Genomic DNA, 138,783 nt, shown 5'->3' on the forward strand with positions numbered 1-138,783 from the left:
CAGCTCTCCTGATCCTGGGGAACACCTGCCTTGTCCATGCCACAAAGCTGACCACCTGACAAATATTCATCCACATTTTTTGGTGAGAACATTTGCCCTCCCTCTGGGGCATCCCAATCCATGTAGGTACCACATGCTCCAGAATTCATGCTGGTCGGGTCCAGGATGAGTTCAGGACTGGTATAAAAAGTGTCCATGTAAACATGCTATCCAGGACCCAGACAGGGTGGCTGAATAAGGATCATATGCTGAACCTGATGGTGTAACCACTTCTAGATTCAGTTAATATAAAAAACTTCACCCTCTCTGTAGTCAGCTGGTCTTTCATACACTGTGTCGTGCCAGTCTTTGCCTTTTGCCAGCTCCCTCGTCGGGTGGTAATATGCCCGGCAGGCACTGAGGATGTCATCACAGAGAGGCCTGACCCTAAAGGGTTTGTCATGACCTGGTTTTTCCTCCTCAGGATCACAGAGGTGGCTGAACCTGTCTCCTGTCATCACTCTGTGTGGACGGAGCACAGATGAGATGTGATTCTGTCTCCAGTCTTGAGTGTTTTGCAGCGTTTTCTTCATGTTGCTGTAGATTGTCCTGACTGTGTCACTGGTCTAAAACAACAGAAAACGTTGTTTTGGACTCTGACGGGCGAACGTGTTTCTACCTGGACTCTGTTCTTCGTGGTTGGAACCTGCAGTGTCACCATCCTCCTCCTCCTTCCTGGGCTCAGAGCTGTAGTGATGTGTCGATCGCGAACGAAACGGCTCTTAGAGCCGGATCTTTGAAGTGAACGATGCGAGCCGACTCCTTATTGGGAGTCGTGTTTTTTTTTGTTTTTTTTTTCCTTTCTCTCACCCTCTCTCTCGCACTTTTTTTCCCACTTCACTCCGCACTAGAGCCTTTTGCTTTGCGCTGGGCAGAGGGGGAGGGCGGTAGTTACACACGCAGTAGCACAGGAACAGAGCGGGAGGGAGAGAGAGAGAAAGAGAGCCAGGAACAACAACGTCACATTAGAAAGGTATAGTAATCATCCACAACTGTTTTCAGTTGCAGATGATAAAGGATTCAGAAAGTTTATTCATGCAGGCCTATATGACAGAGAATGTGCATCTTCTTTTTGTTTTCATATCTTAATTTATATTTAATTGTGTTGTGGTTTGCAGTGTTTTGTGTTGTTTCACTTTAAATTTGCTTAAAAGGAAAAAGCTGAAAATTTATATAGCTAAAAGTGGAAATGTAAATAGTTGTTTTTTGTATTATATGATTTATTTATTACATTTTATGTGGAGTGAATAAATAAAAGTATATTTATGGTGGCCCCTAGAGACAAAGCACGTAAAAACTCCAAAACACGTAAAAACTCCAAAACACGTAAAAACTCCAAAACACGTAAAAACTCCGAAACACGCAAAAACTCCAAAACACGTAAAAACTCCAAAACACGCAAAAACTCCGAAGCACGTAAAAACTCCAAAACACGTAAAAACTCCAAAACACGTAAAAACTCCGAAGCACGTAAAAACTCCGAAGCACGTACAAAACACAACAGAAGTGCTCCAGGATGCTAGGGGCAGTGTTGAGCTTTTGTTACCTAGTGGCTACACAAGCCAGGAAGTACCAATGACCGGATATGGTGTGTGGTAGTAACAGGTAAATGAACTTTTTTTTTTAAATTATTTGAATATATATGAGTGTTTGTGTATAAATACACAAACAATACACATATGCTTTCAATTGTGTAATTTAAGTGATCTAGGTAGCTCTGTTTTGGAAGTTCAGTTAACGCTAGAAATGTGTTTTGGAGTTTGTACGTGCTTTGTCTCTAGGGGCCACCGTATATATTTATATATAAACATATATAAATAAAACCATGTTTTCTTACATTATTAATTCTTTTTGTGCATAATTTTATATTGTTGTTAATAATAAATTAATTAAAGCAACAAAACAACCTGAAGAGCCGGTTGGGAGCTGAAAGATCCGGCTCTTTTTAGCAGAGGTGTGGACTCGAGTCACATGACTTGGACTCGAGTCAGACTCGAGTCATTAATTTTATGACTTTAGACTTGACTTGAAAAAAGGTTGTAAGACTTGTGACTTGACTTGGACTTTTACACCAGTGACTTGGGACTTGAATTGGACTTGAACCTGTTTACTTGAAAAGACTTGATATTTTACCCAAATCTAAAATTTAACATACATATTATATAAAAAGTGCGGACCATTAATTCACTTTATTCATTCATTCATTCTTACCACACTCCGTATGTATGTGAGCGTGGGCTGTAGCACAGCCAATCAAATTAACCAGATTTGAAAAAAACAAGAACAAAAACGCTCGAGCCAAAAATGCTTCCAAGAGTAATTTCTTTCGGGTACATAAACTACGAAGTAGTCAACAAAAAACGAAATGCAATATGCAAAACATGCAAGAAGAGAATCACAGACGGAGATGGAACAACTTCCAACTTTGTCCGACATTTGAAGTTGCATAAAGAACGGTAGGTGGTGCTTTTTTTTTCTTTTTTTTTTTTTGCTACGATGAGACAGCTGACTTAGCTAACTTCATCTTATTAGCAAATGTTCTTCGGGCTACGTTGATGATACTGTTTGGCTTTAACAGGTATGATATGTTTGTCATGCTATTTTAAATCCGGTCCTGCAAGCGCATCCAAGAATAATATGCAACTTGTTAGCTCAGAATTGTCGGTGAATGGTGAGCAGGGTCCGTTTCAGAAAGTGGGTTCTGTAGCTGTACTCAGTCTCTGTCCGTCTCCTCCCCATCATTAACCCCGTAGATTTAACCCAGTTTAGACTGACAAATATTTATTTTACCATCACATCACAATTCAAAATCACTGTGTTTAATTTGCAATTAGTGTATGGTCGTGTTTAACTTTTGCATGTCTGAGCCAGGGAAAAAAATTTTTTTTGGTTAGAAAATCTGGCCCACCTTAGTGTGTAATTGAGTAGTCCTGCTATACATGGCCTTTTTCTTCTGTCATTTATGTCAATACATCAAATAAAATACTTTGATCTTATATTATTAGCTGTTGTTTATTTGCAAAGGTTATTCTCAACAGGGATGCTAGACAAAAACGGCGTTTTCTACAGACAGCCTAGCATACGCTCTCCACTTGCGAGTGAAAAAAGAAAAAGAAAAAACTCCCCTTCCCTATTGGTGTTAGAGTTTACCATGTCAGCCAATCAAAAAAATGATAAGGCAACATGTGACATTTGGTTGTTTAGGGAGAAGGGGAAGTTTTTAGGAGTGACACCCGCGACGGAAAGCGGGCGAGCGAAAGAAAGAGAGAGAGAGAGTTTTCATATGTGAGACATTAGTGACGTTTAGCGTGTTTGGAGGCTATAGTTAGTTTGTTGTGTAGTTATTGTTTTGTATTGTGTGTCGGTTAGACTGCTGAATTTCATATTTGATCTAAAAAAGCTGTCAAAGGCAGATTCCAGTGTAAACGCTGTCTCCACATAGAAAACTGGACTGTTGCACCTCCAGTTGTCAGACCTGCAGGGTTTAGGCCTGTGCTGTTCTCCTCTGTCTTATACTAAACACAAACTACATTTTTTGGACTGGCACAAATAATTTGTGTGCCTTCTTATTTGATGCAGCACACCTGATTGTTCTGTAAATAGATTTAAATGGTTATATAAAAAATGCCTGAGGCCTTGGCTGCATTTTTAGGTAAATAGTACCATATAACTTTGTTGTTTGCAAAACTTGTGCATAATTTTTAGAAATGTACAATTTCTATTTGCATTTCAAGTTATGAAAATGATTCGTTAAACATGTAAAAAAATATAACTTTTTTCTACTCGGATTCTGAATTTCTTGTCTGAATTTAGATCAACTGTGCTAATATAGTATACCAAAATGAAAAAAATAACTCAAATTTCAGATATTTGAGGTTCTGCTGTAAATAATGATACCAAACAAGGCAAGAAAAACATATTTTAAAAGTGAAATATAGAAGTAAAATCAAAAGTAGTCAAGAACGGCCAATTATACCCGGGACCCCAGAGGGTTAAAAAAAAGACTTGAAAGGACTTGAAATTCAAAGTTTCGGACTTGGGACTTGACTTGAAAGTTGTCTGTCTTGACTTGCGACTTGACTCTGACTTGCTTGACTTTACTTGAGACTTGACTTGTGACTTGAGGATAAAGACTTGGGACTTACTTGAGACTTGCAAAACAATGACTTGGTCCCACCTCTGCTTTTTAGTGAGTCGAGTCGAAAGAGCCGGTTCTCTAAAGAGAGCCGGAATTCCCATCACTACAGAGCTGAGCCTTCCTCTGTGTCCATGTCAGGGGCTCTTCTTCCTCTTCTCCTCTTCCATAACAAAATTTCCTGGTTAAAGTCGTCACTGCATGGCTCGGACTCTGCTTAGCTTATTCCAGCTCAAAGAAGAGCTTCGCTGATTGCACCACATTCAGTGATCGTCTCATTGGTTTAACAAACAAAACAAAACAGAAGTGCAGAACTAACCAACCATACACGCTTCACACTAAACCTCACAAATCTAAATCTTTTCTCGCGTTCACCGCCATCACTCGCACAGGTTACCCATCTTACTCGGCAACCAAATGTTGCGTGTCACTATATAGTTTGATTGGTTGAAGTGGTGCCGTTTTCCACCAATAGAATTGGGGCAGGTTTTTTGTGCACTTTCCCTGGAAAATTCAGTTTTTACCTTTTCTTCCAGGACCAAACACGACAACATTATTCAGGAAAAAGCACGAGGTAAATATTATATTTACTTTCCCTATTAACACAATTTAAAATGTGGTATATAGTTTGAAGTCTGCACTTTCAACACTGGTTGAATGGTGACTCAGCGAAGCTGCGTCTTAAAGCAGCTTTCTGCAGATAAAGGTGTCTATTTTTTTAAAGATTAAAATAAAAGCATCATTCTTTTATCAATTTAGTCACAACAACATTTTCTCTACAATTACGTAATCTGACTGATTGTTAAAACCATTAAATCATTGTAGTCATGATAATGCCTGCAGCGTAACCTCAATTTTTGGCACCGTTTGGCTTCCGCACGGTTCAGGATCATCTGCAGGAAAGAGTCCAAGTTTGTTCCTCCGGTAAACAACCTCAATGAGACAAAGTGCTTAAGAAGCTGCTTGGTGTTAATTTATGGAGCCCAATAGATATTTAATGTAGCATGTTATGGTACTTGGACTTTTACTGCCCGACTTAATTGCTTTTTTGTCCTTTGTTTTCTTTACAGAGCAGTCAGCAGAGAGTCTGCAGGGCTGCGCCTTTTAGACTTAAAGACGTGAAAAATGTGACAGCCTGACTTCCTGTTTCCTTTTTACATCAAAAATTAAGATACAAAGACGCACTGATAAAACATGGGGATGCCATCAACTGAGAGTTTATGAAAACTTAAACTGGCTCATCAGCAGAAGACCAGCACTCATTTTCTGAACTAGCGTTTTCTTGTAATGGAGCATTTAATACTGTAGTGGTTTCAGCAGGCCATTCCAAACGTCCATTTTCCTAGCAACGTTTTCCCGTTCTTCCTCAAGATGCTGAGGTGTTTTCATGCCAGAAGAAGATAAATAATTTCTCCAGAAAGTTCTGGGTCTAAATGCCAGAAGTAAAATGCACAACATGTTTGTGTTTTCAGACTTGCGTCCGTGGTGATCTATAGGGCAGCACTTCATGAGATTTCACGTGTTTCCTTGGAGGAGACGCCACATTAAAGTCCGACCCCAACAAAACTTAAGTAATGTAAAAGACTGATTTAAAAATCTGTGCTTCGGTTTTAGCTATCGAGGCACTTTTGCTTGGATCTACGCCCGAGACTGAATAGTTCAAATGCATTTTTTATTGTTTTATTCTATTAAAGTTAATTACTGTTGTTATTCTGCATATTTTGTGCTTTTCTGTTTTAACAAAGCTTTGACACACCATCTCAGAGCTATGTATATTTTAAATTGCAGCTTTGATGCAGACTGAAGGCAGAACAAAGGCTTGTGTGGGATGCCTTTGTCACACTCTGCTTTAATTAAGATTAATTGCGTACCTGGGAAGAGTCCTCTGGCAGTGTTTAGCCCGGACGCCGGCAGCTAAACACTGTCACACGGTGACGTTCAGCGGCCGGAGGAGGAGGGGGAGGACGCGAACACTGACGGCTCTTTTTGTTTTGACTTGCAGAGCTGAGACAGCAGTAAATACAACTGTTTATTGATGTCGTGTTTAATCTGGCAGCAACTCCGAGGCTCCGGGAACGCGCAGCACGCATCAGTATTTTGACGCAATCGCACATCTGATGAAAAAACCTGCGGAATCTGCCTGAGAAACATCCTGTTTTTATGATTTACTGCACACTGTGCATCATTTTTAAAAGACATACAAAAAACCAACAACACACGATGACAGCAGTTCCTTAAATACTCAGAATATTTAGCCACTGTGACATTTTCATTTGTACTTCTGGACACCAGTTTTTATATAAAAATACATCTTTTAGTTGGTTTGAGTTTATGGAAAGAAAAATTCCCACTTATTTTATATGATTTCTATCAGACTGCTCTGATTTCTACAGTTTCTACTTTTAGTTCAAATTTTGAACCTGGAATGGGTGACAGTGGTATTTGACTAGGCAGGCATAAAGACTACTTGGTATGGGTTACGATCAATAATAATAATAATGATGATAATAATAACAATAACAACAACTCAGGGTCACCTTACAACTCAAACCAACAAGAACAACATTAAAAGACATTTACAATCCAGGAATAATAAGAATGTAAACATAAAGCTTTTGGCTGATACGACTGTGACAAAGAGTCAAGCTGACGAAGGTGTAGTGGTAATAAATTACTGATGCGGGCGCTAAAGGACAGAGTATTGTTCAAGTTGAAGACTTTTGACACTGTGAGAAGTGTGGAACTGACAAATATCTATAGAGACAACAGAAGGATGCATTTTAGAAAATGAGTCCTCTGAACTAATGAGGATGATGTGAGTTTTTTTGCCATTGAGGTTGAGCTGACTGTCATCAAAGTGATGATCGCCTGTAGGCAGGAGGCGAGAATAGGACCGGAAGAGAAGGTCTGGATTGTGTAGAAAATAGAGTTGTGTGTCATCTGCATAAAATATAATAGAAGAAATAAATTCAAAAATTAAGCTATTTCCTAGAAGAAGAAGATAAATTATAAATAGCAGTAATGCCTGAAGGACACCGCTGATGGGACGTGGACAGTATAGCCCTGAACAAACGGTTTCCTGTACGATGTGAACTGCTAAAGTGCTGTGTGCTCAATTCCAGTGTTAGCCAACCAAAAGGTTTACCTCTTAAACACTCTTGTTTTGAGTACTATAAAATACTGGTTAAAGTCACATATTAAAAACTACTTGGTAATGTTAAGAGATGTTGTGTTATACAGTTGCATTTGTTGTCATATTTAACATACGTCACCCACATGTAACTCATTGGTAACAAAAATACAACAAAATATAGAATGAATGTCTTTGAGACCGTACTGAGACTCGCCTCGAGTCCACTCGTGTGCACACATTCACTCTGTTAACAAGTCTTAAATTCCTTAAAGCTTCATGCAAACGTAAACCAACTGAAAAATAGCAAGTGCAGGAAATGAAAAATATTTTTTGACTGCTTTTGTTGCTTTTCTTTTCCACTTTAAGGAAAGTTGCGTTTCTGCCGGGCGAGCGCCGTCTCTGCAGCTCATTTCCCACTGAGAATAAACGGGCCGGCGATGGAACATTTCCCATGAGTCCGTCTGTCTGTCACGGATGAAGAGGGGCTCTAAGCAGCCCCGTCCCATCTTAATCTGTTCTGCATGCTAAGCAGAGCCCCCCGCCCTCCCTCTTCAGATTGTTATAAATGCTGTTTATGGTCTTGCTATGACAACTGTGAAGGGCACGGCGAGGATTTATCACGGGATTATCTCCTCAACCAATGAATAGACGGGACGGGTTGTAAATGACCCTGCAGGGTAATAAAAGAAGACGCTGCTCCTCTGGGACAATAAGAGGAGGAGGTGATGTTATTATTAATATTAATAATAACATCATGCACAGACAGATCGGCTCACTTTAATTCAGCCATGTTTGTTTTAGTTTGTTGTTTACCTTTTAGTTTTTATTGATTTTAAAGAAAGCGTCCATTCATCTGTACGTTATTTCAGGGTCACACGTTTAAACTCTGGGCTGCATTTAGAGCAACTTCTTTAGAGCATGCTCACGTGTACGGAAGACAAGAACTCCAAAATACGATTTTGTTAATAAAGATGCCAAATTAGGAAAGTGCTTCAACAGACAAGAAAAGTAGAACATTCAGTTTAAAAGAAAACAAACCAAGAGCCAATGCAAACGGCCAACATAGTTATTGAATACCAATAAAACCAATACAGCAGTTGTAACAGAGATAAACATAAAATCATGTCTGAAAAATATTATTTTTAAAAATAAATAATATATGAGTTAGTGCCTCGCATTGTGTTTGGCTCATTATATGATCGTATTCTTAATGAATCCTGCTGACAAGAGTTAAATGAATAAAAATTTACTAAAGCAGTGATAATGTGACTGAAGTGTCAAAGTTTCTGTCATCATTTGTGCTTCTGTCATTCGTTTGTTTTGTGGCTGCTGGATTCTTGTGAGTTTTTTAGTTTTCCTTCAGTCAGAGTGAAAATCTTTCCTGATTAATTTTGCACTTTGAGGCAGGTATAATATGTAACACACATCTTTAGTTCACGTCCAAGAGCAGATTTCCTGATAGTTTTTCCTGTAGTTTTACGCTTTGACTCTAGTAGAGTAGCTTTGCGTTATTAACAGTTTAAAATAATCCTTATTTATCTGATACTGAGCCTGGAGCTCAGTTTGAACCGTCTGAAACAAACTTTTTTAGCTCCTCCCCTTTTAAGATCAATATTAGCCATCTCTGTGACATCATACAGATCCAAGAATAAGAAAAAGTGATAAACTGAATATTTGGAGCTCACAGGGATTACTGAACGTACACTGAACTCTGACCAGGTTTGACAAGAAAATTTTAAAAAGCAGAATAAATCCACTTTAAAGACAACATCTTACAATTAAAAAATAAACATGCTCTAAGGTTGAAACTAGTGGCCCTGTTTCGAAGAGACAACATTATAATCAGGCTGCTAACAGAGGGTAAAGGACCGTGAAGTCTGCAGGCCTCTGAAGAGCAGAGGATGAGGAATCTTGGAGTCTGGTGGAATAAATGACAGCATCAGTCTCTCAAACTGAAACAGTGAAACGTTCACAGCTCCGCATATGAAAATAGGTCAGGAAGACAGGGAGCCGTCTCCTGCCAAATGTCGAACATTTTAATGAGCCAAGAAAAGAGTCCCATGTTTGACTTGGTATCTGGAGCATATGGTGGCTGAAAGGCGTGGCCCAGCAGTCCCCCTATACCAACGTCCCCGAGGCCCCCGGGGTGTCAGTTTTTAGAGCTCTGCCACTACAAAGACAGCAGGACTGCCGCTCACATGTGAGCCACTCAGCTAAACTGGGTTCAAGTCCACACAAGTAAACACCGAGCGGTGCCAGCGCAGAGGACACGGCGACTTCATCGTCTGATGATGATCTTTGTTTACTTTAATACTGTTTTTTAGCTAAAGTTACAATATTGTAGCGTTAGCTCTTTAGGATTTTATGGGTGTGGATAAAGCCTGCTCGTGGTCCCCTTTAGACTCCGCCCCCTGCACGCTGCAGGTACCTCTGCTTGAGAGAGGTCAACCAAAATTAAGTTTCACTGTAACCTTCAACCACCTCAGCGTCCTGCTGGAAACTGATGCAGCTCATACATGTGACTCCCCACATTAAAGAAAGAGCTGAAGCTGTGTATGAGAATCACTGTGAAACTCGGAGCTCCGCCTAAATGATTTTAATTGGCACGCTCATCCAAACACCACCCGCCGCGTGTCCATCACCATTCACACTGTATCCTCTCTTTAAACTGAGACTCTTATCGGCTTATTATTCACTGTCAGCGTCAACAAAACAACTAAACTGTGAGATGTAAATGGCAGATTAAACAGACAGACTAAACCTGCAGCCGTGGAGAGAAACAATGCAGCCCACTCCCCCGGAGACTGAAGCTAATCCCGCCGACCGCTTAAACCCCCCATTAAATATTTAATGAGCACAAAGAGGGAACCGGCGGTGGGAAGCGAATGAAACGGAGGCGATCCCACACGGCTGCTCAGAGTTTAAAGAAGACGCTGCTGGTGACGGCGAGTCCCGTGAGACCGAAACCACCGGCCAAACATTCACCGCCTGATGGGAGGCCGGCACTTCAGGAAGTCCATTATGTGAAGGAGCGCCGGGCGCAATGTCAGTTTACCAGCTCAGTTATTGCAAAGCTGCTTTTTAAACCTGAACCCACAGTCGGACTCGGCCTAATGCAGTCTGTCTCCACAAAGACTGAGATGATGCAGATTTAGAGACATTTTGTGTAAGAAGACAAAAACTGTAAAAAAAACTTTAAAGGAACAGTCGGTCTTTTTAGAGCTTATTTGAAAAATATACACAGTTTAGTGTGTGATTACGTCTTCCAACAAATCTAAACTTAGAATTAAGCTGTTAGAAATACACAGGAGCAGGCACCGGCTTATGGAGGTCACCATGTTGCCCCGCCATCCCGAATACAGTGGCCGAGATAGACGTGACCATTCTGACTGATCGTGTGTTATGAATGCGCCACGACAAACACAGACGAGAAGTCGCAGGTGTTCAGGTGCTGACGAGTCAAAGTTTAATCTGTCAACACACTCAGCGTACGAAGGATCAGTGGAAAGTAGTGGTGTGCGATACTGCATATTTTGGTATTGATCCAATACGGGCCCGTATCGCCGATACAGATACTTTTCAATAAATAAAGTCAACGATGCATCAAATCTCAATTCATTTTCATGACATCAAGGTTTTTTTGTGAGGTTTCCTTTTTTATTAGTAAATAGTTAAAATCCATAAAATAATTAGGACAAAGTTTATAATTAAATAGAAAATACTTTATCATTGTGGCGAGGCATCGTCTGGTCACCAATGAGTCCACCAGGTGAGATGGACTCACCTGCATGGCATCTACAATCACGCCTCGCGGCCTAAAACCTGTGCTCTGCTTGTGTTGTTTTTGTTGGTGGTGATGTGTTCGGCTGGCAGCGTGAGAGCTGCAGCCGTTGAATGTACTGTTACAGCAACCGTGTGATTATTGTAAGAATCAATGATGCTGCGAAGCATGAAAATGCCATTGGGTCTGCCGTGGTGGTTTAGTTATCAATTTTTAAAAAATTTTTCAGAAGAATCTTAAATAAAAAGTGCACGCAAACCAGTAAACAAATTAGAACAAACAAGTACTGTTGAGAAACTATAACACAAAGATTACAATTCAAATTCTCAACAACAAAAATGTAAACAGAAGAGGGCCTGCTCTGCGCCGACACAGGAGCGGCGAGTCCGGCGACCTGGCCATTTCGTCTTTGCCGAAACCACAGCCTTGCAAACAAGAGCAGAACTTTAAGTAAAGAATCAGTCTCACCAGGCTCGTATCGATCCCATACCGACTTGGTATCGATATAATCGATATGTGGATCGATCGGCCCACCACTAGTGGAAAGAAACAACATCCACAGAAAAGAGTATTAAGAGTCACTTTAAGGAGGAAAAATATTGTTTTTAATTTTGCATTCTCAGGCAAGTAAAGAACAAACAAGTTACATTTTATTTGGGGATTTAAGCAGGAGGGGGCCGGTACCCTTACAACATTGTGACTATTAATCTCCAGCTTTGGTTTAACGTACCAGTCGATATCCAACATGTTAGAAATTTACCGTAGTCTGAAAAAAGGACAGACAGTAAGGTCTCATCCACCAGTTTACCCAACTCCGCATGAAGCCTCCAGCTGAGTGTTTTCAGCTGTGTGAGAAAGATAATCTACAAATTAAACTGGTTTTATTCGCCAAGTTTTAAAACCAGCGACTGAGACCATAAACTCATCAGGAAGTGTTTACTGAGGTTAGAGCGAGGGCGCCAGTACATCTGCATATGTCTGTACAGGCTATTGGTGCACTTTTTCCTTAATCCTAATAACTACACTGCATTTATGCCTAAACATGAATCAGTGCATCCTTGTTACTAAACCTGGCTTTGAAGTAAAGTTTTGTAGAGGCAGCAACACTAAAAGTCTTATTTTGATCCAAAGTTTCCACTAAATTCTCAAAATAAAATCTTATTTTTCTTATTGTATAAAACCTGTGATCATTTTTACATGGCTGTATATCTTACATGTGAAACTCTCAGAGCCATTCAAAGAGAAAATTGTGTTTTATTTATCTGCTAAATTTGACCTGAAGCCCCTGATCTGAGTGACGTTTCGTGGACTGACAGAGAGATCTTGTAAAAGTCTCTCTTCCAAACATGACGCCCTGACTGACTGACGGAGGTGAAGATGAATCGCCTCGGCCGCCGCCTCGCAATCCTTCTTAAAAGTTAAACAGCCATAAAAGGCTGCAGGAACTCTGACCTTCACAATCTAACCGAGCAGGAAAAGCCAATGATGTGTACAAGGCTCCGCTCGGCAGATTATGATAAAATATGTCTCGGCGTCACCAAAAGATAACTGTACGTCTCCCCGTGACAGATACGAGCCCGCTATTTTAATAACAGCCCAATTTCTGCGGCACTAAAATGTTTTACTGTCGGCAATAAAGCACACAGCGTCTGACACAGGAAGCGTGAAGTGCCTCCCGACCCTTCAAAATAAGACGGACCATGTGGTGGTTTAGAGGGTTTAATTGTCACAACATGGAAACACACCGGAGCGCCTGATGTTCAGCTGTTTAATTTATATGTTTGTCGAAGAGAGATGTTGTGCTTTTCATTTAAACAGAGAAAATTATAAAATATGTATAAAGAATATTTACATTTTATTTTTATAATTACATAAATTAGGATTAAGTTACCATTTCTAATATGTCTTTTAAATTATATACGCTGTTTATGTACAAAGAGTTTACCTGATTGGAGGAATAGTGATAGTGCCATTTCATAATTATCACAATCAAGGATGAAATTTTACTCTAACTCTAGAATCTGTCACACAGTCTTATTTTGATGGGAAGAAACAGGAAATAGCCATTTTTTGCACATGAGCAGAACAAAATAGGTTTCTGGAGCAGACTGGGTACAACTTTGGTGGCACAGTTATTCTAACAGGATCACCAACCAGGCTAAAGCTAACCAGGCTTTCATTAGCACTTAGCATGAGCTAAGCTATACAACAACGTGGCGAGTTACCGCAGTGATCAAATTCTGTTTTGGTCCACCGACGAAAAACCTCGCTTTACACCGCAGTTTGATTGTTGCACGCATTTCTGACGCTGCCCCCTGGTGACAGTGAACATGTACGGCATGTAGCCAGCAAAGCTTTTCATACGATCAATGAACAATCAGACCGAGAGAAACTGCAAGCTTATTGGCTAACAATTAGTTATTTTTATACCTAAACAATTATTCCAGTCCAAACTCACTTGACTTCTTCAAAATAAAAGCATCACAAATGCATATCGGAACATTTACAATCTCATCCCCATTTCCCTAAAACGGTTTCTTTATTTTGGCTACTGTGATTAAGAATTCATGACTAACTGTCGCAGGTGCCTTTGGTTTCATTCTCTAATACTGGACTTATTTTTCTACAAAGGTTTGAACCAGGTTTCAACTATAATAATTGTAAAAAATAAAGTTGGCTACTTCGCGGATTTCACGTATCGCGGGTTATTTTTAGAACGCAACTCCCGCGATAAACGAGGGACGGCTGTACACCAACGTACAGCTCAGCACTAGTTCAGCTTTAGTTGGCGTCTCTTCAACACAACACAAATAATTTTGGAAGCAAGTTGAGAGCGCCTGTTTCTTCCCTTTTTCCTAATTGGGTTGATTTGGGCAATTTCAATGTAACATGTAACCATGTAGAATCCTTTCTTTAAAGCATGTGTTATCCATTACATTCAACTTATTCAATCACTTATAAATTACTTTATTTTGATGTACCAGCAGGCATTTAAAGAAGCAAACCTCCAAGCTAGTATAGCTTTAGTTAACTGTAGAAGGCTTTTAACCAACTGAGCCTCCACAAAATAAGTAAACTAAAACAAAAAAACATGAATTTGCATGTACTACTGTTAAAATATATTACTTAGAAATGCTGACATCAGACATTTTTCTTTCGTATATATGCTGTATGTACCACACTGTGACGGTGTAGTTTACGATAAAGATTTCTCTCGTTGATAGTTTCTTTTTTATTTCAGTATGAATTTATCGGACGCTTCGTTTGTTTACTGTACGTCCAGAGGAAATTTCCCTCTGGGATAATAAAGTCTTGCATGTGTGGTCCTGGCAAAATATGACTTGTCACTGCTCTGCTGTGGACGCTGAATGACTAACACAGATCTGAGTGCTGTAAAGTTTCGACCTGGAACAAACGGGGGGGACATTTCTTTTGTCCAATAACACTCGACAGCTTTTACACTCATGCTTGAAATTTGTTTGGAAGTGCTCGAGGGTGAAAAGCTGCCAGAAAGAAAAGACCTGTGGCTGAAAACAGTCTCGCCCTCCAGAAAAGCCAAGAAGAAGAATTAGCCAGGCACAGAGGACGAGGAGTGTGTGTGGTCCCTTTAGTCGCCAGGTGATGTGGTGGGGAAGCTGTCAGCCGGCTGGACGGCGGCTGAATCCTGGCGAGCGGAGCGGGAGGAGGAGGAGGGCGAAGCATTCTTCAGCGCTGACATTCCCATTGAGGCCCGGGGCAGCCGTGAAATAAAAGCTGCGAGGAGGCTGAAAGAAAGAAAAAGACGGCTCCGGTAGTTTATTTTGTCGAAACAAAACGCGAGTCCCACTTGTGGAAAAACGTGATTGAACTGCGCTTTGTGTGCGGCTGAATGGCTGTGAGCAAATACGGCTGGAAGTGACTGTTAGTTTTACCGATTTTAACAGTGAACAGGAAAAAAGAGCTTAGCTCCACACAAAGAGGCCATTGAGATAATTTTTCCAACAATTAATATTTACTCACTGACACACTTAGAGGACAGACTCGCTTTATAATGCTGGGAAAATGTTGTAAAACTTCATGCGTGGCTCAAAAATTTGTTTTTACCGCAATTCTTTTTAAAAAAAATAGACTGAAAATAAATTTTGCAAAAATATCTGTTCTTCTGGGAATATCACCGATAAGAGAGTACAAAATATACAGAGACATTAAATTATTGCTTAAACATGAAATAAACAGTTTTTGCTTCTAAAGTTAACTGTTAACTAACCCGGACTTATATTTATTAAATCGCTTCAGAGTTTTACCCGCCAACTATTTTCTTAGCGCTCGGTATGAACTTTTAGCTAACACAAATCAAACTACAGCTAAACTAACTAATGCTTAAGCTAGGCTAACATTTCTATTCTAAAAATGTACTTTTCTCCCATATTTCTATTTATGAAATCTGAGTTTAAGCTACCCAGACTTTTAATAATTAAATCAGTTATACATTTTGAACTAAGCTATGGCTAAGGTCGTTAGCTAGTCAGCTATCTATAGTGAAATTGCTCCTTTAACTGAACTAACCCAAACTTCTATTTTTTACATGATTAACCAACAATACAATTAACCAACCTAAACAGCCTACCTGAAGTAAGTATATATGTGGGAAATACAGAATGTTTTAACTAAATACATAAAGAACTACAAAAAAAAATATCTATCTGGATCTTCATCTCGCTCACGTGTTGACAAGCAAAATCTATTTATGCTAGCTGAACATACTTCATGAATACTATGCATTTCTTGAACATCACTGAATATATAGTGTTTCTGCAAAATTAAAATAAACCCTTGGATTTCATAACTGTTCTATCCTCATTTGGTAAAACAGCTTCTATGTAATATGTAGTTATAAATCTGTCTGAGCTTCTCTAAAATATACATTTACTGTGCTGTGTTGGTCATTTTGCAACTTCAGCTGGTCTTCAGTTTTAAAAATAGCTCGACAAACTTGGAAATTTGTTTTTATGGGCTGCTGAGGTCCAGAGGAAGAAAAGCAGCAAACCATGACACTGGCACCGCCTTGCTTTGCCTTTAAGCTTACCCTTTTATATTAAAATTAACAATTCAACCTGGTGGTTTTATACAGTGTAAAAGTGCTGGAGCCCATTTTTCTGCCAACAGCAAATATCAAGTGAAAAAAATGTGTCACTCAGCAGTGATTTTTCAATGTCAACAGCATCCTGCACCGGTTAGAGTTCCTGAAGTGTTTAAACTGATCTTGTTTTAATTTTAAAAAAAGACTAATTATAAAGCTACAAATACACCATTTGAATGCAAACTCAGACCATTAACAGAGCCTCACGAGTGCATTAAGAGGAATCCGTTGTGAATTAGCACTTGAGAGAAACACAAAGGGCTCTGTCTCCTTGCCCCCTCTTTCTTTTCTCTCCCCCCTCTGCCTTTCACCCTCCAGCAGATAAAAAAACACCAGAGGAGTCCTCTCAGCTCGTCTGTCCCTCCCCTCGTCATGTCTTTCAAGCTGTGGAGGAAGAAAGGACCTAATCTTGTACATGTGAATATGTGCGGCCTCGGTTTGTCCTCTCCGCCTGATAAAAAGGATGCAGGTGCAGGACGGCAGGTCATAAAAATAAAATCCAGAGGAAACAGGCTCAGCCTTTAAGGGCGAGAGGCTGCTTTTTGGTCACCAGGAGTAATTTACAACGTCTCAAACTAATATGTCAAAAATGAAAGCTAGTATATAGAAATGATTACTTCTAATGGATTCTCCCATACATGTCAATTCAAGATTCCTCCAGCGAACCTGGTCTTTAGAGCCTGAAGACTAACCAAGTAGCTTTTAGGTCCTAATGCTGCATTCTGGGAAGTCGGTAATTCCAACTTTTTGAGTCGGAATTTTGAACTGGAACTTCCCTGAAGTCAGACTTCCAATTGGAGTGTAGCAGAAGCCCCACAGACCCTGACTTCACAATCAAAGATGGTGGTGAACCTCTCTTATAGTATGTAAGGCTCTAGGTCCATGCTGAATATTTACTTGAGTCTTCATCACCTGCAGACGTGACAATGAGCCGGAACATCGGCCAGGAGAAGACTGGACGTGCTCTCTGAATATGCCTCTTTTACACGCCGTGCCTTGTTTCAGACACAAACTGAAATCTGTCAGAGGAGCGAGCGCTCTCCGAGCTCCCGATTTCTGAGCGCGGCGAACCTCCGTCTCCGTGTCTCTGCAGAGCCTCCTCTGATGGCTTCCCTTTGGCGCCTTCAGGCAGATCACCAAGAACACAATCTGCCGCCGTGCTGAGCGGCTGCCAGCTTCTGAATAAATCATCCGTCTCAGCTAGAGGTGAAGCTGTTTGATTTCATGTGTGACCCAAATAAGACGGCTTCCCCTGAGTGACGGTGTAAATGATGCAGCGACGGGGAGAAACGGGTCTGTCTCAACGGGTCAGCGCGCCATCGCTGACCCCTTTCACGCATTTTTGTTGGTTTTTCTTTTGCACAATGTAACATTTTATTTACTTTATACCTTCCAAGTAATTACCTTTATTCATATTTCACCGGCATTTCTTGCTAAGAGTTAGGTAAAACTGGCGAGAACGAGATTATGAGCCTAAAAGATTTATAGCAGTTTAACAGAAAATAAAATGTATTTTCAGGGTTTGAAAGCAGCTGGTTGAAAAAGTAACTGCCGTAAACCCAGAGTTAATATTTAAACTGAAATGTTAAGTTTATTTACTTTTTATTGAGTCAATGCAGTGAAAATGAAACTTTCCGGCTCTTTATCGCAGTGACATCACTGGGCTTACTTTTTATAAAAACAGCCAAAATAACTTGAGCTCCAATAAGTGATCGGTGTGGCTGTTTGCCCAGCTGTTAAAATAAAATCCAACATCCATGAAAAAGAGGATTTAAGAGGTTTAGGGGAGTTAGACGTTAGCAACCTAGCTACCTTCCATCTAAAGATGATCCACTGATGATGGATCTATTCAATACAAAAATTTAAATATGAAACATTTAGCTCTGGAGTAACTTTGGGGATAAACAAAGGTACAGCACTAAACATCAGCGCAGCTTCATAGCAGTGGTTAGGCTAATAAGCACACATTAGCACAGGGAAGATGGAGGATGGAGGGTAAATTGTTCCTGATAAAAGTTCATGTTGAGGTCCTTGATGGACAGAAACACACCATTTGGGAAGAAGACGCCAAAAATGAAGTAAACTCCATCCACAACACAAGCTTTCCGTCTCCTGGTGAATTTTCCTGTAAATGCATTTGCCAAGAAAAGACTTTAGCATATAAATAAAAAAGTATATTTGAAATTGTTAAGCTAATTCTAAGCTATTATGGACTTCATTTAGTTGTCATGAAGTATACTGGGTGCGACTCAGATGTTCTTTTACTATCGTTTCAGTTAGTCTTTGGTTTGGTTAAAGGAAGCTGCTTGATTAAGTTTATCAACCAGATAACTCAGTTAAGGGCTGGAAAGGTTTGGAAATGAACCTGATCCACATTTGAAACCAACATCAGAAACAGGTTTCATCCAGGTTCCCGCCCCCCTGAGATCTTTGTTTTTAGACTTCCTTTTACTGTCAGTTGCTATTTGTCAATGCTAAGGCCCGAAACCCCGCGACTTCCTGTGTGCGGCGTCCGGCTCTTGCTGCTTGTTTGTTTGTGATGATGCTGATGAGCTGTGTTGGTCGCGGGCACAGTGGTGGGTTCCTCCCCCACATGTCTTACGATTAGTCATAGAAGTTGGAGGAGGATGGAGGGGATGAAGGTGGGGGCTGCTGAGCACGGCGTTGCCTGGGAACAGACGGGGGAGGAGGTGGCGCTTTTATTACCAATGAATTAGTGTCGTTTTCTTTTCACACGCCCACTAACTAACCTCCCCCTGGCCTCCCCTCTCTACACCCTAAATGGTTTGTGGCAGGCGGCTCCGCCCTCCCGTAACCCACCTGTGCGCGGCACTGATGGGGGTGTCGCTCCCTGCAGCCATCAGGTGCTTCAACTTAGCCATAAACTGTCAGTGAACTTCTGAACTCTGAGACCCCAAACTGATCCTGAACCAGGATCGCCAACACGAGGACAGATCCCAATTTTAATTTACTCTTCCTACAAGAATAACGGCAACAATCTAATAATATGAAACTCGTGATCATGTAAACTTCAAGTAAGCAAAACATGATGTCATGAAAGTTCACAATATGAAGCAAAACAGTAACACAGAGGATATCAAACTAGTGAAAATTTCAGCTTTTTATAAAATATAAAAACTTTCCAGTTCAGTAATATGACAATTCAATTTTTTAATAACTTCTAAAATAACAAAAACAACCTACAAACAGTCATTTATTTTATTTTAACTATTTTCTTTTCTGGAAAAGAATTGTTTGTGTGTTGTTAATCTTTCATAATTATTTTCTTAAAGGGTATGTGTCAGATTTTTTAAGGTAATTATGTAAATATTTACAAATTCCGGCATATCAAATTTTTACTACATGATTATAGTAGCTCAAAGAATTCCCGATAATGAGAAAATTCATCACCAAAACTCATTTTTAATTGGTTTCATTTTTCACTTTATTTTTGGCAAATTAAATACTCTAAAACTGAACTATACAAAACATTTTATTAACCTTATAAACACAATCTACATATTTCATCATTGAATGTGTATTGAATATTTCACTGTGATTTCTTTGGCTGTAAATATAAGTCTGATTGTACTGAAGTCTGTGAGAAAGTGAGCCTGCTGGTAGCCTGATCTGAGCTCATCGCTGTTCTGATGAGTTTGGGTTCTGTCGCTAGTTTCAAGTCCCACTGAATAAAACACAAAGTTTAAAACTAAAGTTCCATTTTGGGTTAAAAAAAAAATAAACCCAGCTATGCTAACAGATTAAATTATCCGTCATTCAGAAGTCGTTAGCTAACGTGTGAGCTGCTCAGAGTCTCGCTCATCACTTTGAGTTTCAAGCCAACAAAACGGCAAAAATGAAAACATTAAACCCGATGTGTCACGATGCATGCAGCTTCATAAAGGGACTTTACGGACCCTGGTGTGACATCACAGTGGCTAAGTCCATCATTTATATACAGTCTATACAACTGCTGCAGCTGTACACACTGTAGCCTGTGGTTGGCTAGCTGTGTCTTCATTCAGCGACTCGTGAGCAACACCCACATAAAATCCTCAAATTTCACTCAGCTAAACGTGACTTCTGTAAATAAGCAGACTGCAGATAACAGACAAATCATTTTCAGAATTATCTGTCAGATAACTGCATTTTAATTAGTGTCAGTTTAGCTTTTGCTTGAAAAATGACTCATCGTTTATTTTATATGAAGTCTTTTTGCAGTTTCTGTTCTCACTGCCCCAGGACATGAAATGACATGAAGATAATAAATGTGAACAGCTCACACACTGGAGGTCATGAGTAAAAACTCAAACAGACGTAAAGCTTGGGGTCAGGCTGTTAAAGAGCTTCTCTTGTATTTGGAGAATGTTTGAGTTGATAACAGACTGTCAGGTTTAATGACCTCGGTGTGTTTTTGCCTCCAGCCTTTTTTTTAAACCTCTGTAGTGATGGGTTTAATTTACGACCCATTCAGGAATCTTATCTCCACCTTCAACCCGTAAACTAACACCTCAGAGCCGCACTTCAAAGCTGCCGAGGTGCCAAAAACCTGCCCAGCGCTTAAAGGGGAAAGATGTGCAGATGGATGAGGTCTCATAGATTATGATAGGGAGGGTAGAAACTTTAGCTGAAAGGAGCTAAACGTTCCTGCAACTGGGAAAAAGGCCATGTCAGCCCTGGAGGAGTTTGGAGCAGTTTCCACATCAGGACAGAGAGGAGGGGGGCGGGGGGTGGGGTCGCAGCAGCAGGCTCAGGGATACAAATATGATCCCCACATCACATCTTTAACACCTTTAGGTAGTTTATGGTTCTCTTGTTTTAACTTTAACTTCAAATTCAAGGGCTGAAAAATAAAAAGTGGGGTTGGATCTGAAACTTTGAGGCCTTCACACACCAAGAGAGATGCGGTAAATGTTTTATATTTGGACAGATTTTACACGTCCGGGTCGGTAATTGAACCAGAAGCTTAAGACAAATATTTCTTGCTACCTTCTTACATGTGGAAATGGTAGACTGAATATTTAGATAATCTGTTGCTGTTGGTTGGCTTCAAAGAGCTTTAAGTTTTATTTGTTTCTAATGTCTAATGTTAAGAAAATAAAACCAGAAACTATCTAATTTAAATACCTCTGTGGAAAAATTCTGCAAGAGCAAACATGACCGAGCAACTTAAAGAGGGAAAAATTAAATTTCCCAATTTGAAGGAAAGGACCTGAAAAACCTATGAGCTTCCTGTTGATCCAGTTTTTATTATTGGGGACCATTAAAATTGACCATATTTAACTTAACATCATAATAACAGCCTGGAGGTGTTTCAATATGGCTGCCAATTGTTGAGACTGTCTCATAGAAGGACATGACGGCTAATGTAGGGAAAAACATTTGTGTGTTTAGGATTATTGGCTGGATGGAATTTTGTGTTATTTATGTTATTAACATTAATCAGAACGATATCTTACATGACTTTAAATATTTGTTCAACCAAACTGGAGATGACTCGATGATGAAAGCAACGGCGAGTCCTGTGTTTTCATGTCGTGTTTCAGCACCCAAAATCTTTCACAGCCTTTCATCATCTGACGAGTTCATCAGTGTAAATAAGCCATGTGTTGTTTGGCTGACAGCAGACGGCACGCTCTGTCATCATCATCATCATCATCGCCACGTTCTTCTTCTCTCTCTGAGTCTTTCTCCACAGATCGTCTGTACAGTTTGCTAATTAACGCTGTCACGCCTCTTCCTGAAGTCTCTAATTAACGAACAGCAGCGAGGGGCTCATGATTAATTGCACTTCAGTGAGCGGTGAGTTTAGCAGCTGATGTTGGACATCCAGCAGATCTTCGCCTTAAATTGCGTTCCTGATATTTTCCAGCTTCACTCGACTGAAACCGAAATCGGGGCATTAAAAAGCTTCTCAGCTGCTTATTAAAATGTTTGTGAGGGTTAAACGTGGGACTGCAGGATTGAAAACAGCTCACATTTTCATCCTTACTCAATAACTCAGCTTCCAGCCTCCGTTAGGACTGACCATGAAAACAAACGCACTGAATTCCCATGTAGGAATGACATACAAGCCACAAATAATCAAACCTGCTATGAACGCCTGTAATTAAATTCAAATACCAAAAAAAACTTTAGATATTGTTAACTGTTCTGTTCTTGTGTGTTTGTTGTGCCTCATTAAAATAAAAATGTGTTTATTGGTTCGGATTTTACATTGTGAATCATTTTTATTTCTTGCATTAGTTTCAGATTATTTACATCAAACTGCGCATTGTCACCTATAACAAATGTTAGCACTAAACTGCAGAAGATAGGCTGTACTAATAGTTTTATTGATTTTAAAGTTTAGTCCCTGTGGAATCAATAGAAATCAATAAACGTGGAGTAATTGTTTGTTCTGTTCCTTCAGTCCCGTGGAGGTCCATCTTTCCCAGCACCTCCTCCTCCTGTACTCGTGTGATTATTTTAACCTCGTCTTTCACGTCTGGAGGTTTTCCCCTTTAAAGTCGGTTTGTTTTACTTGTGTGTGGTCAGACAGCTCAGGAGGATGGAGGTGGTGGTGGCAGGGGTGTTCAGAAACTGACATTTTTATGGTAACAGTCGCCGTCTCTTGGCAACACACTCAAAGACCCGTACGCATTGACGGAGCACAATTGTGTTTGGCACCAGGAAAGTGTTAACTGGCTAATCCCTTACGGCCGCCCAGACGTCGCCCGCTGCTAATTCACCGCTCCGCACAAACCGGCCAGTGTTTACACACCAGAGCGCGGTCACTGCGGGGGGAGGAAAAGCTCTTCACACGAGCTGCTGGCCGCCGCTGGCTCTCAGCGCTCAGAGGAACAGAGTCCATTAAACAGAAACCACCTGCAGGATCTACGCTGAGCTACTCCCAGGATTTAACAATAAATTACACCTTAAACTTTAACTGCAGAATTAATGCAGCCATAGGTGTCTGCACATTAATTTACTACAAAATTTACACTCAGAACAATGGGAAACTCCAAGGAAGTCAATGAACATCGAAGAAAGATGATTGTAGATTTACACAAGATGTGAAGGTCTCGTGGAGTCGTTGCTAAACAGCTGCAGATTCCAAGATCATCAGTTCAAACAAATATACTTAAGTAGAAGTTATTTTAATGTGTCACAACTTTGCCAAGGTTCTGGAAGAAGACCCAAACTGTGACCCTCATGATCGGCCAGTGGTTAGGATGTTAATAACAGAGTAACCACCAAGGCTCTGCCATGAACTGTAAACTGCTGGAACACCAGCATCACTGTCCACAGTGAAGCCAGCTCTACATCACCATGGACACGTGCCAAACAGGAAAGAATTCATTTTTGCCTCCAAAAATAACACCTTCAAGTTTGAATGAAACCTGCCCACACGGACAAATCAGACGCCTCCTCGAGAAAATTTTATGATCAGACGAGACAAATATTGAGCTGTAAGACAACAATGACAAGAGGTGTGTTTGGAAGAGTAAAGGTAAGAGCAGCGCACCAGCTGTCAGGCCTGGTGGTGGTAGCAGTTTTGCTATGCTGCACGAAGTGGATGGAACAATGTTGGAGGAGAACTACATCCAAATTCTTCAACTTCACCTCAAAAGAAAAGCAGCTAGCAGGACGCACACATGGATCCCACACACATCAAAACTGGGTTTGGAAGGCATAAATATCAATTCAAACTTATGGACACAATAAAGACGTTTCTGATGTAGAACTGCTGTGGGAATCATCTGACATCAGAGACCATAGTTTGACTCAAACGTGAGATTGTTGCAGTTTAACTTTGAATAGGCCAATCATTTTAAATTAATAGCTGACTAAAATAAATACAAATAAACTTGATTATGATTACATTATTGAAGTGACATGGGTAGTTTCAGTATCCGGTTTAGGTTTAGGAAGAGGGCTCGGTTTGTGTTAAAACACTTCCTACTTCCTGTAAAGCTCTGGGTTCTTGGTTGCCATGGTGACATCTCTGCTTTTTCTGGACAAAACTGACACTGCAGACTTTACTCCTGGTCTCTACTAGAGTAGCTTTGCATAAATCACAGTTCAAAGTAAATCTTGCCTTACGCTGGACCTCGGTGCAGCTTAGTTCAACAAGAGGAGGAAGTGCCAAGTTCAGCTAACGGTCTCTTGGACGCTCTAACCGCACAGGAGCCACATTATTGGTCAGATATTTACATAAGAAAATGCCCCAACAGTACAAACGTGTTATCATTGTCAGACTACATGCATGAAAGCTGAAGTATCCAACTTTATTCGTCCCTTTTCTTCAGGTTGCCAGTAATTTTAAATGTAAAGGATAATGGGAAGCTAAAGGCGCTGAATTAAAAGGTTAAATGCTGTAGTTGTGTCACAGTAATGACAACAAGATAAAAGTTACAAAAGCTGAAAATAATGGATCACATGATTGGAACGCTTAACTCCTGCTAAATCTGATATGGAAATGCTTGTAGTGCCACGACTGCTCGACATAACAGGTTAATGTTATCTGAAGGGAAGTCATCATCCATGGTTCATGTTTTAAGGCTTTGGAGGATTATCAGACTAAAATCATATAACATGCATGTTTGTGGAGACATGTTGAGGATACTCACAAGTGTGAAATATTTAGTAAATAAATTTGGTATGAAGAGAATTTTTCTCTTGACATCAGTGCATGCTGCATTTATATTTTATTTACATCTGAGTTGATGGATAAAGGAGTCACATTTATGTTAATTTACTGTGAATGTTCATGAGGTTTTCCATTTCCATCTTTTTCTTTAATGCAATAAATCAAAGATGCGCCACTTCCTGTTTCTCAGCATCTTTTATCCTGTCACACATCTGGAAATTCTTCTAATGTAAAGAAAACAAAACCTTACTCAAAGAAACTGACTTTGTTCTGTAGTCTCACAAAAAAATCTTAGTTATTAATTGAAAGGATTGATATTAGTTCGTTAGTGTTCACACTCTGTTAGTTTCACATTTTGTTTGTTTTCACATTTAGATTTTAAAACTGAGTCAAAGTTGATCAAAGACGTTTTCTTACAGCGTAATATTAAATGAAACATGCCGGGTCAGCTCAACATGACGTTTTATGTTTAGTCAAAAACCTGTGATTCAGATATTAGCTCACTGCACGAACATCAGTGAAATATGACGAAAACAAATCTGCAGTCACAGCGTGACTGAAAAATATTCAAACCTTTATTTAAACTTATATTCATGTTGTTGTTGTCTCACTCAACAGATTTGCCAACTGTGAACAGGTTAACCATAATTTCAAATTTATTGTAAATGTTTTTTTGTGTATATAAAAAAAGACATTTGAGTCAACATAAAGAAACGTGAGAAAAATTAAGCTTCACTCATTTTCATTTTTTTACTTACCAAAGTATAAAGAATTTTTAGTGTGCATTAAATATTTTTTCAAATGTGCATGTAGGTCGAGATTTTTTTATTATACTAAACTAAAAATTTGTTAAGGTTATTCGCGCCCATTAGTTCAGTGTAAATTTTTATGTTGCTGTCTTATTAAATAAATGATTTAGCATTAAAATGGAGCGCAGCCTTGATGAACTGTGTGTGAGACGGTGCGTTGGTCCAGTTTTAATATCTGAGCACGTTAATGTGTTCCAATAGAAACAGTCTGAGGCTTCATTTAATCCTGATTTAATAACACTGAGCCTGAAATGTGAACCTCAGCTTCCAGAAATGAACTCTGATTTTATATTTGGCTGCACTGAAATGATCACCTATAAATCACTGACAGAAGTTCAGTTTCTCAGCTGCTGCTTTGTGAAAATGACAAAGAAATTTTTAACATTTTAAAATGGGCGTGACAGAGAAACCGTAAAATCTCATTTTAAAACTCGTACATTGATTTTTCTGGTTTGTTGTCTCAGGCTTCCGGCTTCAAATCTCAGGAATACCGACGTACTCGTACTTTATGATAGAAGGCCCACACTTTGATAAAACCTGGTTTGAATTTAAGGTACCTCAGATCTTTGGTTTATATATAACAGAAGGGAAACAAGAAGTAGAGTCAGGCTGTTAAAATACCTGAACAGGTGACATTTCACAGAGTGAGGAGTTAAAAAAAAAATACAGCTGTTACCAGGTAAACTGCTGGGTTTATGTAACACCTGGTAAAGCAGATTTTTTTAAACCACATTTCAGGTTACAAGTTAAATCTAAAAAGAATTCTGCAGCTACAAGAAAGTCAGCTTTAAGAGCCACGTTTACTGAGATTAAAGGTGCAAATCTAAATTATTCTTAATTTAAATTAATGTGATTTAACAAAGATTGTGAAATAGCCATAACTTTTTCTACTTTCATTTGTTTTTTGTGACTATTTCACAATCTGCTGTGATATTGGGCTGAAATAGAATAAATATCCCACTGAAATAAAAATTTCACTTTGTGATTTTGAGAAAGGGAGAAAACAGCAGGTTAGAGATTAAATGTACAAACTTAGAGGACTGAATTTTACCTGCACAAATCCATAAAAGCTGAAAATGTTAAAGAGATTTTAAAGTGTAAAAATGCACTCGGACTGGATTTATTTTGTGTATTTTTGCCCATGAAGGTTTCTTTAATGGATTTGGATGAGCAGACACAGCGAAGGGAATAAAAAGCCCATTAGTCATGTTCATGCTTTTCAATGCCCCCCAAAATGAAAAGAATCATTAAAAAAAACATACAAACACTGGATTATTCTCTGCTTTTCAGACGGAGGAGCATGCAGCAGTACAAATACACAGACAGCGGCTCATTGTAACACCAAACCTTTAAATCAAACCAACACGGCCTCGCTACTCAATAAAAAACATCTAAAGTTGGTCTTTAAAAAGTGCATCAGAGACATAGATCCTTGCATTCAAACCTCTCCGGTGGGTTTTTAGACTGAGACATAAATATATGCTTTTAAGTTTCATCTTCTCTGCGATTGTTCATATCGATTATTACAAAATAAACTCGATTGAGAAAGGAAACAGCGGGGACATATTTGGTTCTTCACACGCCTGCCTGCTTCTTTAGGCAGATTTTCCTCTTGAGATTCAATCAAAGGGAGAAAGAGTTTTACAAATGGGATCAAATTAACCTCCTTTTAGGTTTAACTTTTGTTTTGGGGGCAGAAAAGAAACGGAGAGGCTCAAGAGGGAGAAAAATCTTCTGGAGTCATTAATCTGAGGGTTTCTTTGAGTCCGAGAAGAAAAGCCTGCAAACACAAAAGATCCGGATAATTTGTCTGTGCGGGATCCACCGAGCCGTTAAACTCAGTCACGGTGAAGCGAAGGAATGTGGAGCAAATTTGTTTCTGACCTCGGTGGAAATAAAAGCCAGTCGATCATTTTGATTATTTCTGTGGAGGTCAGAGGTCAGCCTGCGGTTTCCTAAACTCTCTGCGTTTTTTTTGTTTGTTTGTTTGTTTGTTTGTTTCAATATAGAAAAAGCGGAGCAGCCCCCGTCAGTGCACCGCCACCGCGGACTGCAGCGCTTCTCCGGGGCCGGCCGGGCTGCTCTGGCCGGTGGCTGTCTGCGGGGAGGTCGGGCTCAGAGACTGGGGCGAGTTCGCGAGGAAGGCCGGAATGTGCGCAGGCAGCCCCGGCAGGCCGGGCACCGAGGCTGGGGAGGGTTTGATCGGCACTGGGATGGCGGGCAGCGTCTGCCCGCCGTGACAGATGGACTTGAGCGGCATGCCGTAGGCCGAGTAGTCGCTGGCGGCCATGGAGATGGGGCCGCAGTGTCCATCATCCCGGAGCCGTACATGTGCGGCCAGGCCGGGGTCAGCTGGTTGTGCAGCGGGTATCCGGCGGTGGAGAAGGCCGCCAGCCCGCCGGGCATCTTGTACTCTCTGGCGATGATGTTCTCGATAGCGAACGGGTGCTTGAAGCCGGACGGCTGCGAGACGGAGCTCAGGTTGTATCCGGCCGGCATCTGCGGGAGGTGCGCGGCTGCGTGCAGCGCGCTCAGCCGTAGCTTGGCCTGCTGCTGCAGGTAGTGTGCCGCGTCCTGCGGCTTGCTGGCGGCCAACGGGTCCGCGGCCTGCATGCTGCCCACCTTGAAGCGTTTCCGGCGCCGCAGGAAGCTCCCATTCTCGAACATGTCGCCGCAGCTGGGGTGCAGAGCCCAGAAGCTGCCCTTGCCGGGCTGGTCCGGCCTGCGGGGGATCTTGATGAAGCAGTCGTTGAAAGAGAGGTTGTGGCGCAGCGAGTTCTGCCAGCGCTGCGTGTTCTCCCGGTAGTACGGGAACCGGTCCATGATGAACTTGTAAATCTCGCTGAGTGGGAGCATCTTCTCCGGGCAGCTCTGGATGGCCATGGCCGTCAGGGAGATGTACGAGTACGGAGGCTTCTGGTCGCTATACGTGTTCCTCCCGGGGCGCGGCATTTTCTCCTGCCGAGCCGAGCCGGACCGGGATCCCGTCAGAAGAGCTTCTCTTCGCTTTGTTTTCGGAAACTTTCTCCAAACTCTTCACTGCGCCTTTACGCACGAGACGGAAGCCGCCGGGTGTTCTGCACGCATGCTCCCAGTTTTTACGCACAGCTGGAAGCCAAACTTTGGGAGAAGTTGAAGCGGTGGGTGCTGCTCCTCTCCTGCGCTTGGGTGGCAGGTGCAGCGCGGTGTCCGTCCTCCTGCTGCCCGCTGCTGAGCTGCGCTAAGCGGCTGCTGCTGCCTCTTCCATGTCGCTCTCAGATCTGTCCCGTGCGCGGTGACAGGAGCAGAAAAGACCCCCGGAGAGGAGCTTCATTAATGGGCCACTTCTGCGCCATCACATGATCACAGCCAAGAGGAGGAGGAGGAGGGAGGCGGGGGCGTAGGGAAGAAGCGGGGGCACACTGTGCTGTCATTTACACGGTGAACCGACACGAGTCTCTCATTTGAAGCTGCGGCGGAGAAAGCGCCGAAGAGAGGAGCACGACTGTCGGGAAACGTGTGCGCCGAGCGGAGGTGTGTTGGCACCGTTTTACGCGCAGTGTGTGTCTGTGTGTGTGTGTCGGGGGGTTGTTTGGGGCCTCTCTCACAAATTTGCATTGACTAATAGAGCCGCTGAGAGCTGCTGTGTGAGCGCTTTAATTTGTTTTGTCTTCTTGTCGTTTGTCTCTGTCCACAGAACCGTTACGAAGCTTCTCTCCAAACGTCCAGGTATCACTCACAGAGTCTGAGTTGATGAAGACGAGACTTCACTCATTGTGGGAAAGAAACTCCTTCAATAAGCTCCTGTTTTTCCACCTTCCTTAAACTGCGGAATTAAAGTGAATTTCCTCAAAATTTCAACATGTTATTGTGCGAATCCACCGCTCTGTGTGGAAACAACAACCCTGAACTTTAAACAATTAGCTTCTAATTTCTGCATAAATCATACGATTAACCCTTTTTTCCCCTCCCGTTTTTGCCCAAATGCCACATTTATCTTTTTTTTTTTTCCTAAAATAATACGCAGGTAACTTTTTAAGGAGCCTGTAAAGCTTTGAGTTTTTTTTCCCTCAGCAGATGGATCTGAAGGTTCCGCCTTAAAGTTCTTAATCATTTTTATTTTACTCAGCGAACTGATCTGTCAATATAATTCTACTATAATGCAATTTAATTAACTTAATATAATCTTAATATCTGATATTTGTAGCACATACATTTATGCTTTGTGTATATCTAGATATATCCGGTAATTTTATACACTTAAAATCTTATTGATAGTTACTCAGGGTGATTTTATCATCGTGGAAAAAAAAGAGTTGTTAGTTTTAAAATAAAAGGAAATAATCTAGCAGGTATAGCCATATATTATTATTATTATTATTATTATTATTATTATTGTTGTTGTTGTTGTTGTTGTTAATATATTTACGCTGAAAAATGTTTAACGTATTTATTTGTTTTGCAGAACTTATTTCTGAGACTTGATATATTCTCAAGTCATTTTTGTGCAAGAGTCATCTGATGATGAGTTAATTTGTTGACTGATTTTATGACAATACGATCAATTATCAGTAAACAGTAAAGTTGTTTCTTCAAAACAAAACCAATGAGTCATTTTAAAAAGCTGCAGCATTAAATCTGATTTTCTTCTTCATAATTTGGTCATTAATTATTGACGTAACGGCTGCTTTTATGTCCATTATTTTCTTTTTGTTCTTCATCATTTCACCATGTGAGTTAAAGTGCAGCAGAGGGAGGATTAAACTGGAGGAGCCCAGGGCTTTAACAGTCCCAGAGGAGGAGGGGGGAGGGGGTGACACCAAACAGCTACTTTCACACGTCTGACCTTTGACCTGTGAGCTGATAATGTGACATGAGAGGGTTTCATAGAGAATTATATTGTGTTTTTTATTGTTTCCACTTGTTTCCTGTTTATTGTTTTTGATTTTGGTCATTTCATTTTCTAGTTTGTTTCCTGTTATTATTTATTCCAGTTACTCTTATTGTTGGTGCTCATCACTTTAATTATTCTGTTTTTTAATTTATTTTTATTTTATTTATTCAGTGCATTTTAGGTATTTTTGTTTTGTATTTTTTTAATCGATGACAATTTATTTCAGTGTTATTTAATTCTTGTATCATCATTTATGATTTCATTAATTAGTGTTGTATTAGGCTGTGAGTTTAATTTTTCTGGTGACTCAAATACAAATAAAATAAATTTAGTTTTCCAAAACTGATTAAAAGAATTTAAATGATAAAATCAGTTTTTTATGATGTGATTTTATTTTGGTGTTAAATGTAATAAGTGCTGTGATTTATGAATTATTGATAATATTCAGCATGTAGCTGCAGATTTTATGGTCAGTGTGATAGTTTTATGTAAATTAGGTCACTGCTTCCTCTTTAGGTTTTATTTAAAACTCTTTGAGCGCAGTTTTTTTTAACGAAATAAAAACTCAGTTTTAATGTATATTTAGTTTAAAATGTTTGACAAAACAATTTGTTCTTATTAAAAAGAAAATCAGTGTTAACTTAAAAATAATGTCCAACATAAAATTAGATATTAAATATTAAATACAATAAATACAACTCATTCTTATAAAAAATTATCCATAATATTATTGAGTGAGCCAGTTTATGTTTTTTTTCTGCAGCAGTGATTTTGTAATTTTTTTTTATTATTACTATTTAATGTGAGCCAATGAAAACATTTTTAAAGGTTCTCCTAACCTGCTGAAGCGTTCTGATTGGTTGCTCAGCAGCGGATCAGGCCTGTAATCCCAATTATCATAATTAATCCTCGTTACGTAATATGCTTAATTAAATATATTTACACTGAAAACATACAAATAATATCAGAATTATAACTAAAGGGAATAACAGCTTGTTTACTTTTAATACTATTAATTAATCAATGTATTGATCATTATTGGCAGGCACAGAGCTTTTGAAGCTGTGTTAGTCTCACCTCTGACTGAGATAAAGCTGAACTGAATTAAACACCGCCTCTACTATTATTATTATCAATTACAGGTTTGTGTTGGAAACATTAATAGCGACTGCAATGACGATAACAATCATCAGCAGGTATAAATATTGAGCCGGCTGTCAGTTAATTAGCAGCAGGAGGATTCTCATTAACGGCTCTGTTAACTGACTAAAGAGGAGCTCAAAGCAGCCGACAGCAGAGGAGGAAGAGGAGGAAGACCTAACCCTGTTCAGGTTTTATCACCACGGTCCACTGAAATGTTCCCCAACATGTTCCCTGACATGTGTGAGGTTTTCTGTCTCAGCTCTGAACAAAGATGGCATGCTACCAAACATTTATCAGAACAAATCTTCTAACATCTGCTTTCAAATCAGTTCATGTAAAATTTTATGATGGCGTTCATACTCAGTGTTTTCAGTATGAAAAGGTTTGATGTTATTCAGCTATAATGCTCTACTGTTGTAGCACACCGCTCTCCAGGGGTGTTCCCAGGATTTATTTTTAATGGGGGGGGCTTGAAAATGAGGGACTACATATTCCCCATCATTTTTACATGTGGGGGTGTGTTGTCATTTATCTGACTTTGTGGATAAATGACAACGCAAGTTTCAAACTTTGCGGGGACATTTGTAGAACCCGAGGAGATCTTCACTCTGTGATAGAGCATCAAAGGTCTGGTTTTAAGGTTCAGGTTCAGGCTGAGGGTTGGCGTCCCAGGAAAGCATTATGTTACTGAGGCTCTCACAAAGGCAGAAAAACATACGTGTGTGTGTGTGTGTGTGTGTGTGTGTGTGTGTGTGTGTGTAAGGGGATTCAAAATGCAGAGCAGCAGTGGCGGTGGTACTTGAGCACGCTTCTCATCATCTACCGACACTTCAGCTGCACTCAGGAAATAAGCACGACCTCACACACACACACACAGCTATCTTTGTGAGGATCTTCATTAACATAATGCATTCCTGGGACATTAACCCTAAAATTGGAATATGATCCTAAACTGAACCCAACATCTTTGTGATGTTGTCCAAACTTCCCCAAATGCACGTCCATACTTTTAAAACTAGTCCTGCATTGCAAACAAATACCCCCCATTTTCCAAATAATCATCCTCTTTTTGCCCAACTGTTGTTATTTTCCAAATATATATTTCAAAGTGTTCGTAGTGATGTGATGGTGTAGGGAAACAAAAACCCGGAAGCTCAGAGGAAATTTCTGTTTTGGACTTTTATCGCCAAACAGGAAAAAAGTAAAAATCTGTTTGTTGTTTTTCCGTCACGTTGACACAAAGTCATTAACCTGAACCCGTGTTTCTCCTCTAAATGTTCCTCATCCAGGCACCAATTTGTGACGGATTAATGACGACCCTCCCACCGCCGCAGATTTGCCAGGCCCTTATTATGAAATGAATGAATGGGTGCCACCGAACGTGTTATAGCTGTTACCGCCCAGCACGTCGCCCACCGTCCCCCCACCATCCTCCAACCCCCAGTCGGAGCTGCTGGCCTCCATTAGAGCTGCTGATTTATCAGGAGGAGGACACAATTCAAAACAATGTAAATCACTCAATTACAGTGTTTGGACACAGCGGCGTGGGCGGGGCTAAACAGACACTCCGCTATCCCACTGTTACTACAGACACTCAACTCACCACAAAGAACATGAAAATTAAAGGAGTGATCAAAAATCTAAAAAATAATCAATATAGCTGTTAAAATGTGAAGGTCAAAGGCCATTGAGCCTGGGTGTTGCTGGTTCGATTCCCAACTCTCTCATGCTCGAGTGGTTCTTTGCCTCTGGGAGGCGATCGCTTCAATTAAATCGCTGATTAAGCAGATTGGAGGCTGATTAGTAAACGAGCAGCGGCCTTCAGGAGAGCTGCTGCTAATTAGTGAGGCGATTAGCGTGTGAAGAGCAGCGAATGAGGTGTCAGCACTCGTTAAGAGCCACACTGACAGATTATTACTCCGTCCGGCTGCCAAAACGCTGCTGCGTCACAGCGAGATGCCGCAGACGACGTCCACGAAGGCTCCTCCTTTCAATCTTGAGGTGTTATCCTGGACTTTTTATTATCATCAAATGTGTTTCATCTTCAGCTCCTTCCTGCAGCGGCTGGTTTGGACGTTTTTACCCTGATGGAAAACATCTGTTTAATACTGAGAAGCACCGTCAATGAGGATATCAAGTTTGGTTTGAACGTTCTTGAAGTTTACCTGAGCTTTAGCGATTTGGCGCTATGTAAATAAAATTGAATTGAATTGAATTGAGAGGTGTTGTCTTGGTGCGATTTGTAACTTTTTCTTTCATGGTAGTATTTTTTTTTTTTTAAAGCAAAGAGAGGACAGCAAATTGCTTCAGACCCATGGCTGGGTAACTTAGAAACCTATTAAGTCTATATAAAAATGCTAAAGTTCACTGATTTGATTAGTTTGTTTGTGTTTCTCAAATCTCCTCCAAAGTGAACCCAGTATTCCCGCTTTGGATCCCGGAAGTGCCAAACTAGTCCTGATGGTCAGGTTCCTGTGGGGAAATGTGACAAGTGGAAGATGAAGGAGGGGGAGTTCCCCGATGTTTGATTTCATTGTATTGTGGATTCATCAAATTTAATAAAGATATTTAAAAAACAGCAGATAAAATGCAAACAACAAAACAACCCTCCCACAGAGAAACTACACAGAACGGCGCCAAAATCAACCCAAAACACACAAAACACCCCTGAGAGGAGTAAAACAACTACAAAAAGGCCAAAACGACTACAAAAATGTTCGGGAGCAACATGAGGTCAGTTTCTGCAACGGTCTCACCAGATCAGCTGATATTCTCTCCTACAGGGGTCAGTATCAAAGTTGCTGTATCCTGCCCACATCTGCAAGCCGGTCTGAAACCCACCTCCGATCCAGCGCTGGTTTATGAGGTCGTGCTGCTTCCGTGGAAGCATGGCGGGTTCCCAAGATGGAGTGTTACAGCCTGAGCACTGCAGGTGGGAAACATTCGTGATTAGTGAGGTCACGTCAGAAATCACTGCTAACAAATGCAAGCTAATAAACAGAACATGGGAAAAGACAAATGATTTCATGCTTTCTGATAAATCATGAGATATACTGGAGGGCAGACATGATATGTGTCTGAACGCAGTAATTCCTCCTCTTTTGATTTCGAGGAGTAGTTTACAAGAAATTTCTTTTCCTTTCCTTCCAGCAGCAGAGAGGAGCTTCAGTGTGTACTCCCACCCGATGCTCCAACGTACACATTTAAAAATTTTCCACCATCTGCTGAAGATCATGTGACAGAAGTGAAATCTCCAAAGACATCATGACATAAATGAAATGTCTAAATGCGGCTGTGGTATTTGTGAAGCTGGAGGATTAGTGTGGATCGTTATTTTCAGCGTCTTCCTCCTCTGAACTCGTGAAGTGCTCCCTGCACAGCCCTGTTACCTGATTAGCTTCTTCATAAATGCAGCCAATCGCGTTAACATGCATGAATATCGGCAGCCGCCTCGTCGCTCGGGATAGCGCTCCCTAACATTTTGTCCGGCGCCTAATTATTCCATTTGCTTGGACTTGGGTGCCATTTAGATGCAAGGTAATTCAGCGTGGTATAACTCAATTAAATTTCTCCTGACTGGGATTTATGGAACATCAATAGCTCCTCTGTGGGACCAATGGGAACGCTCCCTATTTATCCCCAAGTCCTCCTGATGCTGCATTTCTGCAGCTCAATTAAATAGAGGAGCGATGAGGATGTTTCTGCTGCCTGTAATGAGGAAAGACGGGCTCGGCCTCCTCGTGCTGGATTTCAGAGCGGCGGTGTATTAGCGGGAGCTCAGCAGTCATTACCTCTAAAATTAACTTTCAAACATGGCAGAAACTCTCGGCTCTGATTAGACCAAAAAGCTTACGACTCGGTCCCGCAAACAGCGACACATTTACATTTGAACCGTCACTCAGTTTAAAGTCTGCTGGTTGTTTCCAGACGCTAACGCTCCTTCAACATCTGACAAAAACCAACAGTGCTGAGCACTCAAACCTGCACTCTCTCTAATGTCCAGCAGAGGGCGACTCTACAAGAAAATGAGTATCTGTTGGTTCAGTTCCTAGTTCCAGCTGACTGACTCTAAAAGTCAGTAACTCTCATGTATTTTTATTCTTTCCTTCATCTAAACACAACGACACACCTTAGTTTGCAGTAAGTTTATTGATTGGTTAAATACATTTGTTCTGTTTTCAAGCGCGCACATTTAGTTTACCTATGATTTTATAACAATTCATTTCTTATTTGTGGTTTGTGATTGTGACTGCTCTTTGTTTCTTACCTGCCATGATCCCTGGGAGTTGCCAGACAAAAGATGGTGGCCGGGGTTTAGAACACTCAAATACAAAGAGGGGATGATTGGACTGCACCACTACATCTTGCTGAATGGGGGAGAATGTGTATTTTCTTTAGTTAAACAAGCTTTTGTATTTTACTAGATATTTGAATTCAGACTTTAGTGTTTTTGATTTTGTTCTTTGGTGTTGAGTTTGTTAACAAACTGGATTGTACTGCATCGTTTTTGAGGTTTGTGATTGTGTTGTGTTTAGTGACCCCTGCTGTGTCATAGTGGTCTGAGCAGCCATTATATATACACACCCTTGTTGGTCAACTTCACAGTTCTTTGCCTGAGTTTTGGTTCTTTGACCTCGTTTATGAGCGCAACATTTATTGTTTTGTAAAGATAACTTTTTGGTTTAAATAAATGAAAAACCCTCCTTTTCTAATAATTCCTGCTTTTTTGACTCGGTCCATCACAACTCCACACTTACGTCAAAGAAAAGTTGAGCTGAAGATGGCTCAGCAGAACAGCAACAGGGCAAAGGTCACATGTATGACCTCAGATCGGACAAGATGACCTGCTGAATTACTAGAAACTAGTGAGGTTTACGCCTGTAGCTTAGTGGTGACCAAAGATGGACGAACCCTGAGTCTGACAGGTGGGTGTGGGAAACACAGCGTCTGGTTGCCCTCGCAGGACCTCCACCATGTGCATCTCCTGGTGTCATGACCAGCTCCTGTTCAGTCAGGGAGGGTCAGCGCCTCTTGCCTGTGTTTCCCTTCCTGCCATTGGTTAGTGAAATCTGTTTCACAGTCTAGCATTTTATGCCACTGTCATCTTGGTGTTTTGAAACTAGACATAACAAGTGATGGGTGGATCACAGGTCTTTAGCCAATCAGCATATCCTCGATAACCCTCTTGTCTGACACTAAAGCTGCACCTGCACATCGCCATGAGACCAAAGAAAGCCGAAAGCAGTCACTAAAGGGGGAAACAAAAAGCATTTAGAGGTCACGACTGAGTCCCCATAGACTTCTACTAGACCAGAAGTCTTTCTCAAATCAAATCAAATCACTTTTATTGTCACGTCACATGTGCAGGTACGCTGGTACAGTACATGTGAGTGAAATTCTTGTGTGCGAGCTTCACAAGCAACAGAGTTGTGCAAAAATACAATAACGTAAAACAAGCAAAATATAAAAATGGCTAATCTAAAAGTAATAAATATATGTACAATATATAAAGGTATATACATTACTGAACGTGTGTACTAAATATGTTTTTCTACGTGTGTGTGTGTGTGTATATAGTGTATATAGTTCTCCAACCACAGGTATCGTCTGCTGGTGGCCATTAAATAGAACAGGACTTCCACACTGGCCGGACTTTATCTCCATATTTTATCATCTCAGGTTAAAGTTAGAAAAGCTAATGGTTTGGGTTGAGGTTCATGATTTTCCATGAACATTTTAGTTATGAGATTGGGCTGCTCATTGGGAATTATTGGGTTTCAGTCTTTAAAAGTAAAATTTCACCACTAGATGTCACTGAGTGCAGTAAACTGAATTTTGCAGTCTTACAGTCTTGCGTCCATGTGTATTTACTCTGGAGGAGGCTGTAAAACCTGCGAGTGGACGAGTCCGTGAAGCTCACGTCTGTCCGAGGACGGCGATACTCACCGATAACTTTTCTATCGGTGAGCGCTGCTGTTTCACCTGTCTCCAGCAACACGTGGCGAGGTACGTCTCTGCCACTGCATTTAAGATGGCGGGGCAACATGGTGGCTAACATCTGTATTTTTAATCTAATAATTTAGAGTTTATGACAATTCATTAATTTATTGGAAAATGTTCAAAAAGTACAATAATCTAGTAATGTAGTGCTATGTGACAGTGAACTGAATGAAAACCATTTGAGTCCATTCAGGCGCCGGGACGAGCTGCAGATCGCAAACCAGAGAGAAAGCCTCCCACACAGATCCGTGGACGTGGCGGACGCCCACCAATTACAGCCTGTTTTTGTTGTAGGGTCATTATAATTAATGGCAGTCTGGAGCGCCGTTATGATCCACTCAGGTCCTCCACAGATAAAAGCCGTTTGGCATCTGGGCTCCGGCGGCGTGCTGTAAGGAGCCACCGCCCTCACCGCCGCCACCGCTGCTGCATGATACTATGAATATTTAATTAATAATTAGTCATGTAATTCCTCCTCAGGAGTTATTATCCCTCAAACTGGTTTGTGAATTTAATTATTAGCAGCCTTTTTGTTTCCACGTCTCCCTCATTACTGTCAGGATTGATGTAACATAAACTTCATTAAAAATTAAAGTGAGATTCTTTAATTACGGGGCCGCCCTCGCCGAAGCCAGAATTAGCCAACTCAGTGATGTGCAAATGAGAGCATTATTTAAGAAACATGCTGGAAGTAGTTATGCTAATTCGCCGGGGTTCACAGTGGCAGACCTTTCCAGTCGCGGCTGCATATTCATTAAATGCACTATGCAAATTTAATGTAGCAGCCTTAGTAATGCCTTGTTAATTTATTCAGATTTATTGAGTAAGACTTGTAAAAAGTACCAATTTAATTAGCTCATCTCCTCAGACGGCGGCGGTGATCGCTGAGCTTTCTAAAAAGACGCGTCAGAGAGAGAAAAAAAGACCTCAGAGTGAGATGTTTTACAGGTCTCGGGCTTTAAAGGCGATATTTGCTGCACTTATGGGGCCGCTCAGAGAGAAATCACTTAAACTGCCGCTCGTTTCTCCCCGAGGAGGCGTCCGTGTTGACTCTAAAGGCTTAAAACAGGCCGTTTCCTCAACAATTGGATCGAACCAGAGGCGTTTAATGACTGGCAGATCACAGGAGGCCAAAAAACAGACCCAAAACATACAGAGAGATGAAAGAAAAGAGGAGGTGACATCTTTTATCTCTGCACGAGAGGTCACGAGGTCAAAAGCTGATGTTTTAATCCTGGAATTAAACTATAAATATCCTCCAGTTGACAGGATCACTGCAACGCCATCTTTCCTGGACTTCCTAAAAGACTATCAGCAGGTTGGAGCTTTTTCAAAACTTCACCTAAACAGCAGAGAGCACACCTTCAGTTTTACACTTTATCATGAAACTGTCGTGATTACTGACAGTCTGTCACTTCGGCCGGGCAGATGTTTTTCACGAAGTCATGCAAATCAGAGGAAGTATATTTTGTGTTTGGAGCGAGTATTGTTCAGACAAATGGGGCCCAAACAAGAGGCGCTTAATCCTGCCTCAGCTTAACCAAGTCAAGCTTCACCAAGTCATGTGTGTTTTGTTAACCCCGTATGAAGTGTGAAAATCTGCAAAGTGTAGGATCCACACAGTTAAAAGTCCACACTAGACTTTTTTGCCCTTTAAAAGAAAACAAATGTACAAGTGGAAATTTTAATTTCATGTACATCCACACTAATGAGCACATGTGAAAGCAGACTCATATGAACTCGGAGACGAAGGTGGCAAATTTCCATCCAAAATCAAAAACATGGAATATTCATGTCCTGAAACACGAGTCGGTACATTCAAGGTTGTCACTATTTCACAAACTGCAACGAGACGTTTTACGTCCAGTTTACCAACCGCACAGTGTTAGAGAAGAAACTTCCTCCTGTTCTTGAATTAAATATCAATAATAGCTGAACTCAGTCTGAGCGTGGGGTTTCCACAGCACCTGTGGGTTCAGCCATGTTTAACCCCCAAAAACACGGCTGTGCCCTTTGACCTTTCAACCACAGCTGAGCAACGTTTTTTTTAAATACTCCTTTGTGTGTATTTGTCTGCTTTTTTTGTTGTTTGCAGGCTTCTGATTGGCCAACATTTCCACACAGAATGGTTTTAGTTTCCAGTGCTTAGTGACATTTTTATGTTTTTATGATCCTTGTTTTAAAAAATACGTGTCTGTGTGGATGTAGGCTTACTTACTGGTTTAATAAACGATGCATATCTATACTGTGTGACGGTAAATGCTGCTGGCTGTGGTTGGGAGAGTCTCATGATTAATGACTGCTTCTCACCCAGGTAACGTCAGTGTGTGGGAAATTTACGGTGGTGTTAATGTTTGGAAGTTATTCGGCCACTGATGTGTTTGTTCACCAGATCAACACCACGAAGTCAAAACTTCTTGTTTTCAAGCTCATTTTAAAACCATCCGTCATATTTACCAACAATCATGGATGTGAATGTCTTTCAGCACTTTATGAGTCTTTGCTCGCCGCATTAAGCTGCTCCACCCTTAAAGTAAACCTGCTCATGGTTTTAGGTAACACTCATTTGTACAGACAGGCGCTGGTAAAGCTGGAGGGTCCGGCGCAGTTAGATTTACATCGGAGCCTCTTCCTGATCTTAGAAACGTAGTTTGCTCCCCTCACAGCGGCTCCAACCAAACGACTGCGCTGTGTAAAGACCATCATTTCCTTTCGTCCTGCACCACACTCTGTCTTTATTATTGCATAACAGAGGAGTAAATACAACAGATTCATCCTCTCTAATGACTTCCTTGTTGGCCAACGCTCCCTCGGTGTGTAGTTCCGGTTTGATGGATGCTTCTCGGCCCAGCGAGCGCGAGCCAAAACGCCTCTGGGAGGCCGGAGCAAAGTGACAAAAACAACAGCAGGACGAAAACAAAAAGGTTGTGCAGAGATGGCGGGGGGATTGTGCGAGGAGCGCCTCGTGTTTTAGATGCATTAAGAATGTAATGTGCTATTACTCTGTGAGATATTCCTCTGGGCTCAGCCGATAATAGAGCGGGGCTTCAGGACTCACCTGCCGCCAACAAGGGCCCTCGATGCGCCGCCACCTTAATACCGAGCGCTCCTTGGCCAAAAATTGACATCGTCTAGAGAGCAAAGCAATCAGCCGAGCCGGTGTTACCGAGCGTTTACGCCTGAGCTGAGCCCGCCACAGCAAATCTTGACCTTAAAGAAGCCCGTTATTTCATTTTTCTTCCAGACAACTCTGTAAAGCTCTGAAAGAGCGGCAGGCGGCAGGGATTTCCTGCAGGTGATCTGTGGGTTTAATCCACTGATTCTCCAATCTGTTTTCTCCTGATGGCGCCCGAGGAGGCGGCGAAAAACACGTGTTGATATACGATCTGACAGAGCCCACAGCCTCTGTTTTTCAGAGTAAAAGCTCTGGAGATCAGCGGAGGTAAATGTAAAGGTGGCTCAGCTGCGAACTGAGGATCGGCTGCGGCACGAAGCAGAAACACTCGTTAACTTGTTAATATCATGCTGAAAAATGAAGCTGCTGTTAATCAGATGTTTCCAGATGTTACTGCATGATGGCTCAAACTTTTCATAATTCATCTTTTTTTTTTAATTTTTAAGATTTTAAGTTCAAAACAGAACTTAAAATCTGTGGGGTAGCGCTGGAGCCTATCCCAGCTGTCTCAGGGTGAGAGGTGGGGTACACCCTGGACACGTCACCAGTCTGTCGCAGGGCTAACACACAGAGCGCATTCATTCTCACATTCACACCTATAGGCAATTTAGATTAATCAATGAACCTAACCCCACTAACTGCATGTCTTTGGACGGTGGGAGGAAGCCCCCGGAGGGAACATGCAGACTCCACACAGAAAGACCCCGGCCTGATGGTGGAATTGAACTCAGGACCTTCTTGCTGTGAAGCAACAGTGCTAACCACCGCGCCACCAAAAACACAAAGCAAAACACAACACAACACAACAACAAAAAACACAGGTTAGTGAGTTAAAATCAAAAGTTCAAGGGAAATGCTGGAGACTGAAGAAAATGATCTTCTGTGTGAAGTTAGACAGGGCAGCAGAGTTCACTGAGTCCAAAAGATGTGGGGAACAAGTCCAGGAAGGAATCAGGGTCCGGCAGAAGTTGTCACAGTGTGCCGATGCAGCCTGTATGAATTGTTAATAGTAGACCCAAACGCAGACATTTACAAGGTGGAACAAAACTTGATATCAACAAAAGGCGAGCCATTTAATAAGGCTGATAAAAAGGTGCAAACAAAAGGCAAGACAAACTGATGCAAAACTAAACTTTACCCAAAACTAGGAGAACTAAAAAAAGAATATGAAGAGCCTTGACATAAATCTGAACAAACCTGGACATGAAACTTGGAAACATGGCAAGAAATAACAGCGAATGACAACGAATGACAGAAAACACACAGACTAAATACACACATGAGGCGATCAGGGGAAGTGGAAACACACGGGGAAACAGCTGAGGCTAATCTGACATAACAAAACAGACTGGTATTAACAGACAGAAACATTCCTCTGAAAATGTTCAGGTACCAGGACAGGATTGAAAATGGGTGAAAAATCAGAAAAACTTTGAAACACCTTCAGAAAGTTGGAGAACTTTGGCCCAACACCAACATTTAAAACACTACATCAAAGCCTGCACAGCACTTTTCTGTTGTTCTGCCCTTTCGAGGATGTGAAGTCGATCAAACCGATGTTGGGTTTTTAAGGAATAACCTGACCACTGACATGCCGCGCATTTAGGAAACCCCAGAAAACGATTTTTGTTTTTGCCAGCGCGGTCGTCTCTCCGTCTCAATCAGAGCAGAAACTGTAAAGCTGCGCAGGACTGATAACTGATTTTAGTCTTTCTGCCTTTGTCCTTTATTTTGTCCCTATTACTTTATTTCACATTAAAAGTCCTTCTTAAACCCAAAGGAAGAAGATGTGTTGTTCAAATACTCCCGGTACATTCACGTCCCCGATCGTCTTATAAGCAACGACGATGATAAAAATGAATTCTGTCCCCTTGTATAGTTTCTGTTAACAGTTCACTTTGTTCACAGCGGTGCGATCGGAGGTTTTATTTTGCCTGTCTGTGCATATATTTGCTGCAGAACTTCATCTCCCCTCGCTGGCGATTAAACAAAAGCTGCCTAATAAATAAAGATTTAATTATCAGAAGATTAGTGTGTGATTTTGTTGTAAAATTAAGAGCGGCACAGCGCCGCCCCGCTCCTGGATGTGTGCGGTAAATTAAATCAAAATCCTCCTCAAACACATCGCGCACAGATTTGGGAACCGACCGGTGAAAACGGCGTGTTTTTCCAGGGCTTAGGCAGCACACGCTTTCAATTAATTCACAGGAAACTTCAATGAAACTGCAGCAGGAAAACAATCTGAGCCTCTAATCCGTCCATCAGAGGCGAGAGTCCGAGACGATCCACTCATTAAAACTTACACTCTTCTTCTTCTTCTGGTGTTGCAGGAACTGCAGGACGATGGTTGCGGATGCATTGTGGGTCTGAAAAAACTAAAAATCAAGCAGTTCTCTCTGCTGATGCTGTAGTGAAGTGAAAGTATATTTAAAAATGTGAGATTTCTGTCTGTAACATTAAATCATGTCCCACACTTTGGTGGATTTCATGTTTTATCCCAAATAGTTGATTCTGTTCATCTGGACGTTTTCAGTGGGAGAAACGTTTCATCATCATCATCATCCAGGTGACTACTTCAGTCTCAGCTGACTGCAGGTTTCCAACCTTATAAACAGGACATTTGCACGATGACTGAAACCAGCACCACTGAATGAACAATGGGCTGTGAGGTCAGTTCCTAGATCCCACTGAAAACATCACGTCCAGATGAACAGAATCAACCGTTTGGGATTTACTTATAATTAAAAATGAATAATAATAATAATAATAATTTATTAGTCTAGCGTGTATTGTCTTATTTTAAACCTTGGGCTCTAGCAATGCTTTAAGGCTGTATGCGTGTAATGATGGCTGTTCGATGCTCATTTCGTTCCCTGATTCTCTGTTGGCTCCAAAGAGCGCACGTTCAAAGGATGTGGTGTTCGTGGTCACACCTCTCGGTGCCCTTTCAGCTTCAGTTATCTGCTTATTAAGTCACGAAATATCAACCCTGCTTCCTGGTCCGAGCGCCTGCCGAGTTCATTAAGGCTGTTGTCTTTTTAACATGTTGTAAAGCTCGAGTAGCCACAATGAGCACAGCGCAAAGCCCCAAATAGAGGTTTCTCACATTGATCGAGAGCGGTCCACCATATTGGACGTGATACAACCTCCACCGGTCGGTGAGTGCTTTTAGGATGTTTCTGGCTGTCGCTTGCCCAAAAACTTTCATGAAAAATAACATAGAAAAACAGAAATGGAGACTGTTTGCCTTCAAAGTAAAAGCCTCAGCTGGAGCCAACATTTTTGAAAAGGTAGAACTTTTATTTTGAAGGAGAATGGCCTCCATTTGTGCTTTGTGTTGCACTGTCACTCTGGGAGTAGCTGGAGAGTGTTTGCAGACTGTGTGTTGGATATATATCAGGTGGAGAGTCCTCAGGGTGAGTCAGCCAGATGTTCAGTCCATTTATCTCTAATTTAAAAAAATTTATGGTTTATTTTGACCCAAAATTGGTGAGATTTATTTGTTGTCTTTGTATTTATTCTGTGTTGAGACTGTTTGATTGAACTTTATCTGTCGTTCCTGTCAGCCTGTCCGCGCCTGATACCCAAACAGGCAGCAGCAGCCTCCTCATTTACAGAGCAGTGGCATTGTGCAGAAATAAAGACGCTTTTATCATCATTATTCATTTGCAGATTTGTCCGTTTATAATCCATGCAGCTCTGGGCGTTTGATGCATTTTTGCAGGTGTAAAGCAAAATAAGTGCAAGCGGATGCAGAATCAAGATGAATGCTGAGCGCAGACAGACGCCGGCTGATGAAAACTCGCTGGGAGGCCACTCCATCTTAACATGGCCGTCCTGTGTCTTATGATATCTTATCATTAGTTTCCCTGACAGTGATGGAGCGGCCGGCGGCACCCCCCTCACCCGGCACCACGAGCCGTGTATAAAAGTAACCTTCTTTCCATAATAATGGCCATCCGTCACTTCTTTAACTGTCAGAGGACGAGGGACGCAAACAAAGTGGGATTTAACAAGGTGTGGGGGGGGTCGGAGCATTCAAATGGTCCTGACCTGTTAGGAGACGATCTGCCAACATTACTGCTCTGATGTGTTCAGGGACCGTGGGACCCAGGAGCAGCGGTGGAACCAAATCGACCCTGTGGTTATTAAATAGAGCCAGGGAGGAAGTCCTCCATTACTCTGCTGCCCCTGGCCCCCGGAGATGAATTTGGCCCTCGGCATGTTCTGGCAGGAGTTACCATGATTTAAGTCAACATTAATATGAAGAGGACGACGCACACTTTTCTTCAAGTATATTCAGTTTGCCCTTTGCCTTTTAAAGATATATATGAGACTGTATTAAATAATATAAAATTACATTAAAAACATGACATCATAACGGCCTTTACATTTCAAATATTGGGATTTTGGCCACGCCATTTTGTTGGTTTTCTGGAGTCAATTACCTCCTTTAAAAAGCAGTTACCTTGTAATATGTACTTCCTCCTAATTGGCCAACTTTATCACATACCCAGAATTTCACCCTGCACCAGAACTGCAGCTCAGCCGTCCTGGACGGTCTGTTATGACAGTAACCTCCCAGCAGCCAAATTATTGGTCACATGATCTCATTAAAACAAACAAATGCAGTCCAGAGGTCCAGTTCAGGGACTCCAATTAGCTGAGGTGAAGCCTAGCAGCCACCTGTGTCACCATCCACCGGTCAATCAAAGAGGCCACGCCCCTACAAAGACATTAACCTTCCCTCCAACTTTCCATACTTCATAAGGGAGGAAAATATCCGTAAAGACCAACAGTTTGTGTATCAGACTGTAAACATGTTTATTTCTGCTGTAAAGTTTTAACATGTGAGTCTGTGGGGACTGACTCACTGCTGGATCCCCTGCTGGACGTCAGAGGAACTGCAGCTTTCAGCTTCACCTTTCAGTCCTGTAGCAGTTTTTCTTGCAGTTCCACAGAACACCACTAGAGGCATACAGCTGTGTATTTAGCTCATTAGTGACAGGTTAAAGCAGCAGATGTAATGAGAGCAGCCTAACAAGATAAACATGGTGACAGTCGTGTGTGTGTGTGTGTGTGTGTGTGTGTGTGTGTGTGTGTGTGGGCGTGTGTTGATAAATGGACAGACAGCGATCTGATCGATCGGTTCACTAACAGGAGTCGACACAATAATCTGCTCGTTTGTCGGCTTAACTGGGACGTCAATACTGTATCGACTGAAGTGTCAGCCACACGAGGCCTTTATTAACCCGCCATCTGTCACACACACACACAGTCATGTTTCCATCTCTTCAGAGGACATCACACTCACTTCCTGCAGAATAATCTCACACCAAGAAAAATGTAATGACTATTTATTTAAAGAACTGCATGTCCACGTCCAGTCCCCACACTGAGGGTGTTTAAACACACTTCTGTCCCCACATCAGCAGTAAGACCAGCACACGTGTCTCAGCACAGCACACACGGATCTGTGCGGATATGCGTTGATTTTTCAGATTTATGTACTCAAGGAACCTGATCGCTCTCCTGATCTTTAAGCTCAAAACATGGCAGCTTAGACAGAAAGTGTCATAACTACATGTCAGTGAGTGACAGTGTTGGGACTAACGCGTTATTAAGTAACGCGTTACAGTAACTACGTTATTATTGTGGTAACGAGCACGGTAACTAGTCATTATGCCAAAACTAGGAATGCGTTACTCGTTACTGGGATTTAGATAGGCTCGTTATTCGTTACTTCGTGTGGTGGATATCGCGGAGCTTCCACAGATTCAATAACATTAGCAAGTGGTGGAGGCCAGCAGGTGGATGAAGGAAAAGGGAGGCAAGAGGAGAGACCCGAAGCGGCCGCCGGTCCGCGTGTCAGGTGAACTGAACTTCAGGTAAGAAGTTATGACCTGCAGTCTATCTGGGTCAGATATAAACCAAGTTTAGGTGGAGTTTATTTTCGTTATGCTGACTTTTTCGTACTGCGTGCTAGCTAGCATGATGGAGTTTCTATACAGCTGGGTGGGTGCTATGTTACTGATGTTGAACTTTATTTTGTTCATACGGTTAATTATTAGAGTTGCCAACCGTCCCCTAAAAAACAGAATCGTCTGGTATTCAGAGAAAATATTACGCGTTTCGTACTGAGGTGAAAAGGAACACAGTTTGTCCCGGACTTCAGCTACAATGAAACAGACACAAAGCTGAAGCTGCACAGCTGCCTCTTCTTCTCTCATTCTCTCCCGTTTCTACTTCAATCACGAAACTGATCAATGATCAGCTGATCGGCTTTTCTCTCTTGTTTATTTATCGCCCACTTTGCGCCAGAAAGAGGAAACCAGCGGATGTCGCGTTAAACAACAGCAGCACGTTTAAGCTTGATCAGCTGTTGTTAGAATTTATTTAATATTAATTTCTAGTATCAGCTGATGTTTGCTGGAGCCACAGCTGTAAAGCTGCTGGTCATGATGTCGGTTTGGATATGTGGTGAGAGGGAAACATGAAGATGAAACCAGGAGATGTCCTTACTGAATCATCAGAGCTGAATAGGTGATGGAGAAACAGGTTTACCTTTTAGGTGACATGGATGAGTTGAAGGGAAGTTATGAACTGTTTCTGAGAGACAAATAACACCAGGATCCTTTTCTAAGTAGCTGACAGCTGGTAACTGTGCAGGGGCGGGTCTAGCAAAGTTTTGCCAGGGGTCCAGGTAGGGCATTAACAGGGAAAGGGGGGCACAAAGAAATACTTTTCTTTCTTATTCTCATTTAAAATGTCTTGCTTTTAAAAAAATAATTATCTGAGTCTTACAACAAACAATTGATAGATTGATACATATATACCATCAGAACAGTGTACATCACTGTCACAACAGTGTTTATTTTCATTCAAAGGCTTTATGATTTTTCCTATAATGGTGGGCCGGTCTCTAGTCAAGATGCCCGGGACGATTTTTTTGTCCCAGTCCAGCTCTGTATGCAGCTCATCTGCAGTCTGGTGTTACCTACATCTTCCTATTCAGAAGGCAGAATTTCCGAGTTCTGAGTACAATTGAAAGCACCACGACTGCAGTTTTTGTGTTGGATGTAAAAAGCAGGCTAGAATCATGCGGCGGTCAACGACGGTCCAGGCGTGGGATTTCTCTCGTGGAAATGTGCGCATTATTTTTTCCTTTCTATTGGTAGGTGGCACAGTGCACTTGTGGCAAGTAAGCAAGCTAGAAGACTGGGAACCTTGCTGGGTATCCAGTTACGGAAGCAACACATTAACAAGAGAATTCTGATTAAAACCAAAGTTACTTTCCCTAGTAACTAGTTACTCTGCAAGTAACGAGTAACTTTAAGTAACTGAGTTACTTTTGATAGAACTAGTAATGTAACTAAGTTACTAATTTAAAGTAACTTACCCAACACTGGTGGGTGACGACCTCTGACCTTTTCTTACACTCTCAGAGGTGAGGTTGCCTGCAGTAATGAAACAGTGGCTTTTGCACAATATCGCCACATTATCAGCACAGTTTTTAGCTAAAAAAAGAAAAATAAAGTGATAAATTTGAGTTTGAAATAAGAACATATTCAACGAGCTGTTTGTCTAAATGAGGAAAAATTCCACAGTATATTATTTTTTTTATAGTACTGGCAAAATTAAACTATAAAAAAGGGGAAATTCAGCAAAATAACAAGACAGAAAAACTAAAAACCTTCAACTGAAAGAAAATCAGAGGCAGTTATGATTTAAGATTAGCTGTTTGTGCACTGTAAAATATAACTTGTTGTTTCAACTTAAAAATATGAGGTAAAGGGCTGCCTTAAAATTTTAAGTTAAGTCAAGAAATAGAGTTTGTTCTTATAACACAACCAATTGTTATCTTAATGAAAAATCACATGTTGTCTAAACTTTCATCTTAGTTTAGTTGACTGAGATTTGTTAGTCAGTTCAACTCCTTTAATTGTCATTTTTACTTGGGAAAACCCTTTCAGCTAAATTAAAATAATCTATTGTTTAAACTCTTGTCCTAGTTCAGTTGACTTGGGTTTTTTAGTTAATTCAAATACTTTAGTAGTTCTTTTAACTTAGGAATCTATTTTAGCTTAACTAACATAATCTGTTAGCTAAGTTGATTTAAGTTTATTAATTAACTGAGCTCCTTAAGGTAGCTGAGTGAACTTGTAAATCAGTTTCATTTTAATTATCAGAGTTGATTGACTTGATGTAAAGAAAAATGTGTATTAAACATCTTAAGTTTTGTTTTGTTTTTTTAGCTTTCTAACATCCATTTCAGCAAAACTACCTGTTAGGTTTATCTTAGATCTCAGGTTTAAATATCTACATTCCTTTAAATTAATTTTCTGTTGTTTACAGAAAAAAAAATCCCACAGATTCCATTAAAGTCTATCTGATCATTTCATACAGAAAGTTTGTTTTAAGAACATGACAAGACAATTACTCATGAGCACCCAACATTCACCATTTATTGTGCCATCTTAGTCATCTGAGAAACAGAAAAATCAGTGACGTAGCTCATCAGGCTCACAATCCATCAAACTCAAAGGCTGCTCCCTGTGAAACAATAAATTTGAACTTGGTCTTGAGCCCAGTTTGGGTGAAGATTAAATTCTGACCAATACTCTAGGAGCGGTAGTGATTCTTGTGAAGTAACAACATAAAGTCTGCATTAATGTAATGTATCAACGGGACACTTGCTATTTTAGAAAAGTTATTCTTTACATTTACAAAATTTTTAAAATTCATTGTGCTCAGTCACACCTGTTAGCATAAAACTTGAAATATTAAAATAGTACAAAACCTTTGATAAGTGACAGTAAAGATCAGTTTATAACAAGTAAGACATCAAACTCTTGTATTTGTCTTCGTTTACAATTGCAACAAATTCCACAGAACCAATATCTCTGAAAATGAGTGCATGCTTCTGAAACATTTGATAATATGAATATTTCAGAAACATCAGTTTGAGTCTGCTCAATTGCAAAACAAAGGAAAAACTACTGACTTGCATGAGATAAGCATCTGCAAAGTCCAGCATTATATTGTTGTTCACATAATTTTCTTAAACCATGAACAAATGAGTAATTGTCTAATCTGGAATTTTGTAAAGTGTAGTCATTTAGTGACATACAAAAGTGAGAATGAGAACTTGCAAGAATAAAAAAACAAACAGTAAAATAAAAACTGTCCTTAACACTAAGGAGCATACAATTACAGTTCTGCATGGCTTTCTGCAAGAGTCTGTTTCTTAGACCATTCACTAGTGAGATGCACTGCCTTCCATCAATGTTCATTAGGATGTTCTGAATGACTTCAAAGATGTCCTTAAGTTCCTTTGGATAGTCTATGTTGAGGGCAAAAAGAAGGCCCATCAGCATGGAAATGGCACTTGAGACATCCCTCAGATTAGACAGGATTACTGCCGCCTCAAGGACAACCAACACGTCGATGATGTCTTCTTCTTTCACCGTCGCAATGCCAACTTTCATCCTCTTAGAAAACGTGTCTTCAATACCTGTCGGCTATAAAAGGGTTCAAAGACAAAAAAAAATAAAAAAAAATTACACAATTACAATTACACAATATCCCTTGTGCTTAAGAATTCATGTCTTTCCAAAGAAGAGCCATACTGATGCCTTGGATGATGGTGATTGGCTTTGGGTAACACTTATCAGTTGTTAAAGTTTTTTCAGAATGAGATATGCACCCCCATGTTACAAATCCATTTCTTGCTTTAAACAAAGACCATGTTCATAAATAACTGAGCATGTCTTCAATTGCAGAATTCAAACAAAATTTTCAATTTAAATGGTAAATGGCCTGTATTTGTATAGCGCTTTACTAGTCCCCTAAGGACTCCAAAGCGCTTTACACATTCAGTCATTCACACACATGGGTGGATGACTGAATCGTGGCTCAAGAGTTGACAGTTCGTCTTATAATTGGAAGGTTGCCGGTTCGAGCCCTGGCTCCGACAGTTTCAGTCGTTGTGTCCTTGGGCAAGACACTTCACCTGTTGCCTACTGGTGGTGGTCAGAGGGCCCGGTGGTGCCAGTGTCCGGCAGCCTCGCCTCTGTCAGTGCGCCCCAGGGCGGCTGTGGCTACAATGTAGCTTGCCATCACCAGTGTGTGAATTTAAATCTACTTATGCTAAATATTGGCTGTGCTCTAAACCAAATCTGGCTGAGAATACATGAAATGTGCAAACTGCAGCTACACTACAGGATCAGATTGTGGCTCCATAGACAATACTTCTTTAATCAGTTTATTGATTAAAGTTTATTTCCCCCCCTATATTAACAGCATGAAAAAAGAGCATATAGACATGGCTGAACAGGTTGCATAATTGGCACTGAATATCAACATCCACCTTTACCCAGCTGCCCAATGACTCTCGGCCAGTAACCTTTAATTGCTTACCCAGTCTACACAGTCTCTTTTCCAGGGTCCAGGACATTTCACCAAAGTATTGCCCCCACAGCTGTAGCAGCCACTGCAGCCCCTTAAATATCCTAATATCTCTGCCATTACAATATACAATGTGAGAAATCAAACGTAAAGCTGAAGTGAACAGTACAGCAGCGAAATGTCAAAGACCCTGGTGAAGACATGAATAAACACAAGACACTAATAATATCAATGCTAGCTTGCCAGTTAGTTTCTCTGAAACCCAGACCAAATCCAGTGTCAAAGATCTTGTAATAATACATTTGGTGAGGAAAAAGTACACATGTACTTTTTAATTTAAAATCCACTGTGGTGCTGTCATTATTAAATTTACTAAAAGAAACAATGCTAACCTTCACAGTCTTGAAAGTGTGTGAGGGATCTTCCTTTAGAAAATGAGGTCCTCTGTCCTCTTCCTTTGTGTAGGGCTCTGGTCAAAGAAGTCAAAAAGAAAACAAAAACACTTTTTAAACAGTGTTTATGAAGCATGTAGACAGCTCCAAATTCACAGCTTTTTGATACATAATTCCATCAATATATGATTATCATTGGAGATTTTGAATCAGGCTTATCAGGATATTCAAGTAGAATATGATATCCAACCTACCACCAATATACATAGATTCTGTAAAAGTTACCACACTAAATGTCCAGTTGTGAAATATGATGACAGACTTTACTTATCAGCTTTCTTTCAATGAGTTCATCAGTTGAACTGGATAACCTAAAACTTAAACAAAGGATTAGATTTCGCAGTTGAACACTTACATCATCACCGAAGCATTTTATGAGCCTAGTTAGCCCTCCTATGCCGCTCTTGATTTTGTACAGCTCCACGAACCTCTCCATAATGGTCAAGCACAGCAAAAAGGAACCCTTTCAGGTCAACAGATGTAAGACGGGCAAATTCTGCTTCAACCTGAGCAATAGAAGAAGAGGGGTGGAGAGTACAGACAGAATAAAAAAAAGATTCTTTGAGACCCAAATTTAAGCAAACAGTCATCTGAGGTCCATTAGAGAAAACACAAACGCACAAAAGCAAACAAACAAAAAGATGCACTTTACCTGCCGTTCAGCAAACAAGGAAGTTCAGAGAACAATAAGCTCTGTCTTGAAATCTTTTAAAGTAGAATGATTGTGAAAATGACTTATGTGATGTAAAACTTTAGTAAACGTGCGATTAAAAGAACACTGAGTAAAAGGACAATTAACAATTTCCTTATTCCTCAGATGTTTACCTTGATGAGCAATACTGTTTTAGTCCAACTGCCTCATTAAAGTTACACAACAGGCTTTTTACATTAAAGCCAGCAAGTCCATTACATACTCCCTTTTTAGATCTGAAATACTGTGCACATTCTGTGTATATGTAGTGGACAGCAATTTACCCAAAAGAGCGCAAAGTTTGCAAGTCCACCTCATTTAAATGACAAAGTCAGATGTGATCATCTAGACCTGTGAAAATAAATTAATGACAAACTTGCAGTTATGGATGTTATTACAACCACAAGAACCTAAACAGTCTGCTCCATTGCTTTTGTTAATGAATCATTTGTTGGTAACACGTCTGAATATTTAGTTTATGCCACCTGCATGTGATCATCAATAGTGCCATATTACTTCTTAAGAAGTACCCTGACACTACAATCTTTATATCATTTGTTCTACAGAGCTGTTAAGTTACAATATAATCTGTGGTGTTTCCAGTATGACAAAATGCACAAATTGTAACTTACCATTTGACTCCACTGACAAAAATATATCCCCAGCATCAAGTTTGGCTTCACAGACCTAAAATAAGTAAAATAAAAATATATGTTATAATTATATTGTTTTCGCCATTTATTCATGTTTGCTAATTTTCTGACATATAAACAATGTTAGTTTTGTTACAATACAGAGAATGCAGTTTAATTAAAAGGTAAATTATACAAAAAAAACAAAAAACTTCTGCAGTATACCATGCCAAAAATCAGTGTCTCTGATGCCAATTATTTTATCACTACAGCTCTTTTAGTATGGAAACTCACACAATCTAGTCATACTGATCACAAGAGTTCAAAAATAAGTCAAAATAGTGAGCTGTTGTTAAGCATAAAGCATTTCAGGGTAACAAATAACTGCACAATAGAATTAAAGCAAAAAATAAACACACTGGAGGACTATCTGATAAAAACTAATATAATGCTGGTTTGTAGACCATATTTTGTCTCAGTCCTCAGTGCACTCTTGCAGCTTAGCATGCAGCAGTTCATAACAACAGCAGCATCGGAGTCCTGCCAAAAAGTTCTTTTTGAACCCCGTCAGTTATTGGAAATATTGCCAAAATGAACTTCCACCAAAATACAACAGCCTGTGAACTTGAAAGAAATTTACAAGTACAGAGACAATATGAAATAAGCTTTATTAATTAGCTGAGTTAGCTTGCTAATATCGCAACAGTGGTTGAGTGCACAACCTTAAAGCTAGCGGCACAATACTTGTGATTTGGTCAGTGCCACATTAAACCCATAAAAAAGGCCATATGTCAGTTTATTAGGTCAAGTTTGGTAATGACATACAAGCTGGACCTTGTCGGCTAAAGTTACATTAGCTAAAGCAAACATTTCGGTAAAAGAGAAAAACACACATCATGCCATAAATTCAAAACATGTTCCAACTTTTGTAGCTCTCTTTCCTTATAGTTATAACCAATGTTACTCACCTTGAAAGCATATTCCAAAGAAGACGATTAGAAAACGTCCAAGTAAAGTGAGCATGTCGTTAACCGGCAATTCCCCATGATGCACCTCGGTAGCAGTCACGTGAGGCAGTTTTGAATCCTGCTGTGCTCAGCTTACCCACATTGTCAAGTTCACATAAGTTGCTGATTTAGCTGGACATGAGTTTTCAAGTTAGCTTTTTTTGGTGTAATTGGGACGTTTTTAACTTGTAATTCTATGTTATAACAACAACTTCAGTCATCTATCGTCAAACTGATATAGAATAATATGTTGAAATAACAAACATCTAGAATTACATTTTACAGTGTGTTTGTATGTTTGATTCCTCGGTTGTATTAGTCTAGTCTTGTAGGTCGTGACAGTTCGACACAGTGAAATTATTAATTTGATTTCATTAACAACTAACACATGACATATTTAGTGCTTGGCCTCATAGTTCAGTAGGTTTGTACTGTGTTGTGTATTGTGTTGTAACAGACTGGTCCACCTCGGTTAGGTTTCTGTTTTCATCTTTTTGTTTGACGTCATCGTAACTAAATCCAAAGATGAATCCAAACAACGGAATCGTGGGTGTTACGTGCTGCACAGGAACGAGTCACGTGACACACTAGGTACTTTGTTTGAAGGGACGATGGGAACACGGGAAGTATTAACAGAACTCAGAAACAAAGAAATGAACCGACGCAGGTAAGATTACATCAGTTTGTTATTGATGAACTGCCCCATGCTAAGCTGAGCCCTCAGTGCAGCCTGGCAGGAACAAACCTTTCACAGATGTGGAGAAAGTGCGTTTCCTACTGAACACCTTCAACATGGAAAACCCAAAAGAAACAGCTAAACTTTGTAAATGATGTTGTACTGCTTCTGTTTTTGTTGGATTTTTAATATGTTGCTTTCAGAGCAGCTGCAGGGGTCGGTCTTCATGGTAAAAAAACAAACAAAAAAAAACTGCGCAGGACCCTCAAACTTGAGAGAGAGAGAGATAGAGAGAGATAGTATCTGAACCCACCTCCTTCGGACCGCTCGGGCGTTTCTCCTGCCTCTGCTGAGGCCGAGTCCTCCTGGATCCGAGCAGCTCCTCTCGGGGTTTTCCTTCAGTCTGCTGAACGATGAGTCGAGCCTCAGATAAAGACGGATCGTCTCTGATCACACGTCTGCTGCAGTTCAATGAAAGCACTCGTTCAACGCGACAGGCGTGACCAAGGCGGCCGTCTCAGCCATCATCACGACCTGACTGCCGATGATATTTACCTGGGAGCCGTTTGAATGCGGGTCGGAGCTAAAGCCAGACGTCTCCAACTGTTTGACAGGAACAGAGATTCTTAGAGTAGTAAGAAAAACATTTAAAGAATGTGAGCAGAAGGTTTGAGCTGCCATCTCACAGATTTAAACGGATCTCTGTGCTCATTAACAGACAGTCCTTTTTATCTCAGACTTAATTAGAGCAGCTTTGTATGAATTGCACTTCAAAATAATCCCTATTTACCCTAAAATGGTTGGATATATCTGAAACCAGCCGTTTATTGCTTTAATATCCTCTTCACTCTCTGAGTTTGAGCTCTTGGCTCAGCGTCTTCCAAAACACCGTCCAAAAACCAGTGGGTGGCTATGTCGCTTTAAAATCTAATATATGGTGATGCGCCTCGACAAGCAGTCAGAAGTTGGCCAATCTAAAGACTCTACAGGGTACAGTTAGCAGGTTCAAGGTTAAGGAGCTGCTGCAGTGGTCCAAAGTGCAGACCTCAGCCTAACTGAGAGGCTGTGTGGGAACTTCAGAGAGCTGTGCATGAATGAATGCTGCGAACCTGAATGAGCTGAAGCATCACTGTGAAGAAGAGAGGACCAAAACACAGTTATCAGGAAATGTTGTCAAATGTCATCTTTATGTGGGGAAGAGTTAAAGCCATCTCTCATGACTACAGAAAGTAATGAATTGTTTTTCTTTGTGTATCTTTTGACAACGCCATCTCCATCAGCTGAACTTACAACTCTTTGACTCTCTCATCGTCTATGCCAGGGCTCCCCATCTAAAATAGCAGGAGGTCTGCTGCCTCCATCATCCAATCAATCTGGAGTTCAACCACTTTAAATGAACCAACAAAAATATTTTATTTCACTGCTATTTAACATTTAATTAACAATATAGATATGCCCATTAAATCATCTGCTGAACATAAAAGTGTAATTCAGTTCAAGTACGAATATTGAACAAAAAACTATTTAACAATTATGCAATAATCTTTACCACATCTATTGCACATAAACCAATGTTAAGGTGTCTTGATGCATGCTCAATCATCCAGGTCAGTAAATCCAAATCAAAAAGTTGATTCTGTTCATCTGGACGACATGTTCAGTGGGAGAAACGTTTCGTCACTTCTGAAGAAGTACGTGAAAAGGGAAAGACCATCTCTGAATCGAGGAGGGGGCCTAAGGGTACATCTGTCACCATCTTACAATGCTGTGATTGCAGCCATTCCCCAACTCTCTGTGAATGGGACTCATGGCCACTGAGCAATGGTCTTTGATCAATGGTCACGACTGCATTTCGTTGCCCTGTACCTGTGCAATGACAATAAAGTTGAATTCTATTCTATTCTATTCTAATTTGCATATTAGTGATGAAGGAACTGACCTTCCAGCCCATTGTTCATTCACTGGTTCTAGTTTCAGTCATTATGCATATGTACTGTTTATAAGGTTGGAAACCTGCAGTCAGCTGAGACTGAAGAAGTCACTTGGATGAAAAACCCTCAATATTCAGGAAAATTAAGAAGTGCTTTAAACCGTGCAGCAAATATGTTTGACAAACTCAACACAATGTAACTTAAAACATACTGCAAAGCAGTCCTGGCTCTCACTTCAGTGGGAGAAATTTTCATGGACATTTGCAGCTAGCATTTTAAACTTTAGGTGAAATGGGGTCAATGCAATTCTTAAGCATGAATGCAGCATGTTCATTAGTCAGCTGTAAGCGAATTTTGTCCATTCATCTTTAAATGTCCGATTTTCATAGTCCACTTTACATATTTTTGACAAAGACATCTTCTTTTACTCACTCATCTTTGCACCACCAAGTCATCACTGTACTGTCAGCAAGCGCAACCTCCCAAGCTAGTAACTTAGCAACCCGCGTTGAAGGGCCCACATAGATTCTTCTTCTTTGCTGCTTTTATGGTGGTTGGTGGTGCAATACCACCACCAGCTGGCTTGGAGTCTGGACCAGAAACTCACTGACCCACATAGCTCCCTGTCGCGCCTGTTCAAAAGTCAGCCACGGCAGCTGGCAGGAATAAAATATCTAACTACATAGTGAATGAGAAAATGCTTTCCGGCTCTGGACCGGAGTCCGGGGGTTGGGGACCCCTGGACTATGCAAAGGAAGCCTTTGAATCAGTGCATGAAGAACCAGGAGAAATCATTTGCTGCCATCTGTTGCTGTAGAGAACAAAGCGAGTAACCAATGGGGTAGTACTGAAGAACCGGACAGACACGCCTTACAGATGTACTGACCTCCAGAAAGCTTCGCACTCTTGGCCACTGGCCTCAAAAACCCCTGAGAATCATCATTCATCAATAAGCACTGTATGCTACGACCCGGGGGCATGAAAGGAGTGGTAGACCGCACGTTACCTGTTGAAGGTAAGACCAGGAGAGAAAGATTCAAGAACTGTAGGAGCAGGTAGCAGGCAGCTGTATTCAGGAGCTACATGTCAACTGAAGAAGAAAAAGCAGCAGCTTCTGTTTGGTTGTTCAATTTGTTTTGCTTTCTGTCTCGAAGACGAGAGATATTGCTGTGAACAGCATTCGGTGATGGTGTGGAGGAAGAATTCCCTTTTAACAGGAAGAGAGCTAACAGACTGTGAACCCTAAATCTAAGCTTCCTTCCTGTGTGGATTTCCTGTTTAAACTGGAGAAGTCGCTGCCCTCAGCCTGGGAACTTCACAGGAAAATGTGTTTCAGCTGAAACAGTGATTGAATTTTAGCTGAATAATGGCTCTATCTGCTGAACTCTGACTGAGCAGTGACAGAGGAGATTAATTCATCCAACTTTAGGAGGAACACTCGACCCGCTCTCTCATTAGTCTTTAGGACCATTTAACTCCAAACGCACTGCCTCGCTGTGATCGATGGGTCCGATTACATTCACGAAGCCCCCCAAGAGGAGGTCGGTCGCGTCATGTATGAAAAGATGACTTACAGTGGCCGAGTCGATGAGACAAAGCCAGAGAGCAGCGGAAAAGAAAGTTAATATGTAATTTGCTGCGGTTTGTTAGGCGACCAAACTCAAAGAAGACACTGAGGGATAGCTAAAGGGCATTTCATCATGTCAGAATAATGAAAAAGCTGTTTTTCAAAGAAAAAACTGATTCCAGTTAGAAAATGGGTTTAAACCTCAGAGCAAAGGAAAAAAAATGGTGGAGATGAAACCTTTAAAAAGGTAAAAAAGCAGCATGTCATCGTCATTTTTATGACCATATTTAAGTTCTGATGCTTCAACAGGAAGCTTCTCTCCTATTAAACTGTAACGTTTGTTCTTTTGGTTCTTGAAGAAAGTAAAATTTAGGGCCTTTCAAGATCTCGTCAGCGACCTTTGACCTCTCCGCTGTGTCTCTTTTTACATGGGCCACTCAGTTGAAATGTAAATATAAAGGAGATATTTTAATTTGGGCATTTTTATAATTTCATACAATATTTTCTGTGTGTGTGTGTGTGTGTGTGTGTGTGTGTCGTCTACCCATCCATCATGTTTTTATGTTTTAACTCTCAAGGTCGCTCGACTGCAAATTTAATTATGTCTCAGCTCTTATTAAGCGACACGTTTTATAAAAAGTTGGATCACGGTAATTAATTTTTTGGGGACAGCTGTGGCACAGGAAACACACATGCTTGTATTACCATCTCTTTGGGGACCATCGCCGATGGAGACCTCCAGCATTGAACCCTCAGATCCCGTGAGACCCTGTCTGTGTGAGAAACGCACAAAAATGTCCTCACTTTGCACAAAGAGGTAAATCGTTAGGTCTTCACATTTTGTTTTAGTTCACTCAAACATCAGTAAGCGTGCTGATTGGTCGGTTTGGTCGATTGGTTTTCTGCTTCCGGAAACCGGCCAATCAGACAACACAGGCTTTAAAGGGGGGATGACCTTAAAGAGACGTGATAAAACAGTTTGTTTCAGACAGAGATGAACTGAGTGACCCAGTGTCAGATAAAGAAAGCTTATTTTGAACTGTGAATCATGCAAAGCTGCTCTGGAAGAGTCAAAGGATTTCTGATGCGTTCACTGCTCTTGGTCTGTTCTGATTTTCCTGACGTAAATCGCTCTATCGCGGCGTTTACTCGGTCATTAAATATTATGTGAATGAAATCAGCGTGTGGATGAATCTCATGAACAAACCAAACACAGACACAGTTCAGTGTGTTTGACTTCAGATTACCGGGAGCTAATTAACACTAATGCTGTTAATTAGAGCAGCCATGTTTGCTCTGCCAGATCAGAGCGCCGTCTGATTAAAGGAGTAAGCCACCAAAATGACACAGACCACAAAGTGTTTGCCTTCGTCTGAGGAAATATTGGACCAGTAACATACACACACACACACACACACGCCCTGGGATACTGAACATTACATTCATAATCAGATTTAGCAATAACCAGCTTCCCTTTGAAGCGAGAGCTCTTTATGTGGATCCTTATTAACCTGCAAATCTTTATTTGATCGCCACACAACTTTTTTTTTCTAGAAAAGTTGTTAGAAATCTGTCGATACTGTCTTTGTTCATGATCTGATTTTAAACACAATTAAGGGTTTTTTTTTTCCTTTTAATTCTAAACTGAGTCCGAATTGTTTTTGATGCACTTCAGTTGGGAACTTGAACCTTTGTGGATCATTTCACCTGCTTTAGTGGAAATTGAAGTGACCACAGGTGCACCAGAGACATCGACTCTCCGATTCAACTGAAGCTTCTACTTTTGCTTTTCGCTGGTGTCGTCACAGCTGGCAGTGTGTAACTGTGTCACAGGTAGTCCAGCTCATGCAGAATGAAACATCTGTATGTGCCCCCACAATAAGGCTGCTGTGGCTCCAAGCACAGGCTCACTGTGGAGGAGATACCTGTCCTGCTAACAGCCCCTCTCCTGGTATCTGCCCGTTTGTGTGAGGAGGAAGAGGAGAAGCACTGCATGTGTCTGATCGAGCTATCAGGGACATCATGAGGGTAGCACTGGGGCCTGATGACCTTTAATAGGACCTGTGCTCACAGACCAGTGCCATGCAGCGTAACTAGCACTCACCTGAGAACACCTGATCTGGCAGGACCAATCATGGCGCCCTGTCCTTTTCCCAGATGAAAGCAGGTTCACACTGAGCATGTGGAGCCTGGAGATGCTGTGGTATTTCCTCCCGTTCAGGCTTATCTTCCAGATAAGAGGGCATGTATGAGATCACTGCCTACTGACCAATCAGGTCTGAGAACAAGACGCACTCAGAGGGTCGAGCCTCTGCCAGCGCAGCTCTCGCTCTCTGGGCAGGATTTACTTTTCAGGTTATAGTGTTGTAGTGTAAATGTACAAAGTGCAGTTTTTAAAACCCATTTTAATATACTTAACATCAATTAATACAATTATTATTTGTTAATGTTTATTTTTGTGGATATAGCAAGTGTAGCATTTATTTCATTATTTACTTAAATTTCTTTAAATGTTTAACAATAAATATCAAGTGAAAATATTTTTATCACTAGTTTATTTTGTTTTCCTAAAGAAATATATGTATTCATAATTGTCATAGTTATAATCCATCAGATTCTCCCATGTCTGATATTCAGCCTTTCCTTCAAATAAACTCTTAGCAAAGCAGCTCAGCTCAGCTCAGCTCACACACACACACACACACACACACACACACACACGCTGCTGCTTTCAGTCTGTATGTGTGTTTAAATTCTTTTATTTATTTTAATCATAGTTTCTTTCTCAGCTGCAGGTCCATGTTTCTGATTGGTCAAACTAAATAAACCCCGCCTCTTTCATGTGACAGCACTCCTAGATAGATGAACCCTGGGGTCACTTATGGAGTTAATAACCACCTTCATGTGACGGCTTATCCTTGTACAGACTCCTGACCAAAAACACAGCACACATGATCACACAAACACTGACACGCCAAACAAACCAGTGAATATTCAGATATTTTGAAAATATGAGACTGAACCAGGGATTTTGTTTGATTTGTTAATTAGTGGGAAAGTAAAAAAAGCGGTATATAAAACAACTTTTTGATATATTCATAAACAGCCACTCGCCATCATCCATCAGAGGTAAAAACAAACAAAAGCAAATTAAGTGTTTCCTTCGTTCGAGTTGTTCCTCCCTCTTCTGTCATTAGTTCCAGCTGCGCCCCCACCTGTTTCCTCTCCCTCATTACCTGGTGTATATAAAAGCAGAACGCAGCATGGAAATACTTTTAGTACAAGAACATTAAACCTAAGAGAAGGACTTGAGTAAATGTACTCAGTTACTTTGTAAGATTAACAGTACCCGAGTCTGATGGCTTGGCTGGTGCCACCCCCTGCCCCCCTTGTAGACACGCCCCTGCTTTGTGACATGTTATCCAAAGTTCAGGTGAGGCTATAACTGTGGAACAAAAAGCACTGCGCACTTTAAAGCAGGAACAGGTGGATAATCGGGGTGACCGTTATTTGAGGCTTAACATGATGTCACAGATCAGCTGCCGCTCATTACATCACATTCAGCTGGCACTCGTCACGTGACACTTTCTAAATCTCCAAATTAAACCTGCAAACAAACAATTACTCGAGTCAACAAGAACAATTAATTGTGCGAGGCCTCCAGGGATCAAATCTGCATATCGAATGAGCTCATTATCCCAGCGGCGAGAGACGGAGGAGCCACCGCAGGAGCCGCTCGCTGTTAGCCTCGCATTAATCAGCTGTTTAACCTCCTCGCACCCACAGCAAACACTCCACAATTAAACTATCAGCTGTTAAATCTCCTTGTGAACCATCTGTCAAAGGCCGAGTCTCCGTCCATGTGTCGTGTGCGGGGTCAGACAGAGCGAAGGCTGATTTGCTTCAGTGAAGGTGACACCACAGAGGAGACAGAAACTATGAAAAACACAAAAACGCAACACTAGCTCAAAGGATTAAATGACCAATAAACTCCAGTATTCATTATTGTAATTGTATTTTTTTACCAGTTTAGAGTTTTACAAAGTGCTACAGTTCTCTGTTGTCCTAAAGGCGATAAAGCAAATATTCAGTTCAGATTTCCAATGTCAAGAGACAACTTAGAAACCAGAAAATCCCACGGGGGTCCACGCATCTGAAATCTTCACCCTAACTGAAATAAAAAACATAAACCAAACAGGCTGTTGGCTTTAAATAACTACTACTGCTGTAAAAGTCAGTGTGTGACCCATCTGCCACTGGGACACAAGAGTAATGAGTAATATCTAATATATATCAAACTAACTCCTCCAACCAACGGCCGCGGCAGGCTAAACATGAGGACACAGATGACGCGCAACAGTAAAGACATAAAATACACTCCTGTACCATTTGCTCCTTTTATTCCACATGCAACTGTCCAATACACAAATCAGCACATGGGATTAACTATTAAACAAATGCACAGACTGCACAAACAAATACCTGCAACTCACAAAGAACTGCACCAATTACTATGCCAAATTACAACATTGGCCTATGGCATCAATTATTGCATAAATATACATAAACCATCAAGTTACAGTCAAAATACATCAAAAATAATTCAAGCTGCGGTCAACAGAAGGTTTTGCCTCATGCTCACCCTACCTTTCTGCTCATCAACATCAGGTGCAGTGAACAGGTGAATGCAACCACATTTATCACCTAACACACCCATGAGACACGCCCCACACCCGTGCACCAATACAGTGAGTCCATTTAAACCAACCCACTTAATCAAAAAAGAGCAACTCATATGGCTCCTACACTAACCATCTCCTATTTATATGAACATGTATCTGTACATAGTTTTGACCTGCAGTACCTCTATGGCCCACTAGGGGGACCCAAAGGGAATCATTGCTGTAATGGAAACAATTAAGACACAGCAGTGACTATGGTCAGACTTGTTTCCTCTGTGGAAGAGTCTTCTGTCCTGTGTCTGACTTCAGTTTTATTCCTGCTCACACGAGTGCTGTGTAAGGAGACGACTGTGATGTCAGAGAGAGAAAGTCCCAACAACGAAGGGATTTTGGTTCGTGAAGATGTTTCACCTTCACCATTCAGTCCCAGGTTTTACACCTGAGACAAAATACCCGAGTCTTTTTAAAACTGAACACCTGAGTGAGAGGTGGAACATCTTCAGGAACCAGGAAGGAGTCCTGCTGCCTTCAGTTCAGGTGTTTTAGGAAAAGGTGGAGGCTGATCATTCAGGACTTTGTATGTGAGGAGTAAGATTTTGAACTTTATTTCATTTAACAGGAGTATGGGAGAAGTATGCAAAATAAATGAAAATAAATAAAATGCAAAATTACAATAATACCAAAAATATGCAAAATGATATTAAGAGGTTCCCAAAATTCTACCTAAATTCTACTAAAAAATTCACACCTGCAATTCAAATAAAATTTGTCAAAATACTGAAAAATAAACCACAAAAGTATTAAAATAAAACTAAAGAAAAATATAAAAATATAAACATCACAAAATAAACACACACAGACACAATCATTATGAAAATATGCATATATATATATATACATATGCATGCATATCTCTCTCTCTCTCTCTCTCTCTCTCTCATATATATATATATATATATATATTATATATATATATGCACACACATATGCATGCATATATATGCATATTTTCATAATGATTGTGTCTGTGTGTGTTTATTTTGTGATGTTTATATTTTATATATATATATATATATATATACACATATGTATATATCTTATATATATATACACACTACACGCCTTTGGAGCAGAAGATCGCAAGTTCGATTCCTGCCTGGGGCGTCTGTATCCAGTAAGGGTCCTAAGGCTAGACCCCCTATGCTAAGTCAGCCTACCGCAGACATGAGCGAGACAGATAAATATGAAGGCATGCTGGCTCGGACGTCGCCCGGATCAACAAGGTCCGCGTCAGGTGTTGAGGAACCAGGGCACCCTGACGACAAGTGGGCTACTGGAACAAGAAGGCATTGGTGGGCAAGAGATGAAAACAGGGCGTTGTTGGAATGCTACTACGCAAGTAACCCTGGCGGAAGGGGTTACATGAATAGGATGAGGGACCTATGGATTCTTCGATACCCAACATCCACAATGACGGCGAAACAACTAGTAGCTCAGTGTTCCAACATTCGAAAGAAGGGACTGCTATCACAGCTAGAGATTGACGAGGTACAACATAAATGCTACGGCAAGGAGGAGTCAGGACGCCAGGTCAGGGGGGAGATATCATCACCCCCACCCGAGATTGGGTACACAGCCCCAAGTGCGATAGGAGAAGGATCGTTGAGTGCGAGAGGAACTGACCTGAAAGATAGGATCATGGCCAAGCTTGAAACCTGGATCCCCCGTAGCCGGTTACCAAGATTACGTGAAGTACCCTCAGAAGGTCTGCTAGATGATGTTAATGCAGCACTACGGACGATACCTACAACCACGATTAGCAGCAGTGATCAGTGAGATGCTTGGCTACAAGTTGAACAGCCACAAGTACCCTCCATGGAGAAGGAGGCTAGAGGGCAAGATCAAAGTAGCACGGAGGGAGGTTAGCCAACTAACGGAGTTGCAGAAAGGTGCGACAAAGAAGGTGCATAAGAAATACAGCAAGCTGTCCATACCTGAGGCCTTGGAAACTGCCAAGCAAAGACTCACAGCCTTGGCCAGCCACTTGAGGAGGTACACCAGAGAGATAGAAGGCAGGAGAATAAACCAGCTGTTCTCCACAGAACCAGCAAGGGTGTACTCTCAGTGGCAAGGGAACAATAAGAGAACAGCACCACCAAGGCTGGAGACGAAGCAATACTGGAAGAGCATATGGGAGAAGGACGCAACCCATAACGGCAATGCTCAGTGGCTAGTGGATCTGAGGGCAGACCATAGCGACCTCCCTGAACAGGGTCCAGTAACCATCACAGTGGCAGATATCCAAGAAAGGGTCTCCAGTATGAAGAGTTGGACAGCACCAGGGCCCGACATGGTTCACGCCTACTGGCTGAAGAAGCTGACTGCACTCCACGAGCGTCTGGCAGCACAAATGAACCAGCTGCTAGTTAACGAGAGACACCTGGAATGGCTAACCGAAGGTCGGACGGTCCTGATCCCCAAGGACCCCAAGAAGGGACCGGTCCCATCCAACTACCGACCAATAACCTGCCTCAGTACTACATGGAAGCTCCTGTCAGGCATCATATCGGCTAAGATGAACAGGCACATGGGTCAATACATGAGCGGGGCACAGAAAGGGATTGGCAAGAATACCAGAGGCGCAAAACACCAGCTACTGGTAGACAGAACAGTCAGCCGAGACTGCAAGACCAGACTGACCAACCTGTGCACTGCCTGGATTGATTACAAGAAGGCCTATGACTCAATGCCCCACAGCTGGATACTGGAATGCCTAGAATTGTACAAGATCAACAGGACCCTAAGAGCCTTCATCAGGAACTCAATGGGGATGTGGCGTACAACACTAGAGGCCAACTCCAAGCCCATAGCACAAGTCACCATCAAGTGCGGGATCTACCAAGGAGATGCTCTGTCCCCTCTGCTGTTCTGCATAGGCCTGAACCCCCTCAGTGAGATCATTAACCGACTACGAAACGGAGCGGTTGTCAGCCACCTCCTGTACATGGATGACATCAAGCTGTATGCCAAGAGTGAACAAGACATCGATTCACTGATCCACACTACCAGGCTATACAGCAATGACATTGGAATGTCGTTCGGACTGGAGAAGTGTAGTCAGATGGTAACAAAGATGGGGAAGGTAGTCAGAACTGAGGGGATTGAACTACCAGAAGGCAACATTGCAGACATAGAGGACAGTTACAAGTACCTGGGGATCGCGCAGGCGAATGGGAACCATGAAGAGGCCGCTAGAAAGGCTGCAACCACCAAATACCTGCAGAGGGTCAGGCAAGTCCTGAGGAGTCAGCTGAATGGTAAGAACAAGATCCGGGCCATCAACACCTACGCCCTGCCCGTGATCAGGTACCCTGCTGGGGTAATAGGCTGGCCAAAGGAGGAGATAGAAGCCACTGACATCAAGACAAGAAAGCTCCTGACCATGCATGGAGGGTTTCACCCCAAGTCCAGCACCCTGAGGCTGTACGCTAAGCGGAAGGAAGGGGGCTGGGGACTGGTGAGTGTCAGCACCACAGTCCAGGATGAGACAACGAACATCCAAGAATACATTGGGAAGATGGCCCCAACTGACCGAGTGCTCAGTGAATACCTCAGGCAGCAGAAACCCAAGAAAGAGGAGGGAGACGAGGAACCATCATGGAAGGACAGGCCCCTACACGGTATGTACCACCGGCAGATAGAGGAGGTGGCTGATATCCAGAAATCCTACCAGTGGCTGGACAAAGCTGGACCGAAAGACAGCACAGAGGCACTAATCATGGCAGCACAAGAACAAGCTCTGAGTACAAGATCCATAGAGGCTGGGGTCTATCACACCAGGCAAGACCCCAGGTGCAGGCTGTGTAAAGATGCCCCTGACACAATCCAGCACATAACAGCAGGGTGCAAGATGCTAGCAGGCAAGGCATACATGGAATGCCATAACCAAGTGGCCGGCATAGTGTACAGGAACATCTGTGCCAAGTATAACCTGGAAGTCCCGAGGTCAAAATGGGAGATGCCCCCAAGGGTGGTGGAGAATGACCGAGCTAAGATCCTGTGGGACTTCCAGATACAGACGGACAAAATGGTGGTGGCTAACCAACCGGACATAGTGGTGGTAGACAAACAGGAGAAGACGGCCGTAGTGATCGATGTAGCGGTTCCGAATGACAGCAATATCAGGAAGAAGGAACACGAGAAACTGGAGAAATACCAAGGGCTCAGAGAAGAGCTCGAGAGGATGTGGAGGGTGAAGGTAACGGTGGTCCCCGTGGTAATCGGAGCACTAGGTGCGGTGACTCCCAAGCTAGGCGAGTGGCTCCAGCAGATCCCGGGAACAACATCGGAGATCTCTGTCCAGAAGAGCGCAGTCCTGGGAACAGCTAAGATACTGCGCAGGACCCTCAAGCTCCCAGGCCTCTGGTAGAGGACCCGAGCTTGAAGGATAAACCGCCCGCAGGGGCGTGCTGGGTGTTTTATATGTATATACATATATACACACACATATATATTATATATATACACACATATATAGTGAATGGGCTGATGATGTATTACTGTGGTCCAGAAGTAATAAAGCATGAAGTAGTTGTTCAGCATCACAGAGATGTTTTTTATTTTAATGATTTAAATAATCGGACGACAAAAATCCGTTCTACATATTTGTTTGAAGTGCGAGGTAAAGGATGGCTCAGACTCGGACATCAGGGGCTGTTTGCAGCTCTCACCTGTGCTGACATCATCAGGTACGTCCTCCGCTGGTTCAGACTCACTCTAACTTGTTTATCTTGGTCGTTACCATCCCTGAGACCAGCCTACTCCGCTGTTCTGGGTGGGAGTCACTGAGCATGCTCAGTGAGTGGTACATGAAACCTGATGTGTTATCATCTGGAACAGCGACAGTCGGCTCCAGATTAACACGCCATTTTTTATCATTTACCTGCAGCAAGGTCAGAGGTCACTGGAGCGGCTGGCCAAACAGATCTGTTCAGTGATGACATCCCATCATAACCTCCTCTGTGACAGCAGCTGAGGCCGCCGATGGCTTCCACCTGCAGGTTAAATGTGGGCGTCACTCACACTGGTGTCCTCAGCCGTGATTGGACCACATAAAGAGCGAGCTAAAGGAGATACCAGACGCCTCTGGAGTCGCTGGAAAGGCACAAAAGTCAATAAAGGTCATAACTCGACACCACTGAGGCATATGTGAGAAATTATTTCAGAACAGTTTGATGCACTGTCTCCAGATCACACACTCTTTGGTGTTGGTCCCATGATGCACTGCAGCAGTGCTGTGTGCCTCCTCCCTTGGAGGCAGGAGGGGCAGTGATGGAGTAAGTCACACTGCTTTTTCCACACTTTTCACAAAGTTTTTTACTTTGGTTGCAATTTGACACCAAGAGATGGGGTCAGTGTCTCTGGGCATACGCTCTCAACATAACAGAGAAACTCATAAATGAAGGAGCTGCAGAGGAAGGTTGGTGTTTCTACAGTTTGAAGCTTTGCTGCCATCTAGTGCTTCCTATTACAATCACAGCTGCGATATCTCATTGGCTTCACTTTAAACACAAGACGAACAAAGAAGCGAGAAAAAAAGAAAGAAAAATAACTAGAAAACCCCATAAAACTGGTACAAACAAATGAAATCGAATGTGGATGAAATCATTTTTAAAAAAAGAAGAAAACTCGAAGGCAAACGAATGACAGACTTTTGCTGCATCAAGTAAGCAATACACCAATACAAGGGGCCACCTCCAAAATAAAACAAGTCCTTTCTGAGCAAACATGAGTATTGAAAAAATACTAGTAAGTCTAAAGGAAAGGAAATTTGTTGACATATTTAAAAGACCTTTTTGAACTAAATGAATAAAATTAATGTAAAATATTAAATTAAAATGTCAAAGAATAACAACTCGCTACTTTAAAAGCATAAATTATTTATTTTATTACAAAATTATCCCGATAACGTCAGTACGTAGTCAGAAAGACAATTATTTTGAAAAATCTTAGCGGAAGTGTGTTGTTAGCCTGTTAGCTTGTGGTCGTTCAGGCTGTTGTTGTGGAGGGAAGCAGTTAGCTCCGTTAGCTCGTCGTGTGTTTGGAGGATAGTTCGCTGCTGGTTTTTGCTCTTTCGGAGTTTCCATAATGGCGTATCAGCTGTACAGGAACACGACGCTGGGAAACAGCCTGCAGGAGAGTCTGGACGAGCTTATACAGGTAACACTGCCCGCGGACACGGAGCCAGTGCTGCCAGTTGGTGGTATTCAGCTCCCCGCTAGCCTGTTAGCTGGATGAGCTAACAGTAGCCTGCTAGCTGTACCATGTTTTAGACTCCAGAAAACAAGCAAAAAATCAAGTTTTTACCAGAGAGGGGGGTTACAATTTTGCAGGTGTGAGCTTTAGGGGATGAATAAAGGCGAGGAGGTCAAAGTTCAGAGTTCACAGACAGACAGGTTACTCTTCTGTAATAGTGATGAAGGTTCTGTTTACCTGGTTCAGAGGTGAGAAAGTCTTTTAATTAAACGAATTGACGCTTCTTTTTCACGTCTGAACCTCACATCATGCATCGACACTCACCTTCTCAGGTGTGCAGGTGAGAGTATCGGGTCAGAGTTTCAGCACAATATTAGTTTGTTCGTCAGGTGGTGAGAAAAACATCTCAGACTCTTTAACTACACGTAGACCAATCATTGCTCCCTCCAGAGTCAGAGGAAAGTCCTCTGTGCTCAAAGACCAAACCACTTAAGTACAAAGTGGCAGATGACCTGAGTACAGCACATCTGTTTAAATCACTTCAGAAAAAAATAGTGTTGAAAATGTAAATTGTGCTTCTGGTTTTTCTGTAAAGTCTTGTTTCAAAATAGTCTTAAACCTTTTAGAACTTTGAACAAAGTGTTAAGACTTTAGTTCAAAAACAATTAGTGTTGGCGAAGATACCCATATGGAAAACAAATAGTAAAAGCTTATAAAAGACTTGCATAAGATGTGGCCTACTTCATTTAGTGAATCATGTAAGGCTTATATGATTTACTCATGAAAGTGGCCACTTTCTCATTACTTTCATATATAGTTTTAGTAAGTATCCAAAAGTTTCATTTATATAATTTTTCAAGGGATCTTATATCTGTTTTCACTCTTGTATACAAGTTTCACACAAGACAGATAAAAACTTTATAAGATTTATATATCTTTTCCATATGGGTACCAACACAAGTTTGAATGGGCCCTGGCTGCACTTCACTGTTGTACCGAGTTCTACCAGACGGTGGCAGCACACCCACCGGTCTGCTGGGCTATAATTTTAGGAAGTGGGTGTAAAATTTGGAGAGTAACTACACAAACAAAAGTAATTCTCAGGTTTTTGTGGTGTGTGCCATCAGCTGCTACAACATTCCTGTTTGTGGGTGCTGTCTTGTTGTTGCCCTCGAGTTCATCTCATTTCATTTGCACCTGTGCAGGTGAAATGGATTCAGTGGTTTCTTCTTCCAATGTTCACCTGACTTTGTGTTTTACTACGATGATTGAGTGTTCCCATCATTTCTTTGAGCTGTTTATTATGTAAAAATCTTACATTTAAATGAATAAATGTGTGTGTGTGTGTGTGTGTGTGTGTGTGTGTTCAGACTCAGCAGATAACTCCTCAGCTCGCTCTTCAGGTCCTCCTCCAGTTCGATAAAGCCATCAACACAGCGCTCGCCAACCGAGTCCGCAACAGGGTCAATTTCAGGGTGAGTCCATCTGTACTTTCTCAAGTCTAGCCTTCTAAAAAAAAATAAAAATCATCCAACCCGCCTCTGTCTCTGCCTCTCAGGGATCTCTGAACACGTACAGGTTCTGCGACAACGTGTGGACGTTCGTTCTGAACGACGTTGAGTTCAGAGAGGTCACCGAGCTCGTGAAGGTCGACAAGGTCAAGATTGTCGCCTGTGATGGAAAGAGCGAGTCGACCCACAACAAAACTGATAAATGGCAAGTACAACCCACACACACGCGCGGATGTCCATCAGAATCGGTCCTCCTTGTTTACCTTATTTGAGTGCAGCTCTTAAAAACAGAAATGATAAAAATCACTTGTACCAAAATCGTTTTTGTTCATTAAAACATTTTTTTCACAGCAGCAGGGACGAGCTCCTCCCGTTCTCTGTGGCAGACGTTTTGCTGTGTTTCAGCTTTACTCACTTTATTTCGTTTTTTTAATGCTTGGACTCTGAGAGGAGCTTTGCATGATTGTTCAGAATAATCCTTTATCTCAGCGTGCGTGTTTTAACGTTAGAAAACACTTTACTGTCTCTTCATTTACACACGTGCAGAAGTACAGCTACTTCCTACCTTGACCTTTGACAATAAAATCCACAGATAAATATGCTGTTTAATAAGTAAACAAGGCTTTAAGATCTGATTTGTGAAAGCAGATGCTGATACCACAGCATAAAGACACAGTCAACATAAAGTTGCTCAAGCAGATTCTCAAGTTTTCTTCTTCTGCGCCGGTGTTATTTGTCGTTAATGTCGTCTTTTCTTCTCTTCAGATTTGGGCGGCCGGCTCTCTGGGAGTTCCTCTGTGGGACAAAGTCCCGGATGGACCTGGACTGTACATATAATTTATTACAGCGGTCACCTGTGTGGGTGTGTGCGGCAGTTTGCTTTGTTTTTTATTGTTTACGGAAGTTTTTGTTCAGTTTGTTGTGATTACTGAGCTGAATCATGAATAAAAACTTTATTTAAAACACAAACAACCTCTGAGCACTCGAGCTCGTCTGTTCCATCAGGTATCACAACAGACAATTAAAGGTTTAAAAAAAAAGAGGCGGGGTGGGGGTTGATATTGAGCTTTAAAGTCAAAAGAAAAAAAAATCCCCCTCAAATTTACAAGAAGAAATTTCAGATTTGTGAGAATTAAAAACCTTAAACCAAGAGACAAAAACTGAGATTCATGAAAAGCTTTGAATCTGTGAAAATAAGATTGTGAGAAACACAAAATGAAATCAGTCTTAAACAGCGATTTCTTCAGATTATAAAAGCACTGAAGACGTTTGAGTTTTTTCTGCTTTATTTATTTAATACAACATCAGGACTGACATCATGTAGAAAAGAAATCACGGTAAAAACGACACGATTTCACTCCTCAGCTTCCTGGTTTGCTCCATAAACAAGCAGAATATCAATACATCTTTGTCTCGTATTCGCTGCAGTGAGACTGATTATTGACGTCAGATATTTGGACCCATAATACATCATCTGTGTGTACATCTCAGAAAAGAGCAGATATAAAATATAGATATTATAACTCTGTGTAAACGGATCAATACTGCACGTGTTTTCCACAGAGATGGAAATGGCTTCAGCTTCCAAACATTACAAAAAAAAGACTTAATCCAGACGAGACGTTGAGAAACGGGACGTTAGCGGCCGTGTTTCAGCAGAACTTGCTCGAGAAAAGTCTTTTAAGTTTTAAGTGTTTTCAGCCTTTCAGAAAGTTGCCGACGTCTCTCAGCGATCAGAAGCTGCTGACGGTCAGTTCTGCTCTAATTACAACATATCAAAAAAAAAAAAAATACAGGTGCCAGGTGTTAGCTCCAAGAGGAACTCTTTCATTATATTTCTATATGTATATATACACGCAAATGTTACATACTCTGTCACCAGTTTATTAGGAGCAGCAAGTTTAAAAAAATAGAAACAGCACTGAATTTTTTCCTTTAAAAAAAACAAACAAAAAAACCCAGTAGAAACTGCCTGTAAATATTCTCTTCACCCTCTCACAGCGAGACGCTGGACTTTAGAGAGATTTCAAACTGAAATCAGACTTCCAGAGTCACATTTGCTGCTTTTCTTTTAAATTTGGGTTTTTAGCACCAAACCAAGACTTGGACAGTCTGTCGATCTTTGACCTCAGGGTGTAAATCTGAATCATTAAAAACTTAACCTTTAATTTTTGCTTAACTTCAGGCGTCCATTTCTGTTATTTTGTCCACATCGCTGAGCAGGATACGTGTGAAGCAGCTCTGACGTGTTGAAACCTCCATGATGGCAGATTTGCTGCTGTGTTCCTAATAAACTGACCTCCAAGTGTTTGTAGTTACTTCAGATCAGTAGAGTCAAAGTGTTTTGTTTACAGAGAGATAAGAGCAGCTCCTGTGAGCGGAAGAAACCGTGAAATGCTCCTTTAGTTGCAGAGCGCTCAGCTGGAAGTGATGCGGACGTGAAAAGCTGCTTCAGAGCTGCCAAATGTTCATCGCACAGGTTCGGGACCGTTTCTGGTTCCAGATGTAAAAACATTTAAAAAAAACATCCACCAGTAAAGTCCAGCCTCCGTTCTTCCTCCCAGTCTTCCCATCGCCTCAATCGAGGAAGCGCTGGCAGGCTTTCTTCCAGCGGCAGGCTGTGCACCACTGGTCTCTGTGCTCGATGCCGTAAACCTTACGACACTTTTTGGCCTCGCCGCGAATCCTCCTGCAAAAACACGGAGACAAAAGGGTCAGAGAATGACTTTAACATTAAAGCTTCACACACATGAAAGGAAGCTGTGAGCTCGAGCCAACATAGGACAGCAGCTGGCCAATCAGACGCCACTGTGTCATTGAGTTTTCCTCCCGTGGGTTCGTTATCAGGGACGTGTTCACTGAGCTCAGCAATCAGCTGAACGGGAGGATCTCATAGACTACAGCCATCTCATATATACAGTCTTTGTTCAACAAAAGAGAAGCACTGACCTGGAGGGGGCGCTCTGATGCTGCAGCCACTGCTCTCCCACGCTGACCGAACGCACCCGGAACGACAGACCCTGAAGAAGAGCGAGCAAGAGGAGGTCAGATTGGAGCTTTTGATTGTTTCTCTGTTGCTTTCTGAAGCAAGAACAAAAAAACTGAAGCACGGCGCCGTGACCCGTTCTCAGGGACGGAGCGTCGATTAAAGTGTTCATATTCCACGTTGGAAAGTCAAAGAGAAGCACGATAATTCAAAAAACAAACATAAAATGACCAAAGCAGAGACACAGAGTTGAAGACGAGATAAAATCGCCACAGAAGGATGAAAAAGACAAAGCGCCTCCACACGTTCATGTTTTCATGTGTCTGCCTTGTCGTCAGAAGGTGTTTTGTTTTTATTTTCAGGCCCAGCTGCCTGTTTTCAGTCATGCAGTCGTGCATGAAGCAGCTGTTTACAGCCGTCACTGCTGAGCAGTGTCCTCTGCCGGCCTGCAGGTGGCAGTGCTGCTCTGCAGCGCACAGCTCATGGACAGTTAACCACAAACGATCTGAGGGGATTTTCCTGCCTGAATGAAACCATGAGGGAGGAGTGCGCACCCTCCTTTCTCCAGAATGAAACCAGTTTGAACAGGCTGCGGTGGCAGGAAGCAAACAATCGGCTGCTGTGCACGCTCACCGAGAAAACACAACCGAATTGGAGAAGTGAGGGCAGAGAGCCGGCTGTGGGGGGATGCACCGTAATTAGCTTTAAAAACTTGGATAGAACCTAAAATTCTCAGGGAAAGTCCTCTATGCTGCTTCCTCTGCAGAGCGGGGACAGAGAAGTCTGTTTTTAATGAAGACAGAGCCTCACTGTGTGCGCACACGCACATGCACACACACACACACACACACACACACACACACACACTGTTAGGACACAAACTTCACTCTTCTTTAAGAATAACTTTGGGTTAATCGTGGACTTTCCGCCGTAAAGACCCGTCCGAGGGAAGCAGCTTCATCAGAGCGCTGTCATTCTGAGTTTTTGTGCCCAAAGCACAAGTGAGCCAAAATTTCACCTTACACCTCTGACACCCTGCTGCGGGAGGCCTTTAATTTTTATGTCGGTTCCACCTCAGACCGAAAGACGTTGGGTGTCCGGCTGCCGCCACGTTAGCAGCAGCAAACTTTTTCTGCTTTAATCGAAGCTTTTTTCTCTGATGGATCCTGAAATACCAACGAACGCTCCAGCAGGGAAGCAACAACATCTGTGGTGCAGTAATAATGAGTCCCAGTAGGGACTCGGATTTGACTCATTCTGTCGGATTAAAGGAATGAAACAGACTTCGGATGAAGTTTGCTTCACAATCCTTTTTCTGATTTTCCTTCCGCTACAAAGAGAAGGCGGGACAGGTGAGACAGGTGAGCTGGACCAAGAATCTGGTCTCATCGTGGACCCAGCCAAAACTGTGGGTGTCACTGAAGGGTACATCTGGTGTCAGTGAATGCCGACGTCATGGTAACCGGATACTTTTTTTTAGCCCACTTGACGGAGCTGTTGTGTCTAACCGTCCACGCTGCACCTCTGTAGCTTTGAGGACACAAAGTGTGAGTTCAGCACACCTTCAATATAAAACCTGATTATTAAAAGACTGAAGTCTGAATTTTGGGGAAACTTTCTGATCAAACTGTTTTTTGTTTTTCGACCTTTAAGCTCACACCTCCCCCAGCAGCAGCTGCATCCTGCTTCAACTACAGCGACACTTTACAGACACCTACTGCAGAGCCGTGTGATTAAAAACAGCCTTCTTCTATAATTAACTCAGCTTATCAACGACCGCTCTGACTTTACATCCAGGTATCCGTGTCGTGTTGGGGGCGATATCAGCTGAGCCTGCAGACCGGCAGCACCCACGCCTGCTGAGCTCCGCTACTTATCCTCTGTGGGCGTGCCTAGCCCGCAGCAGATGGCTGCATCGAGACTTTTAAGATAGTTCTGTGTTTAAGTTTTCACAGATAACAAAGGTTCAGATCCCCAATCGCAAGCTAGCATGCTCCTCGTGGCATCCTGAGCCGGGATAAATGTACCCGTGATGGCGTAAAAATGTGAAAACCAAATCAAATCAAACATGGAGATCCCAGATGTGCGGGGACGACCTGTTAATAACGAGTTCTCTCAGGTTCCTATAAATACAGATTTTAGTTGCTCTGAAGATTTACCTGTTTGTGGCAGGCGGTGGGCGGGGCTGTCCAACGGCAGGATGGTGTGGCTGCTGCCGCTGACACCACGTGTTGACTCGGAGGAGGAGCCTGAAAACGAAAAAATATGAGTTAGCTATAACAATAAAAGTAATCACTAATATTTTACAGCCGAAAAAACATCAACACACCTGATAGGAGTGCTCTGATTGGACCTGCCAGAAGCTGCCAGAAGATGAGGGGGCGGAGCAACTCAGGGTGGCACAGGAGGGAGAAGAGGGAGACGGTGGAGACGGTGGTGGCGGGCTGGGAGGCGAGGACGGGGAGGAAGCCGGTGAGGCGGGGGAGGAGCTGCTGTGTCCAGAATGGGGAGGAGACCATTGCTGCGGATGCTCCCATTGGTTGATCTCAGTGTAGTAAAAATCCTCCTCACTGCGGGAACAGCGCTCATGTTCGCCACCGCGGCTGTAAGAGGTCAGAGGTTATTATTAAACAAATTCCTGCCTTACTGTCAGAAAAACTTTCTGAAGAACAATTTTATATAAATACTTTTTTTAACATATATGGAAGCCCATTAATGTCAGGAAACTCATTAAAATGCTGAAATTTCAGGATTTAAAAAATAAATGTAAACATGAACACATTATATATCTGTGTGGGAGCAGCTGCGGTCAGACTTGATATAAAAATGTAAAGATATAAATCTGAAGTTTTCAAATGTTTCTGGCAGTAACGAGCTTCCATATTTAGCTCGTCCTGAGGTCGAGCAACGACAGAGAAAGGAGCCACCGTCAGGTGAGGCTTACCACAGGTGTGTCGTCCTGATGTGGCGTTTAATTCCCACCACAGACGTCAGCACTTTCCCGCAACTCGGCCACAGACACCTGTACGCCACCTTCACCGAGTTCTGCAGGAGGAAACGCATCATCACCACCGGCAGCTTTCGCGGTCTCTGACACTTCAATCAATTAATCGTTTTTCCGTGACTGCTGTAAACGGCCACTTACCCTGCGTTTACGTGGTGCCGGCTCATCAAACAGCACCTGGTCCAGCTCCATGTCAACCCCCTCGTCGGGAGGCGTGGCCGGGCTGGCGTCGGACTCTTTGATTGGCGGGGAAGGAGCCGGGCTTCGGTGAGCGTGGCCGACGCTCCAGTAGCCGCTGTCGGAGAGCTCTCCGCCACCACATTCCATCGAAGCTGCTGAAACAGCAAAAACAACAAAATCCATCAGAGAGAGAAACACCTCCAGCCTCGCTTCGTTTGTTTGTTTGTTTGATGTTGTGTACCTGTGAGGTCAGGCTGGGCGGGGCTGTGCAGCAGCGGGCTGCAGGACAAACTGCTGAGAACCATCGCTGCCATCAGCTCGTTCATGTCCACCTCATGAGGACTCCTCTGACTGGAGGACGACAGGAACAGGCGTTTAAACACGTTTACAGGTAAACACAGAGTAAACGATAAATAACCACCAGAGGCGGGACGCGTCTGACCTTTTTGGGACATCAATGCTGGAGGACACGGATCTGCCGCAGGGTGAAGGCGAGCTGTCGAGATGATCGACTGAAGATTCACCTGCTCTTCCACACTGGAAATACACCTGAGAGCAGACAGGCACGGCTCACTGTGATTGGCTCAGAAAGCTGCCAGTCAACACAAACCTCCCTGGACAGAAATACTCTTAATTTGGACAGAAGATGCGTTTTCCCGACACTTTTGCTTAGCTCAGCATCCAGGACCAGCACTCACCTTTAATCCAAGATGGCCGTCTGCTCTGCTTGTCGCTTGCTGTCCCGCCACCGCCATCGTCACCACAGTCTCACCCGTCTCCAGGTTGATCCCCGGAGAGGTGGAGGTCACAAGTGCCCCGAGAGGAGAACGCTTCCCCAGACGAGCCTTTGGTATCATGTCTGCAAGAAACAAAGGAGTCTCTGTAAGCACAGCCGGGATATGCAAGTGAAGGAAACCACCATGTGGCTGGAAGTGAGACACCTGCAGGACTGCAGCTGGGGGTGGAGGTCCTGGTTCTGTCCTGGAGAGGAACTGCTGCAGAACCAGGACCTCCACCAGCAGCTCGTCAGCAGGACGGAGACATCACTGTCTGTTTCTGTCACAGATATTAGCAGAGGAGAAATTTATAAACGGCGCTTAATGATTCAGATAAGAAAACCTGAAGGGATCGGTGCATGCCCCGCCCACACCGTGTTGGATAAGGACCAACGCCACACCTCCGCCTTTGTGTAAACACTGCATCTGTGCACAAACTCACGGCTAAGATTTATCTGCTGACCCTCTGAGGGGCCCATCCCACAGGTTGGGCACCAGTGGACTCCGAGTACACAAACAAGTTGTGTACTTTTATAGTTTTTTTCAGTTTACTGGAGGATCTGAATCGTTCTGCTGGGAAAACTTTGGCTGTGGATTAAAATCTGAGTGAGTCACAGGCTGCAGAGTCATTTACAGTCAGGCTGTGTGTGTGTGTGTGTGTGTGTGTGTGTGTGTGTGTCATTACCAGCTCATTACCACTGTCACTAACAGGGTAGAGGATTAACATGAACAGAGCAAATGGGTGTAACTGTCGATCAGCCTCTTTTTATCAGTTTACACCTGTTAACATGTGTGACCAAAAGTATGTGGACGTGTCCCTCTGTGCATTTCTTTCCTCACGGGTGGGATGGGGTGGAGGTGGGGGGTGATTGTCATCTTGAATGAGCAGAGAAAAACAGCTGGTAGAAAGCTGGAAGGCCATGGCTGATGATCATTACAAGCTGCAGCATAAACAATTTCTCCATTTCCCGTCATTCAGAGCGAGCAGTCAGGGAAGCACTGTCAGGGGTGGCGTCCACATACTTTAGCTTCACTTCAGGCTTTCAGATGTTGGAGTTTTAGGCAATCCTGAACTCTTCCCTGCACACTTTTCTGATGCTGACTTCTTTAAATGGTGTCCTATTTGGTGATGTCAGTGACCAAAGCACCAGAGTGTCCCTTAAAGTTCAAACAGACACACACACACACACACACACACTCTTCTGCACAGTATTATAGGTTAAAGGCGCTTTTCGTAAACTCTCCAATGGAAACTTTCCCCAGAACGCAGCAGCACTTTGCAACAATGTTTCAGTGCAGCGGTCAAACACAGAGATCAAGCATGGCGTAAACACGAATCATGCACACATGTTGAGCTAACACGCGGATAAATATTGTTGGCGCGTTCTTGTCTTGCGCCACCTTGTGGTTCACAGTGGTATTACACAAGAGCGCAGGCTGCCCGTAGCTTCAGGCGACCTCTTTGCAGCACAAACACGTTTCATCAACTTTAGAAGGTTTGAAAGTGGTTTTGGGTGCACAGCTGTTTCACATGAAGTACCTTTAATGACTTAGGACAGGACGTCAGCTGTTTCCAAACAATGTCTCCAGCAGAGGTCAGGAGTGTCATTAACACCCAGCTGGAGGTTATTCTACATGTACAATCACAATAAAGGGCTATTCTTTTTTTATCCTAGTTTAAATCAGTAAATTTTTATCTGTTGTCTCAGAAACACGACACGCATGAATGTGGTATTTAGATTTTTGTCCTGCATCTCCATAGAGCCCCAGTCATTCATTCTGGACTGGCTCAGGGGGGCTCCCATGGGACAGGAAGTCCACTGTGTGTTAGTTACTGATCATATTAGAAGTTGTCTGCCTATATTCACCGAGTTTTACCGTGAGAACGCCCTCCGTTTCTCCCCTGGCTGAACTGCAGCCAGTTTCTGTAAAATGGAATTAACAGGAAGTGCAAACAACTCCTAAAAATCAGCCTCACGGAGCCCACTTTGGGAATCACTCCTGTAGGAGTGTAGCCTTTCCTGTAGCCTTTCAACATAAAGTACTTCAGAGTGCCAGTGCGCACACACCGACAAACACCGACACACACCCACGCAGACACAACCAATCGGATTCCTTCGCCCCTCCACAATAAGAGCCCCGCATGAACAGGAAAATAGCAACTCTGCAGCGGATCATTAACTCCAGAAAAGTCAAAGTGAGGCTCCTCAAACTCCTCACGCTGTGTTTGATCGGAAGGACGACGCAGAGGAGGAGGACACAAAAATATTAACCTTTTTACAAAACACTAAAAAAAATCCTTCACTTAAAAAACTGATTATCAAACAGAAGAAGTGAGAAAAAGAGACGCAGTCAGCCCGACTCAGTAACTCCCAGCAGCCCCATCCTCACAGCACTACACACAGTCCGAGACAAACAAATAAACAAACACACGCGCACTGCGCATGCTTCAGCAGTAAAACTCTGAGAGCAGTAAAAGTGCTTTAAAGCGAGCAGCTGTCACCTACCTGCAGACTGAGAAAAGCACCAAAAACAAGACTCGGAGGATTCCTGAGTGCGTGTCTGCTGCCGTTCAATGAGAGCTCAGAGTGTGTGTGAGGGAGAGTGTGCGTGGCTGCAGTTCAACACCTTCAGTGCGGGACAAGAGACCTGCAAGAGCCGGACTGGATCCGGCTGGACGGGAGCTCCCTGAAACCCTCAGAGCTGCACTCAGGCAAAGCAGCCTGCTGTGGGAACTTTCCACTCAAACCAAAGGAGGGCGGAGGGGGGGAGGGGGCATCACTTAAGCGTCTTTCAGTTGAGAGGGAGGTGGTGCAGGCAGGGTGGAGGCAGGGCTGATATTCAAACCGGCACATTTTCCCATGCAGGTCTCGCGACCCTGACCCCGCAGCCTGCTTTCTGTAAAGGCCACAAGTGAAGGCTCAAAATAACAGAGGGGCAGCTCAGCGGGTCACACAGGGGTCAGCGCAGAGCCCCCACCCACCTCCACAGTGAGTTTAATTTGAAAGGCCGTGGACAGCACTTGGTTCAGGTTTGGTTTCTCTGTGAAGCTGGAAAGAAACTGTCACCCGTCTTTTTATTCTATTTTATGTGGTTTCTACTGTGCAGAGCTCTTCTACTGGGTTATTTTCTGGATTTTATTCTATCCTACTCTGATGTTGTAACTTTCATGGAGCTATTTTGTGTCATGTTATGTGGTGAGCCTACTGATTCAGATCATCTTGGCTTGTCTGTCCTTCCACAGGCTCGACCTTTGACCTTTCTCGCTCTGTTCTCACTGACTGACCTACATCCTGTAAAAAGGTGCAGGAAGTTCTCTCCTTCGGTCTGTCTGTCGCTGGATGAATCCAAAGGCAGCCCTCTTCATGGTTTTTTTTGGCTTACACGGCCTTCAAACGCGACCTGCCAGCATTTAGTCAGGACAAAGCAGCTTCCTTGATATGCTCTTTGTTGTTTTTGGCTAAATGTATGCTGATCACAGCTGTGATGACATGACTGTTTTTGCTCTCCAGAGCATTTTTTCCTCCTGGTTAAATAAAAGTGAAATACATAAACTCAAACGTTGCTGTTATTAAAACGCAGTTTTCTATTGTCAGCGTGGTCATGTGATTGCTTCAGTTTGCTTACATGGTTATTAAAAAAGTTCAGATTTGTCAAGAAAATGTTTTCAGAAGTGGAGCCAAACTTTGAACCTGAAACACAGACTGAGCTTTTTACTCATATCATTCATGTTTGTGTTTGCTGCTGTAACAGGAATTTTCTGCGTTTTTTGGATAAAGAATCTGTCATCCTAATTTTGAGGTGAGAGGAATACCTGCTGCTTCCATTTTTATGTTATTTGTGTTTTTGTACAGTCAGTCAAACTTCACCGTCCTGACTTGCGGATGTCAGATTTCTTTTTCTTTCTTTGTGCCACTAAACTGTGAATCACCAGTCTGGACTAGAGTGGCCCCTCAGGACAAAACACATACCAGAGTGAAAGCACAAGCATGAAGGGAAAACTCTCCGAGTGTGGAGAAGAAACAGACGTGAGACGAGACAATTCTCCAAATAAAGATGATTTTAAATACAGGGAATAATGAGCTCAGTGTTGATGAGTATCTGAGATAGACGTACTCTGAGTCCTGCTGGGTGACAAACTTTGGCTTCAAAGTTGAAATTTGATCTTCAGTTTGACATTTCTTACAGTTAATACACTCATACTGTTATTATCACAAACTCAGGATTTCAGATACTGTTTGCTCTTTCTGAACATTTTTCTAGAAGCTTCCTGTACTTTTTATGCTCTCACTGTGTCAGGAGAAAACAAGGTGCTTTAGAGAAAACCCCCCAAATCATACAATCCCCTGTGGGCAGCACATGGTGACAGTGAGAAGGAAGAACCCCCTTTTAACAGGAAGAGACCTCCAACAGAGCCAGAATGAGGGAGGGGGAGGAGACAGGAGCCTCCAGCAGCCTGAGACTATTGCATCATATCTAAGGGAGGATTCAGGGTCACCTGGTCCACCTGGTCTATAGGAAAGTTTTAAGCCTAATCTTGAAAGTAGAGATAGTGTCTGTCTCCTGAATCCAAACTGGAAGCTGGTTCCACAGAAGAGGGGCCTGAAAACTGAAGGCTCTGCCTCCCATTCTACTTTTAAATACTCTAGGAACAACAAGTAGGCCTGCAGTGCGAGAGCGAAGTGCTCTAATAGGGTGATATGGCACTACAAGGTCATTAAGATAAGATGGGGCCTGATTATTTAAGACCTTGTATGTGAGGAGCAGGATTTTGAATTCAATTCTGGATTTAACAGGAAGCCAATGAAGGGAAGCCAAAACAGGAGAAATCTGCTCTCTCTTTCTAGTCCCTGTCAGGACTCTTGCTGCAGCATTTTGGATCAGCTGAAGACTTTTCAGGGAGTTTTTAGGACATCCTGATAATAATGAATTACAGTAGTCCAGCCTGGAAGTAATAAATGCATGAACGAGTGTTTCACTGTGAGACAGGAGGATTCTAATTTTAGAGATATCGATGAGATGAAATAAATCACAGCTACATATGTTCATGCTGAAGGATAACAATCCCCAGAGAGAGTCACGTACACCAGAGAAGCATGAGCCTCCAAAAACCCGCTTTCCTTGAGTTTATGACGTCATAGAATGTCATGTGACACAGTCTGGCGGATCGATGACCAACAAACATGAACTCTGAACTCTGGTGCTCCCCGATCCGCGCCGGGTTTTCCCATCAGCACCCGCGGTGCCGCTCGAGCCCCGTAGTAAACAAGCTCACCACGTGGGGGAGGAGCTAAGCTCTGATTGGCGGAGCTCTGTAGCGCAGGCACACACCCCACCGAGGACTGTTGTTTATTGTGAGCAGGAGCGGACCGACCGTCTGTGGTAATGTTGCAGGACACACACACCAGCACCGCGTACGCGTCTGCTGCGCCTGCGCACTTCGCGCTAAGGCTGAAGAACTGCGCAGGAACATCTGCGGAGTTTCAGCGGTGTGTTCCTGCAGAGATAACAAAGAGACGGCTGTGGGCGGAGCGTGTGTGCAGGGGTACAGAGCTGCACGTAGCACACACTCACACACACACACACACACACGCTGCGCTGCTTGCGTGAGCTACGTGCAGGCCCCGCAGAGCCGCCGTTAAAGGAACATTCCGCCTCTTTTTGTGCTCCGTGTTAATGAGTCACGCCGACAGTTTGACCCACTTTCTCTGCGCTCGCAGCTCCCACTGTGTGACAGTTCACAGCAAAAGTAACAGCCAGAAAAACATCATCAGGACACAAGATATGAAGAGATTTTAATCAGGAATGAATTATTTCCTCAGTCTGACTCAAAACTGTTTAAAGGCCTCCTAATATGTATTATCAGCTCCATGAAGGACGTCGTGTGACTGTTACAGATAGTTTTCAGCAGCTGCTCAGGAATTTATGGACAGATTTGCAGGAGACGTGAAGGCGAGGTGGCCAAACATGAAACTTTACATATAAGGACAGAGTCCTGGTGCCCACATCAGGATATTTTCAGCATCAAACTGATAATTCCCTGAATTTCTGAAATTTTTGCTCTTTTTTCACCATTTTAAGATGAAAATGCTGTTCTTTTTTATTTTTATTTTTTAGGAAAACAGAAATCAAGTCCAGATTCAGCAAATCCTAGAATATAAAGAACAGTAAAGCCAAGAGGCTCTCTGTGGTGCTTTTAAACACCATTCTCTGTAATATTACTCCTGCTGAGTCAGCACACACACACAGTGTGATTCACTCCTCTGTGTTTGTCTGCTTTCAGACTCTGAGGCAGGTTTAGGCTTTCTGCAGGAGGTGATCTGATAAACGTACTTGTGTCACCTGCTTTTTAAGATCGGGTGTGTTTCAAAGCTTTCTGTCACACGTATCCTGAGATGGCTTCTCTGGGAATCATCTTATCACTGCAGTTTACATGCGTGCAGGAATCTGTGGCAGTGTGTCAGTGCTGCATGGAGCTGCGCTGCAAAGGAGAGGAGTGCAGCTCTGTGTGTTTCTACGACGCCCAGTTATGGCATGTTTCTGGGGCTATGTAAGCACACTGTTCCCTGTATGAGTGCACATGCATTACTTAGTTATAAGTGAACTAAGACACTGAAAACAACCCATAAAGGCCTCAAAAGGATCACATGAATACATCTGTTTGTGCTGCTTCAGTGTCAGTGAGATGACTACATGACAGTAATAATGAGACATTATTATCCAACCAATAAACAAGCAAGTGCTTCACTTTCAGCAGATCAAGTAAATAAGATGCCTACAAATGGAGGAAATTCAGTTTCACTTGGTTTAAGATCTACTTACGAGTTTCAGTCCTGCACAGAAAACACCAGGAGTGCAACATGCATCCATTTTCTCCACTGCTTATCCAGCCGTGCTGCAAAGAGCTGGCTTTCAGGGGGGACAGGGCAGGAGGAGGTGTGGCTGCGGCCTATCAAAGCTCAGCGTGGCTGCGAGGCACAGAGCTGAGCTTTCAACCTCACCTCCTTCAAAAGTGCTCGTAGAAGAAGAGGAGAAAACCTGAGGAGGCCAAACGCTTGTAATGAATGACTTTATGTGACCAACACGTTTCAGCTCGAGGCTTCATCGAGGACAACAGAGTAGAAAATATCTAAAATAACCAAACACACATAAACATGCACCAGTGAGGCAGCTACAGGATGGGCATGAAGTTTAAAGCCTGGAAGTGTGGGGAGCCCTGCAGAGGACCTGGGTGTATACTGTAAACTTAGTGATTTTATCAGAGCAGCTTTGCCTGATTCACAGCTGAAAATAATCCTTCTTTGTCTGACACTGGACCAGTTCATCCTCAGTGACGCAAAGACTGTATACCAAAGATGTACAGATGTTGCTGTGTTGACGCCATTGTAGCGTTTTGGATCAGACGCCGTGAGTCAGATTTGATAGTTGTGAAGCACGGTGGCGGTAGCGTCATGGTTTGGGTCTGTTCCGCTATCTCAGACTCTCGCAATGGAAGAATGAATTCAGCACTGTGTGAAGTAATCTCACAGCAGGATGTGAGGGCAGCAGTCCATGACCTGGAGCTTTGGGGAAGTTGGGTGATTCAACAAGTAAGAAAGAATCACTGAAAGGAAATCGGTGAAGAAATTCAGCCCTAACCTGAAAACAGCTGCGGAGTGATCTGAAGACGCAGTTCAGCCAAGGCAACAGGAATACTGAAATACTTCTCGCGCCATCATTAAATAAATAGGAAGTGTCTGAGTGAATTTGGTAAAGACTTTCTTTTTCCATCCTGAGACTCTCAGTTTGTTTATTTGACAAAGTTCAGCTGTTCATGCGTTAGTCCTGTTCCCCCTGTTTTCTTTTATCTGAAACGTATTAACCTGAATGTGGCTCGATATTCAAAGATTTATAACCAATTGTTATCATCATCATCATCATCATCAGCATGCGTGGCCTCCTCTTTAATCCTGAAGGTCCGCATTTCTGTGTATGCCTGGGGCATAGCAGAGCTTGTTTTTAAGGTCTATTCATCATCCAGGATGCAGGGTTGTTTAATCAGCTGATGATGACATCAGTCTGGTGTGACAGACCCAAAGCAGTCAGATGACTCAGTGAATAAGTCTCAGTCTGATTCTCTCATCAGTTTTAGACATTCAGACTCCAAACGTGTGGACGGATCTGTGATTATGAGATGATGATGATGAGATAGCCTTTATTTGTCAGTTGCAGGTCTTTTGCCCGCAACCGAGATGACAGACCTTGCCGACCGTACATACATTACACAACATCACATTGGGGAGACAGGTCAGGCTAGGTAGCGAGGAAAAAACATCGAAATGTGTAACACAAAAGGATAATACAGGAATGGACAGATATCAACACACCATAGCACAATAAAACACAGACGAGCAACATGGGAAAGAGTTCCAGTGTGTATTCTATATTTGTACACAGATACAGTCATTTTATGACTATTTTCAGTCCAGTTCAGTTTTATTTATATAGCACCAATTCACAACAGCGGTTACCTCAAAGTAATTTATACTGTAAGGTAAGATGCTGCAGCACTAGAGGCCCAACACTCACATGATCCCCTACCAGCAGCACTTGGTGAAAATGGAAAGGAAGAACTCCCTTCTAACAGGAAGAAACCCCCAACAGAACTAGGTGAAGGGAGGGGCAGCGATCTGCTGTGACAGGCTGGAGATGAGAGGAAAGTGAAGAGGGAGGAGAAGAAACAGAAACTATGAGAGCGCGAGAGCAAAGATCGTGCTCTGCTGCGATGATATGATGGCTCTAATTATTCAAGGCTTTGTATGTGAGGAGAAAGATTTTAAAATGTTTATTTAATGCTGTCTGGAGTCAGTGTGGCTAGAAATCCTGTTTCTAAGGTTTATAGGTCAAATATAATAACATCAGTTTGTCTGAACTTAGAGGAAGAATATTAGGGTCATCCGGCCTTTATGTTTTAAAACATACACTATATTGCAATAAGTATTCGGACATCTGCATTCAGGTGTATAATAACTTGTAACTCCCATTCTTAATCCATAGATTAATATACATAATTTAATGTCGGCCCACCCTTTGCAGCTATAACTGTAAGGCTTTCCAAGGGTTTAGGAGCGTTTATGGGAATCGTTGACCGTTCTTCCAGGAGCACATTTGTGAGGTCACACTGATGTTGGACGATTAGGCCTGGATCACAATCTCCGATTCATCCCAAGGTGGGATGAAAAGGTGTTGTGTCGGGCTGAGGTCAAGACTCTGTACAGGCCGGTCAAGTTCTTCAACACCAAACTGGCTCATCCGTGTCTTTTTGAACCTACCTTGTGTGCAATTATGTTGGAACAGGAAGGGATCATCTCCAAACTGTTCTCACAAAGTTGGGAACATGAAACTGTCCGAAATGTCTTAGACAGTCTTGGTATGCTGAACTATTAACTGAGATTTATCCTTCAAATGTTTTCTAGGTCAGACCGAGGGGGAAGACATTTGCTGTCGTGCAGTCCACGTATGAGACTGCTGAATGTTGACTGGTTGATAGGTGGGCAGGAATAGAACAGGGAGCGATAGCAGAGTTGACCAGGACGGGAGAACCGGGTAAAAACTGCAAAATAAAAAAATAGATGAGTGGCTGCAGTGACAATTTTCATTATTTTTAATGCTCGGTTTCATTTCAGCTCTTTGTGTGTTAGAACTTCACTCTCGTTTGTAGCTGGCTCAGGGACCAACAACAACATGAGCAAGAGTGGCGCACAGACCGGTTGTAGCACATACTTTGTACACCGCCTCCATCTGACAGCAGAGCTCACTGCAGGCAGACGGGCACGAGTGGAGTGCACAGCAAAGGCGCTCGCTCCGCTCGACCATAAATTCCGAATTAGGAGTTCCTTTCTCTGGAACTAACTCCTGAGAAACAACCCATAACCCCACTCCACCAAAACTTTACACTCGGTACAATGAGAAGAGACAAGTACTGTTGTCCTGACAACTGCCAGATTCAGACATGTCCATCACCAGATAGAGAAGTGTGATTGATCACAGATCTCAGCTGCGCTAGAGTCCAGTGGCAGCGTGTTTACACCAATGCATCCCACATTTGCAATGTGCTTGGTGATGTAAGGCTTGGATGTAGCTGGTCGCCATGGAAACCCATTCCATGAAGCTCTCTACGCACTGTTCCTGAGCTAATCTGAAGGCCACGTGAAGTTTGGAGGTCTGAAGCAATTGATGCAGAAAGTTGATCTACAGCAAAATGTTACTCCCAATCGCTTCCCCTTGGTTATAATCCCACTCACAGCTGACCGTGAAAGGTTTAGTAGTGAAATTTTTGGACTTGTTGCACAGTTGGCAACCTGCCACGGTTTGTAGAAGCCGTCTGCATGCCGAGGTGCTTGATTTTATACACCTGTGGCCACGGAAGTGACTGGAACACCCGAATTCAATGATTTGGATGGGTGAGTGAATACTTTTCACAATGTCGTGTATTTGTGATTTAACTAACTTTACCTTCTTATATAAAGTGCCTTGAGGTGAGTTGGTGCTATAAAAATAGTCGAATATGACAGGTTATCATCTGCATAGCAATGAAAAAAAATGTGTTTCCTAATAATTTTACCAGGGAGAAGCATGTATGATGTAAACAGTGTCAGCCGCTGTCACATCTTAAACTCAGTGAAGACAGAAAACAGGAGAACTATGTTCTCCAGAATATAGTCACAGCCCAACCCCACCCCAAAATCAGCTCATTCATAACTGCTGTGCGTCTTTTCTTCACCTCTGTGGTTGCAATACCAACGTCTGTGTCTGAAGAAGACTCATCGTTTCCATGGATACGTCCACTGTCAGGTGATGGACGTGGTAAACGTGCCTGCTGATAGTTTCACTGTTTTTAGTCATCAGCTGAACTGTTCTGATTAACTCTGACTCACATAATGACAGGATCTGACACACACACACACACACACACGCTTGTTTAATCTGTTTGTCTGTCACTGATGCAGCACTCTCACAGATCCTCTGAACCTGGATCTGGACCTCAAACCTTTAAAGTTCTGTCCCTGCCGGAGGAGCAGCCGTCTCACATCACACAGGTACAGGCTTTGCCATGGTGACGTCAGCTTAAACCGAGGGTAATGTGTCATCTGTGGGACATCTGTGCAACTCTGTCAGACAAGTCCTACAAAAGCTCTGCAGGGCATCTCCACCTTACAGAAATGTCCCAAAGCTCCAGAAATTCCCTCCCTCCTTATAAAACTGTCCTCGCTTCCTCGTTCATTTAAAACTTCCTGAAAAAGTTGCCTGTTCTTCCACAGAAGCCTCGTCTCTGTGTTTGTGCTGACCTTTGAAAAGTCTCAGACCTGAATGTGTCTTTACGAGGACCAGACTGATCATCTTCACAGAGCAGAAGCGGTCCAAACAAGACATGTCCAAACAAAGACTCAGCTGTCATTTGGACGTCACTGCATCCTCTCCTGATTTCACTGTGACTCAGCGTGACTTTCTAAATGCTGTAACTTCACTTACAGTCAGATGATAAAGGTCATGAAAACAAGAAATCACCTCCTGTCACCCTGAGGATGAGGCCACGGTTTGATTACAGGAATATACAAACAGCACATACTGAGAGAAGCTCAGCTTCAGTGTTGCACACCGATGTCACGATGTTAGACACGAGGCAGTGAAATCAGTCATAAACATGTCGGCTTTGAGGGAAGATTTAATAAACAGAAGCAGCAAAATGTGACAGCGGCTGTGAGGCAAGATTACTCAAATGCTGCCCAGTGGGAGAGGTGGCGCAAAGGAAGACCCCATGAAGGTTTGGCCTGGTTGGAGGAGGACGGGCTCTCTCTGAGAACACTTCCTGTCAGTGGACCTGGATGGCCACAGCCACAAATTACAGGTTTGCCTCATCTCAGCTGTTTAAAGTTTATTAATGCTTAAAGTTTGCATTATTAGGGGTGTGGCCTCTTTGACTGATCGGTGGATGGTGACACAGGCGGCTGTAGCGGCTAGCTATCTGCCAGGCTTCACCTCACCCTGAACTGGACCTCTGGACCATGTTTGTGCTGTTGGAGCCTTTTGGGGCATTTGTAATGACATCATGTGACCAATAATATGTCTGCTGTGAGGTCACTGTACTAACGGACCATCCAAGAAGGCGGAGCTCCAGTTTGTGTGAAATTCTTTGGCACTAATTAGCAGGTATCTGTGTCCGGGCGATGCTCTCACACTGTCTGTCGATGCATTTTGCTGATAATATCACGATTTCTTATAGAAATGATCACTTCTGTCTCAAAAAGGCCAAAATGGTAATGGGGCTACCCTAGTGTAGGTAAAGGTATCACCTTATGGAGCTATGTAGAAATCTACTTTGAAAAAAAAAACTCAACAACAACAATTCATTCATAAGACTTTCAAAAATAGTTTTCTATAACTTTATTTAAGGTTTCCGTCCTTCATCATCTTTCCTTTCATGTAGACATGTTTGTGCTTTCTTTGCAGTTTGCTTGCAGGCCGTCACACTGTTTGTATATTATAAATATATATTTGTAGTGGAATCTGCCCCAAAGTCCTTCTAGAAACAACTCTCGCCACTTAGCATCTACTTTGAAACACCCTCTGGCATTTTTTTGCCCAGTTATCTAAATTATCTTTAATTTTAAGGCTCATTGGGACATAAAAAACCTGCATTGGCTCAAATCTGATTTTAAAAAATGCTTTAAAACCCTGCTGAACTACAATAAAGATTAAAAATATTTCTCCCCCCCCTTTTGGAAGTGAAACTTCCCTCCATCTTTGCTGTTCCTGAATCGTCCTCCATCTTTTCTCTGAACTTGTGTTCAGATTCAGGGAGTCGCTGTTGTCACTCCACGTGTGAAACGTGTCTCTTTTTCATTCATAGCCTCAATGGCATTAAAAATTCAACCTCACATTAAGACGCTGAATCTGAGATGTTGACGCTGTGAGGTCATGAGTGTTAGGGTTCCAGCAGTCTGACTGGCAGATGTAGTTTTCAGGTTTTGGTGTTAATGATGCGTGCGGGAGGACCTGGCGTCCTTCTGCATCCATCATCCCTCCATCTCTGCCGTCCTCTCGGGCAGCGGAGGTGAAGACTCCTCCTCCTCCTCTACCGGTATCTCCGCAGGTGTATGGACAGGTGGAGGCGAAGCACTGGAGCTCAGCTTCTTGCTGACTTGAGCGTAAACTGAATTCCTGTCATAGTTACTAAAATCCTCCAGAGCGGCGTCATGTGCTCTGGCTGGCTTGTGATTGGCCGGCATTGGTGGTGATGATATGTCCGGGTTGGTGCCGTGTCCTCCGATGGTGTGGTAAATGTGTTCTGCATTTTGATCTGTGAACAGACAGACGACAGTTAGGAGCTAATGATCGGATCATGATGATCAATAAAAGTACTGTTTCTATGGTTTCCTGCGCTCTTCCTTCTTTCACCCTCAGTCACAGAAAACTGTCAGTAACAGAGAATCAAACCTTGGCTCTGCGGCACCCCCAGGTGGCTCCTCCAGGGAGTGAACTGCACTGAGACTTCCTCTTCAGGACGTGACTCTGAACACACAAACACAGGCATCATGGGACATGCAGCAATCTGAGTTTCTTCACCGAGTTTCTCAATTTTTAAGTGTTGTCATTAAAAAATAATATCACGAGTTCATGAAAGCGATTCAGCCTGAAACCAGAAAATCGGGCATGAGAGCAAACTAAAAGCATCTTGATCTACACGAAAACTCCTGTTGATGAGCCTCATTTGTGTCCATGTGGAATATTTCTTATTTACTTATATTCACTGATGTGTGTTTATTTCATCTGTTTTATTCTTTAGTTTCACGTACGATGGAGCTGTCGTGACTATAGAGTCGGGACTTCAGGAGCCGGAGAGAGAAGACAGCGAGAGGTGAGAACATCATCAAATTTCTTTTTTTAAAAAGCACATTGATTAAATTCAAGTCGTTGTTATTTATTTAGCCCCAACAACACTCGCCTCAAAGTGTTTTAGATTGTAATGTAACGACCCAACAATATTACAACTATCAGATGAGCCCCTTTAAGCAAGCACTTCGTGACAGTGGGAAGGAAAAACTCCCTTTTAACAGGAAGAAACCTCCAGCGAATTAGGGTCAGGGATTTAGGGAACTAGGGTCTGCAGCTGGCTGCTGCTCAACCCTGATTGGACGATTTGATCTACAGCAGCTTGGTGCTTCATGGCAACACATTGAAATTTGCCATGCCGCCAGGGGATCAGTGCAACGTCATACTTCCTGTTTCCTCCTAAATTTGGACACTGATGAAATGATTTCTGCAGACCTCATGTTAAATCAGCTCCACTGATAATCACGGAGCGTCTCGTCCTTCCTGCTTCTGCACACGAAAAATGAGACTACAGATGAAACGTCCCTCGCGCCGCTCCTTTAAATGCAGAATAAATTTAAAAGCTCCTTCAGCTCGAGGTCAAAAGCTTCTTTTTTGTGATTCTTTATTTTTCCTTTGGAAGAGTAAAGTTATGTTAAAGGTGGGAATGCACAGAGGAGATCATTCATATTTTTTTCCATAGTCACCCAGTCAGGACAACCACTCTGATTATGGTAAAAATACCAAAACACCAAACATCGTATGTTAGCAGCCCAATAATAAAATCAAAAGTTGGGAAGTGCAAACCCACCCTCAATTTTAGATTTTTGAAGATGCATCTTATTAAGCCTTGGGCGTTTACCCTGCCATAGATAAGATGAGATGACAGAGTCCAGCTCATTGAAAAACGTGTTGGGAATGAAAATGGGTAAGGCCTGAAAAAGGTATAAAAATTTGGGTAGAATGGTCATTTTAATTGAATTGATACGTCCTACCAGAGACGTAGAGAGTGGTGTCCAGTGGGTGAGGGACAGCTTCACTTGGTTCAGCAATGCACTCACATTTTCTGTGAAAAGGTTTTTATGTTTTTTTGTCACTGTGATTCCCAAATATGTAAATTTTTTCCTTTCAACTCTGAAGGGCAAGCAGGTGAAGTCTAACATACTTGCTTTGCTACTCAACGGGAAGAGCTCACTTTTATTAAGGTTCAGTTTATACCCTGAAATCTGACCAAGCTGACTAAGCAGATTCAATGCAGATGGTAGTGAGGCTAAGGGCTTAGAAATAAAGAGCAGGAGATCATCTGCATAGAGTGAGACCTTGTGTTATGTATTGTTTCTCCAAATGCCGTGTACCTCTTTGCAACTGCGGAACGCAATGGCAAGGGGTTCTATGGCCAGATCAAAAAGCAGGGGGCTGAGAGGACATCCCTGGCGTGTGCCTCTGTGAAGTTTGAAACGTTTTGACAATTGGAGGTTAGTTCGTATTGTAGCAGATGGTTGAGAATAGAGTAATTTAATCCACAAAGTAAATTTCGCTCCAAAGCCAAATCTATCAAGGACTGCAAAGAGATAATCGAACTCAACTCAGAGTCTGTAGAGCTGGAGTAAACTATGTTAAATAGCCTCCTTATGTTAAAATATGAATGACGACCTTTAATGAAGCCTGTCTGGTCTTTTGAAATAATTTTTGGAAGAACTATTTCTAGTCTATGGGCAAGAATCTTGGCTGATATTTTAGCGTCTTGTGTTCAATAGAGAAATGGGTCTATAGGAAGCACATTCCAACGGATCTTTTCCTTTCTTTGTAATAAGTGTAATACAGGCTTCATAGAATGATTGAGGAAGAGATCCTTGTTTGATGCAGTCCGTGGGGGTTGCACTAAGCTGCGTGGACAGTAATGAAGAGAAGTGTTTGAAAAATTCTGACGGAAAGCCATCCAGACCTGGACACTTGCCAGATTGCATTGAAGCTATAGCCAAGGAAACTCCTAACTGAGAGATGGGTTCATCCAGCCTTGTTTTAAGTTCTGGTGGAATTTCAGGAATGTCAAGTTTAGCTAAGAACTCATTAATTGCACTGCAGTCAGTTTGGGACTCTGAGGTGTAAAGCTGTGAGTAAAAATCCCTGAATACTTCATTGATTTTTTCGTGATCTGTGACTACGTTGCCATCTTGTTGTCGAATTTTAGGAATACTTTGCCTTGCCCTAGAACCTTTTAGAAGGCTCGCCAGTAATTTATCAGGTTTGTCACCATGCATATAAAATCTGGATTTGTCATGTAAGAGTAAACGTTCAGTCGAGTACATTGTGAGTAGGTCAAGTCTTGTTTTAAGTTCTACACGCTTTTTAAATATTTCATGACTCTGTTTGAGAGCATACTGTTCATCGGTCTCCTTAATTTGTTGCATTAACTTATTTCTTTCATGGGTGGACTGTTTTTTCATTCTTGCTGAATAAGCAATAATCTGGCCTCTGATATACGCCTTAAAGGCGTCCCATACGACAAGGCTGGAAGTCTCTGGGGAAGAGTTGGTGGCAAATTCATATTTTTTTGAACTTAAACTATTAAACTATTAAAACAGCCTTCCCAGCCTCATTCATTTGTTTGACCTCATGAATCGTATAATGTAAATGTCTTTACTTATAGTCTGCTGTCTGTCTCGTGTTTGATGGGAAAGAGGGACCTTGCTTGGTCTGTGGCGCCCCCAGGTGGCTCCTCCAGGGAGGGACCCTAACAGGGTTTTCTTCATAAGGATGAGATTGAGGGAGGACTGATGTGATGCCTTTGTGGTTACGTCCTGCATCTAAAAGCTGGTTTGTAATATTACAAATATGAGATATAAAATCTTCTGCACACATAGTAGCTGCTGTTAGCGCAGTAAATTCTTACTTGTTTTCCGTGGTGGTTATCGTTACCAGCTCAGGAGGCTTTCATTTCACCTCCGATCTTCAGGTTCAGAGCATTTACTCGTCTACCTCTGTGCACTCACACGTAAAAGACGCTTTTCTGCAAAGACTTTTTTTTTCTGGAGGTGTTGTGAGCTCTTCCTCCACCCTGACCTCACTTCACGTGCAGTTTGGTGCTGCATATATAAAACTGAAGTAAACTCCATCGCACGAACCTCAAATTGTGATGAAACTACTTCATTAAAACTTCATTTAGTAAACTGAAAAGTCTGCTCACGTTTCTCGTCGTTCTGGATCTCGTTGATCGTTGGGTTTTCTCTCACTTCCTCCAGCTTCACCTGTCAATCAACACGACAGGTTAAGTATGTCTGTGAAGGTTCTCAGTCATCCAGGTCATGGTAGTCTAAGGAGCTTGGAAAGAAAAGCGTCTGGACTTCTTTAAGTTGCTTGAAGACGTTTCACCTCTCATCTGAGAAGCTTCTTCAGTTCTAAGGTCAAATGGTGGAGAGTCCCAGATTTAAGCCCTATGGGAGTGTCCCCCCAAGAGGGACATTGGACCCCCTAATGATCCTCTATCTACAAGACCCACCTCCATGGGACAAAACTCGGCTGTCCATCTGCATCTAAAGGACAAAGGTCACTCGTTTGAGGATGCCAATGTTCACCTTTTGGACAGAGAAGACAGATGGTTTGAAAGAGGAGTGAAAGAAGCCATTTATGTCCACTCTGAATGGCCATCTTTGAACAGAGGGCGGGGCTTACGACAACAACTGTCTGCCATCTATAATTCAGTGTTGAGATCCCTTCCCAGACACCTTAATGCCCACTCACATCCTGGGCCATCTGACCTCAGGAAATCACATGATAGGGTGGGGCTAGGTTTAACAATGAGCTCACCTGAAACCTTGGCTGATTGTGACCTACACCCGTTTTCACACCTTGGCTCGTGTGATTAAGTAGAGGATCATTAGGGGGTCCTTTTGTCCATCTTAGGGGAATAATCCCTCAGGCTTGAAATCTGGGACTCTCTACCAATTGCTCTTAGAACTGAAGAAGCTTCTCGGATGAGAGGAGAAACATCTTCAAGGAACTTAAAGAAGTCCAGACGCTTTTCTTTCCAAGCTCCTTAGACTACAGGTTAAGCCACGCCCCGTCCCGTCAGAGGTTTTAGGTCATTAAACTCGTCTCTTACCACGCTGATGAGTGTTGACGGGGTTCTGTTCACCTCCGGATCCTGAAGCTCAAATGAATGTCTGAAAAACAACAAACAACAACGTTTTTATCCAAGTTCAGATCAGGTTTTAATGATTTGCTGATCATTTCAGATATTACTGGATTATTTAAGCTTGACTCTGATAATTAGGAAAGTTAAACTTTTCATTTTCATTACTGAAATATCTCGAGTGTTTCTTTTTTTATTTCTTTACTTTCAGGTTTTCATTGGTTGAACTGCTCTGTTACCCTTATAACTGACCTGTTTTCCAACAACTTCACTGTTTTAATCACTTTTGACTTTCAGAGCCTAAATTGTGATGATAAGCTTGACTCAAATCTCTTTAGCCCCTCGTAAATCAATAATCAATCGCCTTAATAGTACCCCCGTGGCACAAACACTCCTCGGTGGGATTCTGTGATGTAGAAAGTCAGCTGACCTGCCGCAGTCGCTGCAGAGACCCGTGAGGAAGATGGAGAGGATGAGGAGAAGCATGAAGAAGCTAACGACTCCCGACGACAGGAGCCACATCTCGATGACGTCTGGTCCGGTTGCCATGATCCCTGAGAGGAGAGAAAACGCCGACGAGTGAAGGTTAAAGACATCAGCTGGTACTCGGAGTCCACAAAGGACGCTGACGCGTCAGGAAAACAAACGTGAGGACGACCCGGAGACTTTATGATCTCCAAGAAACTCACTTTGCATTTTAGTGTTTTGTAAAGAACTTTAATGAGCATCAGATGTAAATTAGCCTCAGTTTCTCTGATCATTAACAGGTCTAACAATCAGCAGAGGTCAAAGGTCAGAAACTTTATTCTTCCTTCTTCTAGCAGACTTCCACAGAAATTCCACCTGATCTGTTTTCATATCAGAGGAATGCTTTAAATGCGCTCTTCAAACATAACTGAGCAAATATGAGCTCATATTTACTGATAACACAAATGCAAGCTGATGTGTGATAAAGCCCTGAGTCATGAAAGCAATAAGCAACAGACTCGTGGATCAAACGTGACGCTGTGTGTGCTTTAAGGCCGGTCCGTCTTCAGGTTTGTACTTGTTCTTTCAGCTCAGCAGTGACTCGAGCGGCGGTTTAATCATTCTGACCGACTCCTGTTATACAAACAGTGAAGCAGAGGCCGGGAGGTGGGTCTCAGTGTGAGAACGCCATGTTCAGATTAGAAGAAACTGCATTTAGCAAAGTTAATTTCACTGTAATAAAGGAAACAAGGGGCAAACAGTCAAGCTAACACGTCTCCACCTCACTGATTATCACGCCACAACATCAGTTAAATGTTTCAACAGGTGGGGGTTGGGCTGTTTTTTATTCTGTGCAGGGGAGCTTCCTGTTGTCTCCAATGCCTGACAGCTACTTTGTACCCATCCTGTTAATAATAAGTCACACTTTTCACCCCTAAAGCCAAATTCCTGCACAGAGGACAGAGCTGTGACTTAAATACGCAGACACATCGTAGTCCATCAAACTTGAGACTGAACTTAAAGTGAAGTAAGGCCACAGAGCAGGCGAACCATGAAGAGATTAGAATAAATGAATGAAAACAGGAAACATCATCAGCGTGTATGATGATGATCAGAGCTGTGGTGAAAGGTTTGGGCGGGGCTGCTCTTTTTAAGATTTCTTCTCTTTTCTCAGTTGTTTGGAGACAGAGTTCCACATATGAAGAAGACGAACGTATTTCTGTTTATTTTCTTTTTGTTTTTGCAAAGAAAGCGAGCCTATAGCGTCCACGAAGGCGAGTCGCAGTCCCAGCAGGTCACCTGATCTCAAGGTCAGCCCACATCACCTGATGGCTCAGGCAACACCCTTGTCCACATCCTGATAGGAGAACAATTTAAGCTGCTTTATCCTGCCTGGCCACAGTTTCTGCACATTTGCAAGCCCCTTTGCCACCCACCCCAGATCCTCCTCCATTCAAACTTCATACCGGCTTCCAGTGAAGCCTCTGTTCTGTGCGAGGAGGTGGTGCTGTCGCTCCACCTGAATCCATCTTTGTATGCATGAGCACAAAGAGGTCCCAGAAAAATGCCAAAGAAGTCAAAAAAGAAAAAAAAAGCTTTGAAGAGGCATAAAACAAGTAAATGAGACATTAAGAATCCATAAAGAGATGCTAAAAAGTTCTGACAAAGTGCAAAACAACAACATTGTATTGATAAAAAACAATGCAGCCACAACAGTTGGCCTCTTCACAGATACAAACCATTAAAGAGACTCAAAACCCCAAATTAGAGCCCTTTGTTTCAGCCTGTTCCTCATAGAACAGGGTGGGGTCTGCAGCTGGGGGCCCGCTGCCTCATCATCCGTCTCTGGTTTTCTGGTGTGAATACCAAACGCTGCCCGTCTGTCTTTTAACCTGTTTCCTGGTCTTAAAAGTGCTACTATGAGAATATTTTTCACATTAAACGAGAAAATCAGGAACACACTGACGCTGCTGCTATCACATAAGACAGCTCATAAAAGTAACAGATAACAGAACCTCAGATGTGAAACTTGGTAAAATAGTTACTTGATGATATCTCTTGACACATTAATATTAGGATAATTAGTGTTTGCACATTAAGTTCCTTCGAAACTGATAGTATGACTGTACGTCTGTGATATTAAAAATACATCAACTTTTTCATCTACATTCATGTCAGTTAGATAACTGCAGGCAGCTCCAGAGTACGAGTGGAGCTCCGAGTGTTCCAACAGCTCAGTTTACTTTCTTAAAATATGAGCACTGAAGTTTAAGAAGCAGTGTGGACGTACCTGTGTGCAGACAGCTGTGTGTTCAGGTTCAGTGGTGCTATGAGGGTTTGTTCCCGCTGCACGTTTACTCATTGACAGACTGAACAAACACTGAGCTCCTCTGCTGTGAGAGCTGCTTAAAGACACACTGCACAAACACTGCACAGGACTCCGGATTCCCCCACAAGCACTGAGACCTGCTTGGCTTAGCCAAGCACAAAGACTGCAAGTGCACATATTCAAAATGTTGCAGTCTATGCTTAAAGCTAAAAACGTGTGATTATTAATGCTAACAAAAATCGGTAATTATTCAGAAATGTGCAGAAAACCTGCAGTTCCTCTAATATCCAACAGAGGCTCAAGCATTATCGTAGTTTAATGGGCAGCAAACCACTGTGTGTATATTAATTTTAGGCAGAGTGCTGAAAATACTGGAGATTTATGTCAAAAACATTAGTCCACATTTATAATAAGGCTCTAACATATTTTAGACCCATCAGAGATCATTGTGGGTAACTAAAACTGGAACGTGGCATCACAGACTGTTTTGTTAAAGGTGATGGTGTTCCACAGGGCTCTATTATTGATTCTCTACTTTTTATTCATGTTTAAATTCAGTTCTTGTTTCTCTGGGAGGTTTATTGCTCACCTGTTTAAATTTTATCAAGGCTCAAAGTCTGCATATTTAGAGGCATACAAACTCACATTTCCTCTGTGGTCCTGATAGCTATCAGTTTAGCCTCTGGTAGTTTAGCTTTAGATTTGCTGTTCATAGCAGATCAGATTAGAAGGCAAAGCTAATCAAACTGTTTGAAACCTTTATTTTTACAGAGCTACAGGCTAACAGCTCACTTGCTGCCTCGTTTTCTGCTAAAGTTTTTAATTTATTCGTATCTCTGCCTTTTTATTTTTAACACCCTCCGTGTATTTGCTGTTTCACTGCTGATTTACTGATGAACTTTGACCTGCTCTAAGGTACAAGTATATGTGAATCGATGTTCCTAACCTGTCCATGTGGTTCCTCACACAAACCTTTACTCTGTGCTGTCAATAATACAGCCACAAATGCTTTCAGAAGTGGCTTTGTTTCATAGTTTTAGTGTTCAAACCAAGAATGATATTGTCTCCTGATAGCTGAACGGGGGGTGTGTTTTACATTTTATGGCGTCTTTCTAACCACAGGCAGCTGCGACTGATAAGCTCCATAAAGCCGAGATCAAACTGAAACTGGAGCACCAACAGCAGCTCCACCCGAACTGTGCAACTGACACTTTCTGCTTGACTGGCAGAGTGAGGCCCTTTGAGGACTGTGAGAGGCAGATAACAGCAGCCTTGCTGTTAAAGGACAAATAAAGTGAATTCACATTATTTTTTCTCTATCGCAGTCTGCATTCAGCTTCCTGTCTGGATGTTTTTTTTAATAGTTTCATTGTGGTGTTAAAGTCCATATGTCAGCTGAAATTTAATTTTGATAGATAAAGAGATAATCAGCTTTAGTAAAATATGGGGTGTTGGTAGGTTGGTTTTTAATAACAGATCAATTGCAATAGAAATCAACATTCTTCCTTCCACCTAATCAGAAAACGTAAACTTGAGCATGATGAACATGTCTGGACACCCAGATGTAGACTGAAGCAGTATGGGGGCAGGAATCTGATTACACTCCAGACAATGATTGTTCATACAAATCGACAGGCTGTTAATTTTGGAGGTATAGACAGAAACTGTCCTGTAAGCCGACACCAGTGGCATGGCTCCACAGGAAAAAAAATCTGCCTGCTAAACTGAAAGTACTCCAGACTATCAATCACTAAAAACATGTGGCTCAGGTCCTAAAACAAGCAAGAATGGGAAGCCTTTGGCAAAAACTACAACAAAACTACAGAAATGCAAATCCTCGATTCCCAAATGCTGTTGTTAAAGGAAGAACAGAAACTTGCAGTGAACGATTATCTTATTAAATATAGGTTTTAGATTTGTTTTCAATCAATGCAGTCAAATTCACTTGAAAAAATCTATAGTAGCACCAACCTGGAGCTCAGTGAGGCAACAGTGTTCAGCTAGCAGATAAACATACAAACTATAGACGATATTGCTTTATTGAATATGCAAACAGAAATTAAAAACTGGTCCCATTTTATTGTTAAATGGTTACTTGATTTTAGTCGTTGTTTAGTAAAATATAAAAAAGAGAAACCAGAAAATCCTCAAGTTCGGTGCAGGAATATGATGGTCTGCATCACTATGGTCTGATGCTAACAAACAAACCAAACCAACAAAACCACTGCAGAGTCAGTCCCTCAGTTCGTGTACAGGAAGTCTCTTCTTCTTCTTTTTCCTCTTCTATCGTTGCTCTTTCATCAGCTGTGCCTGAGCCTGCCTCCTCATGGCGAGGGCTGTCAAGGTGCAACACAACATCAGGCAGGGAAAGGAGGCGCAAGCCAGCAGGAGGCGCTCCTCTCCGAACTCTCTGACCATTGCCGGCCGCCGCCATAGGAAGTCGTGGAACAGTGCCTCCTGCTGGGCCAGTGTGCAGAGTGACAGCAAGATGTGGAAGAGCTGGTGGCCGTGGCCGACAATGTCAAAGTGGCCGGGGGAGAAACACTCAGGAACGGGGCAAGAGAAGAAGAAGGCGGATAGCATAAACAGCACCACCTGGTGGAAAAATGACAGAAAGCTTTTTGACAGTAGCACAAAAATATGCAAATAAGAACAATTTTTGCAATATTTTTACCCCAAATTACTAACCAGTAATAAATACAGCTGTTAGTTCTAATAGATGTGTGACTAAAGAAATAAGTCAAAGGAACTACCTGCAGGAAGTGCAATGGTAGTGCAGGGCTGCCCATCCAGCTGTGGGTGGCAAGACGGTGGGCAACTGGGCTGATGTCCAGTAGGTAGGCCACACCCATCGGGATCAGCTGGCAGAGCTTCCTGTGAAGGGGGTATGGACGGCGAAAACGAAGTTTTGCATAGCAGCAGGCAGTGCATGAGAGCCACGCAAGGAGGGCAGCTGCTGGGAGGAAGACCTGAAATCCAAAAACCTGATCAGGACATCTGAACATACCGAGGGACAGAAGACTCAAAAACAAATCTTTCAAACCATGTTTTTTTCCTTTCCATCTGAACATCCAGCCATCATTCCAACATTCAAAATCCAACTGTCCACAAAGTAATCATCAAACCATTAAATAAGCAACTACAAAACATCCAAATTGTCCATCCATGAACAAACCTGTCCAGCCTGCACTGGGTTCATCAGTCCAACATTCACACAATTCAGTCATGTAATCACCCCACTTTCCAATATCCAATTGTCACAGTATTCAGGTATCCAACATCCAATCATTAAATTGTTTACCAATATCATTTACAAACTATCCAGCCATCCAACATCCAGTCACTAAACTGTCCACTCATCACACTATTCAACAATCGATGAGTCGAACTATTCAACCTCCCAGCTCCAGTTGCATCACTGCATATACAGCCATTAAAGATATCAAGTGATCCAATAATGCAACATCCAACAATCAAATGAACCAACTTCCCAATCATTAAGCCATCCAGGACTCCATGTATTAAACTATCCAACCATCAAGTCATCCAACATCCAATCACTGAACTGTGCAACTGTCACACTATCCAAATTTTAACTACCCAACTACCCAACCCTCAAGTTCTCCGACCATACAATCATACCAGTATTCAACATCCAACTACCTAGTATCGACTCATCTAACTGTTTGACCATCACACCATCTAGCAGTCCATGTATCCAACTAGCCAGTCAGCCTGCTACCCAACCATACAACCATATCAATATCCAAACATCCAGCCTCAGACCATTAAGGCATTACACTATCCTACAATCCATCTATCCAAAAGGCAATCATCCAACTGTCCGACCATCACAATATCCAAACATCCAATGGTTATACTATCAAACCATCCAACTATCCAGTTCAGTAAATATTTAATGATCCAACCATGACACCATCCAACCATCCATACACCATACAGTCATCTAACTGTCAGGGGCTGAAAGGCTGATATGTGGAAGTGGACATAAAAGCAGACTCAGGGGACACTAGACTGGCAGTTACTAGCAGAGGGGCACAGTGGACTGGGGCAAACTGAGGGCACTGCAAGATCAGTCTCCATCTCTGGAAAAGGAGGGGGTTGGTACCTCGGAGAGGCTTCAAAAGGCGAGAGACCTATAGCAGAGGAGGGTAGTGAGTTATAAGTATATTCAGTCCATGAAAGTTGTGAGGACCAGGTAGCGGGGTTGTGGGTGTAACACAGTGAAGGGCAGTTTCCAACTGGCTCTGAAAGTGGTGCAAAAGGTCTTCCAATGGTCTTCTTAATGGTTGAAGAAAGCCTGAAGGCCACTGAGAGTTGCTTATGCTTTGCGCTGAATTGGGGGACCGGCCCCAGGATAAGGGCTTCTTCTTGGTCCCACGTGAGGGAACCCACCTTACAAGTGGCTGGGAGGAGGTTTTCTAGTTCAGGTTGATTGGTGTTTGTGGAGAACTGACGAGAGAGAGCATCGCCGAAGCGTGTAGCCCAAGCTACAGTGATTAGTGGTAGATGACAAGTGAAGCAAGCTGCAGTGGAGTTTAGTTCCAGGAATGGCAAAAACAAACTGGACACAGAAGGAAACAGCAGTTAGAATTCAATGAGGCAAATAACAAGAGATGGAAGAGCCGAGTTACCGCCGTAGCTGATGGACTGGCAATGAGATGAAAGGTGAGCTGGTCTTAAATGCCAGCCCGCTGATTGCCACTGATGGATCACTGCTGGATGATGCATGTGGAAATGAGCCTCCGCCCCCATGAGCAGATACTGGAGAACCAGAGCCAGCATGGAGAAACACATCAAAACAGCAGACACTCACTCGGATCATGATAGTGACACAATATGCAATCACCCAGCCATCACAATATCCAGCCATCTACCATTCAGTGAAAATACCCAAACATAACACTGTCAGACTATCCAACATGTAACATCCAACTGTCCAACCTCCTGCCTCCATCTAGACAGTCAGTCAAGACTAAATTTCCACCACCTTACCAGAAAACCACCAAACCATCCAAACAATCAACCAACATTGCAGACGTCCAACAATCAGCCATCAACTATTACCATAGTTCAATATCTGTAAACAAACCTGTCCCAGCATGCTTTGTCTCCAGGCAGTATTGGAGCTGTACAGGCAGAGAGCCAGAGCACAGCCATACTGATAGACGGCCACGCCCACATAGTCCAGGAAGAATAGTGAGTAATGCGCCTGCTCTGAGTGGGACTGCAGCAGGTGAGCTGCAGCACTGCGGGAGGTAACACGATGTTAGTTAAAGCTGCAATATTTAAAATGTTTACATTAAACTTCAAACATCATTCCCAAATCAAATATTTAGGAACACTTTCCTATCGTTGGTGACCAAAGAATGAATCACTCACCTACAGCTGAGGTATGTGACAGCAGAAAGAACATAGAGGACCAAAGGTAGAGAGGAGGCGTCCACAGAAAAACCTTCACCTTCAGGACCCTGCAGTCGGAAACCCAGGATTCCCTTAATAGGTCAAAGGTCAGACAACAGGAGGTCAAACAGAATGTCATCATGCAGCAGGAGATCAGAGCATCTGTAAATATCCTACCCCTCCTCGCATGATGGCGAACACCATGAACCTGAGCACCACGAAGGTGGCAGCCAGCAGGTGGCTCCACACATTCAGCGTCTCATTGTGGATCTGGAACAGGCTGAGGGCGTAACACCGCCATGACATGCCCGTGGGACGGTACCCCGTCAGGATGAAGCGCTCCCGAAACAGAGGGGGAACATCCACGTCTCGGACAGTGGGGGGGTTGGATGGAAGGAGGCGGTGCAGCAGAGGGAGGAAGTTAAGACAGAGCGAGGGATGGGCAAACGACACGTGAGGCATGATGGGAGATGACCCTGAGTCCAACTGGATGAGGAGGAAATGACAAGAAGATTCTGTGCTTTTGATTACCCCTGAGTGAAAATGAAAATCACACTTAAGTGGATTAAATTACAAATTTATTTGGAAGCCAAAAAGCTGATATCTGTAAAGCTTGTATCCTTGATATACTTTTATCTGTTGCGAATTCCAGATTACAAAATGTAAAATAAAAGTTTAATGCTGGGAAATGACTGTAATTCAACAGAGATATTTGTTATTAAAATGTCAAATATTTGTAGTTTATCAAACAAATTTCCACTATGAATATACCAGTAAAATACTCTGAAGTAATTTATTTTAAAACTCTATATACAGCGGGTAAAATAAGTATTGAACACGTCACAAATTTTCTAAATAAATACATTTCTAAAGGTGACATTAACATGAAATTCTCACCAGATGAAGGTAACAACCCATCCAATGCACACATACAAAGAAATCAAAGCACAGATGTCCATAAACTAATTTATTTGTAATAATGTGAAATGGCACAGGGAAGAAGTATTGAACACATGAAGGAAGGGAGGTTCAAAAAGGCATGGAAAGTCATGTCATCAGCTCCAAAATATCAGTAATTACTGCAAATTAATATCAGCTGGTTCCGTCCCAACTGATGGCCTATAAAAATGGTGTCTCATCACCAAGGTGTCACACAAGTAAACATCTCATGATGGATAAAACCAGCAAGCTCTCTCAACACTTTCACGACCTTAATTTTGTAAAACATACCAATGGCATTGGAGACAGAAGAATCTCAAAACTACTGAAGGTTCCAGTTAACACTGCTGGGGTCATAATGGCGTTGAAAGAACATCATTTCACCATAAACTGCCGCACAATATTTCAGACAGATTAATGAAAAGAATTATCAGAAGAGTCAAGAGTCCAAGAGTCAAGGAGCACATATCACCCCCAAAACACCAACAGTTGAGTCTGGAAGTGGAAACATCGTGGCGCAAGGCTGTTTTTCAGCATAATGTATTTTTCGGACCATAAAGCGTACCAGATTATAAGGCGCATTAAGCGAAACAAAACTAAGTTAAACTTTACTCAACTCATTCTTCTTGCTTCCTCCACTTCCGTGCCATTGATTCAATAGTGCTGAATTCTCTGGCAGCTGCTCTATTCCCATGTTGTTGCAGTATATTAATGACTAACCTCGTATTGTGGATGGATTATCTCAGTTGTTCTCCTGACTGAAGTTTGGTCCGTTTACAGCATCCTGCCATGTGATTGCATTTGTCCCTAACCATCGGGAACCCTCACGTTAACTTTTATCGAGTGGAAAAAAGTTAGCGTTCATCCTCCAGCTTCACTGTGTTTATGTACTGCGGTCAAGTGAGCCCTCACTTGCGAAGTCACAGTCAAGCTAGCCGCCCCGCCAGCCGCACCTAAAATGTGGTTGCACTATTCTTACGCATATTACGGTATGAATGCCGACTGGCTTAGAAACGCAGTCTTATGTGTCCTGACACTATTTAACTTCACAATCAACTCCGTTTTGGTTCATCTCCACTTTTCCCCTTGTGATCCACAGCCAAGATTACTGTACGAATCAGAGAAAATTAACAATAAAATTTGCCTAATATACAGTACTGTACTTTTAATATCTTCATCTTTGACCTCAGATTACATATAAACTGTAAGAGGTGCCGCAGATATTTCACTGGATTCTGACTCTAGGCCGTCTCCACTCTTCTCCCTGTGATCCACAGACAAATTTACTGTACGGTTTTTGAGAAAATTGATATTAAACTTTGCTCAACTTACTCTACTGTACTCTACATATTCCCAATTTTGACCTCAGATTACAGGAAAACTGTACGAGGTGCCGCAGATATCTCACTGGATTCTGACTCTAGACCGTCTCCACTCTTCACCCTCTCATCCACAGACAAATTTACTGTACGGTTTCTGAGATTGCTGTGTTAACAGAGTATGACATAGGCTAAGAAAATATACTGCCTAAAATATTATCAAATTTAAACAAGAAATTACAAAATTTCCACATTTGTTGTCATTGCCGTGTGTTCAGTAGAGCATTATTTAGTCATAAAAAATACATATCATTGAAATATCATCAGTAAAAGAAATACTCTCACTATGTAAGACATGTTAGCAAATTCAGTTAATAAATATTGTATCAAATCTATACAGATGTTTAAAGGCATAATGCAAAGCATGTTTGTTTCTTATGGCTTACAAATGTGTTTGCCTTTAACATAATTTACATTTCATTTATACAGTTTCACAGACGAAACAATAAAATAAGTTTCCTGAACTGTTCTTCATGGCCAAGATTTTGAATCCTTTTGAGGGTGATGCATTATCCATGAAGGTGAGCAATTTGTTCATTGACCTCTGACCCTCGCTGACTCTGACGCCTCCTAATTCTGCTTCCAGCCTTGATGATTAATTTGTTCTTCCTTTTGGCATCCCTGTCACTGATGCTGTCACCAGTTGTCCACCAGTCTAATCTGCAATTCCGGTGAACCCAGAATTACCTGTATCTTTGTAGTGTTTCCAAAAATATACACTATATGTTGATGGGCATTGTCCCACTTTTTTTCCTTTACAAGTAATAATCTCTATGGTTTTAATGACAATTCATATACAGATTGTGGAGGACTTTTTATTCAACACTAAAAATAGTTCCTCATCAGCAGACTGTAGTACAATTTCAGCCTACCGTTAATAAACCCATCCAATGCAGCGTTATCAGAGAAATTATGCAAATGATATGTTTTTATGTACTGGTAATCTATTTATCATGATTCCTGCTCTGATGATTATTTTCTTACCCTTTTGTAATTTTAATAGATAAAGGATGTTGAACATTAAGCTCCAAACAGGATGAATGAGGAAGACCACAGAGGAGAATCATGGATGTAGTGAAAGAATACATGCAGATGTAAATCTGTGCCATCAGAAACTGAATTTGAATAAGTTAAACTTGAATCTGAATTGTAACTTGAATAAATGCTTTTGAAAACTGAATTTGAATTAGTCGTATTTGAAATTGAATTTATGGTTTGAAAATGATCATCACTAAATTGAAATTGAATTTTATATATTGAAAATGAATTTATTTGCTTTGAAACTGCATTTCATCCTTTAAAAATTCAGCTCTCCAATAATTTCAGTTTCACTCCCACCATTCAGTTTCAGTTCTACAATTCAGTTTTTTTGGGACTTACATCCGGTTCCGGTTCAAGCGCAGATTAATAGAACTACATTTTACTAGCGCACCGAACGTGTTACTGACGGGAATCTACAGCGTCTTGAGCTGAATTAAGACTTCAGAAGTCATTCGTCATGTCGAATGACCAGCGGATAAACTCTCAGGTTGGTAATAAATGTATTACATGTATAAGAACAAGCGTCATGTTAACAAATGATAGCCATACAGTAACTTTTATGTTTATTGTAGCTGGTAGCTAAAAACGCTAATTTAGCCTAGTTTGCCCTGGATTTAGCTTTGACAAACAAATATGATCGACTGTTTCTAGTAGAAATCCAAAGTTGTCATCTTGTACCCTGTCAGAGCCCTGTATGCTTGTAGAGACCCCTACAGTAGGGAAACATGCAAAACGGTGTCCAAACCTTTGTATTTGAGCTTTATTTATGTCTTACACAGCATCCCAACTCTTTAGCTAACTTAATAACTTTAGCTAAAGTGAATAGTCTAATTTATTAGTACAGCATTACTGGATCACCTCTGTTTGAAGTGATATAATATGATATACAACTATCACTGAAACAGCAAACTTTGTAAATAAACAACACTTCTCATTCTCTAAACGTTTGGCCACAGCTGTAGATTACACTATCAGTGCTTGTTCACTCTTGACAATAATTACATTTCTAAATTCTCTTTGTGCATTTACAGGTAAACAATATCTAATATTTTATCTAAATGACTGCTTTGTCTTTGAAAAGGTGAAGAGCCTGAGGCCGGTGACAGTCCAGTTCTACTCCAAGTACATCCTTACGGTGGCTCACAGGACAAGGCTACATTCCTGTCCTGCCAGAAGAGAAGAGAAACTTCAGAGTCTTCATGCAGTTCAACCACACCTGTCATATTCCGTATGACAGGGGTCTCAAACTCCAGTCCTCGAGGGTCGGTGTCATGCAACTTTTCCATGTGTCCCTGGTGCAACACACCTGAATACAATTAGTAGGTTATTAGCAAGAGTATAGAACTTGACTGCATGCTGAGGTGGCAACCCCTAACCCTACCTACTCAAGTAAATGTATTTGGAAACATGTACTTCTAAAATACTTTTATTGCACCATGTTCATTCACTCATGAGCTGCTGTAATGTGAATCAAATGGCTGAATTGCCAACTCAGCATGCATTCAAGTTCTATACTCTTGCTAATGATCTACTAGGTGTGTTGCAAAAGTTGCAGGACAGCGGCCCTCGAGGACTGGAGTTTGAGACCCCTGCCGTATGGTGTTCATGCAGTTTTCTACCCCACAGTTACAGCATGTCTGACTGCCTGTTCAGCGTATGCAAAAATATATGATGAGTTTAAGCATGTGATGACAAAGGCCTTCCATTATGGTGTTTGTCATCATATGTCACAGACATCTGGATGATCATTTGGAATAAACTAAAAACTTGTTACTTCATCTTTTATCTTTATTATTATTATTATTGTTCTTATTTTACATTTTTCATTGTTAGGCATTAGGTTTATTTATAGTAGTCCTTTCCAACTTCTTTCCCTCTTCCATGTTACTGTGTCAGCATCTATTTGGGGTTGGGAGTGGAACAGAATTTATGAAATTGAATTTATGGTTTGAAAATGATCATCACTAAATTGAAATTGAATTTTATATATTGAAAATGAATTCATTTGCTTTGAAACTGCATTTCATCCTTTAAAAATTCAGCTCTCCAATAATTTCAGTTTCACTCTCACCATTCAGTTTCAGTTCCAAAATTCAGTTTTTTGGGACTTACATCCGGTTCCGGTTCAAGCGCAGATTAATAGAACTACATTTTACTAGCGCACCGAACGTGTTACTGACGGGACTCTACAGCGTCTTGAGCTGAATTAAGACTTCAGAAGTCATTCGTCATGTCGAATGACCAGCGGATAAACTCTCAGGTTGGTAATAAATGTATTACATGTATAAGAACAAGCGTCATGTTAACAAATGATAGTCGTACAGTAACTTTTACGTTTATTGTAGCTGGTAGCTAAAAACGCTAATTTAGCCTAGTTTGCCCTGGATTCAGCTTTGACAAACAAATATGATCGACTGTTTCTAGTAGAAATCCAAAGTTGTCATCTTGTACCCTGTCAGAGCCCTGTATGCTTGCAGAGACCCCTACAGTAGGGAAACATGCAAAACGGTGTCCAAACCTTTGTATTTGAGCTTTATTTATGTCTTACACAGCATCCCAACTCTTTAGCTAATTTAATAACTTTAGCTAAAGTGAATAGTTAGTCTAATTTATTAGTGCAGCATTACTGGATCACCTCCGTTTGAAGTGATATGATACAACAGTGATACAACTATCACTGTTTAACTATCATAATAATTCTTAGGGTACTGAGTGCATGCTTAATTAGTTGTTTTTTTTAAAACATACTGCTCCATTGCTATGTTTGACAGGCTGAAGTTGTCATGTCACCTCCTAAATCGACCATCTTTTACAGGTGTTTTGTGCCAGAAATGGAGTGTCCACTGAAGACTGAAGATACTGAATCTCTACACCTTGCCATTGATCCCTCTTGTGCCTTCATCTAGACAAGAGACATAACCACTCTCACATGCTCTGTACCTACATCACCTTCCCTGACAGTCGTAGCTTGGCTCATCTGAGGGTGAAATTATAAGAATGTGTTATTTTGCAAAGTGCTCTCTAGGGTTCCTAAATAAAATATGGCATTGAGGTCATTTCTTTTGAATTAATCCCTTCTTCTGAAATATAAGAACCTCTCCTGGTTTTAATGGCACTTTGGATTTCCTTACTTTCTGTTCCACTCCCAACCCCAAATAGATGCTGACACAGTAACATGGAAGAGGGAAAGAAGTTGGAAAGGACTACTATAAATAAACCTAATGCCTAACAATGAAAAATGTAAAATAAGAACAATAATAATAATAATAAAGATAAAAGATGAAGTAACAAGTTTTTAGTTTATTCCAAATGATCATCCAGATGTCTGTGACATATGATGACAAACACCATAATGGAAGGCCTTTGTCATCACATGCTTAAACTCATCATATATTTTTGCATATGCTGAACAGGCAGTCAGACATGCTGTAACTGTGGGGTAGAAAACTGCATGAACACCATACGGCAGGGGTCTCAAACTCCAGTCCTCGAGGGCCGCTGTCCTGCAACTTTTGCAACACACCTAGTAGATCATTAGCAAGAGTATAGAACTTGAATGCATGCTGAGTTGGCAATTCAGCCATTTGATTCACATTACAGCAGCTCATGAGTGAATGAACATGGTGCAATAAAAGTATTTTAGAAGTACATGTTTCCAAATACATTTACTTGAGTAGGTAGGGTTAGGGGTTGCCACCTCAGCATGCAGTCAAGTTCTATACTCTTGCTAATAACCTACTAATTGTATTCAGGTGTGTTGCACCAGGGACACATGGAAAAGTTGCATGACACCGACCCTCGAGGACTGGAGTTTGAGACCCCTGTCATACGGAATATGACAGGTGTGGTTGAACTGCATGAAGACTCTGAAGTTTCTCTTCTCTTCTGGCAGGACAGGAATGTCGCCTTGTCCTGTGAGCCACCGTAAGGATGTACTTGGAGTAGAACTGGACTGTCACCGGCCTCAGGCTCTTCACCTTTTCAAAGACAAAGCAGTCATTTAGATAAAATATTAGATATTGTTTACCTGTAAATGCACAAAGAGAATTTAGAAATGTAATTATTGTCAAGAGTGAACAAGCACTGATATAGCCGTGGCCAAACATTCAGAGAATGAGAAGTGTTGTTCGTTTATTTACAAAGTTTGCTGTTTCAGTGATAGTTGTATATCATATTATATCACTTCAAACAGAGGTGATCCAGTAATGCGGTACTAATAAATTAGACTATTCACTTTAGCTAAAGTTATTAAGTTAGCTAAAGAGTTGGGATGCTGTGTAAGACATAAATAAAGCTCAAATACAAAGGTTTGGACACCGTTTTGCATGTTTCCCTACTGTAGGGGTCTCTGCAAGCATACAGGGCTCTGACAGGGTACAAGATGACAACTTTGGATTTCTACTAGAAACAGTCGATCATATACATTTATTACCAACCTGAGAGTTTATCCGCTGGTCATTCGACATGACGAATGACTTCTGAAGTCTTAATTCAGCTCAAGACGCTGTAGAGTCCCGTCAGTAACACGTTCGGTGCGCTAGTAAAATGTAGTTCTATTAATCTGCGCTTGAACCGGAACCGGATGTAAGTCCCAAAAAAACTGAATTGTAGAACTGAAACTGAATGGTGGGAGTGAAACTGAAATTATTGGAGAGCTGAATTTTTAAAGGATGAAATGCAGTTTCAAAGCAAATGAATTCATTTTCAATATATAAAATTCAATTTCAATTTAGTGATGATCATTTTCAAACCATAAATTCAATTTCAAATACGACTAATTCAAATTCAGTTTTCAAAAGCATTTATTCAAGTTACAATTCAGATTCAAGTTTAACTTATTCAAATTCAGTTTCTGATGGCACAGATTTACATCTGCATGTATTCTTTCACTACATCCATGATTCTCCTCTGTGGTCTTCCTCATTCATCCTGTTTGGAGCTTAATGTTCAACATCCTTTATCTATTAAAATTACAAAAGGGTAAGAAAATAATCATCAGAGCAGGAATCATGATAAATAGATTACCAGTACATAAAAACATATCATTTGCATAATTTCTCTGATAACGCTGCATTGGATGGGTTTATTAACGGTAGGCTGAAATTGTACTACAGTCTGCTGATGAGGAACTATTTTTAGTGTTGAATAAAAAGTCCTCCACAATCTGTATATGAATTGTCATTAAAACCATAGAGATTATTACTTGTAAAGGAAAAAAAGTGGGACAATGCCCATCAACATATAGTGTATATTTTTGGAAACACTACAAAGATACAGGTAATTCTGGGTTCACCGGAATTGCAGATTAGACTGGTGGACAAGCAGAGATGTTGTGTACAACTGGTGACAGCATCAGTGACAGGGATGCCAAAAGGAAGAACAAATTAATCATCAAGGCTGGAAGCAGAATTAGGAGGCGTCAGAGTCAGCGAGGGTCAGAGGTCAATGAACAAATTGCTCACCTTCATGGATAATGCATCACCCTCAAAAGGATTCAAAATCTTGGCCATGAAGAACAGTTCAGGAAACTTATTTTATTGTTTCGTCTGTGAAACTGTATAAATGAAATGTAAATTATGTTAAAGGCAAACACATTTGTAAGCCATAAGAAACAAACATGCTTTGCATTATGCCTTTAAACATCTGTATAGATTTGATACAATATTTATTAACTGAATTTGCTAACATGTCTTACATAGTGAGAGTATTTCTTTTACTGATGATATTTCAATGATATGTATTTTTTATGACTAAATAATGCTCTACTGAACACACGGCAATGACAACAAATGTGGAAATTTTGTAATTTCTTGTTTAAATTTGATAATATTTTAGGCAGTATATTTTCTTAGCCTCTGTCATACTCTGTTAACACAGCAATCTCAGAAACCGTACAGTAAATTTGTCTGTGGATGAGAGGGTGAAGAGTGGAGACGGCCTAGAGTCAGAATCCAGTGAGATATCTGCGGCACCTCGTACAGTTTTCCTGTAATCTGAGGTCAAAATTGGGAATATATAGAGTACAGTAGAGTAAATTGAGCAAAGTTTAATATCAATTTTCTCAAAAACCGTACAGTAAATTTGTCTGTGGATCACAGGGAGAAGAGTGGAGACGGCCTAGAGTCAGAATCCAGTGAAATATCTGCGGCACCTCTTACAGTTTATATGTAATCTGAGGTCAAAGATGAAGATATTAAAAGTACAGTACTGTATATTAGGCAAATTTTATTGTTAATTTTCTCTGATTCGTACAGTAATCTTGGCTGTGGATCACAAGGGGAAAAGTGGAGATGAACCAAAACGGAGTTGATTGTGAAGTTAAATAGTGTCAGGACACATAAGACTGCGTTTCTAAGCCAGTCGGCATTCATACCGTAATATGCGTAAGAATAGTGCAACCACATTTTAGGTGCGGCTGGCGGGGCGGCTAGCTTGACTGTGACTTCGCAAGTGAGGGCTTGTCACTACCCGATCCGTACCGGAAACCCGATCGGTACCCGCATGCGCAAATCTTACGTCACTTCCTCTCTTTGCCAGCATTGCGACATTCAATATATTTGAATGATACAGTTAGCGCCCAGTTAGCTCCTAGCATTTCTCAACAGCTCTACCTCCTTTTCGACTACCGGGACATTTAAACAATGGATAATCCGTATACAAACAAATTCATGCTTTTCTCCTCAACAGACAGCGTCCCCCGATTGAACAAAAGCTCCGTAAAATAATAAGAATGGCGCCTAATTACAGACTTAATAATACAGACTTTGTAATATGTCACGTGAAGATTCATCAGCCAGATTAAGTGTTTACTGACAACTGACAGTGATAGCGGACATCATCATCACTATTCCAATCAATCCTCTCCACACAGACAAGCATAAACACACTTGACTATCGCTAAATCCAATTTAACACGCATTTGAAATGACGCTAATTCAGTTCATAACAGGGTTCATTCGCTCGGTCAGCAGGTGGCGGTATCCTCGTACACTGGGGAGTAAACTGCCATTAAACGAACAGAAGAAGAAGAAAACATCTGCACATGCGCGGTACGGATCGGGTAGACCCGATTTGTACAGTCGGACTGTGCACATGCGCAGTAAGGATCGGGGAGTCCTGATCCATAACTATCTTTTTATTTTTCGTTTTTGTCTACATTGTACTGAAATGCTTCATTATTGCAAACATTTTAAGATATACTTATTATTCTTAACATCTTAACAGATACTCTGACCCGTAACTATCGTAAAACGCTTCGACCGGAAGTAGACACCTTTCGCGCATGCGGGGTACCGATCGGGTTTCCGGTACAGATCGGGTAGTGACAGGGCTCACTTGACCGCAGTTGTTTATGTTATGCTAACATAGCTGTGTCGCTAGCGATCACGTAGCACATCATTATATACCAGCTAGCATCCTGCTAACTTCTAACTCCGTTAAATTGAATAAATCCTGTTTTCATGGATGCCTGGATGTTAAACTTAATTCTTACACCTGGTAAAGCAGCAATGCTGATTATTTTATTACAGATGAAAGAATTTAGACAGTTTTTAACTCTCAGTGATGCGGTGTGTTTTGGACCTGAAACAGACGGAGTTTAGGACCCAGATTACTCCGTGAGGCTCCTGACTACGGTAGCCGTAATGCTCTGACAATCCATCAAGCAGTGCGGCTTTGTAGCTTACCAAAGTCATAATAAAAAATTTTTTGACAAATGTTTGAGCGCCATGTACCACATAAAAACGGTTTGAGGTCAGTGAACACAACCAGAATTCATACATAAGGCGCACTGTCGATTTTTGAGAAAACTGAAGGATTTTAAGTGCGCCTTATAGTGCGGAAAATACGGTACTTCATATAACTGAAAGAAGGATGAATGGAAAGATGTACAGAGACATTCTTGATAAAAATCTGCTACCATCTACCAGGATGATGAAGATGAAACGAGGGTGGACGTTTTAGCAGGATGATGATCCCACAGCCAAGGATACTCTCAGCTGCTTTCAGAGAAAGAAAAAGCTGCTAGAATGACCCAGCCAATCAGCTGACCTGAATCCAAATGTAAGTCTATGGAAAGATCTAAAGTTCATAGCGGGGTCGACAGAACCTTCAGGATTTGAAGACTGTTTGTGTGGAACAATGGACCAAAATCACACCTGAGCAATGCATGAGACTAGTTTCTTTGTACAAAAGGCATCTTTAAGCTATGATCACCAACACAGGCTGTTGGATGAAGTATAATACATTTCAGTAAACGTGTTCAATACTTTTCCCTGTGTTTCTCTCATTAATACACATAAATTTATGGAGATCTATGGTTCGAATTCTTTGCATGTGTGCACTGCATTGGGTTGTTTCGTGTCAATAGCAGCTTTAAAAATTTATTTACTTTGAAAATAAGTAACTACTTTACTTATTTTACCCGCTGTGCATGAGAGGGAAATAAATGTACAATTAGGTGGCAAATAGATTGAGTTAAAAGTAGTCGAACTGCTTTGATTGGAGCTTGTTCAGCTTCAACAAACTTCAGCATAAAGATGCTTCACGCTGAATTATTGCACACTCTAATGGTAAAATAATGTTGCACCTGTTTTCTTAAACACTTAAGCTTCAATCATCTCTGTACGAAGGTCAGAGGTCACAGAATCTGAAGGACAAGAAAGAAATGAAACCTACCTGAGTGTCTCCTGGATGTGAGCTGCTTGCTGCTACACTGCACGACTCATTTTCTACTCTCCTCTATTGTTTTCTGTTCGGGTCTTTGGGCCTGCTGTCAGAGTGTTTAACACACACACACACACACACACACACACACACACTCCACAATGTGCTCTTGTTTTCAGCTAATTAGAGCTGATTTCAGTCTGAACGAGTTTTTCTCTGCAGAGGATTTCAGACATCATGGGACTCAGCAGTAATGCACACTTCGCTCCAGCGTGCATGCCAATACACAACCAAATCCTCCACACAGTAAAGTTGCAGTCATTTGTTATTCTCGAAACATGTCAGATTAATAAAAGGAAAGGTTAGGAACATTTCTAATATTCCACTGCACATGATGGTAAATTTGGAGACTAATTCAACAAAAAATAAAAGCTAAAGCAAAGCAAAAGTGTAAACTTCAAGTTTTTCTTTTCTCTTGTTATTGTAGTTATATTTCCATATTCTAAATGAAAACTATTCTATTTTATTCTCTTCTAAAATAATAAAAATGTAAGATGATAAAATATTAAAGAATTTCAGTCAAAACAAAACTATAAAAGGTAACAAGCTTTGTAGAAGAATTATGTTTTAAAAAGAGGAGAACTCAGTTCTGCTGCGCCTACCGGTGGATGGTGAGGGAACTGCAAGTCCACAACTACATGTTTAATTTGTTTGGTATTTGATTTGTTTGGTTATATTCACACGCCATCATTCAAAGATCAGGACTGTTCCTGTAATGTTACTGTCAAAAGAAGTCATGTCTTTCATTGTACAAAATGTTATTTTGTGCTTGAACAAAAGCTCTGTGATGGTATCACACGAGTAATCATCCAAACCCAGATTTGAAAACAGCATTTCACACCATCAAACACCGAGTCCTTTTATCTGAACTGAAGCTGTTCTGTAGATTTCTCTATCACAGAGAAAGCAATGTGCATGTATTCACTCCGCAGGGATTCCACAAGGCTCTATGCTCGTACTACTTTTCTTTGAACTTCACATTAACGTGTTTCTAAATATTAATATTCCAATGTGTGCAGATGATGCAGTAGTCTTTAAACAGTTACACAATCAAAATCACGCATTCTTGTGTCTTACAGAGGCATTGACTCAGGTTTAAGAGTGACTTCAAAATCATTAATTTGACTAATTATTGAATAGTGTTTGTGATGTTTATGACACAACTAATGACACTGTAAACAAGTTCAGTTAACTTTGACTCACTTTGTAACAGTATGACTGAAAATTTCAGCAACAATGTAAAATTTAATCTACACAATTCTAAGCACATCAGGCCATTTCTGAGAAAAAAAATCGATAAAGGCAATCTCTTAAGCTTCGATCATTTAAAAAAACATGTCAGTTTTATGTATAAAGTTTTTATATAGACTTTCATTATACTTTAAGTTGATTTATTAGGGGAATTGGTGTTAGGGCTGCTGCTAGAGTGGACAGCGAGGGGGCCTCATAGGTGAACCAAATGTGAAGTAAAATGTGAGGTCAGTAAAGGGGAGTAACTATTTGGCACTTACCAGATTGACGCTGCACAAACAATGAAGACTCATCTCAAACAAACGAGACCTGTCATCATTTTTTTACTCCACGTAGTTTTTATTTGTTTGTGTGTTTTTTTATGTTACCTGCACAGAGACTATAGATAAAAATAAAGACCTGTTTCAAATCTGGCACATCTGAAATTAACACGCACTTTTTAAATAAATACAATAAAAACAGCAAGAACGAAATGACCAGGTTTCAATTAGCTTATTTTTTTTAGCTCCTTTTATTTTGAAATATTTCTGTGTCCTGTGCTTCACTTCTAATTGGTCTGGGCTCTAACACAGGTGCATCCGACTGCCACAGAGCGGAACGATGCTTTGTAGCAGCGCCGGCCATTGTGTGAGGTCAGGACCAGGACGTCCTGGTAGACGGGGAGCGGGTTCAGGTCCTTTTGGTCCTTCTGTCCCGGGATGGGACTGGAACAAAAGCTGGTACTGCACTCGGCCTCCCAGAGCGTCCTGGGGATTCGGTTTCTCTCCGTGTTTGGCCTGAATCAGTAAACACACCAAGTGAAATTAGACGTCTATCAGAGCTGCTTCTGGTTTTATTCATTCAGTCATCTATTCACAAATTCATTCATGAGTTTACTCACGTCCAGTTCCACGGAGACAGAGATCTGCTGTGGATGTCCCCGTTTCCTCCAGTCAAGCTTGTGATCTCGGAGGAGAACGTCAACGTGGCGTCACATTCGGTGGCGGATTCAGTTTCAACCTCGGAGTGAGCGACCCACAATGCACTGCAACATACCTGAAGATACAAGATTACCAACAAGTTACAATCTTGGGTTTTACTAAATGTAACCATTTCAACTATTTTTACATTGTTTCATATACATATATGTATTTCAGAGCTTTATTTATCACTCTCAGCCTGTTTGAAACATCTTTCGGTGGTTTCAACTTTTAATCTAAGAGTAAGAAACTCTTAAAAACTCTTAGTGAGGCTCATCTGTGCAGGTTTCTCAGTATTTTAAGTTTTTAGTATGTACTAAAAGCTTAAAATAATAAAACTAGAATTATTAGTTTCACAGTTTTAAACTCTGCCTTTTAAAGGCTGTTAGAGCGTTTATTCATCAAAGTCCATTCGTGTGAAAAAGAATGTCCACTCTCACTGCTTCCCTTTATGACCCAGGTGCTGCCAATCAAATGCCCTTCGTTAACTGATTAATGACCCGAGGGACCACCTCTATATACAGGTGTATGTTAACACACTCAATGCCACAATCTCCCCAGGAGCAGACATACCAGTAAATTAACCCTGAGCTCAAACCCTAGCTAACCCTCAAACCCTCTGACTCCACAGGCCTCACTCAGCAGGTTAAAGGTCAAAGTTCAGTACAATTAGAAACAGACTGAACAAGCATGGCTTGTCTTGAAGAAGACGGCAGCACAGTTTAGGTTTGCCAGGCTGCATCTGAATAAAGCAAAGACTTCTGGAACAGAAGTACACTTTGTACACTAAACCAAACAGTTTTCTAGAGTCACACGTGAGGCCATCAGTCCCACAGAAAGCTTGGACCAAACTGATGAGCCCAAGCACAGCAGCAAATCTCCAACAGAAAGGCTGAGAAAGAAAAGAATCAAGCTGCTGCAGTGGTCCAGAGTCCAGAGAGCTGTGCATGAACGAATGGTGCAAACCTCAATGAACTGAAGCAACGTGAGAGTGGACCAAAACCGCTCTACAATGATGAGACAGACCGATAGACTCACACAGAAAACAAAGTCCAAATCCAGAGTGAAACAGCATCACAAATTATAGATGTAATATCAACACAAACAAGCTCTTTTTAATCAAGTCTACCTCGATTTAATCCATGGTTTCACCCTAAGGCTGGATGGAAATCTGTTTGTGAATGTGAAAGCGTTCAGCCCGGTTGGACTGTTTTAAAGGAGATTTGGTGGATTCTTCAGAAAAAGCTGGAAATGAAATCCCAAACCTGACATGCTTCGAGCATCCATCAGCATCCGCTAACCTGAGCGCGCTGCTGAGATTCTATAAAAATACCTAAAGACACCCCAGACTTCATCCCTTGAAGGTTATTTAATTGTACTTTTTAGTGAGATGATGACAATTTAACCAACGACAAACTTCATCACTCTAACACTCTGTTTTAACAGGGTTTAAATTTCAAATCTACAGGGTCGAATAAGAACCACGATAAGCACAAAAAAAGACATTATAGTCCATTAAACAGCAGCCGACACAAAAATCTGTTTTAAATATAAATGAACACAGTGTGTCTGCAGGAGGATGATTTCACTGAGAGTTTTAGGAAAGGATGAACGCACTATTACACGTCATGACTGTGTAATTATCAGGTAAAAATACCAAAAACTGTTATAGTTGATTAAATATTATGTTAGCCACACACATTCCTTTTTATAATTATTTATAATTATAATATATAATATATTATATTTATCATTATTATAAATTCCTTTTTATACAATTATAAACCTACAGGAGATTATCTGGAAAAGTGAAGTAAAACATTACCGATTACTTTATTAAAAGCGTTTTCTGACCAGTTTAAATTTACTCACCTGCCCAAAGACCCGCGCTGGGTCCAGTTCTGGAAAGCCTGACGCCTGCGCTGCATACCTGACTCTTCTAGAGGCCAGCTAACGACATCTCTGAAAGACTGTTCTGGAACTAGTTTCTGTTTGCGACACTTTTCATATCCATCTATTAAATGATCCCAGTATAACCTCTTAGGTTTTACTGGGATCATTAACCTCTGCTGATTCTTCCAGTCTGATCAATTTTTCAATCAAACTACTAAATTTACTTTCCGCTGAAACTTCTCACCAGTCATCCCCAATCTAACCTTTGCGACTATCAGCCGTGAGTAATTTCTTCCTTGTAACTTCCAGCAGACTAATATAATCTGGCTTTTCATCTTTCAGTCGCAGTAAACAGATGATCAGAGTGAATAAAGCCGATGCTCACCAGCAGAGTGTAGATGCCGTGCCTCAGCAGCTTCATGATGTCGCTCTGGTCCCGTCCAGCGTCTGTGTGCGACTGCTCTCAGATCAGCAGAATTTATGCTGATCAGATGTGATCACGCCTGATCTCTGAGATGATAACAGCTCAAGAAAGAAAAAGGGAGATTCCTGTTATCTCTGCAGACCATCTGAATCACACGATGAAAGCCTGACAGGCGGTCTGTCAGATGAAAATAACACGTTTGCTGCACTGATAACATCTGTGACAGAAAAACAGGAAAAAAGTGTAAAACAGCAGAAGCTGAATTTTATTTTCAGTGTGACAGATTTGGTTGCATTAATTTAAAGAACAGAATTTGTTTTAATGACAACAGATTCTACTTTTTTTATTTTCTGTAATATAGTGTCCAGTGTTTGCATTAAATGTGTTAATAAGTGTACGCTGAGCTTCTCTCTGAGGACTCATTTCCAGCTTTTGGTCTGCGATCATCACTGATTTCTTTATTTGGTCATTTCCTTCAGGCACAGCAAACTCTCGTCTTCCTGCTAAGAATTTAGGTGTTCTCCATATCCGTCTACCTGAGCACAAACTACAGATGTTCAATTTCAAGGAGCATTCGCAATCAGAGACGTCCTGAAGTAATATTGTTTGGACAACACCTCCATCCGTTTTCCTCACCTATGATCATGGGGGTGGGGGAAGTTTTACCAGCTGAGAGGGCAAAAGATCTCAGACACCTGGAGACAGACGCACCTACGGCCAGTTTACAATCGTTAGTTAAACTAGTGAGCATGTCTTTGGAGCCTGCAGAGTTGGTCAGAGCTTCCAGCCCTGACCAACACGCCGCTCTGCTCCAGCACACCTACCTTTATCCTGATCTCGCAGCGAAATCAATCCAAAAAATTAATCTGATTGTGTTCATGCACAGCTTTTGCAACTGATGTATCTCAACAGGAAGCAGGTTTCATATCTGCAACATTTATCTAACCTAAATCTAACCAAGTTTATTCTATTCGATAAGGTCCCTCCAGCTTCCAGAAGTGGATGTTTTTGGTCCTTTAAAAGTGTAAAATAATTAAATCATCACATGTGAGGATGGAGAGATGACAAATTGTGTTCAGGAAGGTGCGAAAACCTGAAAAGTTGTGTCCGTGGACATAAAACTCCTGCGAGGCTGCGATGTGCTTTCTGAACTACTGATTTATAATAAAAAATAAGAAACAATGTCGTTCGGGAGCTGCTTTTCCACATTAGCACTGCTTCTTATCGTTCCAGAAGCTGGCCGAGAAAGAAAATTTTGAAAAAAGTTTTCTTTACAGATACGTAGAAGACTTGGTTGGCTTTGTGTCGAGGTCTGCAGTCCTGTGGTGTCATTCAGGAGTCCTTTGTTCTTTATCTCCTGCTGACTCTTTCCTCTGAAATAATAGGCATAAAATCCCCCCAAAACAAAGTTTGTCTTCAAAGTGTGCGCTGCCCTGAATTTTACGATATTGTTTCGTTGGTAGTTTCTTATCTGTACGATCCATCATCTACCGTGAGAATTCAGCTCCCTGCGTGGGATCATTCCAGTTTATCTCGTCTTTATCTGCATCTTTTACTGTCAGCGCACCAGCAAAACATCTGATTTAAATATCTGTTTCCTCTTTGATAATCACTGTATCTGTTTATTCTGTAAAGCTAAAGTTGGGTTTTTTTTATCATCACGGTGGGAAAAAAAGGCTCTGATTATTTCAGTATATAAGATAAGATACAGTAAGGTCCATAAGTATTTGGACAGAGACTTGTTTCTAATTTTGGTTCTGTACATTACCACAGTGGAACAACTCAGATGTGGCTGAAATGCAGACTTTCAGCTTTAATTCGGTGGGTTGAAATAAAAGATTGCATAAAAATGTGAGGGAGCTAAAGTAAATCACTTCATTTCAGGGGCACAAAAGTAACCGGACAATTAAATACCTGAAAATAAAATGTTAATTTCTAATATTTGGTTGAAAACTCTTTGCTGGTAATGACAACCTGAAGTCTTAAACTCATGGACATCACCAGCTGCTGGGTTTCCTCCTTTTTAACGCTCTGCCACGCCTTTACTGCAACCATTTGTTTGTATGCCTTTCTGTCTGAAGTTCAGTCTTCAACAAGTGAAATGCATGCTCAGACTTCATTCTGCTGCTTCTGTCCTGTGTCACATCATCATAAACACTAGTGTCCCGGTGTCACTGGCAGCTTTGCACGCCCAAGCCTTCACACTGCCTCGGCCCTGTTTTACAGATGGTGTAGTTTGCTTTGGATCATGAGCTGCCTTCTTTAGCATGGAAATGATTCTGCGATCATCCACCACTGTTGTCTTCTATGGCCATCCAGGTCTTTTTGTATTGCTGAGGTCACCAGTGCTTTCTTTCTTTCTCAGGATGTACCAAACTGTGGATTTTGATGCTCCTAATATTGTGGCCATTTCTCTGATGGTTTTTTCTGTTTTCGTGGTTAAGGATGGCTTGTTTCACCTGCATGGAGAGCTCCTCTGAAACTTGCCCATGAAGCGACCTTTGAGTTAATTGTCCAATTACTTTTGGTCCCTATAGAAAGAGTGTGGCACATGTTAATGACCTGAAACTCTCAAACTTCAATGTGGATATGCTCATATGAAAGCTGCGAGTCTACACATTATGTCTATGTTCATCATATAACTATAATTGGAATATGATTCAGTAAACATGTAAAAAAAACTAAACGTCAGTGTCCAAATATATATGGAATAAATGGTATAAATATAATAAAGTGCATAAATGTGAACCAGACTTCATTTTTCAGTTTGTGAAATGTGCGTTTGTCCTCCACAATTAATTAATTAAAATTCTGTACATTGGACAAGATAAAGAGAAAAACTTATTGATTAAAACTGGAGGATTAAGATCCTTTGTAAACCCTGATGTTCTTATGCTAAAGCATAAAAAATACACACCTTCATGTTTTTAAGTTGATTTGAAAGCTTTGTATTTAAAAGTGGCCCAAGGATTGTTAAACTTGTGCTGATGTTTGCAGATGTTCTTTACAGTTATTTTTAATTGGTTTGGCGCAGTTTTCAAAAGCAATTGGTACATTTTCAAAACTCTTCGTACTTATATCACAACAGATCATCAAAAGTGCACCTTTTTCAAACATTTCAGCATATTTCCAATTGTGTTAGTACAATACACATAATGACAAAATATCCTTTTCACTACACAAAATAAGTGTTTCATCTAAATAAATGTTTCGTTCACAGTTACTGCCTTTCATAATGTTATCACTATAAAATTTTTGATTTGCATCTCTTATCATTCAGTTTAATACATTTGTCTGTCACTTCATTCAACTGATCTTAATGTTTAATCAATGAATCATTCATTATGTCCATGGATTTTCAACTTGACTGATTGTTGTCTGGTCATTTGTAAGTTGCTGCAAGAGCTTTCAATCTAGAAATACCAATTGCTAATTGTTTCCCCCTGATGATCCCAATTAGTTACCATATAAGTAGAACTGTGTTTGAGACTTTGCACTGTTCAGATATGGAGCAGGATAGACTCGTAGGGAGAGGAAACCTTCATCGGAGAGGTGGTGGTGCTCCTCGACAGAGAGGTGGTCTTCAGAGAAATGTAGGCAGAAGACAACGCACCATCATCTCTAATGAAGTCCGGGCCATCATTGTTGACCATGTGGTTAACAGAGGCTTTACCATGGCTGAGGCTGCCAGGTTGGTACAGCCTAATTTACAAAGGTCAACTGTCAGCTCTATCATCAGAACTTTTTGCCAAGAAAACCGGTATGTCTGCTATAGCAACTTCACTTCTAAAAAATAGTACCCTATTGTATAGATGAACAACATGTAATTGTCAGTTTACAGTAATGTGATTGGTAATACTTCAATATTGACAGTATATGATTGTCCTCAGAATTAACAGGAGACAACCTGGTGGTGGTCGCCCACGTGTTTTGACTGACCAGCAGGAGTTGGCTGTGGTGGAAATGGTCAGGGCAAGGAATGACATACGGCTGTCTGAAATCAAACAGGCTATTGAGAACAGCAATGACACCTTTGCCAATGTGCCATCAGTTAGCCTTCCAACGATTGCCCGGCTTTTGAAGAAGCACCAGGTTTCCATGAAACAAATTTACTTGGTTCCTTTTGAGAGGAACAATGTCCGGGTGAAACAACTGCGTTCAGAATATAATCCAAGCCTGGATTCGTCATGCCAGGAGATTTTTCCCACGGTGCCTGAACAACGAAGACATCCACTGTGATGTTGATGAAAATTTATGGCCCAATGTTAATGACCGGCTTGATTAATTGTGTAAAAGTGATAAGAATAAAATAAAATAAAAATATATTTTGCTTATGTAAATGACGTGTTTTTTTTCTCCCTGTGTGTGTGTGTCTGTGTGTGTCTGTGTGTATGTATATGTGTGTGTGTGTACATATATATATATATATATATACATATATAGTTATATAATGTTTTTTTATGTCTGAACATAAGTGTAATATTTGCGTGTACAGTTTTACAGTTCAGTTACACTCATTCATCACCAAGGACAATTTGAATCGCTTACCTTGTATTATTTGCTCCTGAATGAAATGATTGGTAAAAGTACTAAGTTGAAAAGAGAGCTTACTGTTTTGTTTGGGTGATTAAAGCAAATGTTCTCAAAATATATCACAGTGATCATGTGTTCTGATACAATGATTACGTGGAATGTAAATATGTGCAAATGCAATGAAATCATGACATCAGATTTGAAAGAATGACTAGTGGTGTTACAAATGTGATCAAATGTGAGTTTTGTACTGAGAGATTTGAAAACGCACACTTTAGTTATGACAATAGTGCCAAACCAATTAAAAAAAAACTGTAAATGCTTGAAGCTTTTGTCCTTCCACAGCTCTAAACCAAAAATGATAAAATAATAATATTAACCAATAACAATTTATTTTTATGGCACTTTTCAAAACACAGAGTTGAAAAGCGCTTTGCAGTTCAAATAAAGACACATAGTCAGCCATACTGACTTCATTCATTCCACACACACACACACACACACACACACACACACACACACGGTTTCAAACTATGGCTAAAAATAACTTTTTCAGCAAACAACAAATAAAGCCTACCTGACTGACAGAGGAAGGCTGTTCCACAGTTTGGGCGTAAAATCCTCCAAAATCACCTCTGCTTTTAAAATCCGAGCAGTTCAAAGGCCCCGTTAGACGACCGGAGAGGCCGGCTGCTTTGATAAGGTTAGAAGCTCTGCAGTGTGAGCAGGGCCTATCCATGCAGAGCCTCACATGTTAATAACAGAATTCTAATCTAATCTAATCTTCTAATCTCACTGGAAGTCAGTGATGGGATGCAAGGATTGGACTAAAATTTAAGAGGTAAACTGACAGTAAAGGTTTGATTTTCTCAATATTTCTCAGATGAAGGACAGAAGTCTGGGTAACCTTTGCTACGAGTTTCAGGTGCTGATCAAAAATGATACCAAAGCCTTTTGATTTGATGTTATTGGCGAGGGGGCCGACGCACTGACTGACTTCCTTAGAGAAACTGGGCTAAAGGCTCATGTTTGTGGTGTAACCTGAATTATTAAATTGCTGCTGAAAATTTGCTGATCAGTACGAGTGGAAATTTTTTTTGTGTCGTGTTCATTTTTTCCTTCTTATTTTGTAAACCTGTCGGTTTTATGTTTTACTTCTTCCTTCATAAATAATAATAGTAATAATAATAATAATAATAATAATAATAAATTACACAGCATGTCCTGGTGTCCTGCATTTGGGTCCTTTTAAAAACTCTTAAGCACATCATCATGACCGACTGTGCAGGCCGGCACAGCTGTGCCAGATGTTTTATGTTTAACACATGAACCATGTTTTCACCAAGGAGAGCCAGCTCATCAAATTCAACCCTCTGAAAACTGCAGGAAAGTCATAATTGTTAGATTTTCCAAAAAAATCATTCCTGGTGAGAAGACGGCAGCTTTCCGATGAGTGAAAAGCTGCCTGGCGGCGTTTCTCGGTGACATGCTACCACTTCAGTTCACCTGATATTTAAACAGGATAATAAACACTGAGATGCTCTGCATGCTCTGCAGAAGACAGAAAACAAACCAGCACCAGTATGACGTCCACAATCACACCTACATGACCATTAATCTTTGACTAAATGACTGTAGCACCTCCCACGCAACAATTAAATGAGTCATTCATTAGTCTGAAATTGACTCAAACAAACAGTGATGCCTCTCCTTGTTCTGGTGACCAAATGCATCCTCTGTTATGGTGAAAACACAGCAGCGTGAATCTGCAGCGAGAGAAGATCGAAGAAATCAACAGAAACCGCAGACACTGCAGTAACACAGTTTAACCACAAGGGTACCGCAGTCCTGAGGACTTGCAGCTTATGGAGGAAACTTCAGGTTTAACTTTGTGTTTCTCTGTTATGAAAGTGGTTTCATCTCCATGGTAACACTGCTGACCTAACCATAGAAATCAACGCATATGAAACTGCTGCCAACTGAAAATACCGTCACCATTCCTGGAAGACGTCATGGAGACCTCAGTGCGTCAGTAGTATTAGGTCACATTAGTAGAGACAGATCAAAGTGCTCGTCTTTCTCCAGAATTTGGAGATTGTTCTATAATTTGATAGAACTGTTCTGCTTTTTAAGGATAGGTTCCACCACTGCATGTTTTAAGTCAGGGGGAACAGACGCAGACTAAAGACTGAAGCTATTTACAATGGAAAGCAAACATATACCAACAGTGTCAGGAAGGTTCCTTTTAAAATGTATTCCACTACAGATTACAGATTACATGCCCCAAAATGTATTTTGTAACGTATTCCATTACGTTACTCAATGAGAGTAACATATTCTGAATACTTTGGATTACTTAATATATTATCATGCTTTTTACAACTACATGAATGCACTATTGCTGTGTGATTTATTACTATTACTGAAAGTTACTCGCCATACCAATACCAACTAGATGTTTAAATCTCAATATAAATGAGTAACAGTAGGTGGACATTAGGTAAGGCTGTGCTTTTTGCAGCGATCTCGTATAGAAAACTATTCTGCGCGTATATAAAACAGGTCCGCGGCTCCGAACCGCAGTAAAGGAACCTCTGGCTAATACGTCGGATTCGTGTCGGACTCGTAGCCGAAAATTAGCTTTACTTTGTTGTCTGGGTCAACTTTGTACATATATATATATATTATATACTGTGGAACCCCGACTTATGAAATTAATTCGTTCCTGAGGGTCTTTCTTAAGTCGAAAATTTTCGTAAGTTGAAGCACCCATCGCGCCTTTTGAGTGAACGATAGGCTATAGGCTAATTGCTAACTGCAACAACAATACGTCATTCAAGTGGAACAGCGAAGCGCAAGTACGAAAGCCAAGGGGTTGTCACATGATTCGGAAGGCATTGTGGGCATTCTGGGCATTGTGGGCTCAGCCAATCAGAGCCAGCGGATTTCGTTACGCGGCCATTTTGCCGTAACACGGGCAGAATTATTGCCGTTAAGTGCCTTCATAACTCGAATTTTTCGTTAAATGGGGTATTCATAAGTCGGGGTTCCACTGTATTTACATGCTTCCGTCTCCCGTTTCTGGTCGATGACATCACTTACTTTTCGACTCTTTTTCTCCCTCCCTCGCTTACAGACACATAACGGGTATGGCAGTCCATTCTCCCTGCAGCACGGACTACACTGCCCATGAGGCTACATTCTTTAGGGCTATGCCTGTAACACTCTGCCTATTGCCTTCATATTAAATCATTTTTGTGAATAATTTTTAAAAATATTTCTTCACGTCATTATGTGGGCCGCAAGTAGAGGTGACATGGGCCGCGAGACACAGATATGAGAGCCTCTTAATGCGTGTTTTGTTTGGGTTTCCACCCAAGCCTTATGAAACAGGAAAATACCGCCGTGTAATCCATTCATTTCAACAAAGTAACTGTATTCTGAATACCACCTTTTAAAACGGTAACTGTAACGGAATACAGTTACTCATATTTTGTATTTTAAATACATAACGGCGCTACATGTATTCCGTTACTCCCCAACACTGTATACCAACAGTGTCAAACACATCTTTCAGCAATCTAGGTGGAATGATATCCAAGGAACATTTTGAAGGTAATGAAAAGATAATGAAAAGGACGCTGGCTCCAAATGATCAAAAACGCCAAAAGTCGGAGAGTGAATAGATGGGTCAATAGTAGGAAGAATAATGTGGGATCTCATGTCTACAATTTTGTTAACGAAGAATTTCAGAAGATTTTCGCATGTTATATTCACTACTGTATGGGGATCGATAGTGGGTGGGTTAAGAACTGAATTTATAATGCCAAATAAAATACGAGGTTTATGATGATTATTGGACACAATCTTAGAAAAATACTTTGTTTTTGCTGCTTTAACTGCTTTCTGGTAATTTGAGGATTCTCTGAGAGTCTCAAATCTAAAAAAAACTCTTAAAAAGTCATTGGCCAGCGGAGTGTTTGGGCAGCAAACGTCAATGTAAAAATCCCCCGCACCGGAGTAGACAAACAAATTTCAAATAACTGCAGTTCAAAGCTGCCATAGGCGTCTGCTGTTAACTGATGACAGTTTTTATAAACAGTGGCTAATCCTCCGCCCCGGCCTGTGATTCGGGGTGAATTGAGGTAGTAGCAGTTGAGCCACATTTCAGTCACCAGGAGAAAGTCCAAATTACGAGTGGTGAAAAAGTCATTCAGGATGAAGGTGTTGTTAGCCAACGACCTGGCGTTAACCAGGGCCAGTTTAGCTAACGTGGTATTCACCGCCGGCTCGGATGATCGACGTAGAGGGTGAAGATTCTGGAAATCCACTCCACCCCTGCGAAGATGTGGGGAAGGATACCGTGGACGCTGGATATCTTGAATGTATGTAATGCACAATAACATAAGTATCTACACAAAAGGAAACGCACAAGTTATATACAGAAACAAAATATATAAATATATCTGCAGGTGCAGTAAGGTGGGATGTGATCGTGGTATTGATTATGAAGTGGTAGGAATGTTGGTTGCTCCTGTAAAAAAAAAATACAGTTCAATTCAGAGTCCATAAATGTTAACAGCACAATGAACCTTCAGTCAGGGTGGAGGTGGGGCTTGTTTGACAGCCTGTGGTTAGAAACTTCTATTGAGTCTGTTTGTCTTTGACCTGATGGACCTGCAGCGTTTAGGGAAGGGGGGAAAAAGTGAGTGTCTGGGTTGGGAGGGGTCTTTGATGATGATGCTGGCTTTGTGCTGAAGTCTGCCAGTATAGATGTCTCTGAGGGGGGTTAGTGAAGTGCCGATTGCCCGCTCTGCTGCCCTCACCACCCGCTGCAGTTTCCTCTTGTCCTCCGCGGTGCAGCAGTTGAACCAGAGTGTGCAGCAGTAAGTCAGAAGGCTCTCAATGGTGGAGCGGTAAAAGTTAATTAGCAGGCTTTGGGGTAATTGGGCTTGATGCAGCCTTACAGTACAGCCTTTCTTATGCATTTCCTACCTGGTGGGAAATGTTTGTGGATTAGGTAAGGTCGGTCGAGGTGTGGACCCCGAGGAACTTGAAGCTTTCTACCCGTTCTACCTCCTCCCCATCAATGTAGAGGGTAGAGTGCTCAGATCGCTTTGTTCTTCTGAAGTCGATTACCATCTCCTTGGTCTTGGCTGTGTTCAGATGCAGGTTGTCGTCACACCATTGCTTCAGATGCTGAACCTCCTCTCTGTAGGCTGAATCATTGTTGTTGTCAATCAGTCCTATGAAGGTGGTGTCATCAGCAAATTTTATAATGGTGTTACTGGTGTGGATTGGAGAACAGTCATGGGTGAAAAGTGAGTATAAGAGGGGACTGAGGACACACCCCTGTGGGACGCCTACATTCAGAATGAGGGTGGAGGAGGTCTGCGCTCCCATCCTGATGTTCTGGGCTCTGTTGCTCAGGAAGTCTAATATCCAGCTGCACAGTGAGCTGCTGAGTCCTAAGTTGCTTAGTTAGGGGGCAGAAGGAGGGCGCACATTACAGAACAGTTAGAGAAGAGCTCAGAGATGGAAAACAGTTTGATCTGTTTCAAAGATAAAAATTTGGGGATGGGGGTGTCCATTTTTATCCCTACTGGGGGTGAGGGAGGAACACGTAGATCAGAGGGGGGGAATCCCCTGGCAGGTAATATGCACTGTGTCTGCAGCAGCTGTGATGCTTTGGGCCTCTACTATGTTTTTAAACTCATGGTATTTTTCTGAAATTTGTTTGCAATAATAAAAATAAGATAAAATAAAAACAGGCCGTTCTCCTGACAGCAGCTCTGTTTGGTCTGATGCTGTCTTTGCGTGATGGCAACACCCATCGAACGTGCTTACGGCTGGATTAGGAAACCCTGGGTCGTAACAGCGTTTTGTTACAGAGGCCTGAGATGCCAGGTTGGCCTGTTTCTTTAGCCAGGAGTGTGGCTGGGGTTGTGGCTGTAAATCCAGCTGTTGCTGGAGTCTCTGACTGTAACTGCAAACTGTATACAGACAGCACCCCTTGTTATTAAAACACAATATTAAAGATGGATGTTGCATCAGGCTCTGAAACGTGAAGGAAATATGGAAGTCCCATAAACTTGCATTTCTTCTAATGGCCACCAGGGGGCATTAGCTGTGCTTGTGAATAGTTCTATAGAGGTCTATGGGAAAACCACCCTCTGCAAACTCTTTCATGGCCTCAGTGACTCATTCAGGGTCACAATGGATTAAACATCAAGTCCATCTTGTAACTACTGTATATTATATTATTCTGTATATAAAAGTGTATTAACACTGGTAATAGGAGGTGGTTAGTTTGCGATATTACTCTTCACTCAGACCTAAATTTCCTGTGCTTGTATTGAATTGTGTTCCAGTGGTCACATACTGACCTTAACTCTTTGTGTATGGCTGGGTAGCTTTAGTAATTTTTTGCCAATACTCTGTGTTATTGCTCGAATCAAAATAAATCAGAGGAAATGCATCACTTTCTCTTGCATTTTGATTGGATTTCAATCTGATGACGTAGCGGTAGCACCCCGGGGCTAAGTATCTTGCTCAAGGACACTTTGGCATGCAGACTGGAGCACTGAAGGATCAAACCACCAGCCTTGTGATTTAGTAGACGACTCTAACATATGACCTCCTATAAGAAGTCACTTGGCTACAGTGGGAAGGAAAAACTCCCTTTTAACAGGAAGAAATATTTGGACAGAACCGGTGGGCCACTGTAGCAGAAACCCTGATATAAGGAGTCACCTTTAAACCACATCAGTAACTGATGATTACAGCCAGCAGTGCACTGAGAGAAATGCACAGTGCAAACAGGGTCTTAGACAGCACGGCGTGCAAAGCTAGAGAGATATTATCTGAAGTCAAGGATCTCAGCATAAATGAAAACTCGGCTTTCTCAGCTCAGACCATGCTTTGCACCCATGGCTGTCCAGCTGCTCTAAAGTCATTTGGTGGATGTCAGTAGCTGTCAGCTGTCCAGTTACCTTCATGCCTGCAGATGCACAGTAGCTGAATTGTTAGCATCGCTGTTGCTGCACTGCCTTACTGCGAGTGTGGGTGTTAAACTGTATGACTTCATTTTACTTGGTGGCACAGAAGTATGTCAGTAGAATTCGGCCGAAGGGCACAGTGACCTTTTTCGGTTTGAGGTTTGGGGGAGTGATTGTTAAAAGCAGCTTTGTGATGGTGCCACTTTCACCTCAGACACCTGCTGACACTAACTCCTTCTAGGCTGCAACCATCAAAGCAACGTGGGAGGTTTGCACCCATGACATCATTATCATGCTGTGGTATTTTAATCCTCAGTGCTACCATTTTGGCTGCAAATTCAACCAACTTCAACCAGGTAACATCTGCCACAACTGTACAGTCGGTTGAGAGTGCTTTGAGAGAAATCACCTGTGCAAAATAGTCAAATATTTTCCCATGAATGTCAAACAGGAGCTTTTGTTGAATTGCTTTTTTCCAGCTTTAAAGTAGCGTGCCAAATCCACACTTCCACAAATCTAATGAGGGAAGTAGGAACACAGGATTGGATAAGAAACACTCTGTTGCAACATAACTAATGGAGATTCAGCTCTAAGAAAAAGCTTTATCAAAACAGACAGTTTTACAGTGCAAAGGCTCTGCCTCCCATTCTACTTTTAAATACTCTAGGAACAACAAGTAGGCCTGCAGTGTGAGAGCGAAGTGCTCTAATAGGGTGATATGGTACTACAAGGTCATTAAGATAAGATGGGGCCTGATTATTTAAGACCTTGTATGTGAGGAGCAGGATTTTGAATTCTGGATTTAACAGGAAGCCAATGAAGGGAAGCCAAAACAGGAGAAATCTGCTCTCTCTTTCTAGTCCCTGTCAGGACTCTTGCTGCAGCATTTTGGATTAACTGAAGGCTTTTCAGGGAGTTTTTAGGACATCCTGATAATAATGAATTACAGTAGTCCATTTAAGGAAGCGAATAAACACCTTTATCTAGAACACAGCAGTTTATGAAGTTTGGAGAATTGGGTACACTGAAAAAAGTATTGTTTAAGTCACTTTGGCAGCAACTTAAACAACTGAGTTAAATCAACACAACTTATTCATATTCAATAAAAGTGCATTTTGTGTTGATAAAATGTGATTAAACATGTTTAGATGAAGTAAGTTGAGCTCTTGGAATATTGTAATTTTCTCACTATATTCCAAAACGATTAAAAAACTTTTTACCCCAGTACTATTTGGTCACTTAAATACTACATGTTATCTTCATATTACAAAATGTTCAACAAAGTCTGGAGTACGGTTAACAAAGTTTTACTGAATTTACAACAACTTCCTCTCCATCCATCCTCTTATCTTTATCAGGGTTCTGGCGCCTATCCCAGATGTGACAGGGTAAGAGGGAAGGTACACATCCTGGACAGGTTGCCAGTCTATCACATAGAGACAACAAACAAGTTGCACTCACACTTATGGGTAATTTAGAATCACCAGTTAACCTAGCCCTAATAACTGCATGACTTTTAACTGTGGGAGGAAACCAGAGTACCCAGAGAGAACCCACTGCAAACTAATTGGACTGTGGACTTGAACCAAGGACCTTCATGCTGTGAGGCAACAGACCTCACAAAGGTAGGAAAGTTATGATTACAAGGCTTGATGCAGAATTTTCTTTAAATTTTTTTGTCCTTGACAGGTTAAACCACAATAAATAGCAACAGCATACATGTGTTGTGCATATGCTTTTCTGCTTCTTCTAACTCCAGTGATTTTCCTGTGCTTTGAAATCTCGTGTGATCTTGTGAATTTCGTGAGTCCAGTCAACTAACCACTCTGACAGGATTGTTTCATGTTATCGCAACAAGAACAAATTAAGCTGTTGAATTTCATTCAGATCTTACATGATTTAATTACGTTCATCATAGAAACATGAAATTATTTTGCACAAATTACAAGTTAGACTTTTGTAAATGTAACAACCACCAATTTCGTTTTTTTGAGTGATGGAGTCCCCCAAGGATCAGTATTGGGTCCCAGTCTATTTAATATATATATATATACACATATATATAAATGACATTTTCAAGGTTTCTAAATGATCAAACTTAATATTATTTGCTGATGATACTAATGTTTTTTTTCTGGGAATAATTATGAGGAACATATTAATAATGTTAATAATGAATTAAGACAGTTAAAAAATGGATGGATAATAATAAAAAATCACTAAATCTCAGTAAAACAAAAGCAATGATATTTGGTGAGTACAAAGTGAATGATGGGATACAAATACAAGTAGAAAATGAACAAATTGAAATAGTAAAGGAGACTAAATTGTTAGGATAGATACTTGACAATAAAAACTGAAGTGTCCAAAAGCTCTTATCACTTCAGTTAACCTCTCAATCATAAACAAAATTGAACAGGTTCTAGATTATAATTCTCTCTAGATACTGTATTGTATCTAACTGATTGTGTAGAGGTATGGGGAAATAAATATAAAAATATGACGAGGACTCTCCATTTACATGAACAAGAGAGTATTAGATAGATATGATTATTAATTCAGAGGAGGTGTGAAAATGTTGTATGGTGGAGTTTAATTTAATGTTTCATTCAGAAAACAAATGAGGGAACATCTTACATATTAATGGATCCCAATCTAATGAAAACAGTGACATATTCTTAAACTGTCAAATAAAGAAAATCCACCAGTAAGAAACAATGAGCAGAAACAGCTGCATGTGTGTCATCAGCCAATCAGAACAATGCATTTCATCTGTGTCTAGCATGGAAAGAGCTGCAGGTTTGAATGCATTCATAGTTCAGTTAGCCCCCATGTTTCAGTATTGTGAGTATGTTTCCTTTTTCCATATTAGGTTCTCACAGAAGCTCCTGCCGTGGCTCCGCCCCCTGCAGTGACATCACAGCGGAGCTGTTTGGTGTAGCTTCGTCTGTGGTCTACCCTGAGGTTTGAGCTGAGAGAATTTCTATCAGAGCTGTCAGCATATTTCCTTTGACCTGGTTTGACACAGGAAACCCGACAAAATGAGGATTTATCTGATAAATCACTAAGTATTGAACCACTGCTGGTTACTGGCAGGGCTGTCAAGAGTTTTCACACAGCCCAGGAACTGTTGATCAAGTTTCAAGGTAACCTGTGCAGCCTCACCAGTGACACCTGCAAATGTGATGGATACGAGGAGATGCCTTAGCTGTAGCATTATCTTTAGTGAGATAAAAATGTCTGACCTGAGGGTGGCGCTAAAGGAGAGGACCGTCTTTGGCCTCCACGGCCAGAAACAAAGTTACAAAGTTACTTCATCCTGTAAAGGCTCAGTGGAAGGGAGTGATGTAACAGTGAAAATGTTAGAAACTCTTATTTTCAGGGAAAAGAGACACCAGCCATACAATTTTTTATGTCTATTAAAAATGTTATAACCCGCATTTTACTATTGTCATTTATTACAATACGTGGCACAAGATCTGTACAGATTGAAAAAGTAGAGCTTAAGACGCAATCATTTTATATCAAAAAATAGAATCTATGCAGTTTTATACTTGTACTAAAATCTAAGGCTGCAGTAAAACGAAACCAGTGATCGAGACCTCAGATAGTTTTTTTTTCTTGTTCTTAATCTCAACGAGCTGTTGTAAACTACTGGAGGATAAATGCAGATAAACTGGCCTCTCTTTCCTCAAAGCAGTCATTGGAAGTAACCGAGGGGTCACAGGAACATTTAAAAGTGCTGCATCGTCTGCATACAAGTTTATTTTTTCATCCAAATATTAACAGTAACAGGCTCAGATTTGTAAATGTCATCCCAGCAAAACTGGGAGGTATTTTCAGACCTTGTAGTGTCTCTCACGTACACAGAACTTAAAGCCTAGCTTTAGCTATCTCGTTAGCTAGCTTTCCTATGTAAATGGAACCAACCATGCACTCCTCCAAAAACCCAGCAGCCTGGGAAGGGAGCAACAGTGGCGTTTTCCAGGAACGGGAGAAGTGCGAAGAAACATCAAGGATTAAAAAACAGCATGGAAATCACAGACGGTGGCTGCAAATCACACTTTTTATGTTTTTAAAACTTGATTTTCTTTCAGATGTTCTAATTTCGCTCTTGTCTGCAGCTGGCTGATGGGCCAACAACAGGAAATGGAGGATCAGCCCACAGACCTGCCGTACCACATTATTTGGACACTGCCTCCATCTGACAACAAATACCTTCTGCATAGAGACGGAAGTTGAATTCATTGATGTCAACAGCTTCATCTTCATCTTCCTTAGGTCATTAGGTGTTAGTTGTTGTCATAGAAACAGGGCTTTGTGCTTTAACTTGTTGTTTCACTTTTTATAGCATGTAACCCATAATAGTAAAATTTAATATCTAATATTGCTGTATGCAATATAATAAAGAACAGTTTCACATTTACAAGCAATGCCTTAAAACAAAATACTAATACAGTAAAACTGAATTCAGCCGTGAGGCAGACTTAATCAAATCAGTTTTAGCTCCTCAAATATGTTTTATATCCGTTTTATTTTATGTAAAAGGTCAACAGAAATATTACAGGGAAAGATAAATATACTTTTGGAAAACTCAGTTTAAAGTTTTGTGTGTTATTTCAGGTTCTAATCTGACAAAAAATAAAGACACATTGTAGAGATCATAAGCTTAATTTCCAGGCAGGGAAAGAGGGAATGAATGAGCCATGAATGAATGGGAACCTTAAGAGGCAGTTCTGAATGAATAAAACATTCCTGGATGTCAGAAACTCTGTGGTTCCCCAAACCACAGCAGAGGCTCTGGTTAGCTCAGAAACCCCCCCCTCTCGTCACTACTCTGCCTTTGTTTCCAGTCACCGCAGCAGCACAGCTCTCGACACGCCACACTGCGAGGATCACGTCCATCGAAAACTCAAACACCTACCTGATTCTTTGTGCTGAAACTTCTGAATTACTGTGACCCAATTTTTAATTTCTTCTTGCTTTTGGTGAGAGTGGGAGGTAAACAGTTTGTGGAAACAGCCTAAGAATCAAAATATCACCGTATTATGCTTACGAAATATTTAAATGAAAAAAAAGTGCATACATGGCAAACTCAGGTTAATAAACTGAGCTCTCACTGGGTTGACCTGGATGTTGTTCAGGCCCGGCTGTGAATCCAGTTGTTCACTGCGTGCTTGCCCCTGCTCTCTCTCAACCTCCCTGTCCTCTCTCTACTATCATAATAAAGATTAATGAACTTATTTTTGCAGCAAAATAAAATTTGCTCGTCATTGTTCACATGAATTCACTCCGTCTCACTGAAGAAAATTAAAAAGCATAAACTGCACATCTTCAACCTTTACATTGTTCTTGCTGTTACTTAATCTTTGTAGAAAAAGGTGGATGCAAATAAAATTCACTGTAAAATCCTTGACAGGTGTGAGATCCTCTCTGTTTCCCTGGGGTTAAAATGAGTTGACCTAAATTGAAAGTATTTCTAGATGATGGCTGATCCACTTTGAGGGAGAAGCTCTTCACCTTCCTCTGGATTACTTGCATTTTTTGTAGATTTGTCTTTTAGTGTAGCACTTCGTTGTACGTGTGGAGATGAGGACCAAAGCCAGAGATCAACTTAAAGTGAGCCATTTATTGACTGTTACAAAAATCCAAAAAGGTGAAACGTGAGGTTCAAACAGAAAACAAACCCGGTCCTAAAGCTGAAGCCTGGGCTGGAAACCACTGAAACAAGGTGAACAGACACTCTGACAAAGCATGAGTGGAGGCAGCGACTATATATTGTGTTTATACACCTCTCTGCATTTAATTATGAGTTATTATTAATGTCTCTTTTCCACAGCCGGTCTTTGTCCTGTCTTCCTCCCCTCACCCCAACTTATCACGGCAGATGGCCCCGCCCCTCCCGAGCCTGGTTCTGCCGGAGGTTTCTTCCTGTTAAAAGGGAGTTTTTCCTTCTCACTGTTGCCACAGTGCTTGCTTGTAGGGAGCTGTCTAATTGTTGGGGGTTCTCTGTATTATTGTAGGGTCTTTATCTTACAATATTATTGTTGTGATTTTGGTTATGAATAAAATTGAATTAGATTGAAGTGAATTGAATATATGGACAGGAAGGCAGTTTGGGGAAGTGGAGACAGCTGGAGAGAAAAAGGCATAGCTGAACTAAATCACAGAAGACGAGACAATGAAAGCAAAGCTAAAAGCAAAATATGAGGAACGCTAACTTTCAAAGCAGGACATGAGATAATTAAGAACACAAACACACAGGCATGAACTTCATACAGGAGACTTAACACAACACTGAAAGAGGAATTAAACGCCAGAACCACTCAGGACCAAGACCCAGACTAAATACACGAAGAGGGGAAAAAATACTTGAAAAAACAGAAACACTGAATATTTCAATAAATGAAACATGAAAGAGTAAAAAATTCAAAAACACTGAGTAAACTGACCAAGACCACAATAAGCTGGACTGGCTCATTAGGCATGCAGTCCGGTGCTGATGGAGGGAGCACCCGGTTTGCTTTTTGCTTTGAGTTCTGCAGCATTTCACTATCACTCAGTCATGTTCATTTATTCGTGAAAAGCCAAAATCTTGTTCGAGATTAAAATTCAAGGAGTTGTGAAGCCCTAATGAAGATTGTAAAATTTTAGAATCCAGTGTCCCATATTAGCAGCACTTGGTGAGTGTGGGGATGAAGAACTCCCTTTTAACAGGAAGAAACCTCCAGGCTAACTCACACAGATCAGCTCAATCAATTGAATATTTTCTGTGGCAGAAATCATGAAGAGGGAAAAAAAAATTGTTGCCTGTGGAAATATTTACATGTTTTTGTGAAATC

The 138,783-nt window shown here is 41.6% G+C and overlaps 6 protein-coding genes and 5 long non-coding RNA genes across 14 annotated transcripts; 3 read left to right on the forward strand and 8 right to left on the reverse strand.

Moving 5' to 3' along the window:
- The first annotated feature begins 975 nt into the window (after nt 1–975).
- LOC109203108 (uncharacterized) lies at nt 976–8,557 on the forward strand. The gene is made up of 3 exons (XR_002063046.2): nt 976–1,012; nt 4,711–4,748; nt 5,245–8,557. It is a non-coding gene; the product is annotated as an uncharacterized LOC109203108 (long non-coding RNA).
- A 16,931-nt stretch (nt 8,558–25,488) lies between these two features.
- LOC100690698 (forkhead box protein B1) lies at nt 25,489–29,160 on the reverse strand. Its single transcript, XM_005447795.4, is given in 2 exon segments — nt 25,489–27,949; nt 27,952–29,160. Coding segments are annotated over 2 exon segments (921 nt in total). The 5' UTR covers nt 28,601–29,160; the 3' UTR covers nt 25,489–27,677.
- A 12,445-nt stretch (nt 29,161–41,605) lies between these two features.
- On the reverse strand, nt 41,606–57,146 carry LOC106098050 (uncharacterized). 2 transcript variants are annotated; one of them, XR_001224144.3, is made up of 4 exons: nt 57,068–57,146; nt 55,260–55,329; nt 55,018–55,165; nt 41,606–41,830 (listed from the first exon to the last, which is right to left on the reverse strand). It is a non-coding gene; the product is annotated as an uncharacterized LOC106098050 (long non-coding RNA). The 2 variants fall into 2 exon arrangements; XR_002062873.2 differs by having other exon boundaries at nt 55,260–55,307; nt 57,068–57,143.
- Nucleotides 57,147–60,909: 3,763 nt separating this feature from the next.
- LOC102075497 (uncharacterized) lies at nt 60,910–62,444 on the reverse strand. The gene is made up of 3 exons (XR_265689.4): nt 62,228–62,444; nt 61,552–62,138; nt 60,910–61,438 (listed from the first exon to the last, which is right to left on the reverse strand). It is a non-coding gene; the product is annotated as an uncharacterized LOC102075497 (long non-coding RNA).
- Nucleotides 62,445–68,899: 6,455 nt separating this feature from the next.
- On the forward strand, nt 68,900–71,622 carry gtf2a2 (general transcription factor IIA, 2). The gene is made up of 4 exons (XM_005447796.3): nt 68,900–69,103; nt 70,510–70,614; nt 70,698–70,855; nt 71,416–71,622. Coding segments are annotated over exons 1-4 (336 nt in total). The 5' UTR covers nt 68,900–69,031; the 3' UTR covers nt 71,417–71,622.
- A 302-nt stretch (nt 71,623–71,924) lies between these two features.
- znf395a (zinc finger protein 395a) lies at nt 71,925–80,254 on the reverse strand. 2 transcript variants are annotated; one of them, XM_005447798.4, is made up of 10 exons: nt 80,104–80,254; nt 77,519–77,679; nt 77,263–77,369; nt 77,062–77,171; nt 76,782–76,972; nt 76,581–76,681; nt 75,966–76,239; nt 75,796–75,885; nt 73,600–73,670; nt 71,925–73,339 (listed from the first exon to the last, which is right to left on the reverse strand). In XM_005447798.4, exons 2-10 carry the CDS (start codon nt 77,675–77,677, stop codon nt 73,228–73,230), a joined length of 1,215 nt encoding a protein of 404 aa, XP_005447855.1. In that variant the 5' UTR covers nt 77,678–77,679; nt 80,104–80,254; the 3' UTR covers nt 71,925–73,227. The 2 variants fall into 2 exon arrangements, with proteins under 2 accessions (XP_005447855.1, XP_005447854.1); XM_005447797.4 differs by having other exon boundaries at nt 76,782–76,975.
- A 103-nt stretch (nt 80,255–80,357) lies between these two features.
- On the forward strand, nt 80,358–81,156 carry LOC112847223 (uncharacterized). The gene is made up of 2 exons (XR_003220662.1): nt 80,358–80,586; nt 80,841–81,156. It is a non-coding gene; the product is annotated as an uncharacterized LOC112847223 (long non-coding RNA).
- Nucleotides 81,157–89,981: 8,825 nt separating this feature from the next.
- si:ch73-204p21.2 (uncharacterized) lies at nt 89,982–98,493 on the reverse strand. Of its 2 annotated transcripts, none has more exons than XM_003437750.5 (6): nt 98,338–98,493; nt 96,010–96,133; nt 95,550–95,610; nt 94,635–94,695; nt 91,073–91,147; nt 89,982–90,935 (listed from the first exon to the last, which is right to left on the reverse strand). In XM_003437750.5, the coding sequence occupies exons 2-6, from the start codon at nt 96,126–96,128 to the stop codon at nt 90,652–90,654; spliced, it is 600 nt and encodes a 199-aa protein (XP_003437798.1). In that variant the 5' UTR covers nt 96,129–96,133; nt 98,338–98,493; the 3' UTR covers nt 89,982–90,651. The 2 variants fall into 2 exon arrangements, with proteins under 2 accessions (XP_003437798.1, XP_005447856.1); XM_005447799.2 differs by lacking the exon at nt 98,338–98,493 and adding an exon at nt 97,514–98,317.
- On the reverse strand, nt 93,486–94,628 carry LOC112847246 (uncharacterized). Its single transcript, XR_003220680.1, has 2 exons — nt 94,341–94,628; nt 93,486–94,261 (listed from the first exon to the last, which is right to left on the reverse strand). It is a non-coding gene; the product is annotated as an uncharacterized LOC112847246 (long non-coding RNA).
- Nucleotides 98,494–99,828: 1,335 nt separating the features above from the next.
- LOC100691763 (membrane progestin receptor beta) lies at nt 99,829–115,877 on the reverse strand. Its single transcript, XM_019361511.2, has 6 exons — nt 115,836–115,877; nt 103,978–104,333; nt 103,780–103,892; nt 103,490–103,646; nt 101,130–101,345; nt 99,829–100,971 (listed from the first exon to the last, which is right to left on the reverse strand). Exons 2-6 carry the CDS (start codon nt 104,260–104,262, stop codon nt 100,660–100,662), a joined length of 1,083 nt encoding a protein of 360 aa, XP_019217056.1. The 5' UTR covers nt 104,263–104,333; nt 115,836–115,877; the 3' UTR covers nt 99,829–100,659.
- A 1,738-nt stretch (nt 115,878–117,615) lies between these two features.
- On the reverse strand, nt 117,616–120,504 carry il17a/f2 (interleukin 17a/f2). Its single transcript, XM_003437752.5, has 3 exons — nt 120,372–120,504; nt 118,015–118,169; nt 117,616–117,910 (listed from the first exon to the last, which is right to left on the reverse strand). The coding sequence occupies exons 1-3, from the start codon at nt 120,405–120,407 to the stop codon at nt 117,682–117,684; spliced, it is 420 nt and encodes a 139-aa protein (XP_003437800.1). The 5' UTR covers nt 120,408–120,504; the 3' UTR covers nt 117,616–117,681.
- Nucleotides 120,505–138,783: the final 18,279 nt, after the last annotated feature.

The sequence above is a fragment of the Oreochromis niloticus genome, linkage group LG1, assembly GCF_001858045.2.
Source record: "Oreochromis niloticus isolate F11D_XX linkage group LG1, O_niloticus_UMD_NMBU, whole genome shotgun sequence".
Classification (NCBI taxonomy): domain Eukaryota; kingdom Metazoa; phylum Chordata; class Actinopteri; order Cichliformes; family Cichlidae; genus Oreochromis; species Oreochromis niloticus.

Bases quoted from the DNA above. Each gene is read 5' to 3' on its own strand.
- gtf2a2 (XM_005447796.3), top strand. From the start codon at position 69,032: ATGGCGTATCAGCTGTACAGGAACACGACGCTGGGAAACAGCCTGCAG. The intron at 69,104-70,509 runs GTAACACTGCCC...GTGTGTGTTCAG, and splicing joins GTCTGGACGAGCTTATACAG to ACTCAGCAGATAACTCCTCA. The intron at 70,615-70,697 runs GTGAGTCCATCT...TCTGCCTCTCAG, and splicing joins GCAACAGGGTCAATTTCAGG to GGATCTCTGAACACGTACAG.
- znf395a (XM_005447797.4), bottom strand. From the start codon at position 77,677: ATGATACCAAAGGCTCGTCTGGGGAAGCGTTCTCCTCTCGGGGCACTT. The intron at 76,976-77,061 runs GTACACAACATC...TTGCTGTTTCAG, and splicing joins CGCCCAGCCTGACCTCACAG to CAGCTTCGATGGAATGTGGT. The intron at 76,240-76,580 runs GTAAGCCTCACC...GACCTCTTACAG, and splicing joins ATCAGGACGACACACCTGTG to CCGCGGTGGCGAACATGAGC.
- si:ch73-204p21.2 (XM_005447799.2), bottom strand. From the start codon at position 97,676: ATGTCTCATTTACTTGTTTTATGCCTCTTCAAAGCTTTTTTTTTCTTT. The intron at 96,134-97,513 runs GTATGAAGTTTG...CTCTCCTCTCAG, and splicing joins AGAGGCTTCACTGGAAGCCG to GGATCATGGCAACCGGACCA. The intron at 94,696-95,549 runs GTAAGAGACGAG...GTTGATTGACAG, and splicing joins CGTCAACACTCATCAGCGTG to GTGAAGCTGGAGGAAGTGAG.
- LOC100691763 (XM_019361511.2), bottom strand. From the start codon at position 104,262: ATGCCTCACGTGTCGTTTGCCCATCCCTCGCTCTGTCTTAACTTCCTC. The intron at 103,647-103,779 runs GTGAGTGATTCA...TACCTCCCGCAG, and splicing joins GTCACATACCTCAGCTGTAG to TGCTGCAGCTCACCTGCTGC. The intron at 100,972-101,129 runs GTAGTTCCTTTG...TTTTTCCACCAG, and splicing joins TACCATTGCACTTCCTGCAG to GTGGTGCTGTTTATGCTATC.
- il17a/f2 (XM_003437752.5), bottom strand. From the start codon at position 120,407: ATGAAGCTGCTGAGGCACGGCATCTACACTCTGCTG. The intron at 118,170-120,371 runs GTGAGCATCGGC...TTGTATCTTCAG, and splicing joins ACGGCATCTACACTCTGCTG to GTATGTTGCAGTGCATTGTG. The intron at 117,911-118,014 runs GTGAGTAAACTC...TTACTGATTCAG, and splicing joins CTGTCTCCGTGGAACTGGAC to GCCAAACACGGAGAGAAACC.